We start from the raw sequence: 144,179 nt of genomic DNA on the forward strand, positions 1-144,179 counted from the left end.
ACTGGCCCTGGATATTGAAGGCTTTTGACACTGTCACATGGCCTTACCTCTACAAAGTCCTTTAAACTATGGGAATTAGGGGACCCTTTCTAATGGCTATTCAAGCACTCTATTCCAAACCAGAAGCCTGTCTTAAACTTCTTACCACTCTGGCCTCTCCTATTCCAATTGGAAGAGGACTGAGGCAGGGATGCCCACTTTCCCAAACATTATTTGCATTAGCCCTTGAGCCACTAGCAATCCACATAAGATCCCAAATTGACATCAAAGGATTATCGGTTTGGGGGACCAAGTTTAAATTGAGTCTCTTTGCAGATTACTTACTATTATAAATTACCAATCCCATCATCCCCTTCCCTTCCCTTCTAAAACTATTAGACTCCTTTACCAAAACCTCGGGCCTCTCAATAAATCATACCAAGTCTGAATTGCTTCTATGTAACATCCCCACTGCAACCAGATCATTATTATTACAAAAATTCCCTTTCCAATATAGACCTCAACACATCTCTTACCTGGGGGTACTACTACCAAATGTACTTGATGCGGTTTATAAAACGAACTACTTGCCAATGTACCGAAAGATACGTCAAGATTTGAACTCCTGGCATTCCTTGCAGACCTCATGGGTGGGCAAGATAAATAGTATCAGAATGGTAATCCTCCCGAGACTTCTTTATTTGTTTAGGGCTCTACCGGAACCAGTTCCCATAAAGGATCTGAGGTCCATTCAGAGAAATGTGCTTAGGTTCATTTGGGCAAACAAGCGTCAACGTATTTCTAAAGTAACCATGTGCAGACACAAGTCACAAGGAGGACTATCAGTCCCAGATTTTGTGAAATATTATAAAGCAGCTAGATTAGCCCAAATGTTCCTAACTCACCTAGACCCACAAACACACCCTCTATGGATTGCAATAGAGCACTCCAATATTACCCCCTATACTTGGAAAGCCCTGATTTGGAATACTGACCCTATACCTCCCACCATACGCACTAATTCCCTCCTGTCATACTACTCACTGAAACTTTGGAGATTGGTCAGATTCAAATTTGCACTACAATTCAAACCTTCTCCTTTAATGTACCTTTTAGGAAATTCTGCATTCCCCCCGGGCCTCCAGCATTCCAATCTTGCTTAGTGGCTAACTAACCGTCTCTGTATACTACACAGATTCTTAATTAGAGGTAAATTGATCTCCCTTGCAGATTTTAAAGAAAAATATTCACCTCCTGTCAGGGAATACTTTAATATGAACCAAGTGTTTTCTTTCTTAAGAGCCTTACAAACACTGGATCAAACCGTAGAATTTAGCCCGTTTGAACGTACTATTACTTATTCATTATATAGACAAGGATTGTTGTCAAGGATATATGGGACACTCAACGCTATCCCTGAAGGAGATAAGATACCCTATATGAGAGCATGGGAGGAGGACTTACAGCAGGAATACTCATCCTCCAGATGGTATCAACGTTCCCGTATATACCCAGAGGTTTCTCCTAGGTGCTTTAGGGGCTGTAATGAAGAGGGGTCAATGCTACATATTTGGTGGTCATGCCCTATTGTTAAACGCTTTTGGGCTCAAACAACAAACTTGCTATCATCAGTACTAGACTGTAACTATCCATTGACACTACCTTTATGCCTTCTAGGTGATAAACCTTACTGGTTGACCTATGCCAGATTCAAACTATCCCAATTCATACTACTAGCTGCTAGAATCCACATTGCTTTTAAATGGCGCTCTAACTGGCTCAGCTTCCAAGCAGTATTGGATAGGATTAATAGAATTCTCCTATGCGAAAAGATGTCAACTATTCTCTACCTTTGAAAGGGTGTTGGAACCTTGGCTGTCTTCCTCCCATTCTTCAGATTTACGCTATAGTATTTCTTTATAAGTCCTGCCTTAACATTATGATTTAACATAGCTCTGATGGATTACTGTATTTATTCCTCTTGTTTGCAAGTAGATCACTGTTATTTTGGTGTATGGAAAATGGCGATCAATAATACGTATAACTCCAAGAGATGTAATTGTTCTATTTAACATGTTCTGTCAATCATCACTGTAAGTTTTTGCTTACTTATACTGAAATACCAATAAATGTTCTTTGAAACATAAAAAAGGGCTTTATTATTTCTTAGGCTCCATAAAACAATTGTCGGTATAAAGATTTTTTTAGTTGATAATTTTAACAGGCATATATATATATATATATATACCGTACAGACCAAAAGTTTGGACACACCTTCTCATTCAAAGAGTTTTCTTTATTTTCATGACTATAAAAATTGTAGATTCACACTGAAGGCATCAAAACTATGAATTAACACATGTGGAATTATATACATAACAAACAAGTGTGAAACAACTGAAAATATGTCATATTCTAGGTTCTTCAAATTAGCCACATTTTGCTTTGATTACTGCTTTGCACACTCTTGGCATTCTCTTGATGAGCTTTAAGAGGTAGTCCCTTGAAATGGTTTTCACTTCACAGGTGTGCCCTGTCAGGTTTAATAAGTGGGATTTCTTGCCTTATAAATGGGGTTGGGACCATCAGTTGCGTTGAGGAGAAGTCAGGTGGATACACAGCTGATAGGCCTACTGAATAGACTGTTAGAATTTGTATTATGGCAAGAAAAAAGCAGCTAAGTAAAGAAAAACGAGTGGCCATAATTACTTTAAGAAATTAAAAATTGGGAAAACTTTGAAAGTAAGGGCTATTTGACCATGAAGGAGAGTGATGGGGTGCTGCGCCAGATGACCTGGCCTCCACAGTCACCGGACCTGAACCCAATCGAGATGGTTTGGGGTGAGCTGGACCGCAGAGTGAAGGCAAAAGGGCCAACAAGTGCTAAGCATCTCTGGGAACTCCTTCAAGACTGTTGGAAGACCATTTCAGGGGACTACCTCTTGAAGCTCATCAAGAGAATGCCAAGAGTGTGCAAAGAAGTAATCAAAGCAAAAGGTGGCTACTTTGAAGAACCTAGAATATGACATATTTTCAGTTGTTTCACACTTGTTTGTTATGTATATAATTCCACATGTGTTAATTCATAGTTTTGATGCCTTCATAGTCATGAAAATAAAGAAAACTCTTTGAATGAGAAGGTGTGTCCAAACTTTTGGCCTGTACTGTATATATATATCAGCAGAGCATACACACACAGTAATCAAACTGACCCTGAATTTTTGGGCCCATGCTGTGTGTAACATTTAGATACTTTGATGATTTTTATGCCTCACGCAGTGTGTGGCTCAGCAGGAAAGGGGCCTAGCTTAAAGGGAACCTCCTGACGAAGCCTACGTGGCGAAACACGTGTTGAGGTCGAAGCAGTGGGGGAACTGTGTCACCATTTTTCAGCAGCAACATGGGTAGGTAACATGGTATCTGTATTAGGGTGGGACTAGTGACTTACAGTTATTGTTATATGCCATCTTTATGAGTAGTATTGCACCGTCCAATTATACCCTACAGCATCCATTGCTTGGACGCTGTGAATAAGAGCTAGGTAGTTGTTCAACACTAGGGGACAGCAATTGCACCCGCAACTACTCCAATGTTCACAGCTTCTGTTTATTGTCTGTTACCTGCTGTATATGGTCACATTATCCCCCATTGTGATTCTCCACATTGCAGAGCCCTTTTGTGGCCCAGTCTCCATGTTCTGTCCCTTTTGAGTCTCACCTGTAATGTTCATGTGATTTATAACAAATAAAATGAGATTTTTTTACCTTGTTAAATCCTTGCTCTTTTTTTGTACAAGTTAAAGGGAACCTGTCACCAGGATTTTGGGTATAGAGCTGAGGACATGGGTTGCTAGATGGCCGCTAGCACATCCGCAATACCCAGTCCCCATAGCTCTGTGTGCTTTTATTGTGTAAAAAAAACGATTTGATACATATGCAAATTAACCTGAGATGAGTCAGGGGCAGGACTCATCTCAGGTTAATTTGCATATGTATCAAATCGTTTTTTTACACAATAAAAGCACACTCACTTTTACACAATAAAAGCAACCGACCCTCACAGCACTCATTTTCAGAGCCAGCCGCCCAGTTACTCAGGCTGGCACTGACTGATATTGCCAATTCAAAGGATTAGTTGTCTTGACTGTGTACTCCAGCGCTTTCTGTCCCACATCACCCACGGGTGATATACCACATTTTTATACTAACCTAAGGAGAACAATAGCTCCTTGTTAGTCAGTAAGCAGCGGGATCTTCCTACAAGGATAGATCTACACATTTAAACAATAGGAGCGCAGGGGGGGCCTTTTACTTTCTCTCAATTATTTTATACAATGAGTGACCCCCACCTTTACTAAAACACATCCGCCACAGTTTCAACAGAGTTCAATGGATTTATGACCACTGCTAAGTGTGCCCCTCTCTACTGACGTCTATGACAGACTTATTAGGGAACCCCACCTGTAACAGTCCTTATGTGTGCCCTTCAATAAATATTACAAGAAAGTGTTAATCATGCAGGACAAGTAAAGATAAAAATATATATACGGTACATCTTTATTGAAATACCAATAAAATCAGTAAAGCAGTAAGACACAAACATAACAAAGTTGAATCCGCACAGATCTAAGAAACAATCAAAATCAGCAATATTACCAGGGCCCCAGCCCTCCTGATGCGTTTTGCTAAGAAGCTTAGAATAGGAGATTCATAGTGAAATGTATTGGAATGGGTGGGAGCCCTGGTTGCCGGTGCCCTGGTCATACTGCTGCTTTTGATTCTTTCTCATGTTTTAACCCTGTACATTTGTACTTACTGATATACCCATGTGAGTCTTCTTGCCCTTTCAGGCCCCCTTGGGTTTTGTCACCTTCTGTTTTTATCTAGTTTACATGCTATGCCTTACACTATTTTTTCACCATATTAATTTTAATGTACAGTATTTGTGTATTACTGGTTTACTTATTTTACTATCATTTTTAAATAAAAATTTAAATATTTTCACCTTTTCTTCTTCTGCATGATTAATGCTTTCTGGGCATTATTATTGAAGTTGCGGAAAGAGATATGTTATAACTTTTTGTTGCTGACAACCCCTGGTGTTCTCCCTTGTCTCCCTGAACATGAGAAACTCACTCACCTGTCCGTGGTCCCACTGTTGCTCTGATCTCAGCCACGTTCTGTTCTCGCAGGACCGGGAAGAAGCATTGTCCCATGACCACTGCAGCCAATCACATGCCTCAGCGGTCACAACAGCTTGAATGCTATGTCACAGTAGTGATGTACCGTTCAAGGTGCTGTGACCGCTGAGGCCTGTGATTGGCGACAGGCATCATGAAACTGATCTTTAGTAGAATTCAAGTATAGTTATCTCTAACTCTAACATATAATAGACAATAAATAAATAAAAATAATTTACTCATATATAGCTTCCTCAACAAAATCTGTCACCTAAAAAATCACACTGGCAGTGTAATTATTTCAGTTTATTTTTAATACATAGTGGGGACAAGGATGTTAAACATTTTTGTAATATACTTTTTTAGGGAAAGATGTTTCTTTGTACTAGAAAACAGGATGTAAAGAAGTTTCTTAGCAAAGCTGTAACTGAGCGATGTTAAGGAGAGTCTGTCTTCAGTCTTCAGTCTTCAGTTCTACTGAGCACTGAACATGCCTGTGTGTAACAAGTCAGATAGGCAGGGTGATGTGCAGTGATAGTTGAGGCACATGCACATAGTCAGGGACTGGGGTAGTGCCTCTGTATGTTACACACAGGCATCTTCAGAGCTCAGTAGAAAGCTGAAGACAGATAGGAAGGCTCTTTACACCCTATTTTGTAGTACAAAGCAACATCTTTCTCTAATAAAGTATATTACAAAGTATATTACAAAAATGTTTATCATCCCTGTCCCTACACAATATAAAAAAATAAACTGAAACGACAGATACACTTCAACCTAAACCTAGATGCCTTCTAGTACTCCGTCCAAGTATTATAAGCATACCTTTTGCTTGTCCCCCAGTTCTTGCATATTTGAATATGTTCTGGCCCACTTGTTTGATTAACAGGGCCTGGTTTTCTCATCATGTCTAGCCCTGTCAATCAAACAAATGTGGGAGGGCCTGGGAGGGGAATGTAGCAGAGCTAAGGTGCAGTGAAGGGCATGGTCAGGGAGCACCTAATCTCTAATTACCATAAAGAATAAAAAGCAGTTACTTAGAGATACTGGGATGGATGGACAAACAAAAGGCATGTTGATATCACCTGGAAGGAGTACTAGAAGGCATAAGGTTTAGGTGTATTGAATTTTTAGGTGACAGACTCCCAGTAAATTACAACTTTTCTCTTAGACTGAGTAATCTCATTCAGAAATGCATTTGAAGAACTGCTCCAAACTCATATTAAGAAGGCACAATTTAGTTTTAAGTAATTTAAGCTGAATTTAAAGCGCTAGTCTATACTTTACATCCAACATTTTGTTGTGATTAATGCATTGAAATATATTTACGCAGGTCCAAACTGTGTTTTTTGTTGGTACAGATCTCCCGAGAGAATCCCCTGCAATGAAATAGTTAAATGACAACATTTTTTCTGCCTGCAGCAGCTACTAACTGGGGCTTTGGATTTTACTGCATACTGTATTGTTGTTGAACTCAATACAATGGGATGTGAAAGTTTGGGCAACCTTGTTAATCGTCATGATTTTCCTGTATAAATCGTTGGTTGTTACGATAAAAAATGTCAGTTAAATATATCATATAGGAGACACACACAGTGATATTTTAGAAGTGAAATGAAGTTTATTGGATTTACAGAAAGTGTGCTATAATTGTTTAAACAAAATTAGGCAGGTGCATAAATTTGGGCACCACAAAAAATAAATGAAATCAATATTTAGTAGATCCTCTTTTTGCAGAAATGACAGCCTCTAAACGCTTCCTGTAGGTTCCAATGAGAGTCTGGATTCTGGTTGAAGGTATTTTGAACCATTCCTCTTTACAAAACATCTTTAGTTCATTCAGGTTTGATGGCTTCCGAGCATGGACAGCTCTCTTTAAGTCACACCACAGATTTTCAATTATATTCAGGTCTGGGGACTGAGATGGCCATTCCAGAACGTTGTACTTGTTCCTCTGCATAAATGCCTTAGTGGATTTTGAGCAGTGTTTAGGGTCGTTGTCTTGTTGAAAGATCCAGCCCCGTCGCAGCTTCAGCTTTGTCACTGATTCCTGGACATTGGTCTCCAGAATCTGCTGATACTGAGTGGAATCCATGCGTCCCTCAACTTTGACAAGATTCCCAGTCCCTGCACTGGCCACACAGCCCCACATCATGATGGAACCACCACCATATTTTACTGTAGGTAGCAGGTGTTTTTCTTGGAATGCTGTGTTCTTTTTCCTCCATGCATAACGCCCCTTGTTATGGCCAAATAACTAAATTTTAGTTTCATCAGTCCACAGCACCTTATTCCAAAATGAAGCTGGCTTGTCCAAATGTGCTTTAGCCCACCTCAAGCGGCACTTTTTGTGCTGTGGGTGGAGAAAAGGCTTCCTCTGCATCACTCTCGCATACAGCATCTCCTTGTGTAAAGTGCGCCGAATGGTTGAACGATGCACAGTGACTCCATCTGCAGCAAGATGATGTTGTAGGTCTTTGGTGCTGGTCTGTGGGTTGACTCTGACTGTTCTCACCATTCTTTGCTTCTGTCTATCCGAGATTTGTCTTGGTCTGCCACTTCGAGCCTTAACTTGAACTGAGCCTGTGGTCTTCCATTTCCTCTATATATTCCTAACTGTGGAAACAGACAGCTGAAATCTCTGAGACAGCTTTCTGTATCCTTCCCCTAAACCATGATGGTGAACAATCTTTGTCTTCAGGTCATTTGAGAGTTGTTTTGAGATCCCCATGTTGCTACTCTTCAGAGAAAATTAAAAGAGGAGGGAAACTTACAATTGACCCCCTTAAATATTCTTTCTCATAATTGGATTCACCTGTGTATGTAGGTCAGGGGTCACTGAGCTTACCAAGCCAATTTGAGTTCCAATAATTAGTTCTAAAGGTTTTGGAATCAATAAAATGACAACAGTGCCCAAATTTATGCACCTGCCTAATTTTGTTTAAACAATTATAGCACACTTTCTGTAAATCCAATAAACTTAATTTCACTTCTCAAATATCACTGTGTGTGTCTCCTATATGATATATTTAACTGACATTTTTTATCGTAACAACCAACGATTTATACAGGAAAATCATGACGATTAACAAGGTTGCCCAAACTTTCGCATCCCACTGTATATAAACAGTATGCACCTAAGCTCCCTCATGTGGTGACTGCAAGCAGACAGAATTTTATCATGTATAAGTTAAGATGAATATACAGAATAAGCTGTCAAATTTGTAAGAGTGATAACATATATTCTGATTTTATTTAAATCAGTATCTGCGTATCCTGTATCTCTGTTTTTCCCTCAACTGAGCTCCAGAGTGGGTGAAGGTTAGCTGCTATGATGTCTTCTATACACAGCACACAGTTGTGCAGCTGTTCTCTTTTACCCCTCCTTTTCCCCTCTTCACAGACAGCTCCTTGAAGCTACAATCTGCCTTCTCTCTACCACATGTGTATGGATTTTGTCAGCGAATTGCAAGAAAATGATAAGTGCAGGAGGCATGGGGGAGAGAAAGAAAGGTCTGAGAAGTGGAGAAAGAGAGTTTTTCTGTAATAAGATATATGACACACTTTCCTATCTTTGTACTTTTGATTTATGGAACATTGTTTATTATTGGAGGTACACTTTAACTCATCTATAGAAATGATTTCAAGCACATTATCAGAAACGCAAAGCTGTGACCACAATAAATTCTGAAATTAATCAGCACACTTAAAGGTGGACATTCATTTTAATATAAATATAGTTATTCATGGGTGACTGAATATTGATTTGGGCCCATATAAATAGAACACCAGGTGCATAGGTGGCACTGATTTATTCTTACAAAAACATACAAATAGCAGATCAATGCACATCACATGGTTTTCATTTGGTTCCACTGCCTGAACTACATAGAACTTATATCTCTACTACTTCCTGTTGAGAGAAATTTGTATGTAACTTTGACTCATATTCTCATTTTATTTTGTGGATATGTTGTATCTTTTAGAAGTAAAATAAATAGGTTACTTATGTTTAGCAAAATACAAAAAATATTTCCTGTAATTCTTCAGTGCGTCTGGCTGAGAATGGCTCAGAATTGAGATAGAGGGTCCTTAAAGAATTTCAAAATCAAGAACACAATGAAAAGGTGGTGAATATAAAGTATTTTACTCTGTCACTGTTGCGGAAATGTGTCCTGGAAGTTCAGCAGTTCAAATAATTTTACACTCATTGACCAAAGAGAAACGCTTTCGTCTCTCTCTTTTCTTGGCTTGATTGACCGCAGTCCTCACAGCACACTCAAATACCTGCTGAACTCCCCGGTTACTTAGAGCTGAACATTCCAAATATCCTTTGGCTCGAACATCTTGTGCCAGCTGTTTACCATCTGCAGAGCTAATGCATGGCACTCGTAAGTGGTTTAGCTCTCTCTGATCAGTCTGTGTGGCGACAACAAGCACTGGTATATGGGGGAGATTTTGTTTGACCTCGGCAATCCACTTGTTCCTCACACTTAGAAATGAAGTATGATTGGCAACGGAGAAGCACAATAAAACAATGTCCGCATTCTGAAATGAAATGGGCCGAATACTTTTAAATGCATCATTACCTGAAGTGTCCCAAAGTCCAAGGCTTATTTGGACGCCATCCATGAAAACATCTACTCCTGTACTGTCATAAACCGTTGGTTTATAGGTGTCTGGAAAGGTCTCAGATGTGAAGCGGACAAGAAGTGAAGTCTTCCCAACAGTAGCATCTCCAACCAACACACATTTAATGGCGTTCATCTTCCTTCAAAGTTGAAAAGTATGTGCAACCAGCTAGTAAGAGATAAGCCTCTTGGCCATCAATCCTTGTAAGGAACGGTCTAGATATTTCTAAATAAAGGCATTGCTGCTTCTTCGGTTCCTTCCCAGTTTAAAGATCAGTGATCTGCACAAGAAGAATAAAAACAGTATTTTTTAATACAATTTTCTTGTTTTATATTGAAATTCTGATTCTAAAATTAAAAAAACTAAAGCTAATATTCTTGAGTATCCAATAACACAAACCTAATAGGGGGTAATTATGCAGACATTGTGAAACATTTTTGTAGACACTATTATATGGATCAGTGTTTTTTTGTGCTTGTTTTATGTATATTCTGTATAACAATTTCTGTAGGGCTTGCTGGAGCTGAAGTGCACCAGGATTGCCTAGGCAACTATGACGCTTTCAGCAGAGAGCACTCACTGTCTGCAGAGTTTGGGTAGCAGAGTGAGGGGGGTGGGGGCTGCTTTAACCACTCATACCTCCTGATTGGAAACAGCTTTAAAGATGGTTCTAGTCTTTGAAAGCTGGCAGTTTAAGATCAGAATCACAGCATTATCTTCACTACATAGAAGATACAGCTATTAGAAATCAGGTAGGGAATGATAACAGTTGAAATTGAAAGCTGGTTTCCCCTGCGTTCACTTCCTACCCAATTTCTAACAGCTATATCTGCAGATGTAGTGGAGATAATGCTGTGATTCAAATCTGGTTTTAGACTGTCAAGTTTCAAACAACACCAGAATCATTTCTATAGTTTCTCCCAATACAGAGGTATTAGTGGTTTAAGCAGTGTCATGGTCTTACCTTCTTGCTGTTCTCCTTCGTTTGACATGTGCTGGCGGCCATCTTGGTTTGTGGGTTTCTTGTAGCCTTCCACCCTGCGGCTCCTCCTTCCCACTGGGAGGAGCTGGATGCCTGGCTCATATATATAGGAGGTCTGTGGCTTCAGTTCCTTGCTTGGTCCTCTTGTGTACACATGCTTCTAAGACTGCTGCTGCTTCTGGTTCCTGATCCTGGCTTCGTCTGACTACCCTGCTGGTTCCTGATCCTGGCTTCGTCTGACTACCCTGCTGGTTCCTGATCCTGGCTTCGTCTGACTACCCTGCTGGTTCCTGATCCTGGCTTCGTCTGACTACCCTTCTGGTTCCTGACCTCTGGCTTCGCAAAGACTCTGCTCGGTTTCACCATCCGTTTTGGACTTTTGCTTTACAGCTTTATTTTCAATAAAGCCTTCTTATTTTCTCTTATCTCTTGTTGCACGTCTGGTTCATGGTTCCGTGACATTAGGACCAAGCCATGAATTCTGACGGTACAGGGCCATCCTCGCTACCCACGCTGGTTGCCAGACTTGATCAGCAGGATCACCTGTTGGGTCGGTTCGCTGTGGCGTTGCAAACCCTGCTTGAACGCACGGCTCATTTCGCTCCCGTTGCCGATGGGTCGGTTGTCGCTCCTGGGCTCGCTCCTACTGCCGCTCCGGTTGTTGCGCCAGAGTCTACCCCGACACCTGTTGTTGCGCCTGCGGTGTTTCGGGGTATGACCGGTTCTGCCCCTCTTCCACAGCGCTTTGGGGGAGAGCCAACTCAGTGCCGAGGTTTCCTTAACCAGGTGGGCATTTATTTCGAGTTGCTGCCACATGCCTTTCCTACTGAGAGATCAAAGGTGGGCTTCTTGATCTCGCTGCTCTCGGACAAGGCCTTGGCCTGGGCCAGCCCTTTATGGGAGAACAACAATCCGGTGGTTGCCGAGTTTTCCGGTTTTGTTGCTTCTCTTCGGAAGGTATTCGATGTGCCGGCTCGTGCTGCCTCTGCTGCGAAGCTCCTTATGTCCATCAGACAGGGTTCACGATCCGTAGCTGAATACGCCATTGAGTTTCGTACCCTGGCAGCAGAGGTGGGCTGGAATAATGAGGCTCTGGTCGCTGCTTTCTCTCATGGTCTCTCGGATGCCTTGAAGGATGAGGTTGCAGCTAAGGACCTACCAGTTGAGCTTGAGTCTCTTATTTCATTCCTGATTTTGATTGACACCAGACTCAGGGAGAGACCTTCCTTTAAGGAGAACCTGCGGAGGTCTTCTAACAGATTGGTGCCTACGTTTGCTGTCCCACCCGTGCCTCCCTCTCCTCCCACGCCTCCTGGGGATGACTTGTCTGGGGGTGAACCCATGCAGCTGGGGTTTGCTCGCCTGTCCGAGGGGGAGAGGGCACTCCGGAGACGCGAGGGCCGATGCATGTACTGTGGTCTCGGTGGGCATTTTCGGTTGGCATGTCCGAACCGTCCGGGAAAACGCTCGTACCTGAGATCCTGTCGGGGGCAGATCTTGGGTGGAGTCTCCTCGTCCCCGGTTTCCCGTGTTGACAAACCACTGATCACTGTTGTCCTCTCCTGGGTCGGGGGCTCGGTGACGACCCAGGCGTTGGTGGACTCTGGTGCTGGTGGTTTGTTCATTGATAGTGGGTTCGCTGCCGCCAATTCCATTCCTCTGCAGGCTCGAGGTTCCCCACTGGCTCTTGAGGCGATAGACGGCAGACCCCTTCTGCCGCCACACGTGACTCATGAGACCCTTCCAGTGGGGATAGCCATTGGTGCCGTTCACAGAGAGTCGGTCTGTCTCCAGGTTATTTCGTCTCCACACTACTCGGTGGTCTTGGGGTACCCCTGGCTCCAGAAGCATAATCCGACTTTCGATTGGAGATCGGTCGAGATCCTCTCGTGGTCACCACAGTGTGGGGCTAGTTGCATCCATGGGCCTGTCAAGTTGCTGTGTACTTCCTCGGACTCTCTGTTGCCTCCTGAATACGAGGAGTACCGGGATGTATTCGATAAGGTGCGCGCGGTTGCCCTACCTCCGCACCGCCCATACGATTGTGCCATAGAGTTACAATCTGGTGCCGTTCCTCCTCGTGGCAAAGTCTATCCACTGTCGGTAGCGGAGAATGAGGCCATGGAGGAGTACGTGAGGGAGGCGCTTTCACGCGGACACATTCGCAAATCTTCGTCCCCGGCAGGGGCTGGATTTTTCTTTGTGAAAAAGAAGGGTGGTGAGTTGAGGCCTTGCATCGATTACAGGGGTCTCAATCGCATCACGATCAAGAACGCTTACCCGATACCCTTGATTTCCGAGCTGTTCGATCGCCTTAAAGGGGCCACGGTTTTTACCAAACTCGACCTGAGGGCGGCATATAACCTGGTAAGGATCAAGGCGGGCGATGAGTGGAAGACCGCGTTTAACACCAGGACCGGTCATTATGAATCCTTGGTTATGCCCTTTGGGTTGTGCAATGCGCCCGCAGTCTTTCAGGAATTCATCAACGATGTTTTCCGTGACCTGTTGCAACAGTGTGTGGTGGTCTATTTGGATGACATCTTGGTATATTCTGAATCCATGGAGGTCCACATTCTGGATGTCAGACGAGTGTTGCAACGGTTACGAGAGAACAAGCTGTTCGGTAAGCTTGAGAAATGCGAATTTCACCGATCCCAGGTAACCTTCTTAGGTTACATCATTTCCGCTGAGGGGTTCTCCATGGATCCTGAGAAGGTTTCGGCTGTCTTACAGTGGCCCCAGCCCAGTGGTCTTCGTTCCCTGCAGCGCTTTTTGGGCTTCGCCAATTATTATCGGAAGTTCATCAGGGACTTTTCCATGCTGGCCAAGCCTCTCACGGATCTGACCAGGAAGGGCAGTAATTCCCAGGTCTGGCCGCTCGAGGCCATCCGAGCTTTTGAGGCCCTAAAGTCCGCCTTTGTGTCGGCACCGATTCTGTCGCATCCCAACCCTGGGTTGCCCTTTGTCCTCGAGGTGGACGCGTCTGAGACGGGAGTAGGCGCCCTTCTGTCTCAGCGTAGAACACCAGAGGGTCCTCTGCTTCCTTGTGGGTTTTACTCCCGGAAACTGTCTTCCGCGGAGTGCAACTATCAGATTGGTGACAGGGAGTTATTGGCCATCGTGCAGGCCCTTAAAGAATGGAGGCACTTGCTCGAGGGTTCGGTGGTTCCGGTTCTCATCCTGACGGACCACAAGAATCTGACCTACCTTTCTGAGGCCAAGAGATTGACACCACGTCAGGCCAGATGGGCTCTGTTCTTGTCACGTTTTAATTACGTGGTCTCCTACCTACCCGGTTCCAAGAACATCAGGGCGGATGCCTTATCACGGCAGTACTCCGAGCTGTCCAGGGAGGAGTCGATTCCGACTTCGGTCATACCTCCGAATCAGATCCTGGCCGCCATTCGCACCAGCCTGACCTCTCCCCTGGGTGAGCAGATTTTGGCGGCTCAATCTGGTGCTCCCTCTGGGAGACCCAACGGCAGATGTTTTGTGCCTGAGGAGTTGCGCACTCGGTTGTTGCGTACCTACCATAACTCCAAGACCGCGGGGCATCCTGGAAAGAATCAGCTGTCCTGGGCTGTTTCACGTCTGTTCTGGTGGCCTTCCCTACGTTCCGACATCGCCGCATATGTAGCGGCATGCTCCGTTTGTGCCCAGAGTAAGTCCCCTCGGCACCTTCCGTTGGGCCTTCTGCAACCCATAGCCACCGGGGAGCGCCCATGGTCACACCTGGGGATGGATTTCATTGTGGACCTCCCTGCATCCCGAGGCCATACGGTCATTCTCATGATTGTGGATCGGTTTTCCAAAATGTGCCACTGTGTTCCTCTCAAGAAGTTACCCTCTGCACAAGAGTTGGCCACGATTTTTGCCAGGGAGGTCTTCCGGTTGCACGGTTTGCCCAAGGAGATTGTGTCGGATCGGGGGAGTCAGTTTGTGTCCAGGTTCTGGCGCGCCTTTTGCTCCCAGTTGGGGATTCATCTCTCCTTCTCCTCGGCCTACCACCCTCAGTCCAATGGGGCCGCAGAACGATCCAATCAGGCCTTGGAGCAATTCCTTCGTTGCTATGTCTCCGACCACCAAGACAATTGGGTTGACCTCCTGCCTTGGGCTGAGTTTGCCAGGAACACGGCGGTGAACTCTTCCTCTGGGACGTCTCCCTTCATGGCCAATTATGGGTTCCAACCTGCCGTGTTACCGGAGGAATTCTCTCCCCAGGATATTCCGGCTGTGGAGGATCACCTTTCCGTCCTACGTGCTTCTTGGGTACAGATCCAGAGGTCCCTTGAGGTCTCTGCGCAGCGCCAGAGACTCCAGGCTGATCGCAGACGAGCGCCTGCTCCTTCCTACCAGGTCGGAGACCGTGTATGGTTGTCCACCCGCAACCTCAACCTTCGAGTGCCCACTCCCAAGCTGGCGCCTCGCTTTGTTGGTCCCTTCCGAGTGCTTCGCAGGGTAAACCCGGTAGCCTATGCCCTTGCGCTTCCTTCTGGCATGCGGATCTCCAATGTGTTTCATGTCTCCCTGTTGAAGCCACTGGTGTGTAATCGTTTCACTTCCTCGGTTCCTCGGCCTCGTCCGGTCCAAGTGGGCAATCGTGAGGAATATGAGGTGAGCAATATCCTGGACTCACGCCTGGTCCGCGGTCGGTTGCAGTTTTTGGTCCATTGGCGTGGTTATGGTCCAGAGGAGCGTTCCTGGGTTCCCTCCGCAGATGTCCATGCTCCTGCCTTGCTCCGAGCCTTCCACGCACGCTTCCCTCAGAAACCGTTTTGTGCTCCGCGGAGGAGGGGCCCTTGAGGGGGAGGTACTGTCATGGTCTTACCTTCTTGCTGTTCTCCTTCGTTTGACATGTGCTGGCGGCCATCTTGGTTTGTGGGTTTCTTGTAGCCTTCCACCCTGCGGCTCCTCCTTCCCACTGGGAGGAGCTGGATGCCTGGCTCATATATATAGGAGGTCTGTGGCTTCAGTTCCTTGCTTGGTCCTCTTGTGTACACATGCTTCTAAGACTGCTGCTGCTTCTGGTTCCTGATCCTGGCTTCGTCTGACTACCCTGCTGGTTCCTGATCCTGGCTTCGTCTGACTACCCTGCTGGTTCCTGATCCTGGCTTCGTCTGACTACCCTGCTGGTTCCTGATCCTGGCTTCGTCTGACTACCCTTCTGGTTCCTGACCTCTGGCTTCGCAAAGACTCTGCTCGGTTTCACCATCCGTTTTGGACTTTTGCTTTACAGCTTTATTTTCAATAAAGCCTTCTTATTTTCTCTTATCTCTTGTTGCACGTCTGGTTCATGGTTCCGTGACAAGCAGCCCTCACCCTTTAGCTGTTTGTGACCTAAGCCAGCTGGAAAGGGGTTAATGTGATCCTCCCCTGAGAGTTTTTCCTCATATTCTAGGCACTTATGAGGTATACACTGGGTGGCTCTTTATACTTATTCTTACCAATTTTTTTTTACTTTTACGAGCATGATTTACATTTTATTTGTATTAATATTATATTTATATATTAATATAAATTTATTTTTTTCATATTAATTATATTATTTGGCTCCATTGTGTTTTTATGTATATATATATATATATATATATATATATATATATCTGTGCATGTTTTTATAACTGTTGTGAAGAAAGGGATGCAAATAAGCTCTTAACAAGCTCTGCCTCTAATGTCACCAGATGTAAAGCAGCTATTCTATATACAAAGCTTATTAAGAGCTCATTTGCATCCATTTCTTCCCAGAATTCCAGAGGAGCATGTATGGCCTATAAGTCTCCTTGCGCCGATTAAGGTGCTCTCTCCCGAAGGAAAGGTAGTACCCCCAAATCCTGACTTAGGCAGATGAGGTGTTGGCTTATTTAATATCAGAGTCATGTCTCAAGGCCTATTTAAAAGATTGAACATTGACTTATAGGATAGCTGCCTTACAGCTGATGGTGTTAGAGGCAGAGCTTATTAAGAGCTCAGTTTCATCCCTATAACTGTTGAGTAATGCCTGATGAAGGGACCCTCCACTTCATTAAACTATCAGGGAAGGGTAAATTAGTAGAAAATACTACTGCCATTTTACACTTACAGTTATTGTTACTGTACAGTATGTCCGACAGACAGGTGCCAGGGCCTTCCAAGGGAAGGGGCAGTGTCAAAAATGTTTCTGGAGCTGGCAGAAGTAACAGCAGTGTGGGGGGGGGGGGGGGGTAACAGGCCAGCAATCGTGTTTTGATCAGAAACCCAGCTGTCCTTGACTCGGTCTTAAACATCATAAACTGACATCATCTCAACTGACATCAGACAACCACAGTCAAGAGTCAGTGGGGTACTTTAACACCACGCTTAGTTGCGAGCGAGGACGAGCTTATTCAGGACCAGTGGCGTGCCCGAGGGATGGGGGGGGGGGGGGGGGGGGCGGTCCTCCCCGGGTGCCGACTCTCACGGGGGTGCCAGCAGTCCCAGAAGCAATGAGCGCTTCCATCAATACAGATGGAAGCACTCATTGCTGAAGCGCTGACACCCACATACTGCGGCGGGGCAGGGAGCGAAGCGCATAGTTCCCTGCCCCGCCGCCGATCCCCGCCATAGGTTACAGGCCTAGTAGGCCTGAAGCCTATGCGGTAGTGAAATCCCGGCGCAGGCGCGTGCGATAACGTCATCGCGAGCGCCTGGGCCGGGACTCAGCAGCACAGTGCCGGGACTCTGCGAGCAAGAGCAGGTAAGTATTTAGCTTTTAGTTTTTTTTTGTTTTTTTTTATGTGCCAACTTTGGGGGACATGAGGGGGGTGCACACAGGAGGATGTGGGGGGAATATGGTGGGATACTGTGTGGCACAGTGGGGGGCAAATTATTATGGGAGGGATTACTATGTAGGGGGGAAATTACTATATGGGCAATGTGGGGGACACTATTGTGTGGGGGGCAACGTGGGGGACACTACTGTGTGGGGGCAGCGTGGGGGACACTACTGTGTGGGGGTCAGCGTGGGGGACACTACTGTGTGGGGGGCAGCGTGGGGAACACTACTGTGTGGGGGCAGCGTGGGGGACACTACTGTGTGGGGGGCAGTGTGGGGGACACTACTGTGTGGGGGGCAGCATGGGGGACACTACTGTGTGGGGGGCAGCGTGGGGGACACTACTGTGTTATTATTACTGGGGGCACTCTAGGTGACATTATAACTGCTGTAGACACTATAGGAACATTTGGGGTAATTTATCAAACTGGTGTAAAGTAGAACTGGTTTAGTTGCCCATAGCAGCCAATCAGATTCCACCTTTCATATTTGACAGCTCTTTTGGAAATCCAGTTCTACTTTACACCAGTTTGATAAATGACCCCAATTATGTCACTATTTTTTCAGCAGTATAGTACCTGGGACATTGGGAAGCACAACGGGCACAGTATTGAGGGTGGCAGCAGGATGACACCGTGGGGACACCAGGATGGGGGGGTTGATGGAATTGAGAATTGAGAAATCTAACTTGTCTGTGTTACAAACTCTATAGAGACGAGATGCGGCTGAAATAATTTCTCATGGTGGTCTAACGGAGGAGAAAAGGAAAGAGAAGGTCTACATGACAGGAGATGTCCCTGGATATAAGAGGTATGTGGTCAAGTATTGGGGGGGGGGGGGTGCCAAAGAAATGACCCGCCCCGGGTGCCAAACACCCTGGGTTGAGGACAGTCAACAGCTACTGCTTCCTCATGTAGGCGGACAAGTAGCGATGATGATAGTCCCCAGGGCCGATCCTAGGGTCACAGGCGCCTGGGTGCAGAAATATTTCTGGCGCCCCCACATGGGCGTGGTTATCTTACTAACTCCTCCCCTTTACAATGTAGTGGTAATAGAGTCTGAAGGGTCTATAAAAGCAGCTACACTATTTTTACAAAGCATTGAAGCTCTATTAACACTACTATCAACATAAGGTCATCTAGAGAAACCGTAGGTTTTTATTTATTTTTTCTTTCTCTTTAGGTGTTAAAACATAACTTTAATTAGATTGCTCTAACACCTAAATGGGAAAAATAAGAATTTTAAAAACCTGCTTTTTCTAGTCTAGATGACCTTATGTTAATAGTTAATAGTAGTGTTAATAGAGTCTCAAAGGTCTGTAAAAATAGTGTAGCTGCTTTTATAGACCATTGAGACTCTATTACCACTACCATAAACATAAGGTCATCTAGAGAAACAGCAGGTTTTTAAAATAATTTGGGGGATCTGTGGATGACACATTGTTATGGGAGATCTGTGGATAACACACACTGTTATGGGGGACATTATACAGGGGTAATATAACTGAGGGGTATCAGGTAAATTATACAGGGGGTAATATAACTAAGGGGTATCAGGGTACACTATACAGGGGTAATATAAGTTATATTACCCCTGTATAATAATGTCCCCTGATACCCCTTAGTTAGGCCCCAGAATTCAGAACACAGTGTTACCTGAAGTCTGGGGCCGGATGCGGCAGTGTGGGTCAAATTCTATATACCCCTTACCCTACCGAGAAACAGATATGTGCATGGGTAATATTATTACAGGAGAATGCCGCACCATACCTGTTACATCCAGTGACGTCTCCTGTGATGTACACTTTTCTCAACGTCTTCATCCAGAGATAAGACCGCCATGACACCTTCTTTCAGCCGCTTCTCGTCTCTGCAGAGTTTCACAGATTATTTTTTAGGTTCCTCACTTTACTCTCATCCTCTCCTTCCTGGGGTCTCAACAACTCATCCTGCTGCCCCCCAATACTGTGCTAGAGCCAGACAGGTAGTCCCCCATTCCTCATAATATTATTCCCCCTGTATATTATAATGGCCCCCTCTTCATCATTAATGTAATGGCCCCCACTTTATTATTAATATAATGGCCCCTCTTTAATAACAAAGAGGGGGCCATTACATTAATAATAAAGAGGGGGCATTACATTAATAATAAAGAGGGGGCCATTATATTAATAATAAAGAGGGGGACATTATATTAATAATAAATAGGGGGCCATTATATTAATAATAATGTATTGGCCCCCTCTTTGTTATTAATATAATGGCCCCCTCTTTATTAATATAATGACCCCCTCTTTGTTATTAATGTAGTGGCCCCCTCTTTATTAATATAATGGCCCCCTCTTTGTTATTAATGTAGTGGCCCCCTCTTTATTATTAATGTAATGACCCCCTCTTTATTAATAATATAATGTCCCCCTCGTTGTTAATATAATAGCCCCCTCTTTATTATTAATATAATGGTAGTCTCTCCAGTCTCCACTCTTATTAATACTATGATGTCCACTGACTGAGTACTGTCAGTGGTCCTCCTCTCGTGCCCCCAGTGCCTCTGCAATAAGGGTAGAACGTAGGGTACATAAAAAAATAATAATAATTAATACTTACCTCTCTCTCCTTCACAGCTTGTGGCATCCTGGTACAGGCGGTCATCATGCCTCACTCACTGTGCCTTCCCGCGCCGCGTCATCTCGCGAGATCCGACGCAGGAGGTCACAGTGAGGTACGTGACTAAGTCCTGCGTCGCACCTCAATTGAAGCCGCTCCCCCGGCCCCTCCTCCTCACTTCGCCTGCCCAGCTGCCCTGCACAGTGCGCGTCACACAGGGCCTCTCCTCTCGGCCTCCGCTCCGCCCCCTGTAAATTGTATCTTAGTTATTCAGCTGCGGCTGCGTTCTCCTGGCTTGAGGGGGCCCTGTGGGCCCCCCTGACTAAGGGGCCCGGTCGCAATTGCGACCGCTGCGACCCCTATAGCTACGCCACTGCGGGCATTATAAAATAAAATAAAATAAAAAGTCAAAAAAAAAAAAGTCCCGGCGGCTCGCTCGGCGCCTTTCGGGTGACAGCGCTGGGGTGCGGGGCACCCACTGCACCCCGTGTAGGATCGGCCCTGATAGTCCCGCGAGAACAGGTGTTGGGAATGGTCAAGGACATGGCCATGAGACTGGTGAGGGTGAAATCAGTGACATGCAGACAGTAGTGCATGATTATGTAGCTGATTGCACTTGGGAGCTGGGTGAAGAGGAGGCTTCATCATCATCATCAGGGGCTGAGGGTGGCAGCTTGTGCATGAGACAGCGGCTGAACCAGCAGGGCGCAAGCGTGGTCGTGAGTCAGCAGGGTGGCAGCAGTGTGAAATCTGGAGCCAAACGTACCCGGAGTAGGCAGTCTTCTACTCCAGAGCCTACCTGTCTGGAAACAAATAGCAGAGCACGGCTTCATAGAGGCAGCGGCAGACAGTCAGTACGGAGTGGTGGGGTTAAAATTTCCTACCTGCTGGTGTGGGAATTTTTCATCAAGTCATCGGAGGACATCAGTGTGGCCGTACAGTATGTGGAATCTGTCGTCAGAAGGTGAAGCGTGGCCAGAGTGCCAATGTTGGCACCACAGCCCTGCATCAACACATGGAGCGTCACCATAAAGTGGCCTGGAAAAACCATGGCACTTATGTTGTGGTACAGCCCGAGGCATTTCCTAGTGGCCCGAATGCCTTTTCCAGCAGTCAAGGCTCCACCACCTGAGAAGACGGGATCTGTGTTTCCTTCCCATTGTATACTGGTCCTGATGCTCCTACTCCTCATCACGCATTTCACCAGCAATTGATCACCAAGGTGATTGCAAAAAGACAACAGTAGGTGCGCATTCATTCAATAGCACAGAAGCTGAACGTACTCCTGGCCAAGTTGCTGGTACTACGGTCCCTCCCTTTCCATGTGGTTGACTCTGCACCTTTGAGAAAACAGATGGCTTGCACCGAGTCAAGGTGGAGAGACCTAAGCAGTCAATACTTCTCCAAAAAGGCTGTACCAGCCCTGCACACGTATGTTGAGAAGAAGGTGGGCCAGTCCTTGAGCCTGTCAGTCTCTGTACACGGTAGGGCCGACGTGTGGATCAGTAATCAAGGACAATATCTGTCTTTTACAGCCCACTGGGTAAATGTGGTTCCTGCCTGGAGACACCAGAAACTTTGCCAGGTAACGGCAATGCCGCCTCCATGTTCTCAAGCTGTGATTCCTGCGCATCCTCATCCAACATCTTGTCCTCAGCCTCCACTGTAGGCACAGTTCTGAGTGGTCCTCCAGCATACCACCTATGCAGAGCACGGCGGTGTCACACTGTTCTGTACCTGGACTGCCTGGGAGAGCTGACTCACACTGCTTCGCGTCCTTCAGCATGAAATTGAATCCTGAAGATCGGAACCATTGTCACCAATAATGGGAAGAAAATTTGGTTCCGCTGCATCAAGGAGGGCGTCAATCTGGTTGGAAAGCAGTTCCTGAAGTCTTCCACCCAACCACAAGACATCTTGAAAATGGCCAGGAAAATGTGCATGCACTTCATTCACTCTTATCCTGCAAAACACGCCCCCTGCTTGAGCTGCAAAGGCAGAATAGTGTTCCCCAACATTGCCTCATATGTGACATTTCCACATTGGAACTTCACCCTCCACATGTTGGACCAACTATATGAGCAGAGGAAGGCCGTAAACAATTTCTTGATGATGTAGGTAGACAGGAATACCCCCCTGTGTAACTTCAACGTTAGCCAGTGGCAGCTCATGCGTGACACCTGCCGTTTGCTCAGGCCCATTGAGAAGGCCACTTTATTTGTCAGTCGCCAGGACTAGGGGATGAATGACGTCATGCCACTCCTTCATGTCCTGGAGCAGATGCTGATAAATCTGGCTGGCCAGGGGACAGGAGGACAGGAAACGTGGCGCCTACATCTCACGGCCAACTGAGCCCTGTGGGGGCTAAACTTGCAGAGGAGGAGGATGAGGAGGAGGCGGATGGAGCAGAACCTGAACCAGCAGGTGGTGGCATTGGCATACAGTGATGCATCAGAGTGGGTGTTTAGTGCGGCGGGGGGCATAGTTACCCCAAAGAGAACTCGCGTTTCAACACAAAATGTTAAGAGACTAATATTTGTAAAAATTAATCAGGTGTGGATCAGCCAGGATTTTCACACGCCAGTGCCTGATGCATCAGACTAGATCATTCTGGCAGCCACACCAAAACATTGTGAAAAATGGCCTGTTACTTCTGGCCACGTGCTTCAGCCACTATTCTGATGCTGCCACCCATCTGATGCCACAAACCTGCTGCCTGTCAGAACTATTGGATATAAAAGAATACATATTAAAAGGGCGTATATAAATATATGTGATATATAGAAGCCGTCTTGTCTGGTTTTAACAGGGCATAGGGAGTTCAGTCTCCTTTGGACTGAAACTCAATAGCCAAGAGATTAAAGATTTGTGTAGAGACCCTTGTTTGCAAAACTTAGGAGTGTTTACACAGTCTGTTTTTGTGAGAAGAGGTTTAGACAGATACTCAGATGAGAAAAAATAGAGCGAATCTAAAATTATCATATATTGTAAGGTTTATTCCCTCATTATCTCAATTACAATGATCAGATAAAAGGTCCAGAGTTCATTTCAAGTGTGCTATTTGCATTTAAAATCTGTTGCTGTCAGCTCTCAAGATGAGATCCAAAGAGCTGTCACTATCAGTGAAGCAAGCCATCATTAGGCTGAAAAAACAAAACAAACCCATCAGAGAGATAGCAAAAACATTAGGCATGGCCAAAACAACTGTTTGGAACATTCTTAAAAAGAAGGAACGCACCGGTGAGCTCAGCAACACCAAAAGACCTGGAAGACCATGGAAAACAACTGTGATGGATGACCAAAGAATTCTTTCCCTGGTGAAGAAAACACACTTCACAACAGCCAGATCAAGAACACTCTCCAGGAGGTAGGTGAATGTGTGTCAAAGTCAACAATCAAGAGAAGACTTCACCAGAGTGAGTACAGAGGGTTCACCACAAGATGTAAACCATTGGTGAGCCTCAAAAACAGGAAGGCCAGATTAGAGTTTGCCAAACGACATCTAAAAAAGCCTTCACAGTTCTAGAACAACATCCTATGGACAGATGAGACCAATATCAACTTGTACCAGAGTGATGGGAAGAGAACAGTATGGAGAAGGAAAGGAACTGCTCATGATCCTAAGCATACCACCTCATCAGTAAAGCATGGTGGTGGTAGTGTCATGGCGTGGGCATGTATGGCTGCCAATGGAACTGGTTCTCTTGTATTTATTGATGATGTGACTGCTGACAAAAGCAGCAGGATGAATTCTGAAGTGTTTTGGGCAATATTTTTTGCTCATATTCAGCCAAATGCTTCAGAACTCATTGGACGGCGCTTAACAGTGCAGATGGACAATGACCCAAAGCATACTGCAAAAGCAACCAAAGAGTTTTTTAAGGGAAAGAAGTGGAATGTTATGCAGTGGCCAAGTCAATCACCTGACCTGAATCCGATTGAGCATGCATTTCACTTGCTGAAGACAAAACTAAAGGGAAAATGCCCCAAGAACAAGCAGGAACTAAAGACAGTTGCAGTAGAGGCCTGGCAGAGCATCACCAGGGATGAAACCCAGCGTCTGGTGATGTCTATGTGTTCCAGACTTCAGGCTGTAATTGACTGCAAAGGATTTGCAACCAAGTATTAAAAAGTGAAAGTTTGATTTATGATTATTATTTTGTCCCATTACTTTTGGTCCCTTAACAAGTGGGAGGCACATATGCAAACTGTTGTAATTCCTACACCGTTCACCTGATTTGGATGTAAATACCCTCAAATTAAATCTGACAGTCTGCAGTTAAAGCACATCTTGTTCGTTTCATTTCAAATCTATTGTGGTGGTGTATAGAGCCACAAATGTTAGAATTGTGTTGATGTCCCAATATTTATGGACCTGACTGTATAAGGTATATTCATGGGATCTATTATAAGAATTAGGTGAATTTCTTCTAGAATCTCAGTTCTCTTACTTCAGTCTCAGGAAACCTTTTCTTGGGATTGTAAACACAGGTGATAATAGGTCTGAAGGTTCTCATTTATCCAGGTCATGGTATATCTGTAAAGAATAAATCAAGGCAACTGGACTTACTGTAGATTTCTTGAAAACGTTTCACTCGTTCTTCCAACGAGCTTTCTCAATTCTGAGTGACTGTACAAGAATTCTCTTGGAATAAATATGTAACTGAATCAACATCTGGTAATTATACCCAGCATGGGGTCAAAGGTGTTGATACCATTATCTTAATTGGAGTCAGTAGGTGCAATGAGGAATGCTCAGAACTGTATATATCGGCGAAACAAAACAACAACTACATCAGCGTATGGCTCAGCATAGAAGAGCCAAAACCTCTGGTCAAGATTTAGCCGTGTACTTACATCTAAAAGAAACAGGTCACACCTTTGAAGACAGTCAAGTATGTGTTTTGGATAAGGAGGCCGATTGGTACAAACGAGGTGTGAAGGAGGCCATCTACGTAAAAATGGAGAAGCCAAGCTTGAATAGAGGTGGGGGGGTTAGACATCTATTGTCTGCCACATACAATGCTGTCTTGACACCTTTTTCTGGGAGGTCATTATCACCTACTGACTCCAATTAGGATAATGGAATCAACACCTTTGACCCCATGATGGGTATAATGACCTCTGACCCCATGCTGGGTATAATTACCAGATGTTGATTCAGTTACATATTTATTCCCAGAGAATTCTTGTACAGTCACTCAGAATTGAGAAAGCTCGTTGGAAGAACGAGTGAAACGTTTTCAAGAAATCTACAGTAAGTCCAGTTGCCTTGATTTATTCTTTACAGATACAGGTGATAATAACCAAACACTGTGTCTTCACCAAGACAATAGCCAAAAGTGTTACAGTGTGTGTCTTAATTAAATAGAATAATGCCATGAATAGAGTAGGACTTCGGATTGTGTGACTAGACTGTAAGTCAACAGAAGTGTACATATAATTGTTTGGTTAGATACAACATTCTATTGTTTCCCTTTGGACCAGTCAAAGTCCTGACTGGTAAATCAGTTGAGGAGTAAAAGTACGAATTAATTCCAAAATGTACTCATAGACTTCCAGTGCCATCTAGTGGTAGAGTAAAAATCAAGACATGTATTGTGAAATAGGTGATTAACCTGATCAAGCCCATTTCCAAATGGGGATAAAAAAAAAGCAGCATCAGCTGACAGAGGAGAGGCCATCTGATCCCATCTGATACACCTGATACACCTGCATGAGGAAGTCATCAGAACCATCCGATAAACTAGGACCACCCATCCAGTCATCCAGGGGGATCCACCTATTCTTTGAGAACATCATTCCATTCCTCAATCTTTTCAAGGAGGACACAACCGTCCAGGAACAAATAGGACCAGACTAGCCTATAGTCCTGAATCTTGAAACTGATTTCTGCTAGCAGATACACTGGTATAGTATAAACTTTACTATATTTTATAGGAGAACTAAAATAATATATTTGCACATATATATATATATATATATATATATATATATATATATATATATTCATATTCAATTAACCATATTTTGGGTGTAGAATCTGTTTTGGAATAAGGCTGGTTTGTAACTGCAGTATGATTCTAACTTTTTCCAATCCAGGGAGATTTATGTATACTATTGAAAATTATTCCTATATCACAGTATCATCTCCAAGGAACTTGGAGTTGAGTTCTATGCATGTATGGTTGATTATATATACATGGATAATTATATAAATCTGAATTGAGTTCAATCTGAGACATCTGTCGGCTGAGAGAAATCAGGTATCAAAGTAATTTAAAATATATTGTAGGGTATTATCAAAATAAGGAATTGTAAGGAATATATGTATTACCTATAGTTTTTTTTGGCTTTCTTAAAAGGTTGCATATCATTAATTCATTTTCATAATTTTATTGTCACCGATTTTACATTTGCACTGTATTATTATTATTTTTATAAATATATATTTTGATTTACCACTGCCTTCTTTTTGTCGTCAAACTTAGCGCAGATCACAAGCTCTTATTGGCTTGGTCTTTATGATTATAAGTTAGAATCTCCTCCCTTACAGATTCTAATTTATTTACATAAAGAATATAGACTGTTATTTAAAGCAGTATAAATATTCTGACATAATTGGAGGCACTGCTGAGATCTGCCTAGTTGACACAAAGATTTGGGGTGCAAAATATAAATTTGATAAGGCCATTGTCGTACTTGTAGTGCGAAAAGTGGAAAATGTCTGAAGGCAATGGTGAGCCAATGAAGGCCTTGCAGGCCGGTACAGAGGCTAAGCCTGATATGCATAATAAAGAAAGGCTAGCAGCAATGACAAATCATGTGTTATTGCATATTCAAGATAGATTAGAGATCAAAGAGGATTTAAAAGTATGGGGAGCTATTCTGGAAAGGGCAGTTGCAGGATATCCTGATGATGTGTGGGCTAAGGAATCGCGGTTTTCTGATTATATCTGTAGCATTGCTCAAGCTAAACACAAAAAGGACAAGGATTTGATGATCCTTCAATCTTGGTCTGAATTTATGCTTGTAATTTGTGAATTAGCAAAACGATTAGAAAAGGCGAAATATAAAAATGATCAACAGGCCGAGGAAATGGATCAAGTACAGAAAGAAATAACTGAGATTGAAATTAAGGCCGCCGCGGTTTCTGGAGGATTAGCTCAATTGTTTGCTAAATTATCAGAATACGAAAACAGAGATATTCAGAATAATGAGATGATCAGAAATCTGGAAAGAGATTTGGATCAAGTCTCTAGAGAATTGGCAGGATGTCAACAATTAAAATTAGAGTTAGAAAAAGAATGCGAGAAGTTATATGACAATAAAAAGTTACAGAACGAGATAGATAATCAGGATTTATCATATCTGCCGGATAGACAGGAAGAGTCTGCCAGTAAAGTGAAGTTAAACATTCAATATGGAAGTCAGAGGCAGAAAGTGAATATGGTAGCTACTCTGAAGAAGACCTAATATCTCTGAGAGAATGTTATCTTAATAAGTTAAAACCTATCTCAACCCCTAGGTCTTCTAAAAGTTTGTCACAGAAAACCTATCAGCCTATGATAGATACCACCAAAGTGATCAAGTTTCTAAAATAAACTGTGGGTCAATTCCTCAAAAAGGGATCACCCTCCATAATCAATCATGTAGAAACCTATGAAGAGGCAATGAAACATTACATTTAGAACGTGACAAGCAGAAAATTGAATTTATTGCCTGGGTATTTGAGCTAAAGCACGGGTATTTCTTTAATTCCCTCAGAGATATGGGCAAAGATACTTGGTCAGAGCTAGTGTCAGTGATTAAGACAGAGTTTTGTCCCTATAAGTCAGCTACTGCTGCAAGGAGGGCCATGTTTACACTGAAATGTAGGCCAAATCAAAGTCCCAGGAAATTTTTGTCTGTCCTAAAAAATGCTTATATCTTAGCTGAAAAAGATCCCAATTTTGAAAGCTGTGAATTCATCCAGTTGTTTTATGACGCTTTGCCTAATAAAATAAAATTTATATTGGCCAGGGATTACCATCCCAGAAAAACTCTGGATTGGTTGTTAACAGAGAGTACAACTCCGTATGCCTCGCTACAAAATAATGATGAGTCTCCAGGTAGATTTAAAAAACCGAATGAAAAAATTGCAGAGTCTCACATAAAAAGAAATCAGGGAAAGTTTGAAGCTCCCAGAAGAAGTTATGCTGAGGTTGTAAAGAGCCCCAGGACTCCCCAGCCAGATAAAGTGAAACCTAGGACAGATAATAATAAGGTGCCCAATGTAGATGAAGATCCAAATAAAAAGAATCAGTTTAGAAAAAGGTGATTCCCTCCTTTCCAAAGATACCAGAGAGGTTATCACAGGAGATCCCAAAGTGGGCCGGAAAAGGTTCAAAGTGGTTCTGAGTCAGATGGTTCTGGGAAATCTCAATCCTCCCAATTCCAGAATCAATTTCCAAAAGGTTATGGGAAAAAGAGAGTTAATTTATATGATCGAATGGATCAAATCCAGAGCCAGTTTGGAGAATTGATGCAACGGATGGAAGAATTATCCAAAGCTATCGCTGCTAACCCTAAAAATTCTTTTTTGGGGCAGCTCATCCTGTAGAGAGCCCTCTCCAGGTATAAAAGGGGAGAGGCAGGGGAGCATGTCAAATCTTGTAACTGATGAGGGTCCAATTGTATACAAGAATGAGAAAATTAACACAACTATCTGTATTACTGAAAAGAAGTTAACCCTTCCATTGCAGCAGGGCAAAAAGGGGGGGGGGAGCGACCTATTTGTAATTCTATTTTTCAGCCCACAAAGTCCTCAGCTATGCAGATGATGACATGCAATCCTGCTAATAAAGAGAAGGAGGATGAGTCGAGGGTAAGTATTAATTAAGAGCATATATTTATACTCAAATTTTTTTTATCTGACTAGTGATTGTCGGAATCAAGACGTGATTCACCAATACGATGATGACAACCAAAGATGCAGATATCATGTGGATGGTGTTGATCCTTGATGTCCAGTTCAAGACTATACTTGTCAGCGAACCGGATTCTTCAGCGGGAATCGTACAATATATGTTCCAGGATTCATATTGACAGAGAAGAATTTAAAGCAGGAAGTCTTTTGCGAAGTTTGGATCCTGGATATCCATTAAAAGGGAATTACTGTATATCCCAATTTTAGCTTGGGAAGGTACCAGAATGGTATATTGCACATGTGAACGGAGCTCACGACAATAATGGCATGATTTGTGCCAAATTCCGCTCTAAACTTGCATGCCAAGACCATTGGACATAAAAACCGTGGGATGATGTACCTTTTAGGATCTCAATAATATGTATAAATACAAGACTAATATGGAATATTTAATGGACAGAATTCCAAGAAAGACAATACCGTTTATTCATCAGAATGGATGAAAGGGAAGGGCGTCTTGCAAATTAAAAATATATATTTTGATGGACTTGATATTTCTTCTGACCCTTTTCCCAGTTGAGTCTAAAGTTGACACTTGACTAACGTAGGAAAAAGGGGGGGGGGGGGATTTGTCAGAACTATTGGTTATAAAAGAATATGTATTAAAATGGCCTATATAAATATACTGTATGTGATGTATAGAAGCCACCTTGTCTGGTTTTAACAGGGAATAGGGAGTTCAGTCTCCTTTGGACTGATACTCAATAGCCAAAAGTGTTATAGTGTGTATCTTAATTAAATAGGATAATGCCATGAATAGAGTAGGATTTTCGGATTGTGTGACTAGACTGGAAGTCAACAGAAGTTTACATATAATTGTTTGGTTAGATACAATATTCTATTGTTACCCTTTAGACCAGTCAAAGTCCTGACTGGTAAATCAGTTGAGGAGTAAAAATACAAATGAATTCCAAAATATACTCATAGACTTCCAGTGCCATCTACTGGTAGAGTAAAAATTAAGATATGTATTGTGAAATAGGTGGGGGAGTGACACCAGTGAGGTCACTAGTTATTGATTAACCCATTTCCAAATGGGGATAAAAAGGCAGCATGAGCTGACAGAGAGGAGGCCATCTGATCCATCTGATACACCTGCCTGAGGAAGTCATCAGAACCATCTGATGAACTAGGACCACCTATCCAGTCATCCAGGGGGATCTACCCATTCCTTGAGAACATCATTCCATTCCTCAATCTTTTCAAGGAGGACACAACCATCCAGGAACAAATAGGACCAACCTGTCTATAGTCCTGAATCTTTAAACTGATTTCTGCTAGCCGAAACACTGGTATAGTATAAACTTTCCTATATTTTATAACTAAACTAAAATAAAATATTTGCATATATATATATATATATATATATATATATATATATATATATATTCAATTAACCATATTTTGGGTGTAGAATCTGTTTTGGAATAAGGCTGGCTTTTAACTGCAGCATCATTCTAACTTTTTTCAATCCAGGGAGATTTATACATACTGTTGAAAATTATTCCTATATCACAGTATCATCTCCAAGGAACTGAGTTCAGTTCTATGCATGTATAGTTGATTATATATACATTGATAATTATATAAATCTGAATTGAGTTCAATCTGAGAAATCTGTCGGCTGAGAGAAATCAGGTATCAAAGTAATTTAAAATATATTGTAGGGTATTATCAAAATAAGTAATTGTAAGGAATATACAGTATGTATATCCTATAGGTTATTTTGGCTTTCTTAAAAGGTTGCATATGATTAATTCATTTTCATAATTTTATTGTCACCGATTTTATATTTGATTCATTTGCATTGTATTATTATAATAAATATATATTTTGATTTACCACTGCCATTTTTTGGCGTCAAAGATCACGCACAGATCATGAGCTCTTATTGGCTTGGTCTTTATGATTATAAGTTAGAATCTCCTCCCTTACAGATTCTAATTTATTTACATAAAGAATATAGACTGTTCATCAGAGCAGTATAAATATTCCGACATGCCATTCTACCCTTCTGCCACTATCTTGTGCTGTTATTGCCACTGCTGTTACCCACCACCTCCCCACTCTGTGACTGGGCCACTATGTTGACTCCTCATGCTGTTGGCACCCTCCACACTCTGTGACTGGGCCCCTATGTTGACTCCTCATGCTGTTGCCACCCTCCCCACTCTGTGATGGCCACTATGTTGACTCCTTATGCTGATGTCACCCTCACCACTCTGTGACTGGGCCACTATGTTGACTTCTTATGCTGTTGCCACCCTCACCACTCTGTGACAGGGCCACTAGTGTCCCTGTTTGGACTTTTTGACATCACTGTTTATTTTACCCTTCTTCTGATTGGTCAGAAGAACCCAAAAATGAAAAGCACAATGGATCCTTCCATACTTCCTTCAAGTGTCATCTCTGTTTTTAATCCACTCCTGTTTTTTTTCTCTTTACCAATACTGATCATTTACTGACCAAATACTGACCGTATGAAGGCGAATGTTCAAAAGACATGATCCATTTTTTTCAGGTTGTTCTTCTGATGGATCAGAAGTGAAAAATAAACAGTGACGTCAACACAAATTTATTTCTGACAATCTTTCATCTTATGGGCCCACTACTTGTATCAGCGCGTAACTGAACAGGTTCTCTAGAAAATTTCTATGTGGAATTAGCAGACAATGTAAAAGGAGCTCTTTCACTCTGTAGTAGAATATTGGACCACTGCACGTTTAAGTACATTATATCTGACGCTAACATTGACCTGTAAGTCTGTGTTCACACTTCAATTATTTGGTCAGTTTTTGACCCGTAACTGACCAAATAAGTGAAGTGTGAACTGAGTCTAAGAGTGACACCTGTAACCTGCCTGTCATACTGACCCACTGTTTCACTACCACAGTGGACTATCTATGTATGTTTCTGCAATGCCCAGCGATGTACACCGAGATACTCTTCCTGCAAACCAGGAAAATCATCTGAATCGAACTTTTGCAAACTTCGCTCATCTCTAGTGTACATAGAGACAGGCCCCATAGCAAATACCAAAACGAAACTCCCATTTTGACACTCAGTGTAGACTGCTCTATTGCCTGGACAGGTTTTTGCCCCATTTCAAAGAATATGTGAGCAAACAGACCTGGGTTCTCTATCATAAAAGGGGCCCTACAGCAGTTGCATTATCTGCTTCTATGGTTTGAACACCCTTCATTTGAAGATTATATACATATTTGTAATATTTTTATGGCTCCAATGTATCTAAATTAAAAAAGAAAAATAAGCAAATATTCATATAGTCTTACAGTCTTATCCTATACAGGTCTATGTGTAGGTCTGTGTGTAGGTCTGTGTGTAGTCTGATCCTGAAGTCATGTATTACTCCATACCCTCTGCTCCCTCTTGCTTACTTACAAACAATATAAGATAGGGCAGGTGAAAGACTTCACACATGGATTTGTTGTAGTATTGTCATGGCCTCGGTGTTGTGCGCCATGACACTTTAGCCGTGCATGCTGGTTGCCAGGGGCAACGCGTTGTTTTCACAGCATGTATGTGCTTTGCTTCCCTGTTTGGTGTCTTTGGGGTTAACTATCTGGCTGGGTGTGGCCACTGGGTTAATATTCCCTGTGGATTTCAGGCTGGAGTCAGTTGTCCTCCAGCCTTGGTGTGTGCTGGGGTAGCTCTTGTCCTGGATATGTCATCGGTCCAGTTTGAGGGCCACCTAGTTGGACATCGATGTCACCATGATGTCTCCCCTTTGTTTCCCTGTTTTGTACCCTTCCTTACATGTCTCTTTGCTTGGTGTGGGTTTATGTAATGGTGTGTTGTAATGTCTAGTTTGGTGTTCCATGTCTGGTATGTTTGGTGTTGTTTTCCAGCATGGTTGCTAGATATTTCCCCTGTCTGTTGTCCCTCCGGAAGGGTGTCTCAGGGTTCCCCGGAGGGGGGACCACAAGTCAGTGTGCAGCTCTGCCGGGGGCCACTATGCATCCTGTCCGCATGGGGGTCCGGTTGCCATTGTTGTGGCGGCAGGTAAGTGCATGTTGTCTGTTGGCTCTTGCCTACTGATTTAGTAGCGGTGCACTGTCTGTCCTTTCTCTGGCAGCTAGGCCAGTGAGACTCCTGTTCATCCGTGTCTGGGATGAACAGGTTGTCTCAGCCCCTTTCTCTATTTGAGAGATTATCAGGGTGACTCAGGGTCCTAGGTTTCCTGGGTATGAGCCGTCTTACCATCCAGGTCCGCTCATACAGTGAGGAGTTATGGCAAGGTTTAGGAACGCTATAGGAGGTGACCAGCTCCCTTATTCCGGCCCCAGACCTAGTTGTATTCTGGTATACCCACCTTATTGTACAGTGTAGAGTTTTCCCCACTCCCCAACGTGACAAGAATATAACTTCACAAAAGTCTGCATAGGAGGAGTAGAAACAAAATAGTAGAATTTTTTTCAACTATTTGTAAATTTGCACTTTTTTATTATTTTGATGGATTGGAGCAATAAAAGAGAAAGTGTACATACATATAGTCTTTAAGCATAAGAAACAGCGAATATCATAGTGCAAGTACAGTAAAGAGGTATTCCAGCCACACTCATTTAGAACCTTTCTACTGGATAGTTGATAAATGTTAGATTGGGTCCAATTCTGAGAACCCAATGATTAATATAAATGGAGGACCGTGGTCTCCCATCCCCTTCACTTGCACCACTTGCAGGGGAACTACTGTACAAATGGAGTGGCGGTCGAGCAAGTGCGCTTCTACTCTATGGTGCTCTATGGGAGTGATGGAAGCAGCTGGATGGAAACAGCACCAGTGTCCAAAACATCACTTTTGTCCCTCCGGCTGATTTCCATGTTATAGATTTTGCCCACCTCGCCTTGCTGGCAGCGCCCCATCTTGCTACTGTTGCTGTCTCTCTGCATATTATCATGTTCTGTACAGTTGCTGCTGCTGCGGCATCATGCTGCTAATGCCTCTCAATCATCAATTTACGTGTATTCAGTTTCCACAAGGTTGAAATGTAAAAAAATTCTGTATATCATTGCTTATAGATAAAAAAATTTTTTAACTAAATAAATTTTGGGGGTGAGAGGTGGTTAAATTAATGCGCAGCATAAATGTACGTGATTACTGCCTCAATACTGACATTCTGTCACAGTCTAGGCAAGGCTGGGGCTTGAATCTTGCCACTAATGCCTGAGGGTCAGTTTTTGTGTACTCGGTTGAGATTAAAAAAATTTGGGGGTAATTTAATTTTAGTAAGCAGCATACGTACGTGATTAGTGCATCAATACTGACACTTACTCACAGTCAAGGCAATGCTGGGGCCTGCATCATGTCACTAATGCCTGAGGGTCATTTTTTGTGTACTCCCTTTATACACGGTTGAAATATATATTTTTTTTGGGGGGGTGGATTAACATGGTTGGAATTTACTTTTTTTTGGGGGGGGGGGGGGTGATGGTTGACACGGTTGAAATTTTACATTTTCTTATTTTTTTTTATTTTATTTTTTTTGTGGGGGGGGGGGGGGGGTGTATGTGATTACTGCATTAATACAGAAATTTTCTTACAGTCCAGGCAGGTAAAATGCAATCAACCATCTTGCCACTCTTTTTGTCTGTCTGTCTGCCTATTTACTATTACGTTGTGTGCGGCTGCCACATGCTGCAGCCTGAATCATGCAACTAATGCCACTTGCCAACAATCACATTCCGCACAGACAGTCTTTTTTATCTCATAATATTATGTGTGTTTAAACATCATCTACCCCTGATAAGAGACAATATTTGGAAGCTTTGGAATATGAAAAAGCATGAGCCATGTGCCAGCGCTTTGTGTTTTTAAACACACTGTATGTTAACTCCGTCAAATGTGCATTTACCCATAGCTATGTATGGCAGTGTCACTCAGACATCAATAACAATTGCTAGCTTTGCATTCCAGAGCTTGGGGAGGGAGGATGGGGAGGGAAAAAATTTATTAAAAATAACCGAAAAGAAATAGCAAGTTTTCCTAAATATTTTGAGTCCTAGGAGGCTAGAGGGGGTTATATACCAACTTCCAGGGCAATTGGAGCAACTTCGGTTCAGCACGAACCGATTTGGGTTCGAACCAAACTTTTTTAAAAATTCAGCGAACTGGCCCAAAATGAATCCTGACTGGTTCGCTCATCTCTAATACTTCCATCACTGTAGTGTGGTATTCTCTAGTTGCATTAGGTTAGTTATGTAAAACCCACACACTCTCAGTATTGTAATATCTCAGAAAATACTATAAGATGACTAGAATAGAACATGATAATAATTGAGACACTCTCTCTTATGCACGAGCAGACCGGGGATGGACAGATGTTTTTTCAGCATTTAGACTGGACAGTACCTGTTAATTGGGCATTAGGAAAAGACAAGCAATAATTGCTTCACTTTTGTAACCAATGGCAGCCAACTATTATAAAATTACAGATTTTACACTTTTCCAACCAACCAATCAACCTACCAATAACTTGATATGTTAGGCAATACTTTGGAAAGGAGGCACACTCGAAAATATCTCCTGGAAAGAGGAATACTCAAAAAGATCTTTTGGAAGGAGGCATACACAGAGATCTTCTGGAAGGAGGCATAGTCAAAAAGATCTTCTGGAAGGAGGAATAATCCAAAAGATCTTCTGGAAGGAGGCATACTCAAAGAGATCTTCTTTAAGGAGGCATACAGGAGGCATACAGTAAAAGATATTTCCCTCGATATAAGCATTTTTTCCCCCATGGAAAGTAGTTTGTAATAGTAATTGTTACTTTGCAATAGTACTAGTAGAGTAAATACTATGATTGTAGCCGGTACCACAAATGATCAAGAAATGTTATTATGCAAGACCAATAAGTCTCCCTTTTTTAAGCCAATATCTAAAAGTTCAAACAAATCATTTGTACATTGGTATTGTACTGTGGATGTAACATTGACTATAAAACCAGCCAGATCCTTAAGAATTATTACATGCATGTCCTGCTATAGCCAGCTAGAAAATGAATCTCAGAATGTAGTTTACATACCACGATACATGTAATATCAAAACACTTTTCAGAAGTTAAAATCCAGTGCCACTGATCATTTATGTCTATAAGCAAGTGCTAATATTATTAGATTTTTGCAAATGTTGATTTTTAATGTGTCTACGGAAAGGCATAGAAGTATCGATAAGTTATTCGGTAATACCGATAATAACTGTTTGTGTAATCAATAGTAATGTAATAAATAGTAACATCATATCTTCTACTGGAAAGAAATGTATTGAACATTCTTCACAAGTTTGGCTACACAAGGCGTATTCCAAATGTTGTATCCTAGAGAAATCTTTCTATGACTATCTATCTATCTGTCTGTCTTGTTTTTCAAAATTAAAAAAATATATATATGTAAACAGTTTTGTCAAAGCTGTAATTTTATTATATTTAAAAGACAGATTAGCATAATTAGATTTTCTTTGTTTTTTGTACTTTAGTTTTTTTATGTTCTTTTACATGTAATAGATACAGTATATCTAGTAGCATCAGCGCTGAACTAATGTTTAGTAATCAAGCCAATCCCATTTCTTTTCAACTTTTCATTACAGCAACCTCTTTACTGGTCTGAAAAAATTATACTTCTTGTATTGTATACATTACATAAAAGATTTGACAAATTTCCATTGGCAAAGATAGATAGATAGATATACTTTATATATATATATATATATATATATATATATATATATAAATAAAACCAGCTTTGTATAGATACAGAGTTCGTATATGCCGTTCCTAGGTCTCTAGTAACAAAAAGATCTTTAGAAGCCATTGCTTACCCCCATGGGGCCCCATGATCTATGATTTTGTGGGTTCTTACTTCTGTCTTCTTTCTTACTCAGAGTGGTGTGATGAACTCCCTTGGTTGTATCTGTTAAATAATTACTGAGGTAGCATGTATACATGTATGCAAAGGATGGGGAGGATCATGGCCTCACATCATGTCCGTACTGAGCATGTCATGACTGGAGGGATGCTGTTAGAAAAAACCTTGATACTGTAATTGAGCATCACTGTCGTGTACACCATTGAGTTAAGTGATCAAATAAGTGATCAACTATTCTATTGGGGAATTCTGAGTTAATAAGGGAGGCTCCTCAATTCAGGAGCTTCATCAATTAACCAGAGCAGACAACCCAAATGAAATGACCTAATATGTTCATGAAGTTTATGGATAGCCCATTGTGTGACCAAACATAACTGACAAATAAATATTCACCTACCTTATCTGGAATTTCATTTTTTAAAATAAAATTATTTACACACAATTTAAATACAGTCTATCAGCCATATACATGAAAATAAAATATAACCTTTAATTAAATTCCCCCCCAAAAAATCCAAGAGTTAAAACCTCTGCTCAGTTTAATGTGATATGGCATAAATGAGGCTCTGCCAGCAGTCAGTAGTAACATAACAACCAGCAGGCATATACAGTTGCAAGAAAAAGTATGTGAACCCTTTGGAATGATATGGATTTCTGCACAAATTGGTCATAAAATGTGACCTGATCTTCATCTAAGTCACAACAATAGACAATCACAGTCTGCTTAAACTAATAACACACAAAGAATTAAATGTTACCATGTTTTTATTGAACACACCATGTAAACATTCACAGTGCACGTGGAAAAAGTATGTGAACCCTTGGATTTAATAACTGGTTGAACCTTCATTGGCAGCAATAACTTCAACCAAACGTTTCCTGTAGTTGCAGATCAGACATGCTCGACTGTCAGGAGTAATTCTTGGCCATTCCTCTTTACAGAACTGTTTCAGTTCAGCAATATTCTTGGGATGTCTGGTGTGAATCTCTTTCTTGAGGTCATGCCACAGCATCTCAATCAGGTTGAGGTCAGGACTCTGACTGGGCCACTCCAGAAGGCGTATTTTCTTCTGTTTAAGCCATTCTGTTGTTGATTTACTTCTATGCTTTGGGTAGTTTTCCTGTTGCAACACCCATCTTCTGTTGAGCTTCAGCTGGTAGACAGATGGCCTTAAGTTCTCCTGCAAAATATGTTGATAACCTTGGGAATTCATTTTTCCTTCGATGAAATCAATTCGTCCAGGCCCTGACGCAGCAAAGCAGCCCCAAACCATGATGCACCGACCACCATACTTCACAGTTGGGATGAGGTTTTTATGTTGGTGTGCTGTGCCTCTTTTTCTCCACACATTTCTTCCAAACAACTCAACTTTGGTTTCATCTGTCCACAGAATATTTTGCCAGTACTGCTGTGGAACATCCAGGTGCTCTTGTGCAAACTGTAAACGTGCAGCAATGTTTTTTTTGGACAGCAGTGGCTTCCTCTGTGGTATCCTCCCATGAAATCCATTCTTGTTTAGTTTTTTACGTGTCGTAGATTCGCTAACAGGGATGTTAGCATATGCCAGAGACTTTTGTAAGTCTTTAGCTGACACTCTAGGATTCTTCTTCACCTCATTGAGCAGTCTGTGCTGTGCTCTTGCAGTCATGTTTACAGGACGGCCACCGTAAGACCGTGGTCTTACCGTGGACTGATGAACAGCAAGGCTTTTGGAGATACTTTTCTAACCCTTTCCAGCTTTAAGCAAGTCAACAATTCTTAATCCTAGGTCTTCTGTGAGCTCTTTTGTGTGAGGCATCATTCACATAAGGCAATGCTTCTTGTGAAAAGCAAACCCAGAACTGGTGTGTGTTTTTTATAGGGCAGGACAGCTGTAACCAACACCTCCAATCTCATCTCATTGATTGGACTCCAGTTGGCTGACACCTCACTCCAATTTGCTCTTGGAGATGTCATTAGTCTAGGGGTTCACATACTTTTTCCACCTGCACTGTGAATGTTTACATGGTGTGTTCAATAGAAACATGGTAACATTTAATTCTTTGTGTGTTATTAGTTTAAGCAGACTGTGATTGTCTATTGCTGTGACTTAGATGAAGATCAGATCACATTTTATGACCAATTTGGGCAGAAATACATATCATTCCAAAGGGTTCACATACTTTTTCTTGCAACTGTAGTTAAAGAGACCAAAAAAAGATAGAAACAGTCGCCAGCAATGTGAACAACTCATGAAAATGCTATGCAGTTAATATCTGTCTGCAGGTCACCCTGTATGTACAGAGCACAGAAAATGAGCTGTGATTAGAACAGTAGTCTATGCCCCCGGTATGTTTCATGGTATAAATAGTTGGTCCATGCAGTGTGGGTTGGTAAAACTGAATTTATTCAAACTCAAATCTAATCTGCTGACCAATTCATTCAAATGGAACCCAAAAATGAATTTTAAAAAGTTGGCATCTCTAGTCAGAAGCTTATATTGGTAAGGGTATGGGCACTGAGATCCTCGCTGGATCCCAAGTACAATGTCCATTCAGCAGCTGAATAGACTGTCTATTGGTGAAGAGGAGCCTTCATATGCTGTAGAAGCACATTGCTCAACAATTTCAGAACCTGGACCCACAACTCTATGAAGTGTTAAGAAAGGTAGCATCAACCGGCAGTAAGAAATCATTGCCATAAATTCAGCAGTAATGGGCCACACCAAAGGCAAGGAATGGCTTGGGAACATGGAGGGCCTGGAACCACATCTTCTTCAAAAAATCTCCATCTCTGAATTTGCTCCTCCTCCCACGGTCTCCAAATCTTCAATACTGCAGTAATGTTGAAGAATATCTCAACCGCACAGCCAATATTGGTAAAGCATGGAATATATACAACAGCATTGATGATGTCAAGTATTGGTGTGGACAAACAGGTCCCATTTAATACACTGTGCTCCTGAGAGGCACCAAAACCATCACTTAAAATATAAATGCAATTGCAGATGATCTTAAAATTATTATAACGTTTAAAATCTGAATGTTAAAATTTTTCTCATGTAAGCTGAGAAATAGCTAATAAATGCAAATGCAAAAAAACGCAAACAGGAAAATGTAACCCAATTTAAAAAGAAATCTGTCAACAGAGACCTTTCTCATGACCTAAATAGTACCATGCAAATTTCTGCTTATTTGTGTACTTCCCAAGTTAATAGTTCTGCTGCAAGTGTGGCAGTCATTAATTAAACTGAAGGAAGTGCTAAAGGCTAAACGCAAGATCTTCCTGAAATCATCTGAAATAAATCTACATTATGACTGCACGCTCGCCATCTGTTCCAGCACCTGCGCTGTGACAGGTCTTTATATATAATCACCGAAAGTTTATTTTGGCGTTAAACAGACTATTATTTTTAGTAAACACATATACATTAGCTCTACAGATGCTGGCCTGGACATAGCAGGAGTTTGCATAAAGAAAAGATGTTTGCTAAGAAGTTTCGGATATGGGTACTGAACAATATGTATAGGCCTAATGATGAGCGAATTTCCAGAAATTAGTTTCAGGTCCAATGCTATCAAATCAGCAGTTAGATTTGATTAGGTGCAAATAAATTCAATTGCTCTGAAAGATAGACGGTGGTATGAAACAACGAAAAAAGAAAGAGGTTCCAGCATCCAATTCATCCAAAAGTAGCTCCGTCTTTATTCAGGTTTCATTAAAACATCAGTTGCAGTAGACACCTCCATCCACCACCGCAGGTTAACATGTTTCGAGGTTTGAAACATGTTAACCTGATGGTGGGTGAAGGTATCTACTGATGTTTTATTGAAACCTGAATAAAGACGGAGCTACTTTTGGATGAATTGGATGCTGGAACCTCTTACTGGACGGCCAGCTCCAAAAAAGAGCATAAATGATTTACGTAAAAGAACGAAAAAAAATTATGGCTTTCAAAGATGCATTTGGAAAGAAAAACAAACAAACAGAAAATGGATCTGAAGGGGGGTAAATGGAGGTCAGGAAGGGGGGTAAAATAAAATAAAAAAAGGTTAAAAATCCCTTTTTGGGGGTAGATGCCTGTGCTGTATGAATGGTTGTCGCAGAATACTATGGCAATTTTTGGGTGTCACTACACAATGTTAGATAACATGCAAAGTAATGAGTGACTTTAAACAAATTGTCACTTTAACACAGACACAGACAGAAGTATAATGCCACTGGCTTAACTATAGGGGTAGCAGCGGTCGCATTTGCAACACGGCCCCTAAGGTCAGTTGACTGCAGCTCCTGCCCTGAGAAGAAAAGACAGCCAGGACAGGGAGAGTGGCAGCAGGAGAGGTAAGTTACGTTATTATTTTACAGTCTGATGTGAGGTCCGATATGGAGGTCTAATGGGGGGGGTCTGGTGAGGTCTAATGTGGGTCTATGGGGGGTCTGGAGGTCTGACTTGGGGGGTCAGGAGGTCTGACTGGGGGAGTCTGGAGGTCTGACTGGGGGAGTCTGGAGTGGTCTAATGGGGGGTCTGTAGGTCTGACTGGGGGGTCTGGATGTCTGACTGGGGGGTCTGGAGATCTGACTGGGGAGTCTGGAGAGGTCTAATGGGGGTCTGGAGAGGTCTGACTGTGGGTCTGGAGAGGTCTAATGGGGGTCTTATTGGGGATCTGGAAGTCTAATGGGGGTCTGATTGGGGGTCTGGAGATCTGATTGGGGGTCTGGCGGTCTAGTGGGAGTCTGGAGGTCTAGTGGGAGTCTGGAGGTGTAGTGGGAGTCTGGTCTGAGGTCTGATATGTGGGTCTGGAGGTCTGACTGGGAGGTCTGAAGGTCTGACTAGGGGTCTGGAGAGGTCTAATGGGGGTCAGATATGGGGGTCTGGTGGTCTAATGGGGGTCAGATATAGGAGTCTGGAGGTCTAATGGAGGTCTGATATGGGGTCTGTTCTGAGGTCTGATATGTGGGTCTGGAGGTCTAATGGGGGTCTTATATGGGAGTCTGGGAGTCTTATCTGAGGTCTGATATTGGGTCAGGGTCTTACATGGAGGTCTAATGGGGGTCTGATCTGAGGTTTAAAATTGGGGTCTTATATGGGGTCTGACATAGAGGTCTAAAGGGAGTTTGGTCTGAGATGGGGATCTCATTTAGGGTTTAACATGGGGGTCTGATCTGAAAGGAAGGGGGGATTTTTTTTGTACTAGCGCACAATATAAAGGGGTGTTTTTGTACAGACTGTGTGGTACCAGTATTTTCAGGGGGACTGTTTCTGCAGGATAACATTGGGGAGCACAGTGGACACAGTATTGGGGGTGGGAGGAGGATGGAAAAGTAGGAAAATAAGATGTCTGTTTGTTAAACTCTGCAGAGACGAGGCGCGGCTCAAAGAAGTCAGCATGGCGGTCTTGTCTGACAGGAGAAGAAGAGGAAAGAGAATATCTACATCAGAGAAGAGAAGTCACTGGATGTAAGAGGTACATATGTGGCGCTGTATTACCCTGTATGTTCTATAGCGCTGTATGTAATGTTTTCCAAGTATATCTTTAAAGGGGTTGTCCGCTTTTCTTTTTGTATAAGCGCTGCCTTCTCTGCTCTGTTTACTTGCTCATCACTGCAAATGCTACGGTGAGCAGGTGAACAGAACAGAGAAAGCAGCTCTCATATGAGCTCTGCCTTCTCTTCAAACAGCTGATTGTTAGGGGTGCCGGAGGACCCCGGCCGATCTGATATTGAGGATGTATTCTGAGTATAGGTCATCAGTAGTAAAAAGAGGACAACCCCTTTAGCAGTAGGACTGGAGGGAAGGGGTTAGGTTGAGAATTTGGCATGGGGGGGGGGGGGGGCCGTTTCAATATTTGCCTTGGGCAGCGGAAAAGCTAGGTTCACCAACGCAGAGTGAACGGGGTGCCCAAGCTAAACTCTTGCACCAGGGCTCATGAGCCTTTAGCTACGCCCCTGTATAACAGCATTGTATAAATGTGATGCAGTACAATATGTCAGGCACAGTATCAGCAGCAGGAGGATTTATTTAATGCAATGAAACAAATTTGCGCTTAGACACTGTGTCAGGTATAATGGCGCTGTATAAATGTGCCACAGAATACTTCAAGCTATACGTATGCAAGTAATACGTATGCAGAACAATGATTGATGTCGTCACTCACCTCTGTATCAGCAGGCAGCGGTAACAGGATGTATTTAAATTTAATATCTTTTTAAGGATTTACAAAATACTGCTCATAAAGGATGAGTGGCCTGAGCCCCGGAGGGGAGAGGAAGGGGAAAAGAGGGGAAAAGAGGTGACAGCAATGATATGAAGAGTAGTACCTACAGTGCAGTCCTCACTCTGGCGCTCCCTGGGTCTGGTGCAAAATGAAGAGAGGGAGCAACCTGGTTCCCTCAGGGCACACCTGGGTATTGGGGGTCTCTTACCTGATGTAAGGTTGGGGTGCCCTTGGTGTTGGTGAATTTTGGGTGTAAGGCAGGGGTCCCCTTTGAAATTGCAAGAGTCAATGCAATTCTGTGACAATGCACAGTTTGGTACATGCAATGATAAGGCCAGTTTTGCCAAAAACAATAGTTCATTACTGGCAAATAGTGTTCAAAATCAGCAGATGCAGTCTTGGACCAGTACATGCATGGACCAGTACATCTTACATACGGTATGTTGCCGTTCCCACAGTTCTTAAATTTTTAGAGGCTGCAAAGGTGTTTGACAGGCGTAGTTGTTTTGCCTGTGAGTGAATCCCAGTAACTGTACTCTCTTTCTTCAAGAGTGTGTTGCCCATAGACCCCCACTGGGAAAATTCCTGGTGGGCTGATGCCCAGTGGACCGCAGGGGCTGCCCAAGCCCCCTGCCTGACCGCAGGTCTCCCCTGAATTCAACTACATTACCTTCCTCATGAGAGCGATGCAGTTGAATACTAAGGCAAGGCATGGGAGCCGATGGTTCCCTGTCCCACTGCCGTTCACCCTCGTACTGTAGGTCTGAGGCCTAGTTTACTAGGCCTGAGGCCTATGAAGCAGTATGTTGGCACCGTGACATACGCAGCACTATTACATCGTCGTGATGCCTGTGTCATCTCGCATGCGGCGGGATGATGTCATTTTGGCTGCCTGCACCAAGATGCAGGCAGCTCAGGCCACAGGCTGGAAGAGGGGGACAGAACATGGCAGTTGGTGCTTCCCACAAAAGGGGGGCAGCTTCTGGGGAGGTATTTGGTAGCAGCAGAACCTCATACCAAAGTGCAGACCAAAATACTACCCCAGCAGAACCAAATAACACAGTGCAGTGCAACATACTGTCCCAGTAAACTTTCTGATGGGACAGTATTTTGTGCTGCACTGTGGTAATTCGCTCTGCTGGGACAACACTTTGGTATTTAGTTCTGCAATATCTATTTGATATTGCTGGCCCCACCCACTTAAGTTGATCTTAAGTTGACCCTACTGTTTGTCAATTTCGGACCCACCTACAACAACGGGCTACTTTTATTTTTCCAGAGCCACTTTAAATTCCCAGCCCCCTGTCTATCTCCATGCAGCCACAGGAGTGCAACATTTCTCTCTCTCTTTATTACTTTCAGTTTCTATTCTTAGCGGCACCAAGGGGGTTAAGTGAAGGCGTCTAGGACTGGGGAGACGGAGACAAAAGGGTTAAGGAGAGTGCAGCTAGCAGGGTTTGGGCAAGTGCCAAGATTCAAAGGGGGGTAGCTTCCCATACATGTGGGCCGGCTATTATATATTAGGGCTCCCACTAGATCACCCTCCCCCGTTTCCTGATTGGTGGGGACAGGTGGTAGGCACCACATAGGTTAAATATGGGGTTTTGGCAGGGCTCTGCCGCTTCCTCTACGGCTCCAGCAGGCAGCTCCCCACCCCCCCGCCCTGGTTTTCGGTGATCAATGGTACAAATGTTTGTTTGTTTCAATTTCAGGTTATGATACTAAGTCACAGCGGAGGTGTGGAGGTCGCTGATAAATGAAAAATGGAGAAGAAGGCGGACTTGCCCACAGAGGGAGTCTGTGGTGCATACCGCTTCTGGAGACTCCAAATTTGTTGATGTTGGTTCAAGTATAAAATAAAAGTTGGGTTGATAAAGAGATGAGTAATAAAGCTGTGACCAACTCTTACCCAACAAAAGAAGGTGTCATGTCTTTATTCTAGCTGCCAAGTGATAAAAGGGTTGCGGCTTCATTCTCCACAGTCTCTTCAAAATGCAGCACTACAAGTACCCAACTGCAGGGTGTAGTTTCCTCAACAGGTGGCCAATCTGTCCCCTACTCTACCAGGGGGTCCTACTCTCCCAAGCAATGTACTATGTAGTCATATGCAGGTTATCTCAACAGAATTTTTAGCTTGCACTTCCTGTAAATGGCTGATACCTGCAATATAGTCTCAATTGCTTCCTCAAAGGCTGGCATAAGGCTCTGTTTCCCAAGCTGGCTGGATAATTTTCACAGGGCTGCTTCACCTGCTTTCTCACAGTTCTCTGTCTCATACTACAGTGAGATCTAACCGCAACCTATGGGGTGGGTAAAAGCAGCCCAACCTAGCAACTACAGTATATCTCCCATGGCCATTTAACTCTTTTGCAGCCTGTAAAAAGGGAAATGCACAATAGTCCATCCCATTTTTAACCCTTTTAGCAGTGGGCTACCAGGACCCTGCACTAGTGCCAGCAAGGATCCTTAAAGGGAGTCTGTCACCACATTTCAGCATATTAGACTGATCAAATAGCGTTATATGTGCCACACAGAACTTAAAAACGGTACCTTTGTTGTATGTAACAGAGTTTTCTTTTAGCCGAAAATGAACTTTTAAGATTCTGTAAATGAGCCCTCTCAAGTGCCCAGGGCGGCATCTCAATCCTCTGAGCCTCAGGCAGCACCTCCTCAACGGCTCATAACTCCGCCCTCCGTGTGCCTCTGCCCGCCCGTTTACTCCCCTCCTCTGTCCTTTTCCACTGCAGCTGCGCGGTCAAATTTATAGCGGGCGCATGCGCAATGCGATGCCCGCTCCTGGCAGGGCATCACAATACCTACTGCGCATGCGCCCTCTACGAATTCGACCGCGCAGCTGCAGTGGAAAAGGACAGAGGAGGGGAGTAAACGGGTGGGCAGAGGCGCACGGAGGGCGGAGTTATGAGCCGTTGAGGAGGTGCTGCCTGAGGCTCGGAGGATTGAGATGCCGCCCTGGGCACTTGAGAGGGCTCATTTACAGAATCTTAAAAGTTCATTTTCGGCTAAAAGTAAACTCCGTTACATACAACAAAGGTACCGTTTTTAAGTTCTGGGTGGCACATATAACGCTATTTGATCAGTCTAATATGCTCAAATGTGGTGACAGACTCCCTTTAAGTGGGGCCATACTACACCCAGAGATTGTGTAGTGTACGGGGACTGTAATGCCCGTCACTACAAAAGGGTCACTTGGTGTGCTGTCGTCCCCCCTTATTTATGGGGAAGTTGGTATATGTCATCTTTATAAAATGTCATGTAATGTAATGCTATGTATTTCCCTGTTACTGTGAAACTTGCATGTACAGGCCTGCTAGGGGTGTCATTCCAGCTCTTAGTCACTAGAGGGAGCTAGGTAGCCCTAGTTTATATAAGGCCCAGTCAGGGAAAGGAAGGTCAGTCTTAAGTGGGAGTCTAGAGTCTAGAGTCTAGAGTTGTAGTTGGAGACTGGACAATGTCAGAGTCCAGTCCAGGCCTGAAGCCTGCAGACCAGGAGAGGGTATTGCAGTCCCTGTAACCGGGTTCCAGATTCAAAGAGAAGGTTCCCCTCCTGAGTTCACCTATGCAGAAGCAGGAACACCTCAGTTCAGAAGTTTCTAGAGGCTGAGGAAGCAGAGAGAGGGACAGAGGCAAGCTCAGAAAAGCAAGAGGTACTCAAGACAACAGAGGAGGTACTTGATAAAGATAAAACCAAGGATATACGCCAGAGCTAGGGCATTGGGCCTTGGAGAAGAGTTTATATGTTCCAGGATCAGTCAGGAATAGAGTGCAAGCTGCCTGTACTACAAGTCCTGTGTTTAACACTCTGAAGTCACCTTGCTATACATATATTGCCTGCATCAACTGTATTGAAAATCAACTGTCTGCAAAGGAACTGCGTTTCCGTTAATGTCCCTATATGATGACTACTAAAGTTTGAGTTCTGCTTTAACATCACGTGGTTCCTCAATTATTCCTGCTATCAGCAAACGGCGTGCCACCGTTTAATTGGCACTGGCGTCACGAACATTTCTCATCATCACCTGCCCTTGCAGAGAGTCAGCCGTCTCAGGTTAGTGTCTATTGCACTACAACACCCAGGAACACTATTACACTTAACTTGAGTACGCTGGACCTCTCTTTTGGCGTCACGAACAGGATACGCACGCTTTCTAGTGCAAGAAGCGTGAACTTTGTGCCTTATACAGTTGCCCTGTGACCAAAGGGACAAATTGCCTGTTTTATTAAAGTGGACTTTGTGGACTGAAAATCCTACCCAAAGTGTGCCTAAAACCTCCAAAAAGCGCTGTACAGTGTTGCGCTATCAAGAGGAAAGTAATCGCCACACCGGAGTGTGGTTTTATGGACTTTTTATCATCCTGCTTGCTGTCAGTGAATAGACAGCGTTTATACCCAAAGATGGCCGCTGAGGCTACTGAAATAGCTGCTGCGTCATCTTCATCCCGAAAAGGCGGGAAAAATTGGCGCCTTTCTGAGGAAATAGCGGGAAGGAGTTCAAGGTCAGGCGCCACTGCTTATCTGGACATTTGCATGTCTGCCAGCATGGACTCCGCCTTCCCCATACTGGAATACCTGGGGGGCGGCCTCCCAGTGCAATGGGAGGAGCTGGCTGATCTAATTGACGCGACCCTATCGCTCTCCAGAGAAGGATCGAGCATGTTGGAGAGTGAACAGAGCTTTGCTGCAACGTCCGCGCCTGAGATCCCAAAAATGAATTATCTTGGTGTAGAGCCAGAAGAGGCTCCACCGGCCTACTCTCCGGGACCGGAGAAACCCACCTGCCCGCCACGGGAGAAAGAACCGGAGCCCTGCTATGGCTCCTGGAAAAACTTCTTTCAACCCTCTTTCAAGTGGTCTTCACTAATGGCAGAGATCTGGGAGGCCGCTATAAAGCGGAATACAAAGACCAAAATCTATTATGAGGAATTGACCAAGACTATCCATGAACGACACACCAACACCCAACCCCGCCTGGAAAGGAGAAAGGGGTTGGTGGTGTCCTTTGACAAAACCCGTGGCTACGGGTTCATCCAAGATTATCTAACTGGCAGAGACTTATATGTTAACCGAAGATCTGTCAAGAGAGACTACCTCCCTTCCTATCAGCACAGCCTCCGCGAGGGAGAGGAAGTGGAGTTCACCCCTGCCGAGAGCCTGAGAGGCCCTTATGCAACTGCTGTGACCCGTCCCAAGCGAGAACCTGAGGACTGGGAGGCAGAAGAAGACTACTCTGGCTGCGAGCGAGAACCTGAACGCTCTCCAGAGCCGGCCCATCACGCCTTCCAGGAGCGGAGCTCCTTCATTGGGCCTAACGTCTTCTGGCAGCCAACCGTGTTGGAAAAATGGGTGAGCCCCTATCCTTCCCCCGAGCTGCCCCGTCGGGAGAAGACCATACAAGATATGGAAAACTTAAAAGGACTTCGCAATACCTTTGAGAACATCCGGAGGGGTCGGAGACCCGATGCATCACCAGAACCTGCAGAGGCCGAGTCCGCGCCATCGTTGACTGTACCTGCGCCGGTGGCGCCAGCAGATGACAGCGACTCTGACACGGGGAGCATCGGTGAACAGATTGTCCGGCTGGAGGAGAAGTTGCGGGAGCTGCGCAAGATCGCGACCGCCAGGATCCAGACGCCGCCAAAGAAGGACGAGGTAAGGGTGCCTGTCACCACCCGTAAACCACCGTCTGCTAATGTTGCTCCGTCAAGGCCTCAAGGAAGACCCGTTATTCCTGTGAGTTGCTGCACCGAGCCCACCGGACCGCTTGCGGCGGCGGTACCAACTGTTTTACATCCCACAATTATCATGCCGGGACCAGTACGGTCCACCCAAGGGTTTACCCCTAGGCCCATGGGGCCAATACCTATTAGGGGCCCCTTTACCTTGCAGCTGCCCCCTAACACCGTTATGTGGGCCCATCCTCCTGTAGAGGACTACTACAGGCCGTATTTGCCAGCAGAGCCGGGTAATGACGATATACCCCTGTGAATCAGCCTGCTAGGCCTTTGATTTATTTCACCAAAGAATGATGTTATTAACCCTTCCAGGACAGGAGTCCTATGTTTCCTGGTCGTTTGTTGCTGCTGCCAGTTCATCCACGGCTCAGTGGTAGGTGTTAACCACTGAAATCACAAGGTCAACAAAGCCAAGTTTGTTTCCAGGATCTCCTGCCTGCTTTTGCTATCCCACGCCAAGTTGTGCCTGTTCCTTTGTTGCACCTTTTACCTTAACCCCCTTTTCAGGTTGATCAGGGCTATTACAGCACTTGCTTTATATTATACCATTTTATTGTGCAACTTGATACTAAGGAACCGTGCCCGGAGACAGACTCAAAAGAACCTGAGCCTCTGAGATTTTTGCTCTTTTAAAAGGAAATGTGCCCAGAGATGGACTCCACCGCATGAGAGCCTCTGTGATTTAATAGGAAAGTAACCTGGGTACGGACTCATGTTTGTTCTTTGAGCCTCCAAGAACTTTTATACTGTTTTATCTATTTTGCTGTTCTATTATGGACTTATTCATTGTCATGGACTATCCTGGTTATAATGTTACGCTGTGCCAGGTCAGCGCCCCAGTTCCATTCACTATCCTGAGGAGAAGAGAACGACGCCCCTTGTCACCACCCTTCATCTTTGCCAATTGGACCTGATATGAATGTAAATGCAGATGAATTACATATATGTATGCCTGCATGTCTCTTTTTCTGTTTCAGGTAGAGATTCCAGTTGGGCGAGCCCTGATGGAGTATGAGGTCGTACTCAGATTAAAGCAGTGGGGTATGTAGTGTACGGGGACTGTAATGCCCGTCACTACAAAAGGGTCACTTGGTGTGCTGTCGTCCCCCCTTATTTATGGGGAAGTTGGTATATGTCATCTTTATAAAATGTCATGTAATGTAATGCTATGTATTTCCCTGTTACTGTGAAACTTGCATGTACAGGCCTGCTAGGGGTGTCATTCCAGCTCTTAGTCACTAGAGGGAGCTAGGGAGCCCTAGTTTATATAAGGCCTAGTCAGGGAAAGGAAGGTCAGTCTTAAGTGGGAGTCTAGAGTCTAGAGTCTAGAGTTGTAGTTGGAGACTGGACAATGTCAGAGTCCAGTCCAGGCCTGAAGCCTGCAGACCAGGAGAGGGTATTGCAGTCCCTGTAACCGGGTTCCAGATTCAAAGAGAAGGTTCCCCTCCTGAGTTCACCTATGCAGAAGCAGGAACACCTCAGTTCAGAAGTTTCTAGAGGCTGAGGAAGCAGAGAGAGGGACAGAGGCAAGCTCAGAAAAGCAAGAGGTACTCAAGACAACAGAGGAGGTACTTGATAAAGATAAAACCAAGGATATACGCCAGAGCTAGGGCATTGGGCCTTGGAGAAGAGTTTATATGTTCCAGGATCAGTCAGGAATAGAGTGCAAGCTGCCTGTACTACAAGTCCTGTGTTTAACACTCTGAAGTCACCTTGCTATACATATATTGCCTGCATCAACTGTATTGAAAATCAACTGTCTGCAAAGGAACTGCGTTTCCGTTAATGTCCCTATATGATGACTACTAAAGTTTGAGTTCTGCTTTAACATCACGTGGTTCCTCAATTATTCCTGCTATCAGCAAACGGCGTGCCACCGTTTAATTGGCACTGGCGTCACGAACATTTCTCATCATCACCTGCCCTTGCAGAGAGTCAGCCGTCTCAGGTTAGTGTCTATTGCACTACAACACCCAGGAACACTATTACACTTAACTTGAGTACGCTGCAATTGGTTTTAGTTTTTTTTTTTGTATTGGTGGATAAGGGAGGGAGTGTTCCAGTCACTTCACTGGTTGCCCATCCACCACAAAATACAGTTCAAACTTCTCACCCACAAAGCTCTCCACAGTGCTGCACCTCCATACATCTCCTCTCTCATTTTCGTCTACCATTCTACTCTTGCTCTTTACTCCTGACCTGAAATTAAAATCCTCCATAATTCGTACCTCTTACTCCTGTCTACAAGACTGTTTTCAAGCTGCACCTATTCTGGAATGCTCTGCCCTGGAATATCAGGTTAATTCCCAACTTTCCTACCTTCAAATGTGCCTTAAAAACACATCTTTTCAGTCAGGCTTATCAAGCTTCCTAAACTGACTGTTCCCCCAGGAATCTGTAAGCAGTAAAATAATATAAATACATTGAAACAAAAAAATTGTTTGTAAACTAAAAACAAGAAGTGAAATTTCCACACAAGGAACCCCACATATTTTCCTTAACATGTAAGGTAAATGTTCTCAAGGGTTAAGTTCTCTATTCATGTTTATGAGTTCCTTGTATGGAGATTAGTGTTGATCGAGCACCAAAGTGCTCTAGTGCTCTGGCCGAACACATCGGGATCCTCGGGTGCTCTACCAAGCACCCGAGTTTAATGGAAGTCAATGGGAGAACCCGAGCATTAAACCAGGCACCCCCTGCTCTGAAGAGGGGAGGGTGCCTGGTTCATAGGAAAAGGGCAGAAAATGATGGAAACACCACCGAAATGGTTCTGGGAACAGCACGGGGAGGATGTCTGGATGCATCTTGGACTCCCAGGTCGCTGCTGGGAACGATGTTGTCCGAGTAGTACGCTACTTTTACAGACTGACAATAATACGCACAAAATCGAAGATAAAATCTATTTTAGAGGAAAAATTGTTAGGAAACATTCTTTCCTGTATATTTACTTGTATATAAAGTGCAAGTGCTGCCAAAAATTACAAGGAAGAGGCACTCCGATACAACCTGTATATCACATAATGGAGGGCCTCATTCACATTGTGGTACAATTGTTCAGGTAGTAATTATAATTGCTGGCCTGCTGATGACCCTCAAAACTTTTTGAGCAAGGGCCTGCTGATCTGACCATCTAAAACATTATCGGTGAGGGCCTGCTGCCGCTTTGGTGACTCTAGATAACCTGGGGCCAATCGCACGTCCCCGTGACAGAGATTATCCATTTGGATGTCTGCCCTATCAACTTTCAATGTTATTTTCAGCCCAAACTATGTAGACCATGGGTAACGGGGGAATCATGGTTCGATTCCGGAGAGGGAGCCTGAGAAACAGCTACGGCTACCACATCCAAGCAAGGCAGCATGTGCGCAAATTACCTATTAGGTATAATTAGGTGAGGGCCTGCAGGTGAGCAGACCCTGTAAAAGATTGTAGGTGAAGGCCTGCTGGTGACCCTCAAAAACATTTGGAGCAAGGGCCTGCTGATCTGACCATCTAAAACATTATGGGTGAGGGCCTGCTGCCGCTTTGGTGACTCTAGATAACCTGGATCCGATCGCACGTCCCCGTGACCGCGACGATACATTCGGATGTCTGCCCTATCAACTTTTGATGTTATTTTCAGCGCAAACCATGTAGACTACAGGTAGCGGGGGAATCATGGTTCAATTCCGGAGAGGGAGCCTGAGAAACAGCTATGGCTACCACATCCAAGCAAGGCATCATGCACGCAAATTACATATTAGGTATAATTAGGTGAGGGCCTGCAGGTGAGCTGACCCTGTAAAAGATTTTAGGTGCGGGCCTGCAGGTGAGCTGACCTTGTAAAAGATTTTAGGTGCAGGCCTGCAGGTGATCTGACCCTGTAAAAGATTGTAGGTGAAGGCCTGCTGGTGAGCTGACCCTCTAAAACATTATATGCGAGGGCCTGCTGGTGAGCTGACCCTGTAAAAAATTATATGTGAGGGCCTCCTGGTGAGCTGACCCTGAAAAAGATTTTAGGTGCGGGCCTGCTGGTGAGCTGACCCTCTAAAAGATTGTAGGTGAGGGCCTGCAGGTGAGTTGACCCTCTAAAACATTATATGCGAGTGCCTTCAGGTGAGATGACCCTGTAAAATGTAGAACAGAATTGCAGACGCGTGAATGGACCCTAAGGCGGGCACGGCACACCTTGAAAAATAGTGGCGGCTGGGGACTGCATAACGCGGGACAGCCGCCGACATCAGACTGCTGAAGGCCTCAGTGTCCACAAGCCTAAATGGCAATATTTCCAGGGCCAGTAATTTGGAAAGCTGCACATTTAGTGCTATGGCCTGTGGGTGGGTGGCTGGGTATTTGCGCTTGCGTTCAAAGGCCTGGGGTAAGGACATTTGGACTCTGCACTGGGACACGGAAGTGGATGTGGTCACTGATGGTGCTTGCGAAGGTCCAGGTGCAGGGCGGGAGGCATCCAGGCCTGCGCCTTCGACAGGGGATTGGCAAGCAAGTAACATGAGGGAAGAGGAGGCAGTGGTGTGACCTGCAGACACAGATTGTGGACCCAGGCGTTCGTCCCACTTATTACGGTGCTTGGAAGCCATGTGGTGGATCATGCTGGTGGTGGTGAGGTTGCTAGTGTTCACGCCCGGGTCATTTTTGTATGGCACAGGTTGCAAACTACTATTCTTTTGTCGTCCGTACTTTCCTCAAAAAAGCGCCATACAGCACAACATCTACCCCTTTGCAAGGGAGATTTCCGCAAGGGGGTGCTCCGTGGAACAGTTGCGGGCCTGTTTGGTGTGGCCCGCCTTCTCCCTTTTGGCACCCCACTGCCTCTTCCAGCCTGTTGCGGTGCTGCAGATCCTTCCCACTCTGTACTTCTGTCCTCGCTCGGCTTTCTACCTTCCCAGGTTGGGTCAGTGAACTCATCGTCCACCACCTCCTCTTTCACTTCCTCACTCTGATCATCCTCCTGATTTGTTGACCTAACCACAACCTCAGTGATTGACAACTGTGTCTCATCCTCTTCACCAACCTCTTGAGACAGTAATTGCGGTTGACTCATTGGCAACTGTGTCTCATCATCATCCACCTCATTAAACACTAATTGCCGTTCCCCACCGTCATGTTCTTGTGACTGTGGATGCTTAAGAGGTTGGGAACCAGGGCACAAGATCTCAAGTCCCTCTTCAAGAGTGCTTGGCGAGAGGGCCAAATTAAGTAATGGCGATGAAAAGAGGTCCTCGGAATATCCGAGTGTGGGATCACTTGTTTGACCAGACTGTACATGGTAGGAGGAAGGAGGATCAGGGTGAGTATGGTGTTGACCAGACTCCTGGCTACTGAGACTAGACTTGGTGGAAGACAGGGTGGTGCTTAACTGACTAGAAGCATTATCTGCTGCAGACCAACCGACCATCTGCTCGCACTTGGCTGACTTTGCGAGCGTTGTCCTGCGCCGCCCTTCAAACTAGGACATGAAGCTAGGTATCTTGGATGATTGTTTTTCTTGTGCTCTGACAGCAAGCACAGTTTCTCCACGCCCAGGGCCATGGCCTCTGCGTGCACCATCAGCATCATGGCCACTTCCCCGTCCCTTACTGCTCGCCTTCTTCATTTTAAATGTGATATATGCTTGAAAATATGTCACACATACAGTAGCGTAGGATTTGGAAGTGTATGCGCAAAAAATTTACAAAGGTATTTGTGATGAGGAAAGGTTATACAGGACAGGAACCACAGGTAATGTCACTGTTCGCAGTGTCTACGGAAGAAGTACACTGGATGTCACTGATATTTTAGGGATGCACACACTTTAAACAGGAGATATGGCACGGATAATTTAACTGTCCACAGCGGACACCGTCTACGGTAAAAGTACATGGGATGTCACTGATATTTTAGGGATGCGCACTCTTTAAACAGAAGATGTGGCGCGGATAATTTAACTGTCCGCAGCGGCCTATTACATGGTATTTAGCGCAGGTTGCGCTACAAATATATATTGCTGCTGTCACTTTTGGGTCTCTGAAACGTTTTTGTAAAAAAAATATTCAATTACACTTCCTACACTCTCTGTCCCTTTCTATGCTCAGCTCTTCCTGACTACGAATGAGCCGAACATGCGTCATCGGGTGCTACGTTCCGGCCAGCTACGTTACGGCCAGCTAATCACTGTAATGCCAGTAGCCAACATGGCTACTGGCATTACAGTGAGGGCAGAACTTACCTGCATGTTTATTGGCTGCGTAGCAGCCAAGAAACGTGCGGGAAGGAGACTCGAGCAAGGCGCTAGAGCACATGCAGTACTCGGCAAAGTACCGCCATGCACCGAGCATCGAGATGCTCGAGCCGAACAGGTGTTCGGCCGAGCATGCTCGAGCAACACTAGTGGAGATTGTGACTGGAATTTAAAGTTTGAAAAGAAAACACCCTGCCTCCTCCATTTATAACTAGGACTACTGAATGTTTTATAACTAGGACTGTTATTTAGACTGTTGGATGCTGTATAATCAGGACTATTACATGTTTTATAACTAGGACTGTTAGGTTGGGTTCACACGGGTGTTGCGTGTGCGTTGTGGGAACATGCACGATTTTTCCCCGCAAGTGCAAAGCGTTTTAATGCGTTTTGCACGCGCGTGAGAAAAATCTGCATGTTTGGTACCCAGACCCAAACCCGGACTTCTTCACAGAAGTTCGGGTTTGGGTTAGGTGTTCTGTAGATTTTATTATTTTCCCTTATAACATGGTTATAAGGGAAAATAATAGCATTCTTCATACAGAATGCTTAGTAAAATAGCGATGGAGGGGTTAAAAAAAAATATAAAAAAATTTAACTCACCTTAATCCACTTGTTCGCGTAGCCCCGCTTCTCTTCTTTCTTCTTCTTTGAGGAAAAGGACCTGTGGTGACATCACTGCGCTCATCACATGGTCCATCACATGGTCCATCACCATGGTGATGGGTCATGTAACGAACCATGTGATGAGCGCAGTGACGTCACCACAGGTTCTTTTACTCCTGGACAGCAAAGAAGAAGAGAGAAGAGAAGCCGGACTGCGCAAACAAGTAGATGAGGTGAGTTAAATTTTTTTAACCCCTTCAGCCCTATTTTACTAACCATTCTGTATTAGGAATGCTATTATTTTCCCTTATAACCATGTTATAAGGAAAAATAATAATGATCGGGTCCCCATCCCGATCATCTCCTAGCAACCATGCGTAAAAATCACACTGCATCCGCACTTGCTTGCGGATGCTTGCGATTTTTACGTAGCCCCATTTACTTCTATAGGGCCTGCGTTGCGTGAAAAACACACAATATAGAGCATGCTGCGATTTTCACACAACAAACAAGTGATGCGTGAAAATCACAGCTCATATGCACAGCCCCATAGAAATGAATGGGTCCGGATTCAGTGCGGGTGCATTGCATTCACCTCACGCATTGCACCCATGCAGAAATCTTGCCCATGTGAAAGAGGCCTTAAGGTCTCTTTACATAGTCTGATGGAACAGACGATTGTCGGTTCATACAGATGCTCATTAGCGATAATCTGCCCCAAAATCGGAATGTGTAAAGGGGCTCATGCACACAAACAAATTTTTTGTCCATGTCCATTCTATTTTTTTGCGGCCCGTATGCGTAACTATTCACTTCAATTGGGCAGCAAGAAACGGAAATGACTCAGTGTGCATTACGTGTTGGTATGGCCGTTCCACCAAAAAATAGAACATGTCCTATTATTGTCCACACTATGGACAAGGATAGAACTGTTTTATTAGGGGCCGGCCATTCCGTTCCGCAAAATGCGGATTGCACATGGCCGGTATCCATGTTTTGCGGATCCGCAATTTGCGGACTGCAAAACATCAATGGTCGTGTGCCTGAGCCCTGAGGCTACTTTCACACTTGCGGCAGAGTGATCTGGCAAGCATTTTCGGCAATACGTATGCCAACTGATGGCATTAGTAAGACTAATCAGGATCCTGATCAGTCTTAAAAATGCCTGATCAGTCAAAAAAATTGAAATGCATTGAAATGCTGGATCTGTCTTTCCGGTGTCATCCGGCAAAACGGATTCGGCATTTATTTTTTTCACCTTTTTTTCAGTCTGCGCATGCCAGAAGGACAGATCCGGAGTTCCGTTTTTTTTTTCCGCCGGAGATAAAACCGTAGCATGCTACGGTTTTCTCTTTTGCCTGATCAGTCAAAATAACTGAACGGAAGACATCCTGATGCATCCTGAATGGATTAATCTCCATTCAGAGTGCATGGGGATATACTTGATCAGTTATTTTCCCGTATTGAGCCCTTTTGACGGAACTCAGTACCGGAAAAGAAAAACGCTAGTGTGAAAGTACCCTTAGAAAGATAGCAGCAAGGATTGGGAGGATGTTGTACAAGGCAGAGTGTAGAAGGAGGGAGGCAGGGACCTACTTACAGCTTATGGTGCTCTAGGTGCTAAGCCTGAATACATACCTATTACATTTCTGAAGAACCATAATGATAATTGGTTAGTGTTAACAAAGGACAAGATCAATAATAAAACTATTCTTAATTGCTGATAATCAGTTGTCATTCTTTAAAAAAAAATTGTTCTACATGGAATGATTGATAAATGTAAACATCGCTCAGTGACATTTAAAAAAAGGCATAGTTGCATGGTGAATACTGCACAGCCTGGTCCTGGTGTACTATAGTGTGGACTATGATCCCAAGACACATGTGCTGTATTGGGAAATGTATTGTTACTATAAAATAACAGTATATACAGGAATTAAATATTATCATTATGCAGTGACATACAGTGACTGGAGGGCACCATCATTGTAACGGTCACGTCCACACACACATACAAGGGGGAGGATAGTGACCACTGTGCTCCACCCTCACCCCTGGCCCTGCCTACTTGCCTCATGAGTCCTGATGACAGGGGACAACTGGACGACAGTCCCTTACTTAGGATATGTGCAGGGAAGACAGACAAAACAAAATACGGAACGTGAACGGACCGGGTCAGAACCAAGAGAGCTACGCAGTACAAAGGGTTAAGCAAAGAATGGTCAGGAGAAGCAGGGGTCAAATACCAGGAGAATAGAGAAGTACCAGAGGAGTCCGCAAAGAGTAGTCAGGTGGGAGCTGAGGTCACAATACCAGGAGGGAAGCGCAGTACAGGAGGAGCAGGCAAAGGATCGTCAGGGAACAGGATCAGGTGAGTATTCAGTAGTCCAACAAATAGCCAGGAACCTAGAATTAACAGGCAACCTGTGGCCAGCAGGCTGCCTGTATTTATAGTGGGGTCTGAGGGTCATGTGACGTGGCCAGCGTCACATGACCGACAGACAGACAAGTCGAGCACCGAGTGATCAGCTTGGCGCTCAAGGCAGACCTAGGAGCAGGGAGCCTCCCAGCTAGCAAAGCTGCCCTGGGAACGGGGCCAAACACAGATCCTCGCTCCCGAAGCTAAGCAGCAGGTCTGCGGCTGATGGGAGGCCGAGTGCGCCTTTGGCGCTCCGTGACAGTACCCCCCCCCCCTTTTACAAGGGGCCACCGGACCCAAGACTTCAGGCCATGGCCTTTCAGGGTGTTCTAAATGAAATTTTCGAACAAGTCTAGGAGCATGAACCTCCCTGACGGGTACCCAAGATCTCTCTTCGGGTCCATACCCCTTCCAGTGAATCAGGTACTGTAAGGAATTACGCACTCTCCTGACATCCACTATCTTAGACACCACATACTCGACAGCATCACTAACAAGAACTGGAGGAAGCGAGGCTTTTAACGGTACAACAGGTTCAAAATACTTTTTAAGTAGAGATTTATGAAATACATTATGAATGTGGAACGACTCAGGCAGCTCAAACTTAAACGATACCGGATTAATCACCTCCGTGATCTTATACGGTCCAATAAAACAAGGAGAAAATTTTCTAGAAGCTACCTTGAGAGATAGATTCTTGGAGGACAACCATACTTTATCCCCAACCTGAAAGTTCACCCCCTTGGAACGTCTCCTATCGGCCTTGAGTTTTTGAGAACTTTGAGCCTTTTCTAGGTTCGATTGAACCCGGGCCCAAACTGTGCACAGTTCGGAGGAGAGTTTATCCGCTTCAGGTTTAGAGGAGGAGACGGACGACCCAGAATGAAAACGGGGATGAAAACCATGGTTACAAAAGAAAGGGGAGACCCCAGCAGAAGAATTGACACGGTTATTCAAAGCAAATTCAGCCAACGGAAGGAATTTGACCCATCAGCAACATACAACCTCAAGAATTGTTCCACAGACTGATTAAGGCGTTCATGATGCAAAAAGTAGTGTAGAGGCAGCACTATACGGTATCCGGATAATGCGTCTATATCAATGCAGCAGCCTAGCCGTAGGCCCTTGATCCATCAGGCCATGAAATACACATGTAGAAAAGAAGATGGCTTCGGCAGCATTCCGCAATATCAAAACGATCCTTTATTCGTACCTCCAGACACAATTGGCAACGTTTCGACTGTACACCAGTCTTTGTCAAGCCAGGCTTGACAAAGACTGGTGTACAGTCGAAACGTTGCCAATTGTGTCTGGAGGTACGAATAAAGGATCGTTTTGATATTGCGGAATGATTAAGGCGTTCAGTCTGCCCATTACTCTCAGGATGGTAGGCGGAAGAAAAAGACAATTAAATTTTACATCTTTAACAGAAGGCCCTCCAGAATTTGGACACAAACTGCACACCCCTGTCAGAAGCAATATTTTCCGGGATGCCATGTAAACGAACAATCTCTCTCACAAAAAAAGACGCCAGGGTTTTTGCATTCGGAAGTTTAGACAGGGGAATGAAATTAACCATCTTGCTAAACCTATCGACCACTACCCAAACCACAGTCTTACCCTCTGCCAGCGGTAGGTCAGTTATTAAGTCCATCGAGATAAGGGACCAGGGTCTACTGGGAATGGGTAGGGGTCATAGGTTACCAGCAGGGCGAGTGCTAGGTGTCTTAGACCTGGCACAAACCTCACAGGCTGACACGTAGGACTTGACATCCCTGGTCAGAGTGGGCCACCAATAAGATCTAGAAACCAGATCCTTAGTGCCCTCAAAACCCGGATGTCCACAAAAGGCAGAATCCTGACACTCACCCAACAGCTGGAGACAAAATTGTACGGGAACAAACAACTTATCTTTTGGAGTGGATGCCGGTGCCAGATGTTGTTCAGCCTTAATGCGAGCCGAGATATCCTGGGTTAGAGCTGCTAAGAAGATGTTTGCTGGTAGGATGGATTCAGGCGGTGCCTCAGTGGGTTGAAAAGTATGGAAGCTCCGAGATAATGCATCTGCCTTCACATTTTTACTTCCTGGCCTGAACGTAATGGAGAAATCAAAATGGGTAAAAAAACAGAGCCCATCGGGCTTGCCGGGGATTCAACCTCTTAGCAGACTCGAGAAACCTTAGGTTTTTATGGTCAGTGACAACAGTTACCCGATGCCTTGCCCCCTCCAAAAAATGCCTCCACTCCTCAAATGTCCATTTAATAGCCAGCAGCTCCCTATTCCATATGTTGTAGTTCAAGCATGTCAAACTCAAAGGCTAACATGGGCCAAAAAAACAAAATTTAAGTTTATGTGGGCTGCATCAAAAAAAAAAAAGAATTGTACATTTTCATAGAACAACATTGTTGTTTCATGACTGCTGACCCCGAACATCCCGTTGCCCAATAACACAAGTGAGACCTATATATATATACAAATATTAAACTTCACTATAAGACGCACCTAGGTTTTTGAGGAGGAAAATAAGAAAAAAGTATTTTTAACCAAAAGTTGTGCTTTTGGTGGGCTTTGAATTAATGGTGGTCTGTGCATGACACTATTATGGGGGATCTGTGGATGACGCACTGTCATGTGGGGGATCTGTGGATGGCACTGTTATGGGGGACCTGTGGATGGCACTGTTATGGGGGACCTGTGGATGGCACTGTTATGGGGGACCTGTGGATGGCACTGTTATGGGGGATCTATGGATGGCACTGTTATGGGGGATCTGTGGATGGCGCTGTTATGGGGGATCTGTGGATGGTGCTGTTATGGGGGATCTGTGGATGGCACTGTTATGGGGATCTGTGGATGGCACTGTTATGGGGGATCTGTGGATGGCACTGTTATGGGGGATCTGTGGATGGCACTGTTATGGGGGATCTGTGGATGGCACTGTTATGGGGATCTGTGGATGGTACTGCTATGGGGTGGGATATCTGTGGATGGCATTGTTATGGGGTGGGGGGATCTGTGGATGGCATTGTTATGGGGTGGGGGATCTGTGGATGGTGCTGTTATGGGGGATCTGTGGATGGCATTGTTATGGGGTGGGGGGATCTGTGGATGGCATTGTTATGGGGTGGGGGATCTGTGGATGGTGCTGTTATGGGGGATCTGTGGATGGCATTGTTATGAGGTGGGGGATCTGTGGATGGAACTGTTATGGGGTGGGGGATCTGTGGATGGTGCTGTTATGGGGGATCTGTGGATGGCATTGTTATGAGGTGGGGGGATCTGTGGATGGAACTGTTATGGGGGGGATCTGTGGATGACATTGCTATATGTCATCCACAGATCCCCCTCATAACAGTGTCCCCCAATACACCGGCCCTCTGCTCACCGAAGTATTTATAAACGTGAATCCTTATCCTGTTATTAAGTTGAACTAACGCTGCGCTCTCCCATGTTCCCATGTTCCCCTGTATCCCCACAGCACTTACGAACACGCTTCCATAGCAGGCAGAGCGGACGGCAGCAGTAACGTCACTCACTGACGTCGTGCGTCTGCTCCGCCTGCTTCATTCATAAAGTGGGCGGAGCAGGCGCTCGACGTCAGTGAGTGACGTTACTGCTGCCGTCCGCTCTGCCTGCTATTGAAGCTTAAGTAAGTGCTATGGGGATACAGGGGAACATGGGAACATGGGAGAGGGCAGCGTTAGTTCAACTTAATAACAGGATAAGGATTCACGTTTATAAATAAAGCACTTACTTAAGCTTCAATAGCAGGCAGAGCGGACGGCACCAGTAACGTCACTCACTGACGCCTGCTCCGCCCACTTTATGAATGAAGCAGGCGGAGCAGACGCGCGACGTCAGTGAGTGACGTTACTGGTGCCGTCCGCTCTGCCTGCTATTGAAGCGTAACCAGAGCATGTTTGACACCCATGTTGTAGTTTCTCTCCGTGGGAGAGAATTTCCTGGAGAAGAAGGCACACGGTCTCAGGTTAGTGAGGCTAGCAGGACCTTGTGAAAGGACTGCTGCTGCGCGTCCTCGGACACATCTACCTCTACAATAAAGGGTCTCTCCTGATCAGGCTGGATCAGAATGGGAGCGCTACTAAATGCCTTTTTAGATGTTTCAAATGAAGAAATGGCCTTGGTAGACCAATTCTCCAAATCCGCCCCTTTCTTAGTAAGGTCGGTCAATGGTTTAGCAATTACAGAAAAATTCATGATAAATTTACGATAGTAATTAGCGAAACCCAAAAACCGTTGTAAGGCCTTTAAGGATGAAGGCCTTTCCCATTCCTTAATTGCCAAAACCTTATCAGGGTCCATCTTAAAGGCGTGAGGAGTCAGAACATGCCCTAAAAACAGTATCTCCTGTACACCAAAGACACATTTCTCTTGCTTGGCGGATAACTGATTCTCCCTCAACACCTCTAATACTTGTTTGACATGAGACACATGAGATTCGAGAGACTGAAGGTCTAATATGCCCTTTAGCAAGGCTCTCCTTAATATAATCTTCCATAGCCTTGCGTTCGGGCTTAGAAAGATTATAAATTCGCCCTTTAGGAAATTTGGCACCCTCTATTAGCTCTATGGCGCAATCATAAGGTCTATGGGGGGGTATAACCTCTGGAGTAGGGGATGAGAATACATCAGAATATTCCTTAATAACGGAGGGTAATGTATTAGACCTTACTGAAACCCCAGCCTGGACAACGGATAAGCATGAGTCACACTTAGGTCCCCATTTCACCAACTCTCCTTTGGACCAATCTATTGTGGGGTTATGTAAACGGAGCCAAGGCAAACCTAGTACTACCTCAACCGGTAGGTTCTCCAGGACTAAAAGAGAACATCTCTCAGAGGGGCACACACCCACGGTTAGAGAAATTTCAGAAGTACATGACCTCACCGTACCACCAATCAGGGGAGTAGCATCAATAGCCATGACATGGATAGGTGTAGGTAAAGCAAACATTGGAATACCCAATCTACTAGCATATTCAAAGTCAATTAAGCTGGCCGCTGAACCGGAATCAATAAAGGCCTTACCCGGCCACTTATTAACCCCCAGAGAAATTGTTATGGGTACCAAAAGCTTACATTTAGAAAAATCAGGGTGTACCTGGTCTTTAGGTTGTCTTTCCTTAGGAGACTTGTCAGAGAGGACCCTCTTAGGACACTTGTTGATCCAATGGTCAGGATCTCCACAGTAGAAGCACTCTCCGCGTCTGCGACGAAGATTACCCCGGGTCATGCCAACCTGCATGGGTTCCTCGGTGGAGACCTCAGTGTTGTCCCTGGAAAAGGCCTCTGGCTGGACCACCATCTGAGAACAGAACTATCGTTCTTGTCGTCTCTCTCTAACTCGTCGGTCAAGTCGGACAACTAAGGTCATCATCTCCTCTAAGGTCTCTGGAATTTGATAACTGACTAATAGATATTTTAAATTATCAGACAGACCGGACCTAAACTGACTCTTCAAGGCTGGTTCATTCCATCCTGAGGGGACACACCACCGTCTGAATTGGGTGCAATACTCCTCCGCAAGGAGATGGCCCTGAACCAGTGCCCGAAGAGCCGTCTCGGCTACCAGGGCCCTGTCTGGTTCGTCATAGAGGGTACCCAGGGCCTGAAAATACCCCTCCACAGAAGTTAGACAACTGGCCCCAGGAGGTAACGAGAATGCCCAGTCCTGGGGATCACCCTGTAGTAGAGAAATGATAATACCCACGCGTTGGCTCTCGGGACCGGAGGACACGGGGCGCAAACGGAAGTAGAGTTTGCAATTCTCCTTAAAGGCAGCCTCTGAGAATGAGACTGTGCGCAGGCGCGATGCGATCCCGGCCAGTGAGGGTGCCGGGCGCATGCGCTGAAGATGGCCGGGGACACTAGTAGCCGCCCAGCGAAGTGAATATTGATTAGCTGGGCGGCGCTTCAAACGGCAGTTGTGGCGAGGCTGGCTGGGCGCAAGCTGAGGTGAAACACCGCCCCTTGGGCAGATTGAACCCGATTCCAGCAGGTTATAAAACTTCACATTACTGTAGTTATAAGGTGGACAGGGGGGATACTTACATGATTCTTGTACACTTTATAAGACCTGTACGGTCATATATATACCTTAATATGCTTTTTGGCCCTGTCAGTGTCCCTTTAAAGTAGAGAAACCTCTTCCGGTCTCCAGAAAAGGGTTCTGGGAGCTTGATCTGGGGCTCAAAATGTGGACTGGAGGGCTGAGGAGTGGAAGAACCTTACCCTAACTCAAAAGAACGGAGTTTCTCTCCTAGATCCTGCACCATCTGTGTCAGGTTAGAGACATGGTCAGTCAGGGTCACAAGAGGATTCATGATACAGTGGTTATTGGGCCTGTTAATCTGTAATGGTCACGTCCACACACACACACAGGGGGAAGGATAGTGACCACTGCGCTCCACCCTCACCCCTGGTCTGCGGCCTTTGGCGCCACGTGACAATCAAACTGTGACTGAATAACAACACCATACTGTGACTGGATAACACCACCTTATAGTGACTGGATAACACCATCATACTGTGACTGGATAACACCACCATATAGTGACTGAATAGCCCCCATACAGTGACTGGATAACACCATCATACTATGACTGGACGACACCACCATACATTGATGTCACATCTGTGACAGGTCCCAGAAGGTCTGAAAGATTATCTACGCATTAGTGACTTGACAGCCTCTTGGTTTCACTTTGTCTGTGTGTTGCTGGTATGTCCACACCTCCTGTTCAGGTGTGGATCATGTGACCTTTACCTCGCCCTATTTAGTCTGACTTTTCCCATCACTCCTTGCTTGGGATAGCTTAATTTGGTCTTGGAAGAGCTGGAGTGTGGTTCGTGTTGAAGTCCTGTTCATCCTTCATCCTCTGAAGTTAAGTGTTCCGCTTGTCGTGTTTTGTATCCCCCCCCCCCCCCGGATTGTTTACTAGGTATCAGTGAGGCGCTAGTTCCTTCACCAGGGAAGGAACAGGTGGTCTCTGCCCTGTCATTATCTTTAGGGCATCTGAGGGTCACCAGGATTTTCTAGGTTCCCGTGTATGGGTATCTCTACCATCGAGAGGTGCCCATACGGATAGGAGTTAGGGCCAGGAGCAGGGTTTTATAGGTGGTGACCCTTTTCCTTCCCTAGCGGTGAGGCCTAGTGTCTTTCCCCTTCCTTCTGGATTGTCTTTTGGTGTTGTCCCCTACTACATCCGTGACAAGTGATTGGATACAACACCAACATACAGTGACTGAATAACACCACCATATAGTGACTGGATGACACCACCATACAGTGACTGGATGACACCACCATACAGTGACTAGATAACACCATCATACTGTGACTGGATAACTCCCCCATACAGCGACTGGATAACACCGTCATACTGTGACTGGATAACACCACCATACAGTGATTGGATAACACCAACATACCGTACAGTGACTGAATAACACCACCATATAGTGACTGGATGACACCACCATACAGTGACTGAATAACACCACCATACAGTGATTGGATAACACCAACATACCGTACAGTGACTGAATAACACCACCATATAGTGACTGGATAACACCATCATACTGTGACTAGATAAAACCACCATACTGTGACTGGATAGCACCATCATAATGTGACTGGATAACACCATCATACTGTGACTGGATAACACCACCATACTGTGACTGGATAACACCACCATACAGTGACTGGATAACACCACCATACAGTGACTGGATAACACCACCATACAGCGACTGGATAACACCACCATACAGCGACTGGATAACACCACCATACAGTGATTGGATAGCACCACCATACAGTGACTGGATAACACCACCATACAGTGACTGGATAACACCACCATACAGTGACTGGATAACACCACCATACAGTGACTGGATAGCACCACCATACAGTGACTGGATAACACCACCGTATAGTGACTGGATAACTCCCTCATATAGTGGCTGGATAACACCATCATACTATGACTAGATAACACTACTATAAAGTGACTGGATAACACCATCATATAGTGACTGGATAACACCATCATATAGTGACTGGATGACACCACCATACTGTGACTGAATAACACCACCATATAGTGACTGGATAACACCACCATATAGTGACTGGATAACACCATCATACTGTGACTGGATAACACCACCATACTGTGACTGGATAACACCATCATACTGTGACTGGATAACACCACCATATAGTGACTGAATAACCCCCATACAGTGACTGGATAACACCATCATACTGTGACTGGATGACACCACCATACATTGATGTCACATCTGTGACAGGTCCCAGAAGGTCTGAAAGATTATCTACGCATTAGTGACCTGACAGCCTCTTTTGGTTTCACTTTGTCTGTGTGTTGCTGGTATGTCCACACCTCCTGTTCAGGTGTGGATCATGTGACCTTTACCTCGCCCTATTTAGTCTGACTTTTCCCATCACTCCTTGCTTGGGATAGCTTCATTTGGTCTTGGAAGAGCTGGAGTGTGGTTCGTGTTGAAGTCCTGTTCATCCTTCATCCTCTGAAGTTAAGTGTTCCGCTTGTCATGTTTTGTATCCCCCCCCCCCCCCCCCCCCCCGGGTTGTTTACTAGGTATCAGTGAGGCGCTAGTTCCTTCACAAGGGAAGGAACAGGTGGTCTCTGCCCTGTCATTATCTTTAGGGCATCTGAGGGTCACCAGGGTTTTCTATGTTCCCGTGTATGGGTATCTCTACCATCGAGAGGTTCCCATACGGATAGGAGTTAGGGCCAGGAGCAGGGTTTTATAGGTGGTGACCCTTTTCCTTCCCTAGTGGTGAGGCCTAGTGTCTTTCCCCTTCCTTCTGGATTGTCTTTTGGTGTTGTCCCCTACTTCATCCGTGACCAGTGATTGGATAAAACCAACATACAGTGACTGAATAACACCACCATATAGTGACTGGATGACACCACCATACAGTGACTGGATGACACCACCATACAGTGACTAGATAACACCATCATACTGTGACTGGATAACTCCCCCATACAGCGACTGGATAACACCACCATACAGTGATTGGATAACACCAACATACCGTACAGTGACTGAATAACACCACCATATAGTGACTGGATGACACCACCATACAGTGACTGGATGACACCACCATACAGTGACTGGATAACACCACCATACAGTGACTGGATAACACCATCATATAGTGACTGGATGACACCACCATACTGTGACTGGATAACACCATCATACTGTGACTGGATAACACCACCATATAGTGACTGGATAACACCACCATATAGTGACTGGATAACACCATTATACTGTGACTGGTTAACACCACCATATAGTGACTGGATAACACCACCATATAGTGACTGGATAACACCACCATATAGTGACTGGATAACACCATCATACTGTTACTGGATAACACCATCACACAGTGACTGGATAACACCACCATACAGTGACTGGATAGCACCACCATACAGTGACTGGATAACACCACCATATAGTGACTGGATGACACCACCATACTGTGACTGGATAACACCATCATACTGTGACTGGATAACACCACCATACTGTGACTGGATAACATCATCATACTGTGACTGGATAACACTACCATATAGTGACTGGATAGCACCATCATATCGTGACTGGATAACACCATCATACTGTGACTGGATAACACCATCATACTGTGACTGGATAACACCACCATATAGTGACTGGATAAAACCATCATACTGTGACTGGATAACACCATCATACTGTGACTGGATAACACCATCATACTGTAACTGGATAACACCATCATACTGTGACTGGATAACACCACCATATAGTGAATGGATAACATCATCATACTGTGACTGGATAACACCATCATACTGTGACTGGATAACACCACCATACAGTGACTTGATAGCACCACCATACAGTGACTGGATAGCACCACCATATAGTGACTGGATAGCACTACCATATAGTGACTGGATAATTCACCCATACAGTGACTGGATAATTCACCCATACAGTGACTGGATAACACCACCATACAGTGACTAGATAACACCACCATACTGTGACTGGATAACACCATCATACTGTGACTGGATAACACCATCATACTGTGACTGGATAGCACCACCATACAGTGACTGGATAGCACCACCATATAGTGACTGGATGACACCACCATACTGTGACTGGATAACACCATCATACTGTGACTGGATAACACCACCATACTGTGACTGGATAACATCATCATACTGTGACTGGATAACACTACCATATAGTGACTGGATAGCACCATCATATCGTGACTGGATAACACCACCATACTGTGACTGGATAACACCACAATACTGTGACTGGATAACACCACCATATACTGACTGGATAGCACCATCATACTGTGACTGGATATCACCATCATACTGTGACTGGATAACACCATCATACTGTGACTGGATAACACCATCATACTGTGACTGGATAACACCACCATACTGTGACTGGATAACACCAACATTAATTGACTGGATAACACCATCATACTGTGACTGGATAACACCACCATACAGTGACCGGATAACACCACCATATAGTGACTGGATAACTCACCCATATAGTGACTGGATAACACCATCATACTGTGACTAGATAACACCACTATAAAGTGACTGGATAACACCACCATACAGTGACTGGATAACACCACCATACTGTGACTGAAAACACCACCATACAGTGACTGGATAACACCACCATACAGTGACTGGATAGGACCACCATACAGTGACTGGATAACACCATCATATTGTGACTGGATAACACCACCATATAGTGACTGAATAACACCACCATACTGTGACTGGATGACACCACCATACTGTGACTGGATGACACCACCATACAGTGACTAGATAACACCACCATACTGTGACTGGATAACACCACCATACTGTGACTGGATAACACCGCCATATACAGTGCTGCCCATAATTATTCATACCCCTGGCAAATTTTGACTTAAAGTTACTTTTATTCAACCAGCAAGTAATTTTTTGACGGGAAATGACATAGGTGTCTCCCAAAAGATAATAAGACGATGTACAAAAGGCATTATTGTGGGGGGAAAAAAAACATTTCTCAGCTTTTATTTACATTTGAGCAAAAAGTGTCCAGTCCAAAATTATTTATACTCTTCTCAATAATTAATAGAAAAGCCTTTATTTGCTATTACAGCAATCAAACGCTTACTATAATTGCAGACCAGCTTTTTGCATGTCTCCACAGGTATTTTTGCCAATTCATCTTTGGCAATGAGCTCCAAATCTTTCATGTTGGAGGGTCTTCTTGCCATCACCCTGATCTTTAGCTCCCTCCACAGATTCTCAATTGGATTCAAGTCTGGACACTGGCTGGGCCACTCCAAAACGTTAATGTTGTTGTCTGCTAACCATTTCTTTACCACTTTTGCTGTGTGTTTTGGGTCATTGTCATGCTGAAATGTCTGCCCAAGGCCAAGTTTCTCTGCAGACTGCTTGATGTTGTCGATGAGAATCCTCATGTATTGCTCTTTTTTCATGGTGCCGTTTACTGTGATTGGGTTCCCTGGTCCATTGGCTGAAAAACACCCCCAAAGCATTAGGTTCCCACCACCATGTTTGATAGTGGGGATGGTGTTCTTTGGTTTGAAGGCTTCTCCTTTTTTACGCCAAATGAAGGAAACATCATTGTGACCAAACAATTCAATTTTTGTTTCATATAACCATAACACAGAAGACCAGAAGTCTTCTTTGTCCAGATGAGCTTTTGCAAAAGCCAAGCGAGCTTTTGTGTGCCTTATCTGGAGAAGTGGCATCCTCCTTGGTCTGCATTGTGCAGTGTCCGTTGGATTGTCTGCCTTGAGACATTGCCACCAGCAGAGCCCAGATTTACCAGGATGGCCTTGGTGGTGATCCTTGGATTCTTTTTCACCTCTCTAACTATCCTCCTGGCCAGCACAGTTGTCACTTTTGGCTTCCGACCACGTCCTCTGAGATTTTCCATAGTGCGGAACGTCTTGTATTTTTTGCTCAAATGTAAATAAAAGCTGAGAAATGTTTTTTTTTTCATAATAATGCCTCTTGTACATCGTCTTATTATCTTTTATAGACACCTATGTCATTTCCCATCAAAAAAATTACTTGCTGGTTGAATAAAAGTAAATTTAAGTCAAAATTTTCCTGGGGTATGAATAATTATGGGCAGCACTGTAATTACTAAATATATTCCATACTGATGCAGAATAAAAAAAGAAAAACGACTGCCAAACTGTAAGTGAATATTAAAGGACATCTGGCAGCAGATTTGTACCTATGACACTGGCTGACCTGTTACATGAGCACTTGGCAGCTGAAGGCATCTGTGTTGGTCCCATGTTCATATGTGTCCGCATTGCTGAGAAAAATGATGTTTTAATAGAAATTTAGGCGCAATGGGCGTATTTGCTGTTACTCCTGGTGGCTCTGCTTTCTCTGCAACTGCTGCGTCCTCTGCACTTTAATTGGCAGGACCAGCTAGTGAAAAGTGATCATGCCTGGCCCTGTCAATAAGACTAACTTCTCCAGATGTAATGTGCACACCCAAAAAAAAAACCACTGCAGTCATAATTAGAGATGAGCGAATTTCTTAAAAGTTCAATTCGGCTGATTTGCCGAATTTCACAAAAAAATTGTTTCGTGACGAATTACTTCGCCACAAAGGGCATTCTTTTTGTAAGTAGCGGGTGCAATGACAGGGAGCTGCGATAGTGCCGCCCCCGTCATTGTACCCCTCAGATGCCGCGTTCATAGATGATCGCGGCATCTGAGTGTAAAATTAACAATAATAAAAAAAATATATCAAACTTACCGCCCTCATTTGCTCGCGACGGGCTGGCCGCCGCCATCTTGATTGAAGATCTCGGCCGAAATCCTGTGCGGCGCGAGATTACGTCACCACGCCGCCTGGCATGATGATGTAATCTCGCGCTGCATGGGATTTCGGCCGAGATCTTCAAGCAAGATGGAGCCTGTTGGCCCATCACGAGCAAATGGAGGAGGCAAGTTAGAATTGTTTTGTTTTTTATACTATTTCAGGTTAAATCGATTTGCTGACATGAAGCAAAAGGAAATTGGGCTTCTAGGCGAATTGAGTTTATCCTGAAATTCGGATCGAATTCCACTTCGTGGGATTCGATTCGCTCATATCTAGTCATAATCATGTAAAGAAAAAATATACAATCATGACACAGATAAGGCTAGACATGACAGTGAAACATGCCCACGTGATGGACAATTTTTTAATGGCTGTCACAGGTCTGCTTTTAGAACCATTGCAGTCTATGGTTCTATTCACAATCATATGATTGCTGGAACCAATAGCGGCAGCAGCTCTCTGGTTAAGAAGCAACTAGGGATCAGCTGTTATTGCTAGGGAAGCTGCAGATTGTTTGTATGTAAACTATCGGGGTGAACAACATTTTTTAAATGGATGTTTTAATGCAGGGATGCCCAACCTGCGGCCCTCCAGCTGTTGCAAAACTACAACTCCCAGCATGCCCGGACAGCCTACAGCTATCAGCCTACAGCAGGGCATGATGGGAGTTGTAGTTTTTCAACAGCTGGAGAGCCGCAGGTTGAGCATCCCTGTTTTAATGCAATTAGAAAATTTGGGTGACTGTAATGTTGTAGGAATGTAAAGATTTCTATGATATTATATTAACCTGAAGTTCACTTTCCATTCATTTCAAACAGTTTGGCAACGTAAGTAAAATTCTAGCAAGCAGTTCACAAATATTGGGTGTTTTTGTGATCACTGATCTGTGAGGCAAGGTAGCTTCCTCTTCCCCCAAATGAAACTGTAACTTACAGTAATAGATCATAACAGCGCAGCCAAGCAAGGATGTTTTTTTCAATGGTGGAGAGTGAGACAAGTTAGTGCCAACTTACCTCCCAGGGGAATAAAGGATCCTGCCTATTATAGTCCAACATGCCCCATTTCCCCAACGTCTATTGTTGGTGAACAGTCATAAGGCCACTATACACATTAGATTGCTGGTTAAAGGGGTTATCCAACCGCTATAATGCCCCTCAAAATGCTCGGGAGCTTCATACAGGTTATACTTACCCCGCTCCCCGGCACCCGCGTCACTCCTGATGCCCACACAGCCGTCGCTGCATCTCCCTATGGAGCATGAAATTCTCCGATGCTCATGTCAGAGGGGCTGGAGGGGTAAAGATGGGGATATGTCTGGATTCAATTCAGAACCCAGACAACCCCTTTAAGTAAATAATGTAGTTTATGGATACTTCATATTCTCAAGTAACTGAGGATTTCATAATGTTCCCATTTACAGTAGAAAGCTGCCCTGATAGCTGCATCATGGTCCACTGTACTCTAAGGCTACATGCACATGAGAGTGAAAAAAAGTCCATTAGGTTCCATTCACACGTCCGCAAATGGGTCCGCATCCATTCCGCAATTTTGCGGAATGGGTGCGGACCCATTCAATCTCTATGGGGACGGAATGTATGCGGACAGCACACAGTGTGCTATCCGCATTTGCGGAGCGCGGCCCCGATCTTCGGGTCCACAGCTCCGCAAAAGATAGAACATGTCCTATTCTTGTCCGCAGCTGCGGACAAGAATAGGCATTTCTATAGGGGTGCCGGGCGGGTGTGTTGCGGATCCGCAACACACCACGGACGTGTGAATGGATCTATAAAATGGATAAACTGTCCGTTTTTTACCAACATTTTTTCACTGATTCCTTTCTGAGAAACGGATGATAAAAACAGCCCCATTCAATTGTATGGGGGCTGTCAGTCAGTGAAAATGGACAAGATAGAACATGTTCTATCTTTTGACATTCATTATTTATTGGCCATCAAAAACACTGCTCTGTGAATAACCCCATAGACTGCCATAACGGGCGTGTGAACACTGTTAAAAAAACCTTCATCACATGTCCTTGCATGTAGTCTTAGGCAATGCTGAGTGCTTGGCTAAGGCCTCTTTCACACGACCGTGTTTTTTTTCTGTTTACGGGCCGTTTTTTGCGGTCCGTATACGGTCCGTATACGGAACCATTAATTTCAATGGTTCCACAAAAAAAACTGAATGTACTCCGTATGCATTGCGTTTCCGTATTTCCGTTTTTCCATTCCATTGAAGGATAGAACATGTCCTATTATTGCCCACAAATCACGTTCCGTGGCTCCATTCAAGTCAATGGGTCCGCAAAAAAAACAGAACACATACGGAAATTCATTCGTATGTCTTCCGTATCCATTCTGTTTTTGCGCAACCATCTATTTAAAATTTTATGCCCAGCCCAATTTTATCTATGTAATTACTGTATACTGTATATGCTATACGGAAAATGAAACAGAAAAACGGAACAGAAACGGAAATACAACGGAAACAAAAAACGGAACAACGGATCCGTGAAAAACGGACCACATAACACTGAAAAAGCCATACGGGCGTGTGAAAGAGGCCTAACTCCATAAGTCCCATAGAAGTGAATAGATCAGTGGTCAGATATGCAAACCATTGCTCCATTCACACAGCGGACTCCGAGACACCCTTTCTTGTTATCACTGGTGGTTCCAGTGGTCAGACCCCTAGTGATCATGAATTTATCTTTTATTCTGTGTAGGTGATTAATGTTGCTAATGGGGAAACCCTTTTAACCCGTAGAAGACCCGTGCCGTACATGTACGGCGCTGGTGGACATGACTTAAGGACTAGTGCTGTACATGTACTGCAGGCTGATCGAGCGGGTGCAGGAGTTGCGCCCGCCCAATCAACGGAGAGAGGGGATCAGATCCCCAGAAGTTGAAGTCCCAGACTGGGACAAAAATAAAACGTAAAGAAAAGGGGTTTTCATAATAAAAAAATTAAGTTTCAAGTAAAAAAAAGCCCCTCCCCCATAATAAAATCCATAAAATTGTAAAGAAATAAAAAAAGACGTATTAGGTGTTGACAAAAACTGTGCTAAAACAACCATTTTTTGTCACCTTACATTACAAAAAATTTAATACCAAGTGATCAAATCAAATCAAGTCATATGTACCCCAAAATAGTGCCAATGAAACTGTCATCTCATCCCACAAAAAAATAATTAGACCCTACATAAGACAATTGCCCCAAAAAAATAAAAATAAACTATGGCTCTCAGAATATGGAAACGCTAAAACATGATTTTTTTGTTTCAAAAATTCTTTTATTGTGTTAACCACCCCAGGACCGCCGTACGCAGGATTGCGTCCTGGCGGCGGCCCTGCTCTTCTGGGTGGACGCGCCGGTGCGTCCTCTCGCGAGACGCGAGATTTCCTGTGAACGCGCGCACACAGGCGCGCGCGTTCACAGGAACGGAAGGTAAGAGAGTGGATCTCCAGCCTGCCAGCGGCGATCGTTCGCTGGCAGGCTGGAGATGCGATTTTTTTAACCCCTAACAGGTATATTAGACGCTGTTTTGATAACAGCGTCTAATATACCTGCTACCTGGTCCTCTGGTGGTCCCTTTTGTTTGGATCGACCACCAGAGGACACAGGTAGCTCAGTAATATGTTGCACCAAGCACCACTACACTACACCCCCCCCCCCCCGTCACTTATTAACCCCTTATTCACCCTTGATCACCCCTGATCACCCCCCTGTCATTGATTAGCCCCCTGTCATTGATCACCCCCCGTAAGGCTCCATTCAGAGGTCCGTATGAATTTTACGGATCCACTGATAGATGGATCGGATCCGTAAAAATCATACGGACGTCTGAATGGAGCCTTACAGGGGAGTGATCAATGACGGAGGTGATCACCCTATATAGACTCCCTGATCACCCCCCTGTCATTGATTACCCCCCTGTCATTGATCACCCCCCTGTAAGGCTCCATTCAGAGGTCCGTATGAATTTTACGGATCCACTGATAGATGGATCGGATCCGTAAAAATCATACGGACGTCTGAATGGAGCCTTACAGGGGAGTGATCAATGACGGAGGTGATCACCCCATATAGACTCCCTGATCACCCCCCTGTCATTGATCACCCCCCTGTCATTGATCACTCCCCTGTAAGGCTGCATTCAGATGTCCGTATGATTTTTACGGATCCACTGATACATGGATCGGATCCGCAAAACACATACGGACATCTGAATGGGGCCTTACGGGGGAGTGATCACCCCATATAGACTCCCTGATCACCCCCCTGTCATTGATCACCCCCCTGTCATTGATCACCCCCTGTAAGGCTGCATTCAGATGTCCGTATGATTTTTACGGATCCACTGATACATGGATCGGATCCGCAAAACACATACGGACATCTGAATGGAGCCTTATAGGGGGGTGATCAATGACAGGGGGTGATCACCCCATACAGACTCCCTGATCACCCCCCTGTCATTGATCACCCCCCCTGTCATTGATCACCCCCCTGTAAGGCTGCATTCAGATGTCCGTATGATTTTTACGGATCCACTGATACATGGATCGGATCCGCAAAACACATACGGACATCTGAATGGAGCCTTATAGGGGGGTGATCAATGACAGGGGGGTGATCACCCCATACAGACTTCCTGATCACCCCCCTGTCATTGATCACCCCCCTGTCATTGATCACCCCCCTGTAAGGCTGCATTCAGATGTCCGTATGATTTTTACGGATCCACTGATACATGGATCGGATCCGCAAAACACATACGGACATCTGAATGGAGCCTTATAGGGGGGTGATCAATGACAGGGGGGTGATCACCCCATACAGACTCCCTGATCACCCCCCTGTCATTGATCACCCCCCTGTCATTGATCACCCCCCTGTAAGGCTCCATTCAGACATTTTTTTGGCCCAAGTTAGCGGAAATTTTTTTTTTTTTCTTACAAAGTCTCATATTCCACTAACTTGTGTCAAAAAATAAAATCTCACATGAACTCACCATACCCCTCACGGAATCCAAATGCGTAAAATTTTTTAGACATTTATATATTCCAGACTTCTTCTCACGCTTTAGGGCCCCTAGAATGCCAGGGCAGTATAAATACCCCACATGTGACCCCATTTCGGAAAGAAGACACCCCAAGGTATTCCGTGAGGGGCATATTGAGTCCATGAAAGATTGAAATTTTTGTCCCAAGTTAGCGGAAAGGGAGACTTTGTGAGAAAAAAAAAAAATCTATTTCCGCTAACTTGTGCCAAAAAAAATAAATTTCTTTGAACTCGCCATGCCCCTCATTGAATACCTTGGGGTGTCTTCTTTCCAAAATGGGGTCACGTGTGGGGTATTTTCTACTGCCCTGGCATTCTAGGGGCCCTAAAGCGTGAGAAGAAGTCTGGGATCCAAATGTCTAAAAATGCCCTCATAAAAGGAATGTGGGCCCCTTTGCGCATCTAGGCTGCAAAAAAGTGTCACACATGTGGTATCGCCGTATTCAGGAGAAGTTGGGCAATGTGTTTTGGGGTGTCATTTTACATATACCCATGCTGGGTGAGATAAATAGCTTGGTCAAATGCCAACTTTGTATACAAAATGGGAAAAGTTGTCTTTTGCCGAGATATTTCTCTCACCCAGCATGAGTATATGTAAAAAGACACCCCAAAACACATTGCCCAACTTCTCCTGAATACGGCGATACCACATGTGTGACACTTTTTTGCAGCCTAGGTGGGCAAAGGGGCCCACATTCCAAAGAGCACCTTTAGGATTTCACAGGTCATTTACCTACTTACCACATATTAGGGCCCCTGGAAAATGCCAGGGCAGTATAACTACCCCACAAGTGACCCCATTTTGGAAAGAAGACACCCCAAGGTATTCCGTGAGGGGCATGGCGAGTTCCTAGAATTTTTTATTTTTTGTCACAAGTTAGCGGAAAATGATGATTTTTTTTTTATTTATTTTTTTCTTACAAAGTCTCATATTCCACTAACTTGTGACAAAAAATAAATACTTCCATGAACTCACTATGCCCATCAGCGAATACCTTGGGGTGTCTTCTTTCCAAAATGGGGTCACTTGTGGGGTAGTTATACTGCTCTGGCATTCTAGGGGCCCAAATGTGTGGTAAGTTGTTTGAAATCAAAATCTGTAAAAATTGGCCGGTGAAATCCGAAAGGTGCTCTTTGGAATATGGGCCCCTTTGCCCACCTAGGCTGCAAAAAAGTGTCACACATGTGGTATCTCCGTACTCAGGAGAAGTTGGGGAATGTGTTTTGGGGTGTCATTTTACATATACCCATGCTGGGTGAGATAAATATCTTGGTCAAATGCCAACTTTGTATAAAAAGAATGGGAAAAGTTGTCTTTTGCCAAGATATTTCTCTCACCCAGCATGGGTATATGTAAAATGACACCCCAAAACACATTCCCCAACTTCTCCTGAGTACGGAGATACCACATGTGTGACACTTTTTTGCAGCCTAGGTGGGCAAAGGGGCCCATATTCCAAAGAGCACCTTTCGGATTTCACCGGCCAATTTTTACAGATTTTGATTTCAAACAACTTACCACACATTTGGGCCCCTAGAATGCCAGGGCAGTATAACTACCCCACAAGTGACCCCATTTTGGAAAGAAGACACCCCAAGGTATTCGCTGATGGGCATAGTGAGTTCATGGAAGTTTTTATTTTTTGTCACAAGTTAGTGGAATATGAGACTTTGTAAGAAAAAAAAAAAATCATAATTTTCCGCTAACTTGTGACAAAAAATAAAAAATTCTAGGAACTCGCCATACCCCTCACGGAATACCTTGGGGTGTCTTCTTTTTAAAATGGGGTCACTTGTGGGTAGTTATACTGCCCTGGCATTCTAGGGGCCCAAATGTGTGGTAAGTTGTTTGAAATCAAAATCTGTAAAAATTGGCCGGTGAAATCCGAAAGGTGCTCTTTGGAATATGGGCCCCTTTGCCCACCTAGGCTGCAAAAAAGTGTCACACATGTGGTATCTCCGTACTCAGGAGAAGTTGGGGAATGTGTTTTGGGGTGTCATTTTACATATACCCATGCTGGGTGAGAGAAATATCTTGGCAAAAGACAACTTTTCCCATTTTTTTATACAAAGTTGGCCTTTGACCAAGATATTTATCTCACCCAGCATGGGTATATGTAAAATGACACCCCAAAACACATTCCCCAACTTCTCCTGAGTACGGAGATACCACATGTGTGACACTTTTTTGCAGCCTAGGTGGGCAAAGGGGCCCACATTCCAAAGAGCACCTTTCGGATTTCACCGGCCAATTTTTACAGATTTTGATTTCAAACAACTTACCACACATTTGGGCCCCTAGAATGCCAGGGCAGTATAACTACCCCACAAGTGAACCCATTTTGGAAAGAAGACACCCCAAGGTATTCGCTGATGGGCATAGTGAGTTCATGGAAGTTTTTATTTTTTGTCACAAGTTAGTGGAATATGAGACTTTGTAAGAAAAAAAAATCATCATTTTCCACTAACTTGTGACAAAAAATAAAAAGTTCTATGAACTCACTATGGCCATCAGCGAATACCTTAGGGTGTCTACTTTCCGAAATGGGGTCATTTGTGGGGTGTTTGTACTGTCTGGGCATTGTAGAACCTCAGGAAACATGACAGGTGCTCAGAAAGTCAGAGCTGCTTCAAAAAGCGGAAATTCATATTTTTGTACCATAGTTTGTAAACGCTATAACTTTTACCCAAACCATTTTTTTTTTACCCAAACATTTTTTTCTATCAAAGACATGTAGAACAATAAATTTAGAGAAAAATTTATATATGGATGTCGTTTTTTTTGCAAAATTTTACACCTGAAAGTGAAAAATGTATTTTTTTTGCAAAAAAATCGTTAAATTTCGATTAATAACAAAAAAAGTAAAAATGTCAGCAGCAATGAAATACCACCAAATGAAAGCTCTATTAGTGAGAAGAAAAGGAGGTAAAATTCATTTGGGTGGTAAGTTGCATGACCGAGCAATAAACGGTGAAAGTAGTGTTGGTCAGAAGTGTAAAAAGTGGCCTGGTCTTTAAAAGGGTGTTTTAGCCCTGGGGTCTGAGGTGGTTAAATTGACAAAAAAGAAAAATAGACATATTAGGTATCGCCACGTCCATAACAACCAGCTCTATTAAAATATCATGTGACCTAACCATTCAGGTGAACACCGTAAAAAAATAAAAACTGTGCCAAAAGAGCCATTTTTTGTCACCTTACATCACAAAAAATGTAATACCAAGCGATCAAAAAGTCATATGCGCCCCACAATAGTAACAATCAAACCATCACCTCATCCCACAAAAAAAAAGTAAACATATTTGATACCGTCGTGTCTATAACAACCTGCTCTATAAAAATAGCACATGATTTAACCTGTCAGATGAACATTTTTAAAAAACTAAAAATAAAATGGTGCCAAAACAGCCAATTGTTTGTTACCTTATCTCACAAAAAGTGCAATATAGGGCAATCAAAAATTATATGTACCCCAAAATAATACCAACAAAACTGCCACCTTATCCCATAGTTTCCAAAATGGGGTCACTTTTTTGGAGTTTCTTCTCTAGGGGTGCATCAGGGGGTCTTCAAATGTGACATGGCAGCTTAAAAGTATCCCTGTGACAACTCACCTCCAAAAACTATGTATTGCTCCTTTTTCTCTTCGCCCTGCCGTGTGCCCATACAGCAGTTTATGATCACAAATGGGGTGTTTCTGTAAACTGCAGAATCAGGGTAATAACTATTGAGTTTTGTTGGGCTGTTAACCCTTGCTTTGTTACTGGAAAAAATGGATTAAAATGGAAAATTTGCCCAAAAAGTGAAATTCTGAAATTTCATCTACATTTTCCTTTATTTCTTGTGGAACACCTAAAGGGTTAACAAAGTTTGTGAAATCAGTTTTGAATAATTTATGGGTGGTTTCTACTATGTAAGCCCAACAGTGACTTCATAACTGAACTAGTCCTTAAAAAAGTGGGTTTTGGAAATTTTCTTAAAAAATTTAGGATTTGCTTCTAATTCTAAGCCTTCTAGTGTCCCCAAAAAAATGGCATTCACAAAATGATCCAAACATAAAGTAGCCATATGGGGAATATAAAGTAATAACTTTTTTATGAGGTATCACTATCTGTTTTAGGCCTCTTTCACACGGCCGTTTTTTTTTTCCGTTTTGCTGGCCGTTTTTTGCGGTCCGTATACGGTCCGTATACAGAACCATTGATTTCAATGGTTCCGCAAAAAAAAAACGGAATGTACTCCGTATGCATTCAGTTTCCGTTTTTCCGTTTTTCCGTTCCGTTTTAACATAGAACATGTCCTATATTTGGCCGCAAATCACGTTCCGTGGCTCCATTAAAGTCTATGGGTCCGCAAAAAAACGGAATGCATACGTATCCGTGTCTTCCGTATCCGTTCCATTTTTTGCGGATCCATCTATTGAAAATGTTATGCCCAGCCCAATTTTTTCTATGAAATTACTGTATACTGTATTTGCCATACGGAAAAACGGAACGGACAAACGGAACGGAAACGGAAACACAACGGAAACAAAAAACGGAACAACGGATCCGTTTAAAACGGACCGCAAAACACTGAAAAAGACATACTGTCGTGTGAAAGAGGCCTTAAAAGTAGAGAAATTGAAATTTGGAAAATTTTAGAATGTTTCCAATTTTTCGGTAAATTTGGGATTTTTTTATAAATAAAAATGAAATATTTTGACAGAAATTTTCCACTATCATGAAGTACAATGTGTCACGAGAAAACTATCTCAGAATGGTTGGAAAAAGTAAAAGCATTTCAAAGATAAAGTGACAGGCAAAGTGACACTTCAAATTTCAAAAAACGGCCTGGTCCTTAAAGGGTTTCTCCGAGAATTAAGAAAATGTAAATACTTAAATATTACTTCATTATAAGTATATTGCCAAATACCTTACATTAGTTATAATGGCTCGTTTTGTCTGGGGAGCAATCATTAGGAAAAACAAAATGGCCACTGCCCTATTAGTACACACAAAACCTGTCCTAATCACACAGGAGGACAAGTTACTTCACAACTCTGAGCTAAAGAGCTGCCTCATCCTCCTCTCTGCTCTGCTTGTCAGGGATTATGATCCTGAATACAGTTTAATATCGTCATCAGCTGAATCTCTGTAGGAATGGAGTACATGAGCAGATGTAGCTTATGAGCAGCAGCACTTGTATGCAGTCTCCATTACCACAGTCCCACATTACCACAGTCTGTCCTGTCCATCCTCTCTTTACTTCATGTCTCCTCATGAACTCCATTCCCACCGAGATTCAGCTGAAGATCATATGAAACTGTATTCAGGATCATAATCCCTGACAAGTAGGAGAGGAGGAGGAGGTAGCTATTTAGCTTAGTGTTGTGAAGTAACTTGTCCTGCTGTGTAATTAGAACAGGTTTTGTGTGCACTAATAGGACGGCAGACATTTTGTTCCTCCTAATCATTGCTCCCTAGACAAAACGAGCCATTATAACTAATGAAAGGTATTTGGGAATATATTTATAGTAAAGTAATATTTACGTATTTTAATTTTCTTAATTCCCGGAGAACCCCTTTAAGGTGAAATATGGTAGGGTCCTGGAAGGGCCACATTGGGGGAAGTTTTATATTTGTGGTCATCCAATATCAAAGACATTACTCATTGAATTTCCCTGTGAGAAGCACCTCTACTAAAAAAAGGAACAAACAGAAAAGTAACCACAAAATTACATTTGTGATGGCCTCAGGCTGTCAGGGGTTAGCACTGTTGCCTTGTAGCACCGAGGTCCTGCATAGAGTTTGTGTTTTGTTCCTGTGCTTTCAGAGGTTTCCTCCAGGTTCTCAGATTTCTTCCCCAACTCCAAAAACAAATACTAATATATTAATTGGCTTCATACTAAATTGGCCCTAATGTGTCTGAGGTAGAGAAATACAGTAGATTGTGAGCCCCACTGGGGACAAAGACTAATGTGAGTGATGACAATGTGTATACATTATGAACCCATAGCACTTAGGTAGACAATATATGATAATTAAAGGATAGCGGTCTGACACTTCCTCCAGTCAACTGTTTTGGACACCCGCAGTGCCAGAAACTATATTGTGTAAAGAGCGGAGGCAGAAGGCTCTGTATACTGTGTCGTTTCCAGCATTGGTTTACTGAAGCTAAGCTCCGATGCACTACTGTGCTCCGTAGACAGTATAGTTTCTGGTGCCGCGGCTACCCCAAACAGCTGATCAGTGGGGGTGCCAGGTTTCAGACCTCCGCTAATATGATATCATTGACCTTTCCTTGACCGTTTCACATGCCAGTCTTAGTTTTAAAAAATCTATTGAAGAAAGACCACAACTTACAATACATTATTTATGTTTTGTTCCTAGTGTAGATTCAAGTTAAAACTTCCGCCAATTTTCTGGCATAAATCATTGTAAATGTGTCAGGTCCACCTACTTTTTCTTTTCCTCTTAGCACCAACACCAAAAAGTCATGATGGGTTGAGTAAAATATACTGATGACGATGTGTATACAACGCTGCAGAATATGTTGGCTTTATATGAGCAACAAAAAATAAATCAGGCTCCAAATTCTACTTATGCTCATTTTTCTCCATTTACATTCACAGCAGCCATTACAATTCCAGTGGCTCCCCTAGAAGGCAACAGTGGAATAACTACAGCCAACAGACACCTGACCAGACACCTCTTCATGTGTCACCTGAGCTTCCGCAAGAAAATCTCATTGAGTTTAAAAAGTACAAATTAAATAAAGCATTAGCAAAAAGTTATTTATACCAATATGAATTCTGGACAGTGACGTGTCTGACGAGTTCTATATTTGGGACATGTGAAACAGGAACCATTTTGTTTGTGTGGTGAATAGAGGCCACTGTCCTTGTGGAAATCCCCCTAGTTATAATAAGAAAGGACCTTTTTATCACAGCCAGCATTAACTTTTTCAGCAATTTATGCTGTGCTAGCTCTGAATAGGGATTGGAACTGATGGACTAGCCTTTGCCCCCAATGGGAGTCTAAGGGGCTTTGGGTTTCCATGACCATGGGTCTTGATGGGGTCACCCCATCTGCTTCCCACTTTGAAAGCCACAATCAGTGTTGATTGTGACAAAAAGTAAAAATGCATTGATGCCTATTACAACCATAATCATAATTATGAGCATGCTCGTCAGGATGCAGTAAATTAGTGCTGCTCATGAGATCCATACTCACCATGAGTCCTGGAAGGGTTAAAATGAGTGTCTGGGATTCGAATTAAAAAATGAATATTCTTATTCGTGAAATATTTTGGATATTGCCAGTGAGTAAGGCTGAGCTGCAATACCAGACATAGCCTATGGACAAGAGTGGTGCGGTTTCTGAAAAAATTGAGTTCCCTGCACAAAGTTGTCATGATCCAACTTGGCCTGTATGTGGCCATACCCTAAAAGTTAGAGAGGCTCTGTCACCCGGATCAACGCTACCCTACCAGGCATATAGCCTGGTAGGGTTGATGATGCTGGCAAAAAACGATACCTTTCTTTCTGCTGTTGGTGGTCCAGTAGTGGAGAAAAATAAACTTTTAAAAATATGAAAATGAAGTGTTTGAGCACCAGGAGGTGGGCTTATGCGGTTCGAGCACCACTCCAGCGACGTCCCTGGTGCTCCATAATGATGCCCCTCTGCTGTAGTTCACGCCCCCTGCCTTTAGATTGACAGGTGTTTGGACTGCAGAAGCCCGTTTCCTGGTGCTCGAATACTTCATTTGCATATTTGTAAAAGTTTATTTTTCTCCACAGCAGAAAGAAAGGTATTGTTTTTGTCAGGGCCATCAACCCAACCAGGCATAGCATTGATCCAGTCTCTTTAAAAGTACCAAGGGAGGTATGAAGTCTCTGCTATGCCTCTTTCACACATCCTTTGCAGATGATGAGCTGTAGAAGGAGCATGTTTATAGTATTTTAGGGCAAGTAACCATAACCCGGAAAAAAAATTAACATTCTGTTTTTGTTGGGAGTTTTACTTTAAAGTACACAGATTGATACTAATATAGAGTATAGAGTCAATCATACGCAATTACTTCCTCAAGTCCAAAAGAGGAAATAGTGGCTTTCTTCTGTTACCTCTCTCAAGCCTTTGAAACAAAAGCAAAATTTGGTTTGTTTTCAAAATTACATTAGTTTCAAATTTAGATATTTTTAATTCAATTGTCATTTTAATTTTTTTTCTAATTTATTAATTTATATATTTTAAGTATTTTTCTTTGTTTGACTTTGTATAGGACTTAAAAAGGTTTTCCAAGTTAAACTTCCCCAACAGCAGTAAATTTACTAAAATAACAAAAGAAGTGATACTTACGGTACCATTTTTATATCTGCTTATTCCAGCGCCATGCTCCAGTATGGTATATCTTATCAGTGTTTGTTTTACTGGCTGTAGCAGTGATGCCCTGTACACACATCAACCAATCACTGGCTTCAGTCACATACTATGAGGGCAGTGATTGGCAGCACAGTGACCTGGTGTTTACAGGATGTCAACACTAAAGCAAAGAATATGACACCGCAATCGCGACAGAGGTAAGTGCTAAGTATGACTTCTTTTGTTATTTTATCACATTTACTGCTGCTGCCTGAGTTTTTATTTAACTTGGACAACCCATTTAATGTCTATATGGGTGGTTAAAACGTATCTCATATGGTAACGGATCATTGCATAGTATCCCTTCTATTGCTGTTACAGAGAAGGCTAGATGGACAATACAACACAATCAGCTACAGTACTACATAACTTCAAACTTTACAACTTCAATGACACACAATGGGGGGAGATTTACTAACCAAAATGTGCCAAATTCTGGTGGAATTTATAGCAAAAAACTGGCATATGCTTTGCACCACATTTATCATTTTAGGCATTTTTTATGACTTGTCCAACAAGAGGGCATGTTTTAATAGAAAATAGGTGTGAGGAAGCCGGCAGCCGGTAAGCGCCCTTCACTCACTGCGCCTGCGCCGAATACTGAACGGGACGGCACAGGATTTACACAGCAGACAGTAGGAGACCAATGCTGCCTGGCCCTGTCAATCTAGTGTAGCAGGGCATGGCCAGCGGTGGGAGAACCAAGCCTCTAGGAGCAGTGCTAATTAGTATAATTTAAAAGTTATATTTCTGGAGTAACGGGGGCATAGATAAAAGTAGGAATAGACTAGTTAGGTTCAGCTGACATTAGCACATCGCTAATGTCAGCTAGTTTAATAGGGTAATTCTGGTGACACTCAGTATAATTGCAATTTGACTATGATGGTCAGTAAAATTATGGCTGGTTTTACCAGACTTGTACTACCAGATTCAATAACCACACAAAAGTTATCTGATACCAGTTTTAGTCAAACTTGATTGTGCATTTATGCCCTTATTTAGAGTGGTTTGGTGATGGTGGGTGTGATAGGTGTTCTTTGTGCCTGTTGCTTTTATTATACTGTATTAATGGTATTTGCAACATATAAGAGGCTGCAGCACAGACAAAATTCAGAAAGTCATTCAGTGGGAGACAGCGCTTGCTCGAGGATCCATTACTGAGCAGAGAGAGGCCCTTACTGTGTGGCTTCCACTATGAGCAAAATACATCACAATACAGATTCCTAGAACAGGTTCCCTGTTACGCTTTGCATAGACCCTCTACAAAGTATTCACACTTTCCAGTTATAACGCATTTGTTGCCAAAAATTCCGCAAAAACAGCAAAACCAAATTACTTTGCCTGTGACAAAAATGCACCAAAAACTGCAATATGACTGCAACAGGTAAACACAACACACCCTTAAAGGTTTACCAGCACTGTCTCTGGAATCTCTTGTGCCCTGGCGTCCATTTTCTAATGACAAATGCTGAATAACAACAAATGACCACCTTAGGGTATGGCCCTATGGAGCGGCCATGCTGCAGTCAAGACCCGCGCAGCCAATTAGCCCGCAGCTTCCTTTCGTTTAACTAATGAAAATCGCACTGCATTGTCGGTCTTGTTAGTGGCCGCACAACACTTTCAATACCACACGGCCATTAACAATTAAGAACAACTATACAGTGCAATCTTCATTAGTTAAATGAAAGGCCGCTGCGGGCTAGTTGACCATGCGGTTCTTCACCACAACATGGCCGCAACCTGACTGCAGCACGATCACTCCGTGTGGCCGTACCCTTAGGACATGTTTAGATGTGGTGGATGCTTTGCAGATTATTTTGCAGATTCTTCAAACATTTGCAACAAGGTAACATTACATGTGCAAAAACTAATCAGATTTCATCCACCGTATTGAAACAAAATGTCCAAGTGTGCAACAAAAATAGCATTTTTATCGTGAACATGTTTGATGCGGAGGTTAACACTGATTTACTGCACGTCCTTATGCTGCAAAACTGTCAACTGTAAATTAATTTCTAACTATTATATGAAAACCCTAAGAAATATGAAGGGGTTTTATGTTCGTGAAATTTCTGTTATGGAAAGGTTTCACAAATAAGTTGATACTTGGGAAAAACACCCTTGCTTAAGTTTTTGAAATAACTAAAAAATAATACATATTTTAGGATCAGAAGGCTGTATTTCACTTGGTTGCTGTGCTATACACGGTAGGGGATTACTGGGTAAAACAAATTTAAGTGGTTATGCTGCCTACAATATAAGCTTTGAGAATACCTAACTGGCATGCCATGAAATGGGTGCCTGGGCGTCGCTGTGGTTGTAGTGCTCTGGTCCATACATGACCTCCTCTCTCACTCTGTGTACAATGCACTGGACATTCTTAGGTGTCGTTCACACTTCAGTGAATCACGGATGTGTGCTCTCTGTGTTCTCCACGGACAGCACACGTAACCATTGATTTTTAATGTGTTTGTCCACACATTAGAAGTTTTCCACTGATCGTGAGACATTCACCACTTTGGTCCGGTGTGTGGACCAAACAAGCCTGTTGAAGTCTATAGGTCCATGAAAAAATGTGTTTGGTGCTTTTTCACTGACCACTGGTAGGATGCTCTAGAAATAAATTTTCAGCTGAGCAGCGTCTGTGGAATACAGATGACACACAGATGGCAAAAAACGGATACACGGACCAAATACAGATTCTTCACGGACATCTTCAAGAATTAAACACGGATAGAGTTTCCATGGATGTCAAACGGACACGGAAATGTGAACAAGGCCTTACATTTTACAGAAAGGGTATCCCTGCTGCGTCCATATCACATGCTTATGTGTCTATTTGTGATATTGGGTATTGTAAGTATAGTGGGAGTTTTTAAATTATTTGGAAAGTCCTATTAGCAGTTTTGGAAGCCAAAATCAGAAATGAATAAAAAAAAAAAAAGAGAAGTTTTATCAGCCTTTTATACGTTCTCTCTTGTTATGATCAACTGCTTATTTTGGCTTCTAAAACTGCATCCGGAAACCTGACCAGATGGCCGTACCCTAAGAGGACCAAATACAAAAAAATTACGTTCCCTGTGCTACCATTTCTTTTATTCCCATATCATCCATAGCTGCATCATTAGGGGTGTCTCAAGATTTTCTAGTCCACATACTCTCTGTATATATTACATTCATATTTCTGATGCACTTGTCACCGTTTCTGAGCATTTATCTACCAATTATAATGAAACAGCTCTGCCATAGAAGCCCGTTGTCTCTTTTTCCATACCACATGTGGTTTCTATAGCATTTTTCTAAACTGTGTGAATTTTTTTAAAAGTAGTTTTATTCCCTACAGAGAAGATGTCAGAATGTCAGGGGGGAAAAAACAGCAAAGCTTCCACATTCTGCGTCTAAAAATCCAAAAAATACCACCTAATTAACAAAAACACCAGTAGCAAAAAAAATTCAAATTTCCAATAGAATTTCAGATAAAATCTAGAGCTGGCATTTAATAGGAAAAAAAAAAAAAACCCAAAAAAAGGTGTAAAACGCCACTAAACATGCAAAAGTGCCATTATAAACCCGTGTGAACCCACCCTAAAGAATATTTAGTAACATAGTAATATAGTTAATAAGGCTGAAAAAAGACATCTGTCCATCCAGTTCGGCCTGTTATCCTGCAAGTTATTCCAGTTCATTTTTATATATACCGTATGTATGTATAATGGGGGTATAACCAATTAAAAATAAAAGCTAAAACAGTGAAAAAGTTTACTGAAAGTATTTGACGTGATCATTTGAATTATTTTAATTGTCTAAAAAATAAGAGACAAGTGTGGTTTGGTTCGAGTGGGTGTGGGGGACCAAATACTTCATGACAATTTTGATTGGACAGTTCTGGGGGTTTGATGGCCTGTATGAGAACAGATCAAGTGGTCAGACTTGCATTCACACATTCTATGTGGTCACGTATGAGAGCAGAAACCTCTTCTAGATGATTCCTTTTTATAAATGTGTGAGGAGAAAAAAAAAAAGAAATACCTGGAGATGTATAACTATATAAATAGGATAACTCTGGAGTATATATATATTTCTTTGTTTTTAAATTGTAAATGCTCTTTAACATTCATAATTACATAGGTCGTACATAGAGATGTAACTTGTAGCTCTTGAGCCCTAATGTAGATTTGTTTCATGTGGCAGAGGGGCCTTGATCTCTACACAGGCAGCAGGACCTGGATGCTACTGCTGCCCCTGCACACCCTATAGCTGCACTCCTAGTAGTCTACTTGGATAAAGACCCTCCATCAGCTTTAGGGCTCAAGCACACGACCGTATGTACTTTGCGGTCTTCAAAACACAATGCCTGTCCTTGTCCAGTAAATGGACAAGAATAGGACATGTTCTATTTTTTTGGCGGAACGGATATGTGGACATACAGACATGGAGTAATTTCAGATTTTTTCAAGCCCCATTGAAATGAATAGTTCCGCATACAGACCTGTAAAAAAAATGGAACAGAAACGGAGTAAAAATATGTTTGTGTGCATGAGCCCTTAACTACGGGAAAGAAAAGTGGCATGTAGGAAAGGTAAAAGTAATAAAATCAGTAAAATGGGAATCGTATTGTTAATTCCCACAAAAGCCCCTATACGACATGAATATATTTTCCCTAAAAGGGAAAGATCCATTGCTCAGTTTAGACTGGATCAACATTCAACATATATTTCCATAAGAATTTAAGATTTTTGCTTCAAAGTCTCTTTAGAAGCCATCATTTGTGTCCACTAAAACCAGCCACTGAGGTAAAGAAGCCTTTATTGTAACTTTTTTCCTTCAGCAGAGCAGAGGGCCCTTGTCTCTTCAGAGGGGACCATGCAGTGAACGGGTGCATAAGTATCATTTTGTAAAGGACCATTTATGTAAGGCCTGATGCACATGAACGTATTTTCATTCCGTGTCCGTTCTGTTTTTTTTGTGGACCGTATACAGAACCATTCATTTCAATGGGTCAGCAAAAAAAACGGAAGTTACTCCGTGTGCATTCCGTTTCCGTATGTCCGTATTTCCGTTCCGCAAAAAAATAGAACATGTCCTGTTATTGTCCGCATTACAGACAAGGATAGTACTGTTCTATTAGGGGCAGCTGTTCTGTTCGGCAAAATACGGAATGCACACGGATGTCATCCGCATTTTTTGCGCACCACGAAATACATATGGTCGTGTGCATGAGGCCTAACTGTGCAAACTGATCATATCCCCCTTAGATGGCTCTTCTAAAAATAAATGTAATTGTTTTAAGCTTCTCTCATTATTCTTCTCTTCTTTTTACCTTTTCCAGCTCTAGGACACCCTTCCTATAAACTGGTATGCAGGACAGGACTGGATACTCCCGATAAGGCTGCGTAATGATACGTTTATCTCTCTTTTGTGAGTCCATGCCTCTCTTCATACACAGCAGTATCTGGACGGCTTTAGAGGCATCAGATTGGCTTTGCAATTTGAAAGCTAGTATCATCTACAACTACAATCAAACACTTCACCGCAAGTGACTTTCTCCATTTTAAGACACCCCCCCCCCCTTTTTTTCTTAGAAGAGATGTTGCATGCAGATTATTAGCACCAAAATGTGCAATGCTACACATATCCACACTAAACATTATTTAGCAAGTCAATTATAAAAAGGCCAAAGAAAGCTACAAATGAACAACTGTGCAGAAATGACACATATCTGAATTGCCAGCACAAGGCCCAGAATTAAAGAAAAAAAAATGATAGTGTATAATCTCAATAAAATAGTCTGTCTTTTTAGGTTCTGAATTCTTTGCTTTCACCCATATACAGTATTTTATTAAAGTTTTATCCGTGAGCACAGAATCGTCTTCAATCAGACCATCCTAACTGCTTCCATCTTAACCACTAGGCGTGGTTGGGCCTAGCCCAGGGATCGGCAACCTCCGGCACTCCAGCTGTTCTAAAGCTACTATTCCCAGAATGCTCCATTTACATGTATTGTATGGGAATTAGAAGAACGGCCGAGCAAGAGTGCATGCTGGGAGTTGTAGTTTCATAGCGACTTTAGCGCTGAAGGTTGCTGACCTCTGGCCTAGCCAAATGTCGCCTCAGATCTCAGCAAAAATTCTTCCTGGTCGCATAGTGTGCAACATAAATATTTGTACCACATTCGTAAGTTGCTAAAGATAAGTTCCTGGCCCTACAGAGAGGTCCACCCTTTAGTGGTCGCTACAAAGGAGCCAACTGTGTGTCCTTTTAGAGCTTCGCCTCTGGTCATTTGTTTGTTATTAGCGGACAGTTTCCAATAATTTATTTTCTTACTTTATTATTATTATTATTTTTATTTATTAGTGCATTTCAGACTGTTAATTGAAAAAACTGTATTTAAAAAACATGTTATGAGACAGCACTAACATTTTGGCTCTCTGATTTTGTTAGGTTAAAAACTTTGTGGAAAAATGTCCCCGGAAATGTGTGTAGTATGAGCTATGTGGACGAAGCTACCAAAATCTATCTTAGGGTTATCTACATCCCTATAGGAACTTACAGGTGAAACTCGAAAAATTAGAATATCGTGCAAAGTTCATTTATTTCAGTAATGCAACTTAAAAGGTGAAACTAAGATATGAGATAGACTCATTACATGCAAAGCGAGATATTTCAAGCCTTTATTTGTTATAATTTGGATGATTATGGCTTACAGCTTATGAAACCCCAAAGTCACAATGTTGAGGTAGCCTTTGCTCAGGGGGTATGGATTAATAAGCTGACTAGAGTGTGACACTTTGAGCCTAGAATATTGAACCTTTTCACAAAATTCTAATTTTAAGCTGCATTTATGCAATTCCTTTTAAGTTGCATTACTGAAATACATGGACTTTTGCACGATATTCAAATTTTTCGAGTTTCACCTGTATTTTGACTAAATCGTAGGCTACACTGTGACTGGAATAACTAGGTTTATGAAAATTTTAATAAAGTGGATGAATAAAATGGGCCGAACTGCTTCCACACCTATGTTATCACGTCAATTGTTAATAAAACAGTAAAAGCAAAAAAAAAAGTTTTGTATTTTCTTTCTTTGCACACATTATATAAAGAATGAATGCAACATTTTGTTCCAGATCAGCCATCGAACATGATTCTCAGGACCTTATGAAAAATATTCATTGTTTCACATCTATGGACAAAATAAGATATTTGAATATTTTGTAACATTTGAAGCTAAATTTTAAAAACCCCTGTAGCTGCCCTTGTGTCTTCATTCAGTAATAGAAACAAGCATCTACCCCATATTACTCGAGCCTCAGCATCGTTCATGTCATATATGGCCAATGACAACATCAGAGACTCCAACCTGCTAATCAGAAATAGTTCAAGTGTAGTTACTAAAGTATCTAAACCAGGTTCCAGGGAGACCTGACAATAAGCTATTACCATACCTGATCTTTCTGCCATTTCTGAAATGCCGATGAAATTCTGAAGAAGGTGTGTCTCTGAAGGTGTAGACAGAGACATAACTCAGAGGTGAGAGCTAGAAAGTTGCTTGCAGACCCTTATACCAGCTGAACAATAGATGGGGAGTTGGCCTGCTGTACACTGTGCAAGGGGCTGCTTCGGTGAAGAGGAGGGGGAAGTAGGAAGAGCTCAGCCAGATGTGTCATATGTGATGTATGATAAAGTACATCTAGATATCCGCTTCCTGTCACACACAACACAACAAGGTAGCAAAGCCAACATCCCTGAGGGGATGTGTATTGTATAATGTACATCTTTTATATAAGAATGGACTTTGAAGTAGACACTGGAGTAAATTGTACACATTGTACATTATATATATATATACTAGCAGAAGGACCCGGCTATGCACGGTTTCCGTGTGTCGTAAAAAGATATCAACAGTATCCCCCATAACAGTGATCTCTACAGTACACGCCCCTTTAATAATGATGTCCACAGTGCCTGCCCCTTTAACAGTGATCTCCACCGTGCCTGCTCCTTTAGCAGTGATCTCCACAGTGAACGCCCCTTTAACATTGACCTCCCCAATGAATGCCCCTTTAACAGTGACCTCCATAGTGCCAGCCCCTTTAACAATGACCACATCTTAAACAGTGACCTGCACAGTGCCTGTCCCTTTAACAGTGACCTGCACAGTGCCCGCCCCTTTAACATTGTCCTCCACAATGCCTGCCCCTTTAAGAGTGACTGCCCCTTTAACAGCGACCTCCACAGTGCCCGCCCCTTTAACAGTGACCTCCACAGAGCCTGCCCCTTTAACAGTGACTTCCACAGTGCCTGCCCCTTTAACAGTGATCTCCACACTGCCCGACCCTTTAACAGTGACCTCCACAGTGTCCGCCCCTTTAACAGTGATCTCAATGGTGCCCGCCCCTTTAACAGTGACCTCCACGGTGCCGCCCCTTTAACATTGACCTCCACAGTGCCTGCCCCTTTAACAGTGACCTCCACAGTGCCCGCCCCTTTAACAGTGACCTCCACAGTGCCCACCCCTTTAACAGTGACCTCCACAGTGCCTGCCCCTTTAACAGTGCCAACCTCTTTAACAGTGACTTCCACAGTGCCCGCCCCTTTAACAATGACCACCCCTTTAACAGTGACCTTCATAGTGACTTCCCCTTTAACAGTGACCTTCACAGTGCTGGCCCCTTTAACAGTGACTTCCACAGTGCCCGCCCCTTTAACAGTGACCTCCACAGTGCCTGCCCCTTTTAAATTGACCACCCCTTTAACAGTGACCTTCATAGTGGCCGCACCTTTAACAGTGACCTTCACAGTGCCTGCCCCTTTAACAGTAACTTCCACAGTGCACGCCCCTTTAACCTTTTGAGGACCATAAGATTATCGTCATTAATATAAAAATAATTATATTTTTTTCCCTTTAACCCCTTAGGGACTGGGCTCATTTTCACCTTAAAGGGTTTCTACCACCAGAAATACTGTTATGTAGCTGACTGACATTAGCGATGCGCTAATGTCAGCACTACATAACAATATGTTTTTACCTTTCTCCCTGCAGCCGTTTTGGTGAAAAAAGCACTTTTATAATATGCTAATGAGCCTCTAGGTGCTATGTGGGCGTAAAAACAGCACCTAGAGTCTCCGTCTACTCCCCCTTTATCCCGCCCAGGTCCCCTGTTCTGCCCGCCCCGCTCTTCTTGATTGATGTGACGGTTCGCAGCAGCGTTGACGAAATCCCGCGCCTGTGCCGTTCACTTCTGTCTGCGGCACAGGCACAGTGAGTGAAGGCCGCTCTCCTGGTGGCGCCTTCCTCACTGTGACGTAGTTGGCGCAGGCGCAGTGAGGAATCCGGCACCAGGAGCGCATCATTCACTCACTGCGCCTGAGCCGAAGACAGAAGTGAATGGCGCAGGGAGAAAGGTAAAAAGCATACTGTTATGTAGTGCTGACATTAGCGCATCGCTAATATCAGTCAGCTACATAACAGTATTTATGGTGGTAGACAGTGTCGGACTGGGGTGCCTAGAGCCCACCAGTGGAATAGATTTTGGGGGCCCACCCTAGAGCTGGAGATATAACTTGTTCATTTTTCAGTCTCGCACACATGAATGTATGCATTTTAGCACACAATACAGTAACAGTATGCTAAACAGAACAGTATTGTGCACTGCACTATATCAAATAGTTTCTCTTTAAAGGGAGTCTGTCATCACAGTTTCACCTTTTTAACCCTCCCCATAGCTTTCGAGCAGCATTACAGTTGATAAAAACGTTACCTTTATAAGCAATCGTGGACTTATAAAACTGGCAAAAATCATCTTAGTAGGATGTGCAAATGAGGGCTCGCAAGTGCCCAGGGGCCGCGTCAACCTCGTAGGTGCCCAGGCAGCTCTGCCTTATCGCCGCTTCCCCCCGCCCATCCTTTCCCTCTGCCCGCCCATCTTCTTACTTCTTCTTTCGCCGAGTCCGTTAGCCGGCACATGCGCATTAATTACTGTGATGCCGTACCAGGCAAAGTTTTTATCAACTGTAATGCTGCTCGAAAGCTATGGGAAGGGTTAAAAAGGTGAAACTGTGATGACAAACTCCCTTTAGGCAACTCATTTAGTTGATAACTGTATCTGTTATTTACAGTCAGTAGTTTAGACAGCAGTCACACGTGGACATTCCATGTCCTAGATGAACCACCCAGTCCTCCAGCCTAAACAATATCCAAAGTGAAGAAAATGTTTCCTGCATATTCAAAAGGATAAGTTTATTGAAGTGCTGGTAGTAGTGCCCCGACCTCCTCTCAGCTCACCAAGCTCAGCGCCGTACATCCTATAGCGGCTGTGCTTGGTATCATGCTCAGCCCCTTTAACTTCTATGGGGCTGAGCTGCTCCTAGGCCACTTGATCAATGAACACATGGCCCAGAACAATCCCAGAGAAGGGCACAGGGCTCACAGGAGCCCCGGTGCCTTCTCATACAGCTGATCGGCAGTGGTCCCAGGTAGGGATCGACCGATTATCGGATTTACCGATATTATCGGCCGATATTCAGGGTTTTCAAAGTTATCGGTATCAGCATCTAACCTTGCCGATATGTCGATAACGAATCGCGAACATGGATCGCGCTGCTATCAACGCGATCAATGTTCCCTCAGCAGCACAGGGGAGAAGGAAGCGGTCCCTCCCCCCTGTGCCGCTGCTGCCAACAGTGAGAGGCAAGAGGGGAGGAGGAGGGGCTGTGGCCATTGCGCCACCAATGATGTTAACTCAGTTATTAATTCAAATATAGGAGGCGGGTGAATCATATAGCTGCACCTAAGGGGTTAACTGTCGCGGATCGCAGCTACCTCTCATAGAGGTCAGGTGTCGCTATATTTTAATTAATGGGCAAGTTATGTTCATTGGTGGCAGTGGCAGCTTCTGTTCAGAGCCCAAGCAGTGTAATTGCGGGGCTCTGATCGGTTACCATGGCAGCCAGGACGCTACTGACGCCCTGGCTGCCATAGTCAGCTCCCTGCTGCCATGTGTACTATGCACAGGGCAGCAGGGAGAGTGTGAAGTCCTATTCACCCTAATAGAGCTCTATTAGGGTGAATAGGACAAGGGATCCAGGTTCTAGCCCTTAAGGGGGAGATAGTTATTAAACTAAAAAAAACCACCAAAATATTAAGTATAAATATTTAATCTTAGATATATAATGGCATCTCTTCATTTAGCAACAGATTTGTGTAGGAATTTGTGAAAATGCACAAAATATTGGCATAAATTATCGGCTATCGCCCTGAAAGTTCACAGGTTATCGGCTCTAAAAAAAATCTATATCAGTTGATCCCTAGTCCCGGGTGTCAGGCCCCCACCAATCAGATACTGATGACCTATCCACAGTCATATGTGACTGATATCAGCCGCTCCTCTTATAACGCTCCAGCACTGATATAACCTCCAGACAATACATCACATGTGACTGATATCAGCCGCTCCTCTTATAACGTTCCAGCACTGATATAACCTCCAGAGACATTACATCACATGTGACTGATATCAGCCGCTCCTCTTATAACGCTCTAGTACTGATATACCGTATTTTTTGCCCTATAAGACCCACCGGCCCATAAGACGCACCTAGGTTTTTGGGGAGGAAAATAAGAAAAAAAATATTTTTAACCAAAAGGTGTGCTTTTGGTGGGTTTGGAACTAATGGTGGTCTGTGGATGGCACTATTACTGGGGATCTGTGAAGGAGGCTGTTATGGGGGGGGATCTGTGAAGGACACTTATGGGGGGATCTGGGGATGGCACTGTTATGGGGGATCTGTGGATGACGCACTGTTAGGCCTCATGCACACGACCGTTGTTTTATTCCGTGTCCGTTGTTCAGTTTTTCGGGATTTTCTGCGGACCCATTGACTTTCAATGGGTTTGTTGAAAACTCGGCTAATGCACCGTTTGTCATCCGCGTCCGTGATCCGTGGTTCCAGTCCGTCAAAAAAATATAACCTGTCCTATTTTTTCCACGGAAAACGGTTTGCGGACCCATTCAAGTCAATAGGACCGTGAAAAAACGCGAAGGCACACAAGATTGTAATCCACGTCCACGTGTCCGCATCCGTTTTTTTCCTATCATTTGCAAGGCAAACTTGTCTTAGATTTTTTTTTACTTTCCTTCATGTCTGGTGATCCTCCAAAAATAAAGGAAGACACGCGGAAACAAAAACGGAACAACGGAACCCCATTTTGCGGAACGGAACACAACAACGGTCGTGTGCATGAGGCCTTATGGGGGGATCTGTGGATGGCACTGTTATGGGGGATCTGTGGATGGCACTGTTATGGGGGATCTGTGGATGGCACTGTTATGGGGGATCTGTGGATGGCACTGTTATGGGGGATCTGTGGATGGCACTGTTATGGATGTGCCATAACAGACCCCCCCCACCCCATAACAGTGCCATCCACAGACCCCCCCACCCCATAACAGTGCCATCCACAGACCCCCCACCCCTTAACAGTGCCATCCACAGATGTCCCCCATAAAACTGTCATCCACAGATCCCCCCCCCCACCCCACCGCTCCAGTGCTGCAGTATACAAATATAAAATGTCTCATTCAATTAAAAGTGATTAAACATGCCCCCTCACTTCTAATATTACCGTACACCCTAACAGCTTCTGTACTACGCAGGCAGGCAGGCCGGGCGGCCAGCGCGTCACTCACTGACGTCACGTGCCTGCGCCGCCTGCTTGATTCATAAAGTAGGTGGCGCAGGCAAGTGACATCAGGGAGTTATGCTGCCGGCCGCCCGGCAGAAGCTGTTAGGGTGTACGGTAATATTAAAAGTGGGGGGGGGGGGGGGCATGTTTAATCACTTTTAATTGAATGAGACATTTTATATTTGAATATTGCAGCACTGGAGCGGCGGGGCCGGAGTACAGTGACTGCACCGCCCCGCCGCAATTGCCGGCCCCCAGCTCCTCCTCCCAGTCCCTCCCCGCTCGCTCATACATCGCAGCCTGTGATGTAAAAATGTCAGCATTCGCCCCATAAGACACAGGGGCATTTTCCCCCCATTTTGGGGGGGGGGGGGAGTGCGTCTTATGGGGCAAAAAATACGGTAACCTCCAGAGACATTACATCATATGTGACTGATATCAGCCGCTCCTCTTATAACGCTCCAGTACTGATATAACCTTCAGGGACATTACATCCTATGTGACTGATATCAGCCACTCCTCTTATATCGCTCCAGTACTGATATAACCTCCAGAGCAGGGGCGTACATGCAGGGGTCGCAGTTGCGACCGGGCCCGGCACTCCAGGGGGCCCAGCTGCCTGTGGACCCTTGGCCCCGCCCTGCAGTAGTGCTGTGCCTGCCTGTATAAGGGCTGTTTCACACGAGCGAGTGAGTGTTTCACACGTGTGCGAGTGTGAACCTCCGCTCTGGACATAGCGACATAAAGCTGTCAGTATGATTCTGTAGAAATAAGGTCAAGCAGAGGCACATAGCATTATAAATCATGATAATGCCGTGCGCTCCTGCAAGTCCAGAGCGGAGGATCACACTCACACACGGAGCGCGATTCCCGCAATGGACTCGCTCGTGTGAAACAGCCTTAACCCGGGCGGCCGACCTAGGGCCTGCCGCCCAGTGTTGCGTTTCTGCGCTGCAGTGCCAGGCCAGGCCAGCCCTACCCTCCTTGAGTGAGAGTCTCCTCCCCCTGATTCTCCTCCCCGTGCGGGTGCGGCGTGGCTAGTCATTTCCTGTTGGGTGGCCGCATCGGACATGATGTTTCCCTAGGCTGCGCAGGCGCACAACAACGCTGAGACGCAGCAGGGAGAAGGCGCCGGAAAAGCTTTCGGGAGAGCGTGAAGAAGCCGGTGCCGGTCCGGAAGTGAAGATAAGATTTGTGGGAAAAAAAAAAAAGGTCCTTATAATTGCTCACCACAATATGGTGAGTGAGTTCAGAGTAGGGTCTGATGGGGGCTTTATAACTAGCTCTGCTATATTTCTGTAGCCTGCAACCTCTGACTGCCCAGTTGGGTTGAGACTACTACACCCAACATGTTCTGGCAGTAATAGTAAATGGATATTGGTGCAATTCTGAGCTACTAGTCTATATAATACAATATAATACAATATAATATTATATAGACTAGTAGCTCAGAATTGCACCAATATCCATTTACTATTACTGCCAGAACATGTTGGGTGTAGTAGTTTCAGCCCAACTGGGCAGTCAGAGGTTGCAGGCTACAGAAATATAGCAGAGTTAGGGTCCATTCACACTGGCGTTTCTGGGTCCGCCTGTGAGATCTGTTTCAGGGCTCTCACAAGCGGCCCAAAACGGATCAGTTCAGCCCCAATGCATTCTGAATGGATAAGGATCCGCTCAGAATGCATCAGTTTGCCTCCGTTCAGCCTCCATTCCGCTCCGGAGGCGGACACCAAAACGCTGCTTGCAGCCAAACGGATCTGTTCTGGACGGATACAAGCATTTGCATTATAGGTGCGGATCCGTCTGTGCAGATTCGTTTTGGTGTCCGCCTGGCGGTGCGGAGCCAAACGGATCCGTCCTGTCTTACAATGTAAGTCAATGAGGACGGATCAGTTTTCACTGACACAATATGGTGCAATTGAAAACGGATCCGTCCCCCATTGACGTTTAGTGTAACTCAAAACGGATCCGTTTGCATTATCTTGTTTTTTTTGTTCGTGGTAATGCAAACGGATCCGTTCTGAACAGATACAAGCGTTTGCATTATAGGTGCGGATCCGTCTGTGCAGATACCAGACGGATCCGCACCTAACGCAGGTGTGAAAGTAGCCTAACTCTGCTGCTGGTGGAGGGAGGTTGGGGGGGGGGGGGCAGCGACGGGGAGGGGGCCCCATGGTTCAGTTTTGCACCGGGGCCCCATGGATTGTGTGCACGCCACTGCTCCAGAGACATTACATATTATGTGGGGGTGAGGGGCTGGGAAAGTGTGAAATGCCACTGATGAGAGGGAAGAGGGGGACACTGGGAGACATGACTTCTTGCCCTGTAATAAAGTATAGATGAGATAGTTGGTGGGCACTGGGCAAAGGTCTGTGAGGGGCTGGAACAGGGACACAAGATGTGCAGGGGCAGCAGCTTCAGGACTCTCCTAACTTCCCACTTCCCTCCCACAGTAACTTACCCCAGTGCTGCTGTGTGGAGTAGTGGGACCAGAGACAGTGGCGCACCTACAGGGGGGGTCCAGCGGGTCTGGACCCCCCCCTAGAACAACCAACCGAATTTTATTTTTTTTAATCCTTCAGGGCCGCACCGCCGATCACCACAGGCGGCGCGGCCCTGGATGTAATTGCGGCCGCGGCGGTGGTGGGGGGGCCAGGGGGGCAGTAGGAGTACTAGGAGATGAGCGCTTCCATTGTGGAAGCGCTCATCTCCATATCTAATCCATCTGTATCGCCGTCCTTAGGACAGCGATACAGATGCCTGTGCTGTGCTGCGGCAGGGGAGGGAGAGGCGTGTCCCTCCCCTGTTCTTCTGATAGGCCGCAGGCACTAATGCCTGCAGCCTATCAGAGGTCGGCTCAGGCGGCGCGATGACGTCATCATCACGCGCCTGAGCCGGGCAGCACACAGCAGGGACACAGGCCGGAAGAGCCTGCATCGCATCGCTGCTGATGGAGGTAAGTATCAGTGTATTTTTTATTTTATTTTTGTTGTTTTGTTTTTTTTGGAGGGGGGGAGCTGGCACTATGGGGGCACTAAAGGGGAGAACGGCACTATGGGGCATCTGGTGGTACTCTTTTTTTTTTTTTAGGTGGCACTTCTTACTGGCACATAATGGGGGGGGACCATGGGGGAGAGGAGCACTATGGGGGCTCTAAAGGGGCTTTTTTTTTTACACATTATGGGGAGAACGGCACAAGGGGGCATCTGGTGGCACTATAGGGGCATTATTTGGGGGCACCATGGGGGAGAGGAGCACTATGGGGGCTCTAAAGGGGCTTTTTTTTTTTTACACATTATGGGGGGCACTATAGGGGAGAACGGCACTATGGGGCATCTGGTGGCACTATAGGGGCATTATTTGGGGGGCACCATGGGGGAGAGGAGCACTATGGGGGCTCTAAAGGGGCTTTTTTTTTTACACATTATGGGGGGCACTACAGGGGAGAACGGCACTATGGGGCATCTGGTGGCACTATAGGGGCATTATTTGGGGGCACTATGGGGAAGTGGGGGTACTAAAGGGGCCTTTTTTCTTATTGGCACATGGGGGCATTATGGCATCTGGTGGCACTAAGGGGCATTTTTCACTGGCACATTATGGGAGGCACTATAGGGGAGGGCGGCACTATGGAGGAGTGAAGCACTATTGGGGCATATGGTGGAACTTTATGGGGCGGCACCATGGGGGAGAGGAGCACTATGGGGGCATCTGGGGGGTCTAAAGGGACTTTTTTTTAATTGACATATTATGGGGGCACTATAGGGGAGAATGGCACTATGGGGCATCTGGTTGCACTATAGGGGCATTATTTGGGGGCACTAAGGGGAAGTGGGGGCTCTAAAGGGGCCTTTATTCTTATTGGCACATTATGGGGGCATTATAGCATCTGGTGTCACTAAGGGGGCATTTTTTTACTGGCACATTATGGTAGGCACTATAGGGGAGAACGGCACTATGGGGGAGTGGAGCACTATTGGGGCATATGGTGGCACTTAGAAGGGGCATTTATTACTGGCATATTATGGGGGACACTATGGGGAAGAGAGAGGAGCACTATGAGGGAATTTACTGGGGCACTATATAGGGATATTTTATACTGGCATACATTATGGGGACATTAGCTCAACAGCGGGCACTAAGCGGGGGTATTTCATGTACTGTCATATTGTAGGGAGAATTATTAGTACTAGGAGGTATTATGCGGAGCTTTGCTAATACTGGGGGGCTATGAGGAACATGATTACTAGTATGGGCACTATAGGGGCGTTATTACTACTAAGTGTGCTCTGGCAGAGAATTATTTCTATTTTGGGGAGCCCTGTTACTTTGGGGGGCACCCTGCCACAGTATCAGCTTAGCACAATAATTTTTGGGGGACATTATCTTTATACTATTAGTGTCTGGGCGCAGTTATTTTTTTAGAGCACTGTGTGCCAATAATTGTTGAGGGGGGCACTATCTGTGTGGTAGTAGTATTTCCAGGGTCGACTGTTTCTGTAGTATAGTATTGGGGGCACAGCGGGCACAGTATTGGGGGTGGCAGGAAAGGGTGCTCAGAAGATGTGAAGATGATGGAAATGTGGGAAACTAATGTCTGTTTGTTAATCTCTGCAGAGATGGGAGATGGCTGAAAAATCATCATGGCGGTCTGGTCTGAATGGAGAAGATGAGGAAAGAGAACGTCTACAACAAAGGTGGCATCACTGGATGTAAGAGGTATGTGGCGCTATGTAGGAGAGGAGATGCTCCGGCTCCTCCCCCTGCCATTTGCAGAAGGAGGATTCAGAGCTGGGTGAGGACGGTCAAGGGGGGCAGCAGGCCACGGGCGGGTGGCAGATGGTGGGGGGAACCACAGGCCTTGAGCAGGATCAGGGGAGGGAGGAGAGCGGAGGAGCTTCCTGGCTGTAGCTTGTTATATAAGCAGGCAGTGCAGCCAGGACAGACCCTCCCCTCTCCGTATGATGTGTAGAGACAGGCCGAAACTATAGAATGTCAGCTGTACAGTGTTTGTTGGGAGTGGCCTATTATATGTAGGAGGGGCTTTTAATAATGGGCTTCGCGCGCCGCATTTTTATTTTCCTGCAGGCCTTTTCGAATCGCCAAGTAAAAGAATCAGCACAACACACTACACCCTTTCCCTGCATTTTTAAATATAAAGGGGGCTTTGAAAAATTCAATTAGCATAGCGCACTACACATGCCGCATTTTTTTGCCTTTTGGACCCCCCCTAAAGAAAATTCCTGGGTGCTCCCCTAACCAGAGAAGAGGACTGAACTTAGTGGAGGCACAGTGACTCAGAGAGAGCAGCGTCTCCATATCTCCTGCTGCTGCCTCGGCTCCTCTGGCTCCGCCCCCTCCTCACACAGGATGGAATCTCACACTGCAGAGAGGAGGGGGGGAGCTGTCTGCTCATGTCCGGTCGGTGAAGTTTACTTTGGAGAAAGGAACAAGTGCTGCAAAGTATTGTGCTGTCCCTTTCACCAAAGTAAAATGATATGTGTGCCAGTGCTGCAGTCCAGCACCTGATAACAGCCAGGTGCCTGAAAGAATAGTAACTGCCCTACCCCTGCTGGTGGCTCTGGCTGTAGTATAAGCAGACAGGCAAGGGGCCCACCGGGCATTTCACCGGCTTCCCGGTGAGCCAGTCCGAGCCTGGTGGTAGAAACCCTTTAAAGCGAACCTTTCACCTCATTTTCACTTTCTAAACTAGCAACAGTACCTTATAGATCATCTTCAGTGTGTTCTTATACATCCTTGTGCCGCTTTCATGCGCTGTATCTGCCTGAAAAAATCGTCTTATAAAGTTATCATTTCCTGCTCCAACAGTCACGCTAGAAGTCAAGGGGGTAGCCCTTCCCTCACCTCTGGCTGTACCTCCCCTGCCCTAACCCCGCCTCTATGCTCTGTAATTGACAGCCGGCTCAGTCGCCGCGACCGCGCTTGTCAAGGCTGCGCATGCGCCGTCCTCCTCATTCGCCGCTCGATCCCGTCTTTCGCGCGGACTCAAGCGCGATCCAGTAACTCAATCGCGCATGCGCCGTCCGCGATGCCTGCCTGTCTGCTCTCCCTCCCGTGCGCGCGCGCCCCTATCTTCACGCTCCAAGTGCCCCACGTGATCACTGTAGACTTTTTTCATTACATATTGTACTTCATGACACTGGTAAAATGGAGCCAAAAAAAATTATTTTTATTTATTAAAAAATACCAAATTTGCCAAAAACTTTGAAAAATTAGCAAATTTCCAAGTTTCAATTTCTCTACTTCTATAATACATAGTAATACCTACAAAAATAGTTATTACTTTACATTCCCCATATGTCTACTTTATGTTAGGATCATTTTGGGAATGACATTTAATTTTTGGGGGACGTTACAAGGCTTAGAAGTTTAGAAGTAAATCTGAAGTCACTTTGTGAGGCTTACATAATAGAAACCACCCAAAAATGACCCCATTCTAGAAACTACACCCCTCAAGGTATTCAAAACTAATTTTACAAACTTTGTTAACACTTTAGGTGTTCCACAAGAAAATAATGTAAAATAGAGATACAATTTCAAAATTTCCCTTATTTGGCAGATTTTCCATTTTAATATTTTTTTTCCAGTTACAAAGCAAGGGTTAATTTACAGCCAAACAAAACTCAATATTTATGACTCTGATTCTTTTATTACTCTGATTCTGTAGTTTACAGAAACACCCCATATGTGGTCGTAAACTGCTGTACGGGCACACGGCAGGGCACAGAAGGAAAGGAATGCCTTACGGTTTTTGGAAGGCAGATTTTGCTGGACTGTTTTTTTGACACCATGTGAATGAATGAATAACTTGCATAGCGCTACAATTGCGAACTAAATCGCCTCAAGGCGCTTTTTTGCAGCCATTGACCGCCTGTGCCTTAAGAAAAGGTGGGTCTTGAGCTTCTTCCTGAAGCTCAGATGGTTTTCTTCTGAGCGGATCTCTGCGGGTAGAGTGTTCCATAGCTGGGGTCCTAGGACTGCAAACCTTTGTTCGCCTTTTGATTTGTAGCGGGTCTTGGGGATATGGAGGAGATTCTGGTTAGCTGACCGGAGGAGGCGACCTGGGGTGTAGTGCTTTATTTTGTCACAGAGATATTGGGGTGCTTTCCCTTGTGTACATTTGTGTGTGAGGCAGAGGGTCTTGAATGTGTTCCGATCCTTCACGGGTAGCCAATGGAGGGTCCTCAGAGACGGGGTGATAGATTCCCAGTTTTTTTTTCCAGTTATCAGTCTGGCGGCTGTGTTCTGGACAACTTGTAAACGTGAAATTTGGTATTTGGGAAGTCCTAGATAGAGGGAGTTTGCGTAGTCAAGTCGGGAATTGATGGTTGTTCCAACTACTGCTGCTGCGTCTCCTTCAGGGATGAAGGTGATGAGTCTACGCAGCAGGCGAAGGAGATGGTGGGATCCGCTGACTACTGATCCTATTTGTGCATCCATTGTCATGTCTGAGTCAAAGATGACTCCGAGGCTTTTAGCTTTGGTGCTAGGAGTGATGGTTTGTCCAAGAATGGTGAGTGACGTGCATATCGTGCTAGGGTTTTTGTTTCGGTTTGCATGGAGGAAAAGGAGTTCTGTTTTGGAACCATTGAGTTTAAGAGAGCTCTCAGTCATCCAATCGTCGATCAATGAGAGGCAGGTTTCCAGGGCATGGTATTGATCTTTTTTGTTGGTAATGCGTAGGTACAGTTGGGTGTCATCAGCATAGGAATGATAGAGCAGGTCCTGGTTGCTGATGATTTTGAGGAGTGGTCGGAGGTAGATGTTGAAGAGCACGGGCGACAGGGGTGATCCTTGAGGGACTCCACATGTGATTTTACGTGCTTCTTAGGTGAAGGCTCCTAGTTTCACTTTCTGGGTTCGGTTCTCCAGAAAGGATGCGAACCAGGGTAGGTCCGAGTCTGCGACTCCGGCTATTTCTGTGAGACGAGTGAGCAGGGTTTGGTGGCCCACTGTGTCGAAAGCTGCGCTGAGATCTAATAGCACCAGGAGACATGATTCTCCTTCATCTGCTGCTTCGAGGGCATCATCCCAGATTTTAAGGAGCGTGGCCAGGGCGGAAACCAGATTGAAGTGGGTCCAAAAGTTTGTGGGTATCCAGATGGGGTTGTAGCTGTTGTACTACTGCTTTCTCGATAATCTTAGAGATGGTGTTAAGACTTGTAACCGGTCTGCGGTAATTTGGGTCTTTGGGGTCGTGGTTGGGCTTCTTTAGGAGGGGTTTGATTATGCCTTGCTTGAGGGAGATCGGGACTATTCCTTCTTTAAATGACTGGTTTATAAGATGCGTTATGGTAGGTGCCAGAATGTCAGTGCATTCTTTCAAAAGTTTTGTAGGAATAATGTCATTTGGGGATGTGCTATCTCTGAGGTTTCTGATAATGGTTTTGGTGTTGTCAATGGTGATTGGGACCAAAGTAAATCTCGGTGATTGTAGAGTATTTGTGTATTTTTTGTCTTCTTGCTTTGGCCAGTTAAGGTTGCTTGCTATGTTCTGTTGAATTATTTCTCGAATGTTTCTGATTTTGTCGATAACAAAGTCAGATAGCTCATTGCAGAATTCTTGTGTTTCGTTTGCTGGAGGCTCTAGACAATTGGGGTTCATAGTCTGAGCGACTAGTTTGAAGAGTTCGCGGGGACGGTTTATGGCTTTTGAAATGGTGTTGGAGAAGTGTTCTTTTTTTGCCGTGAAGATGGCTTTGTGGTATTTTTTAGTAAGTGATTTGTATTTGTGTGGTATTCCATTGTTGGGTTCCTTCTCCAGGCTCCTTCAGCTCTTCTGCGTTCTTGTTTCAATGAAGTAAGGGAGTCATTGAACCAGCCTGAATTATTTTTGCGAGTAGGTGCTCTGCGTATTGGTGCGACTGTGTCTGCTGTCTGTAATAGTGCTGTGTTAGGCTACTTTCACACTAGCGTTCGGGTGTCCGCTCGTGCGCTCCGTTTGAAGGGGCTCACGAGCGGCCCCGAACGCATCCGTCTGGCCCTAATGCATTCTCAGTGGAGGCGGATCCACTGAGAATGCATCCGCCTGCCAGCGCTCAACCTCCGCTCAGTGAGCGGACACCTGAACGCTGCTTGCAGCGTTCGGGTGTCCGCCTGGCCGTGCGGAGGCGAGCGGATCCGTCCAGACTTATAATGGAAGTCAATGGGGACGGATCCGCTTGAAGATGACACTATATGGCTCGATCTTCAAGCGGATCCGTTCCCCATTGACTTTCAATGTAAAGTCTGAACGGATCCGCTCAGGCTACTTTCAGACTTAGAAAATTTTCTAAGTAATAATGCAGACGGATGCGTTCTGAACGGATGCAAACGTCTGCATTATCGGAGCGGATCCGTCTGGTGAAACATCAGACGGATCCGCTCCGAACGCTAGTGTGAAAGTAGCCTTAAGAGTGTTGAGTGTGTCTTCAGTTGTGCAATTTTGTTTTAGCGCAGCTATTTTGTTAGATAGTGTAGTTTTGAAAAGTTGTGAGTATCATTTCTTTTGTGATCTTGTCCAGTGTGTAGGTTTTAAGTGTGTTGGTTTTTGACAAATGGTGTGAGTGATTATTTTGAATTTGATGGCGTGGTGATCCGTCCATGGCAGTGGCATGTTGTCCAGTGTGTTGATGTCGATGTTTTGTTTAAAGATGAGGTCGAGAGTGTGGCCCGAAACATGTGTAGGGGCCCTTATCAGTTGTTGCAAACCTAGTGTTTTCAATTGGCTAATGCAGGCGGTGGCGATGGGGTCCTGGGAGGAGTTGGCCCAGAGGTTGAAGTCCCCAAGTAGCAGGAGGTTTTTGGTTTTCAAAGTGAGTGAAGAGATAAATTCTGTGAGGGGTGTAAGGAGGTGTATCTTCGGTCCCGGTGGTCTGTAGCATAGTAATATGTGGATGGTGTCCTGGGGTGTTGTTTGGAGTTGGAGTGTGAGTGTTTCCATAAATGGCAATGTGCTCTGTAGAGTTGGTTTGGTGAGGATAAGATGAGATTTGTAAATCACCGCTAGGCTGCCTCCTCTTTGACCGACTCTATGCTCAGTTAGGATGGAGTAGTTCTTCGGCACTAGTTCTTCTAAGATGGTGTTACAGTCCGGCGTTAGCCAGCTTTCTGTGATAAAGAAACAGTCCGTGTTGTGTTGAGTGATGAAGTCGTGGATTTCATGTTTGTGCTTCACTGCTGATCTGGTGTTGATTAGGGCGCATGATAGGTGTTGTGCTGGAAGTGGTGTGGTCCTGTTTTGGGTCAGTAGTTGCAAGTTAGTTCTTAGAAGTTGTTCTTTCCGTAGTATTGTTTGGGAGGTGATTGGAAGTGGTGTGGTGGTATTCCTTAGGCTGAGGAGGGTGCTAGATGAGTGTTTGATGGTGCGCATGATGGGTGAGCGCTCTGGAGTGCGTGCTACCAGCCGGAGAACACCCGCAGAGCCGCCGACCACAGACCGCACACCAACAGGCGCCCCCTTCCCCCCCGCAGGCCACCACAAGCGCCCAGCAAGAAACGCACAGCGCCACAAAGACCATCCACCCACCACAGACATATAGCAATATATGAGCAATACGGTTATAAAAACCAATTAATAATTATAAAATCAAATAGCAGTGTGGCTATAATAGTCACGATCCTTCCTTAAAATTAAAATTAAGCTGCGGAGCTCTCGCAGCTTACAGTGTGATATTTAGACTGCAGCCCTTTGCAATTTACGTTGCGATTCTCTGGGTTGGTATACTTCAGCTGAAAAATGGAAAGTTCTGTGGGGCTTAGATGGATGTCCAATGTGTACAAGCGTATGTGTGTTAGATATTTGTTAGTAGTAGGACATGGATCCACTTACATGTCCGGTCGCTTAGACGCATATGGTGTGGTAGACGGTTCTCCCCGCAGCGCCGCCCGCCGGGACGCAGCCCGCACGTCAGCAGCTCCACACACACTCCCCGTCCAGCAGCGGCACTGCGCGCCTGCGCAGTACAAGTTTCCGGACGCTCCTCCTCTGAATACATTTGTCATTTGAAGCCCCCCTGATGCACCCCTAGACTAGAAACTCCAAAAAGTGACCCCATTTTAGAAACTACACCCTTCAAGGTATTCAAAACTGATTTTAAAAACTTTGTTAACCCTTTAGATGTTCCACAAGAATTAATGGAAAATAGAGATACAATTTCAAAATTTCACTTTTTTGGCAGATTTTCCATTTTAATAATTTTTTTCCAGTTACAAAGCAAGGGTTAACAGCCAAACAAAACTCATTATTTATGGCCCTGATTCTGTAGTTTACAGAAACACCCCATATAAGGTCGTAAACCGCTGTACGGGCACACGGCAGGGCGCAGAAGGAAAGGAATGCCATACGGTTTTTGGAAGGCAGATTTTGCTGGACTGTTTTTTTTGACACCATGTCCCATTTGAAGCCCCCCTGATGCACCCCTAGAGTAGAAAATCCAAAAAAGTGACCCCATCTTAGAAACTACGGGATAGGGTGGCAGTTTTGTTGGTACTATTTTAGGGTACATATGATTTTTGGTTGCTCTATATTACACTTTTTGTGAGGCAAGGTAACAAGAAATAGCTGTTTTGGCACCATTTTTATTTTTTGTTATTTACAACATTCATCTGAAAGGTTAGATCATGTGGTATTTTATAGACCAGGTTGTCACGGATGCGGCGACACCTAATATGTATACAATTTTTTTTATTTATGTAAGTTTTACACAATGATTTCATTTTTGAAACAAAAAAAATCATGTTTTAGTGTCTCCATAGTCTGAGAGCCATAGTTTTTTCAGTTTTTGGGCGATTATCTTGTGTAGGGTATGATTTCTGCGGGATGAGATGACGGTTTGATTGGCACTATTTTGGGGTGAGTATGACTTTTTGATCGCTTGCTATTACACTTTTTGTGATGTAAGGTGACAAAGAAAATGGCTTTTTTTGCACTTTTTTTTTTTTTACGGTGTTCACCTGAGGGGTTAGGTCATGTGATATTTTTATAGAGCAGGTTATTACGGACGCGGCGATACCAAATATGTATACTTTTTTTATTGATATAAAAAAAAAATTTATTCCCCTGCAGGTCGTATGCAAATGAGGTTTTTGAAGTCAAGGGGGAAGCGGCTTTCACTTTTGAAGTCAAGCACGCCGCTCCCCCTTCTCTCCCCTTCACATTTGTTCGATGGCCTTTTTGGATTCTTTCAGGCGCGATTCAATCCTAAGATTTTGTGCATACGCCATATGATCTAGTTTCCGGCGTCTGCGCATTGAGCCCCGCTGTATTTTACCTGGCTTCAGCGAGTCAAGACTCACGGAGCCCAAACTCACGTGGGTAAGCGCTTCAGAGAACATTACCCCAGATTACCGTCAATCACAGGATCAGGAGCGCGTTGACTCGCTGTAGCCAAGTACACTACAGCGGGGATCAATGAGCAGGCGCCGGAAACAAGATTGTATGGCGCATATGTGGAATCTCAGGATGGAATTGAGCCTGAAAGAATTCAAAAGGCTATTAATCAAATGTGAAGTGGTGGGAAGGAGGCGTGGTGAGCTTGACTTCAAGCGTGAAAGCCACTGCCCCCTTGACTTCAAGAACCTTATTTGCATACGACCTGCAGGGAAATAAAAGTTGCTACAGCGATCATGCGTCTCGGACATCTTACACAAGAACATCATTAGAAACCTGATGTCAACAACTTTAAGGTACTGCTGGCAGTTTATGGTCCATTTTGGTGCTGACAGGTTCCATTTAAATATTCCTTTAGAGGTTGTTCAGATGGAGTATTTTGACCGTGGAAATCTCCGAGTGGGGCCAGGCTCCAGGCTGTTCATACAGCCATGTTTTGTGCCATGATCTGTCCTTTCTTGGTGTGGCCGGGGCCGTAAACTGTGGCCTTCCATTCAAAATAATGGAAGTCAGTTGCTAGGGGGCCGTCTGGTGGCTTTTTGATGCACAATCCACTCCAAAATCAGCATGTAAAGAGCATGTAAAAAGGGCCCCTGACAATGGCACTGTGTGTATTCTCTCTATTCTATGACACCACTTTGTAGATTATCCCCATACATTAAAGGGAATCTGTGACCAGCAACCTTCCTTTTAAACTGTTTGCATAGACACATAGCTGTGGTGCACCTCATTAAAACACTCTTTTTCTTTTGTTGATCCGAGGCTCCATTGCTGAGTTATAATACTTTTTCTTAAAATGCAAATAAGGCCTTTGGTGCAATGAGGGCATTGCCATTGCTCTTGTTGCACCCAAGCTCCGCTCCTTTCTGTGGCCTGCCCCACCTTCACTGCTTCACCACTGCCTAGCCTTGTTAATCAGTGCAACCACGGTGGGGCTGGCTGCAGAAATGAGCAGAGCTTGGGTGCTACAAGAGCAATGGTGATACCCTACTTGCACTGAAGGCCAAATTTGCATATTAATAAAAATAGTTTCATAACTCACCAATGGAGCCTCAGATCAATAAAAGAAAAAAGAGTGTATAATTCAGCTGAACCACAGATTTGTGTCTATTCAAACAGTTTGATAGGGAGGCTGAAGATTCCCTTTAAAGGGGTATTCTAATCTGAGACAATGGGGGCATATCGCTAGAATATACCCCCATTGTCTGATAGGTGCCGGTCCTACCGCTGGGACCCAGACCTATATCTAGAACAAAGTGGGCAAAATGGTGGCTGGAGGACTCCGGTCCGGCCACCACCAAGCACTCTTCCCATAGAAGTGAATGGGAGAGCACCACGCATGACCGGCAATTTACTTCTATGGGCCCGATGGCAATAGCCGAGCCAGCGCTCGGTTATTTTCAACGGCCCCATAGAAATGAATGGAGAGCAGCTGCGCATGCGCAGTGCACCCTCCGCCACTTGCGGGGCTCCGTTTAGGTGATAGGTACAGGCCCCAGCAGTGGGACCCGCACCTATCAGACAATGGGTCATATCCTAGCGATATGCCTTCTTGTCTCAGATGAGACAACCCCTTTAAGGAAACACACATGATGACTTAAAGTAAAGACCAAACCAGTCATAAGCTTTTCACGTTCCAAGCTCGCTGTTGAAGGGGACCATAGTGAAATATAGTTCTATCCTAAATTTTAATATTGAGATCCATGGTCAGTTTTTATACTTCTGAGTTACATTATACCTGATGTGGTTATTTCAATCTCAGTCTAAGAATGCCTTCTCTTCACAGATTGAGAAAGTATGTTGAGACTGAAAGACATGAGCGGAGAGATACATGGAGTAAAGAACAGGAAGTGTGCTTATATAGTTTTATATATCCTCAATGACAGGTCTGACTAAATATGGTAGAAAACTTCCTGTCGCCAGATAGAGTACTAAATTCAGCTCTGGAGTACTAACTGATGCTCTAACAATGTAGGTACCATGCAGGATATAACACAGTCATGCCAGTTTAGGCAGAGAATCACTTAAAGGGGTATTCCCATCAACAGTTTTTATACTTACCTGCGGCGAGCGCGACGTTCACTTCCTGGATTCGGCTGGGCGGGCTCAGTCAGCTTGATTGACGTCTTCTCCCGGCCGGGCCGCATGCTGTCTTCAGCACGCACGCCGCCGCGCATGCCTGGCTTGTATAGTACAGAGCCGGCATGCGCGTTCGCGGCTCTGTACTATAATGGCCAAGAAGAAGTCATCATGGCGGCGTGCGCGTTCAGGACATTGCGCGGCTCGCCGGGAGAAAATCTTCAGTCTTCTGCGCAAGCGCGGCCACGGGATTCGACAGGCGAGAGGTGGCCGTAACCAGGGGAGACGAAAGACAACAATCAGGTAAGAGGGGACTTATTTTCTCAAAAAGGGTGAGAATTGGTTAATAAAATGTATTTACAAAAATGATCACTGTTAAATCATTAACAGATTTACCAGTGATCATTGTGATGGGAATACCCCTTTAATGTGGACATACATTTATTTTAGGGTCAATGTTAGGAAATTCGAAACACTTTTATAATTAGTGGTTCTAACGTCGAACATGATTGACTTTGTTACGTATCAAAGACCATTAAATCTTTGCAAATATGTCAAATGCAAAAAAGAAACCAGCTGAAAATGACAAATGGAAATTTCTGTGTAAAAGAACAAGTAGGAAGTGCATAAAGAAAGAGAAAGCAAATTGAAGCATGCAAATAAATGTGAGATCATGGAAAATAAAGTTTCTTTCTCGAGCATAGTAAACCAGGGAGTCCTATTGTAACCTTTCTCATCTCTGCGTGATTTAGATTGTATTCTTCAGATTACCATGCACCTGTATGTTATATGTCATTTCTACAAATGGGGTATTCTGGGTCCTCCTCAGCATAGGTCATCAATATCAGATCTGTGGAGGTCCAACACCAGACACCTCAAAATCATCTGAATGGGAGCTGACCTGCAGTAGTCCATCACAATCATTACATTTTGAACCAGTGGCCTAAGGTGTTTGGTGTTTGAACCATACCTAAGGTGTTTGGTACCCGGGGCGGGTCCTTGGTCTGGCACCCCTTCCCCCCATACTTTAAAACATTGTGCCCCCTCACAGTTGTTATGCCCTCATTTTCCCCTCTCACAATAGATATGTACACATTGTGCCCCCTTACAGTAGTTATGCCTCATTGTGCCCCCCCTCACAGCAGTTATGCCCTATTATGCCCCTCTCACAGTATTAATGCCCTCATTGCACCCCTTCACAGTAGTTATACCCTCATCGCACCCAGGGCCGTTTGAAGGAATTTGGGGGCCCCAAGCAAAATAGACATGGAGGCCCCCCCTCCACGCCCTCCCCACCTTACGCACGCAAAGCCTACAGGAACCACAGTATAGCCATACAGTTTAAGTTCACCCACACTTTATATAAATAAAAAAGGAGGTTTACAGTGCAAATACTGCTGTTGCATTTAATGTGCATGAAATTTGAACAGTGCCATCCACAGATCCCCCTCCCCTAAACAGTGCCATCCACAGATCCCCCTAAACAGTGCCATCCACAGATCGCCCCTAAACAGTGCCATCCACAGATCCCCCTCCCCTAAACAGTGCCATCCACAGATCTCCCCCCTAAACAGTGCCATCCACAGATCCCTCCTCCCCTAAACAGTGCCATCCACAGATCTCCCCCCTAAACAGTGCCATCCACAGATCTCCCCCCTAAACAGTGCCATCCACAGATCTCCCCCCTAAACAGTGCCATCCACAGATCTCCCCCCTAAACAGTGCCATCCACAGATCTCCCCCCTAAACAGTGCCATCCACAGATCCCTCCTCCCCTAAACAGTGCCATCCACAGATCTCCCCCCTAAACAGTGCCATCCACAGATCTCCCCCCTAAACAGTGCCATCCACAGATCCCCCCTAAACAGTGCCATCCACAGATCCCCCCTAAACAGTGCCATCCACAGATCCCCCCTCCCCTAAACAGTGCCATCCACAGATCCCCCCTCCCCTAAACAGTGCCATCCACAGATCTCCCCCCTAAACAGTGCCATCCACAGATCCCCCTCCCCTAAACAGTGCCATCCACAGATCTCCCCCCTAAACAGTGCCATCCACAGATCCCTCCTCCCCTAAACAGTGCCATCCACAGATCTCCCCCCTAAACAGTGCCATCCACAGATCTCCCCCCTAAACAGTGCCATCCACAGATCCCCCCTAAACAGTGCCATCCACAGATCCCCCCTAAACAGTGCCATCCACAGATCCCCCCTAAACAGTGCCATCCACAGATCCCCCCTCCCCTAAACAGTGCCATCCACAGATCTCCCCCCTAAACAGTGCCATCCACAGATCCCCCCTCCCCTAAACAGTGCCATGATGGCACTGTTTAGGGGAGGGGGTATCTGTGTATGGCACTGTTTAGGGGGAATCTGTGGATGGCACTGTTTAGGGGGGAGATCTGTGGATGGCACTGTTTAGGGGAGAGGGATCTGTGGATGGCACTGTAGGGGGATCTGTGGATGGCACTGCCATCCACATATCCCCCTACAGTGCCATCCACAGATCCCCCTCCCCGACGCTCACAGCAGTATATTTATAAACTAATCAGTAATTACTTTAACTTTAATCATTGCTCATTGCTGAGCTCTTTACTTGGATTATTTGGATATCTTATCTTACTTTGTCTTAGCTCCGGTAATAGCAGGCAGTGCGGGCGGGCGGCGCTCACTCACTGACGTCACGCGCCGCCTAGTGGGAGGAGCAGGCGCGTGACGTCAGTGAGTGAGCGCCACCCCCCGCACTGCCTGCTATTACCGGAGCTAAGACAAAGTAAGATATTCAAATAATCCAAGTAAAGAGCTCAGCAATGAGCAATGATTAAAGTTAAAGTAGTTACTGATTAGTTTATAAATATACTGCTGTGAGCGGCGTGGCCCTGTATATTCTAACCCCCAGGCAAGCGTCCCTGTCACCATGGGAACACCTGGGGGTTAGACTATACCATCGGATTTGAGTTTTTACGATCTCACTGAGCTCGTAAAACTCAGATCCGATGGTATATTCTAACCCCCAGGCAAGCGTCCCCGTCACCATGGGAACGCCTGGGGGTTAGAATATACCATCCCGGGCCAGCTCGGGGCCCCAAGCAATTGATTGTTTTGCCTGTCCGTTAGCGACGGGCCTGATCGCACCCCTTCACAATAATTATGCCCACATTGTGCCCTTTCACAGTAGCTATTTACACATTGGGCCCTTTCACAGTAGTTATGCCCTCAGTGCATCCCTTCACAGTAGTTATATCCATATTGTGCCCCCCTCACAGTACTTATGGGGACACTGTGCCTCCTCACAATAGTTATGCCCTCATTGCGCCCCTTCACAGTAGTTGTGCCCACATTGAGCCCCCCTCACAGTAGTAATCCGTTTATTGTGCCCTCTTCACAGTAGTTACACCCTCACTGTAACCCTGCACAGTAGTTATGCCTTCATTGTGCCCCCTCACAGTAGTTATGCCCTCTCTGTGCCCCCTTCAGAGTAGTTGTTATGCCTCTTCACAGTAGTAATGTCCTCTCTGTGACCCCTTCACAGTCCTAATGCTCACACTATGCCCCCTCAGTGTTAATAAAAATAAAAAAAAACAGTAACTACTCACCCCTACTCCCCTGCAGGCACAGATCGCGTTGCAGAACTGTGTGGAAGGAGATCCCAGGCAGATTCCTGGGCCTGCAAGCTTCTCCTATACAGTCCGGCAGCGCGATCTTCCCCTGTAGGGCTGAATGGTGAAGCAAGGAGCAGACAATGCTGTTATAGTATAAATTAACAGCAGATCCAAATGTGTCATCAAAATTGTTAAATGTTTAGTAAGCCTGTATACACTGTATAATACCATGGTAATGGGCTGCATTGAGGATAAACGAAATTGCACCTAAGTAACAAAAAAAATCTGTCTAAATAGGATAAATAGGAATAAGGAAGGAAAAGAGGTGGTGGGGGTTGATATGAGGGCATAAAGAAGGTATTAAGGGAGATAAGTTAACTCTCTGGGGCACTTTGGCATCAGCTTCTTGTCCAATGACAACTTCATTGCTGCTCTGTGGTTCTAATCTAAAGTGACAACAAAAATGGCCACACTTCCTGTTGTCACTTTTGTAAAGATGGCTGCCACAACTGAACAGAATACCACTATCTCTTGGAAATAAGAGGAACATAATTATTAACCTTTGTCTCACTATAACATCTGATGAACTAACATGGTCACTTTAATTTTGGGTGGAAATCCATTCTGATAAATTTATAGGAATAATAGGATTGAGCAAAATATGTTCTTGTGTAATTCAAATGAGCAAGAGGTCCTACTACTGGGTGTAATGCTGGATTATTGTAGAATATGTGATAGTCCACATAAACCTAGTAGATGATGTACAAAGAATGGTAGGTCAGCTTCTTTAGGTCTTTCAGTAGTTCCTAATAATGGAAGGAATATCTGGTGAAAGCACTGTTGGTGGGTCACCTAAATCATCGTCTTGTGCAGCAGATTGTGCTGGGTAAACAGAAACAATGGATCTCTATGGGGACAAGCGTTCTCAGCAGTGATTGCTAGTTTTCATATAGTGCAGGTGATTTCTGAATGTAAATGTAGCTTTCACCTTCTGTAATGAACAGACAATTATTGGGAAGGAGCAGATATATTTGCCAGCTGTCTTGGGCAGTATAAAGAGGCCCTAAAGGAGTATTCCCATCTCAGATAATGCTGGCATATTGGGACCCGCACCTATCTCTTAAACTGAGCCGGCAAAGTGAAGGAGGCCTACCTTCTATTCATTGCTATGCCGCCGCCGAAAATAGCTGAGCCACCTATTTCCAGCAGGCCCATAGAAATGAATAAGAGTGCACCGTGCTTGCTCGGCCACCACTTCCATTCACTTCAATGGGGCCAACGGAAATAGCCTAGCCAGCATTTGGTTATTTTCGGCGGCCTCATAGAATTTTGCCAGCTCAGTTTACAACATAGGTGTCTGACCCGCACCTATCAGACAGCGATATGCCCCTATTGTCCGAGATGGGAATACCCCTTTAAAGGCTATGTACACCTTTGGAGGAAAAAAAATTTATGATTGCATTTTACTCATTTTGGACTAAAAAATTATTTTTTCAATTGGTCTTTATTAAAATTATTGAGCCGTTCTGTCACAAAGGATTAACTGTTTTTCTAGCTGTGTGACTGGTACTTTCACTTTCACTTTGTGCCGGTCATCTAATAAACCTTATCTCTAAACTACTAAAAGGTCATAAACACTTATTTAGGCCACATTCTTATCAGAATGATAAGAACTGAACTTTAATGAGTGTATCTAACGTTAGAGAACAGAGATAAGGAGCCCGTCAGCTTCTGATCTGACGGAAAAGAGAGAAAATCCACAGGCTGCTACTAGAGCATCTCAGCCCTGTACAGAGAAAAGTACTCCATATTTGTAATAAAGACCAATTAAAAAATTATTTTGAGCTCAAAATAAGTACAATGCAATAATAAAAAATTGCCCCCTAAGGTGTACGTAGCCTTTAAGTTCTGCTAACTGACTGTATCAGCATTGCTTGTAATCTATTGACAGATCCTGTACTACAATGATGGGAAATGTGAACTTTGTCACTGTCCTGCATAGCTGCTATCAGATCATTTTGCTACTTATGTAATTCACAGCTACTGTGCATTCACTTAACTACCCCCCTTGACTGTTAAGCCTCATTCTCGCGTCAGTGTTTTGGTCAGTGATTTATATCAGTGATTGTGAGCCAAAACCAGGATTGGAGCCTCCACAGACATAAGGTACAAGGGAAACATCTGCACCTGTTCTGTGTTTAGAGCCAAACCCGGTTTTGGCTGAAAATTACTGACCTAAGCACTGACGTGTGAATGAGGCTTTAGGCTGTATCCTACATCAGATTATTGTATAATGCCTAATCACGAGAGAAAGTAGATTTCAGCTCTGAAGCCTGCAAAATTGAAAATACAAGTCTGGTCTATAATACAAACTGTAACTCAATGTTAAAACTAGCTAAGCAACATTAAGGGGGACATTTATTAAAATCACCCTTTTACACACAGGTCTTAATCTTTCTCCCACTAGCATCAGATATATCACAATTATTAAGAGGTGCACACCTCTTAATAATTGTGATAAATCTGAGCAGGCACGTGCACCAGAACTGAAGTCTACACCAGAAATCTGAGCTAGTGGTATAATCCATGCCATTTTTCTTGGGTAGATCATGAAAGTTTTTTGGCTGAACTGGATGGACAGATACTTTACAAACTATGTTATAATAAATGTGCCACACTCCCTGCTTCGCCGCAACCACTTTTTACAAAATTGCCGCGTGGGGCAAAAACCCCTCAAATAATGGCATGCGCGAAACGTTGCAACTTTTTTCACACTAGTTTTCTGGTGTACAGGGACGATAAATGCCTCTGCAGTACTCCAGAACTGGGGTATCTGCAATTGCTGTTTATTATGTATTGTGCATTTTCATATGTTTTGGTCAAATTTTCCAGCAGAAAAGGTATGGTTGGCAATGGTTGCAGGAACAGGGCTAAACACTCTGTTCCTCCCCTCTTGGTAGGAGTGAGCTAGTTCTGCTTCCTGCCAGGAGGGGGAGCTCCAGTTAAAACAGAATGGAGGAAGGGAGCACATGCTTCCAGAAAGCATCAGTTTGCCAAGACAGCAGAGTGTTCAGCAAAATTACAGCTTTAGGGCTCATTCAGACAACCGTATCTGTTTTTGCAGTATGCAAATTGTGGATCCGCAAAACACGGATACTGCAGAACAGAACGGCCAGCCCTGTAAAAGAAATGCCTATTCTTGTCCGCAATTGTGGACAAGAATAGGACATGTTCTATCTTTTTTGCAGGGTCATGGAATGAAAGTATGGATGAGGACAACACACGGTGTGCTGTCCACATCTTTTGGGGGCCCATTGAAATGAATGGGTCTGCATCAATTATGCAAAATTGCAGAATGGATGTGGAATGAAATATACAGAAGTGTGAATGGGCCCTTACAGGCGCTGCTGCAGGTGAGGGACTATGGATCAGACATCCAACACCTAAACCACCTTCAGGCCGGACAAACCTCAAGTCAGTATAACACAGTGGACACCTATATCCACAAGTGCCTGCCAGTGACATTAAATTGGCACACAATCACCATGCCTTCTCATCTGGTGCCAGAAACTGCACTTTGTACTTAATAGTGCTAGATGTGCCGCAAGTTATATCTTGCACTAACTAAAGAGAGACTTATACTTTTATTGATTCTTTAAACTACCTTTCCACTGCACCAATCACAAGGGAGCAATGGCCTGAGGGAGTACACCATGACACAACACCTCATCAGGGCCACTACCACTCCCATCCTCTGCCCTGGCTCCTCAGCAGCTAACTGTACCTCCCTATATATTTACATCATCAAACATTTAAAATGCTGAACTAAGCCCCTAGTTGAACTTTTTATAAATGCCCAAAACCAGTCACCTGTGTACAAGGAGAAAATGAAGCTGCCAGCAGCTGCATATCACTTACCGAGGTGCCAGTTAAGCAGTTAGAATCTGTTTATTTGTGAGCTTCTGTTTTCACAAATGCAGCTGCGGCTGATGTAAAACCAGAAATAATAGTGTGAAACTGAGTCACAAGAGTTTCAGCAGATGTGGTGTTCTGCCATTAAGCACAATTTATTTGTGTATTTTTACTCAGTTTTTCCCCCTATTTCTTATACAGGAGGTTAACTGAATATACCAGTTGCAAGAAAAAGTATGTGAACCCTTTGGAATGATATGGATTTCTGCACAAATTGGTCATGAAATGTGATCTGATCTTCATCTAAGTCACAACAATAGACAATCACAGTCTGCTTAAACTAATAACACACAAAGAATTAAATGTGACCATGTTTTTATTGAACACACCATGTAAACAGTCACAGTGCAGGTGGAAAAAGTATGTGAACCCTTGGATTTAATAACTGGTTGAACCTCCTTTGGCAGCAATAACTTCAACCAAACGTTTCCTGTAGTTGCAGATCAGACGTGCACAACGGTCAGGAGTAATTCTTGACCATTCCTCTTTACAGAACTGTTTCAGTTCAGCAATATTCTTGAGAAAGCGGAGCGAAATGTGCGTCGGGGTGTGCTCCCTGCCAGACCTGGGTTTGATCCATTCTTGCCTCCAGCTAACTTTAGGTAATTTATTTTAGTTACTATGGTTTTTCCCCCATGCTGTTTGTGGGCCTTTTTGAGGTGCGGTTTACTAGCCCTCTAATTGGCCCATTATTGTGTTGTCTTCACATTTTCAATCATTTTGGTGGGGGGGAGGTTGTCATATGCATTGGGATTAGTTCAATATTGCCTGCTTGCTGCGGCATTTGACATACTGTGTCATTTTGCCTTTAATTGGATTTTAGCGCTTAGTCTGCACTGCTGCTACATATTTTTATAAGTGTCTATGGTTTGGTGTAATATTTATTATTGAATAAAATTTGTCATTATTGTACATGTGTGTCTCCTGTCTAAATTGGTTGTGTTAATACTTTGACACACATTAAGCTCATCCTTCGGATGATTGAGTAGGTTGTACTAATATTCTTGGGATGTCTGGTGTGAATCTCTTTCTTGAGGTCATGCCACAGCATCTTAATCGGGTTGAGGTCAGGACTCTGACTGGGCCACTCCAGAAGGCGTATTTTCTTCTGTTTAAGCCATTCTGTTGTTGATTTACTTCTATGCTTTGGGTCGTTGTCCTGTGGCAACACCCATCTTCTGTTGAGCTTCAGCTGGTGGACAGATGGCCCTAAGTTCTCCTGCAAAATGTTTGATAAACTTGGGAATTCATTTTTCCTTCGATGATAGCAATCCGTCCAGGCCCTGACTCAGCAAAGCAGCCCCAAACCATGATGTCCCCACCACCATACTTCACAGTTAGGCCTCATGCACACGACCGTTGTGTGCACCCGTGGCCGTTGTTCCGTTTACCGTGATTTTCTGCGGACCAATTGAATTTCAATGGGTCCGTTGAAAACTCGGCTAATGCACCGTTTGTCAACCGAGTCCGTGATCCGTGTTTCCAGTCCGTCAAAAAAAATATAACCTGTCCTATTTTTTTCACAGAAAACGGTTCACGGACCCATTCAAGTCAATGGGACCGTGAAAAAACGCGGTGGCACACACGATTGACATCCGCGTCCGCTTTATTTCTATCTTTTGCCATGGCCAAACTGTCTGGCAAAACTTGTGCCAATAAAATGAAAAAAATATATACAGGAAATTTAAGGTCACAGGTTATGCTAATTGCTAGCCATCTGTGCCGATAAGCTGTCGTGTGGTGAGGCAGCCATTGCAGCTTTATTTACTTCAGCCATGCCACGCTGGAATGTGGAAAAGCTAATCAATCTGGTGCAGGAGAGGCCTGAGCTCTGGGATACCAGATCCAATTCATATCTGGACCGAGGGAGAAAGGATGTTGCGTGGGAACAAGTGGCCCGTAACATGAGGAGGGCCGAATGGGCCAAAGCAGATAGCCGAGGCCAGGCAGATTTAGGTAAGTGATAGCAATGTAGTTGTGCTGTCCTTGCCCTCTGTGTGGCAAAATGATGTAGTTATAAATTCCCTGAGGTCACAATAGTGTTTATTTTGTGGTCCAGCTTCATTTTGCATAAAGGGCTGTACATTGTTTTTTAATGAGTCGTGCACTAAATACCATACCCCACCATTTCTAACTTTAAATGGCTGTCCCTCCCTTTGCTACAGCATACAGTACTCATGTCTAATAACATGTATGGGCACTTTTTATTTGGTGACACATGTGTCCCTGTTGTAATTGAGCATCTTAGAGTTGTCACCCTCACATATTCTAAAGTATTTTAGTCCAAAAGGCTTGCACGACTAGTCTCCTCCTTCTTGAACTTAGTATCCACACACCTGCAGTACTGTACCACGTGCTGTTTTATCTGGCCAATTCAGTTAATTTTGTGATTTGTCTTCTTGAACTAGGTTAACAATTTTTTAATTTTTATCTAACTATTTGTATGTACAGGGTGGGCCATTTATATGGATACACCTTAATAAAATGGGAATGGTTGGTGATGTTTGTGGCACATTAGTATATGTGAGGGGGGAAACTTTTCAAGATGGGTGGTGACCATGGTGGCCATTTTGAAGTCGGCCATTTTGAATCCAATTTTTGTTTTTTCAATAGGAAGAGGGTCATGTGACACATCAAATTTATTGGGAATTTCACAAGAAAAACAATGGCGTGCTTGGTTTTAACGTAACTTTATTCTTTCATGAGTTATTTACAAGTTTCTGACCACTTATAAAATGTGTTCAATGTGCTGCTCATTGTGTTGGATTGTCAATGCAACCCTCTTCTCCCACTCTTCACACACTGATAGCAACACCGCAGGAGAAATGCTAGCACAGGCTTCGGGTATCCGTAGTTTCAGGTGCTGCACATCTCGTATCTTCACAGCATAGACAATTGCCTTCAGATGACCCCAAAGATAAAAGTCTAAGGGGGTCAGATCGGGAGACCTTGGGGGCCATTCAACTGGCCCACGACGACCAATCCACTTTCCAGGAAACTGTTCATCTAGGAATGCTCGGACCTGACACCCATAATGTGGTGGTGCACCATCTTGCTGGAAAAACTCAGGGAACGTGCCAGCTTCAGTACATAAAGAGGGAAACACATCATCATGTAGCAATTTCGCATATCCAGTGGCCTTGAGGTTTCCATTGATGAAGAATGGCCCCACTATCTTTGTACCCCATACACCACACCATACCATAAAAATTTTTGTTCCAACAGTCTTGGAGGGATTTATCCAATGTGGGTTAGTGTCAGACCAATAGCGGTGGTTTTGTTTGTTAACTTCATCATTCACATAAAAGTTTGCCTCATCACTGAACAAAATCTTCTGCGTAAACTGAGGGGCCTGTTCCAATTTTTGTTTTGCCCATTCTGCAAATTCAGTGCGCCGATCTGGGTCATCCTCGTTGAGATGCTGCAGTAGCTGGAGTTTGTAAGGGTGCCATTTGTGAGTAGCTAATATCCGCCGAAGGGATGTTCGACTAATGTCACTCTCCAGTGACATGCGGCGAATGCTACGCTGTGCGCTCTTGCTGAATGAAGCTAGGACAGCCACTGATGTTTCTTCATTAGAGACAGATTTCATGCGTCCACATTTTGGCAAATCCAACACTTTCACGAAACTTAGCAAGCAGTTTGCTAACTGTAGCGTGGGAGATGGGTGGTCTCGTAGGGTGTCTTGCATTGAAATCTGCTGCAATGACCCGGTTACTGCGTTCACCAGACATCAACACAATTTCTATCCACTCCTCACGTGTTAACCTCGGCGACAAGGCAATGGCTGTAAACAAAGAGAAACTTGTAAATAACTCATGAAAGAATAAAGTTATGTTAAAACCAAGCACACCATTGTTTTTCGTGTGAAATTCCCAATAAGTTTGATGTGTCACATGACCCTCTTCCTATTGAAAAAACAAAAGTTGGATTCAAAATGGCCGACTTCAAAATGGCCGCCATGGTCACCACCCATCTTGAAAAGTTTCCCCACTCACATATACTAATGTGCCACAAACAGGAAGTTAATATCACCAACCATTCCCATTTTATTAAGGTGTATCCATATAAATGGCCCACCCTGTATTTTTGGATTCAATTCATTTTTTACTAATTTGTATATTATGTCATTTCTTAACAGTCAAACAGACTAAAACACGATGGGAAAGTTGCAGAGACCAATTTCGAAGGGAGGTCACCAGCAAAGGCCGGAGTGGGGAGGGAACCTCCAGGAAAAGACCCTATATTTATACTGCGCAGTTGCAGTTTTTGAGGCCAGTTATGGATTTGAGGCCGTAAGTTTTTTTTAATGTTTTTTTGTCATTTAAAATGTTTAGGTTAGAATCTTGGTGAGCAATAGTGTAAAAGAATGTAATGGGTTGTGTTGTGTTGTACTATTGATGACCTATCCTTTGAGTAGGTCAGGCATGTCAAAACTGAGGCCATCCAGCTCTTTCCAAACTGCAACTCCCAGCATGCCATAATAGCTGTAAGCTATCCAGTCCTTCTGGGAGTTGTAGTTGTGGAACAGCTGGCGGCAAACAGTTTGTACATGCCTGGTGTAGGTTGTCTCCATCATATTTGTGGTGGAGTCACACCAGGCACCACCGCTGATGAGCTGTATGATGAGACGACACGTGCAGAGCGCACATGGCGCCTCCCCTCTCTCTTTTGTTCCTGTGAAACAATATTTTCACGGTCAAGGAACATAGATGTTTGCAATCTGATCAAGAATAGAGAAGGGAGATGGCACGTGCGCAATGCACGCATTATCTCCTCATAAGTTGATCATCCTTTTTGACAGCTGTTGGTCACACACCAATATATTCTTGTGTACCTATCCTATGGATAGGTGTCAAATCTCAAAAGGTAGGATAATCCCTCCTTTTTTTTGGGAGCCCTGAAGAGTATAGCCTTTTTTGTTTATTTTTTCAATAGAAACCTGTTATCTTACTTTTTTTTATGTTTTTGAATTTGATACCCATTAGGTATTGTAATTGTCATTTATATAGGTTAAATAGTATACTACAAACCACAACATGGATTCCTTAAATTTCTCATATAAAATGACAATAACATAATCCTATGATAATGGATTATAATGATGTTCCAACTACGTTTGTCCAGCAGAATTTAAACTACTACTCCCACCATGGTCAAGTGTTGCCTGGTACATGTTGTTTCTCTGTAAATGATGTTCTACTAGGTTTACATTACATCCTGTATGTTTGGATGGTGGAAGCAGGCCACATACAGATGAGATGGACTGAATATCAGCACTGGTTTTGGTCCTTGAATGAGTAATCCTCTTCTGAGGCTGGACAGCTCCAAACGCAAAACAATGTGTTCCAAATAGTGTTACATTAGGCCTTTACATGACATGTCCCATCGTTTATTGTAAATTTAGAACCAATTTTTAATGTAATTATTCACATAGAAGCTGTTATTCATTGTGTAAAATAAAATTTCAGATGTATGCTGCCACAACGTATATATATTGTAAACACGCGGCTGTTTTCACTTAATATGAATGATGTACTTTTGCAATGATGAAATCAAATGATATAATATATTTTTTTGTGTTTCTTTCAAATACAGTACTGTGGACAGTCTGGATGCCTCTGATGATTCGGAGACAGGGGTCAGTGAAACCCCGGCGATTTTCTCCCCGGCCACAAGTCCCGCAGCTACGCCGGCAGAGGACCCAGAGGATTCTACACTGGCCCAGGACCCCCTACCACTGGCCACTCCACCCAGAGTTCATCGGCCGCAGCCCAGGCGTCGCCGCCAAGTCCCTCCCTCTACCTCTGGGCAAGAGAATCGGGAAATGATTGACGCACGCGTCATAGATTTTCTTGCCCAGAGGAGGAGTGATGGCTTGGAGGACAAGATGCTTAGGGGACTAGGGCCACTAATGAAGCAGGTCACTCCTGAAAAATATCATGAGTGCCTGGCTTCATTGGCCCTTAAAATGTATAGTATCCCTTACCAGGGAGACATTCTTGGGAAAATTAATGTACTCAAAAATGAGATACTATGAGATACTAACTTCTGCTCAGCAGCAGCAAACGGGCACCTTTAATCTGCCTCCCCAAACAACACAAGGCCCAGCTTTCCCCCCCAACCACAATACCAGCAATCCGTAGACCCAACACATCATGTGGGTCAGCCTCATTACCCGGGCACCTTGCCAACTGGGGAAACACAACAGGGCCATGTACGGCCACGGTCGTCATTTGCTCCTGGGTCGTTTACCCAGGACCTATTTGAATTATAAGTCTTGTTTGGAAAAAATATTCTTGCGCTTTTTATGTGTATATTTAAAATTTAGCTACATTGCTATTGGTTTTGGATTTCTGTTCCAGATCTTTTATTTAAAGTTTGTTTTTGGGAAAACAATTTGACTGGTGTTTATTTTCTCAATCCACAAAACATTTAGAGTGCAACACAATGTAAAGACACTTCCACACGCACTGTAGCTCACAAAGCAACACTTTATTTAGAAGAACAACATATTTATTTAGGGATACTGTGATCATGAGGTATTAAAAAAAAATTTGGACCATATATGCCAAATAATAAAGATGTTTAAGTCAATTTACATTTAAATGAAAACATCTTTAATATTTATTTAGATGCAGTTTAAAATATGTGATGTCCAAAAAATCTCAGCCCGCAAGCCCACGTCAAGGGTCCTCATTCTCTTGCGAGTCCCTACACTCAACTACCACAATAAAATTTAGTAATCTATCTACAAAATAATAAACAACTAAAGAGCCGAGAAGATTTCAAAAACTGCCACGAATAGCGTCCCTCTGCCATGGCAAGGACCCCTCTGGGCTGTAAAAGTAGTCTGCATAGAGTTCCCGAACTGCAATGCCTGCAGTCCCAGGTCGTCTATGCAGGGTCCTTTCCAAACCCAAATCTGATGACGTAGGAAGATATTCCATGTTGACAGAAGAGGAAGCCTCGTGAATCCTGGTGAAGTTGTGTAGAACAACACAAGCTTTAATCACCAGGGTTGCATTCTCCGGATCCATCTGTATGGATGACAAAAACACCCTCCACTTGCTAGAGAGTATCCCGAAAGCACACTCAACATACCGACGGGCACGAGTCAACCGGTAGTTGAATATACGCCTCCTGACATCCAAACCATGCTTTGGAAAGGGCCGCGTAACATGTGGAGTCAATGCAAACCCTTCATCCGCCACGATGACAAATGGAGCAGGCGGACCTGCATATCCGGGCAGTCTTCTGGACTCGGGCAGGGCAAGCTGGTTGGCACGAAGCCGCTCACCCATTCTAGAAGCACTAAAGATGCGAGCATCCGCAGTGCTTCCATAGGCCCCGATATCAACCATTATAAACCGGTAGTTACTGTCAGCAACAGCCATCAGCACTACCGAAAAATATTGTTTATAATTGAAGAATCGGGACCCTGAGTGAGGAGGCTTCTTCACATGGGTGTCCTCAGCAATTCGAACCCAATCGTCCGCCTTGGGCTGCGGCATCACCGTCTCTCGGAGTTGCTGCCAGATGACATGGCAAGTGTGACGTACAATTCGCGAGATCGTCGAGGTTCCTAAAAGAAACTCAAAATGCAGGGATGCAAAAGAGTTCCCAGTTGCAAGGAATCTGTTGAAAATAGGAAAAAAAAACAATCAGACAGCAGCAAATCAAAGGGAACAACAGATTCATGAATCACGTATAATGTTGTATACAAGACATGATTTAAAACACCCTATGTCAGTGGTGGTAAACCTATGGCACGGGTGCCAGAGGTGGCACTCAGGGCCCTCTCTGTGGGCACCCGCACCCTTGAAAAAGTATATGGTTTTCCAAAATACCTTAGACTTTTCAAAACATTCATAAGCACAGGGCAGACTATGAACAGGACAGGCAGCACTGAATGTAGGCAGGCTATTATAGCTAAATGATAAAATACATGGAAGATAAACTATATTGGACTATAGTATTCAGGTGAAATTGCCGTGTTGGCACTTAGCGATAAATACCTGGGTTTTGGGTTTAAGTTTCGAAACTCAGTCTGTAAACGGCTTGCCATCACTGCCCTATGTCCTTTGTCGATAAAACTAAAATTAAAAATTTAAATTTGAGTCTATGAGCAAAACACTACCAGCTACTGGGGTGTGGGCAGTACTACCACAACTAAGTGACAACAACTGTGTTTAGCCCCTTTGAAATGCTAAAAGTTATGGACAAGTTCTAAATTATGTGAACATTATGCATGATGAGGACGCTAGCTGAAATTCTCAGGGGTTGGCAGCACCACAATCCAACAAAATAGGGTACAGACCGGTATATAGGCTAAGCCGGGTGGTGCACGCAGATAGGGATCCTGACCGAGGGTCACAATTCTTCCAGACACTACAATAATCCGCAGCACTCGCCATTAGTTGACAAAAAATTATGATTTATTCACTCAGACAGGCAGGTTACAGCCTGCTGTAACCTGGCTGACTGACTGAATAAATCACCATTTTTCACAAACTACTGGCGAGTGCTGTGGATTATTGGAGTGTCTCAAGGACGTTAGCTGAACACAAGTTTGAAACTTGCACAAAATAATATACAACCTTCAATATTGGGATGTTATGTGTCAGGGATTAACGGTTTTAAAAACAATAATAATTTTTTTTCCCACAAAACATTACGGCCAAAGAAAGGTTACTTTAGCAAACAGTAGCACATGTCTAACAGCAGCCATTTTGTAGCACATGTTACTCCTGACAGAAGCAGTGCACATTACTGGTTAAATTTTAAATGTAAACTATTGCTTACCTCAACGTGACAATGAGCCTTTCCTCTGGAGAAATGCTGCGCCTCATATTGGTGTCCTTGAAGGTAAGGACAGTACATAGAGACGACAGCAAGCGATCAAATGTATTGACTGACATCCTACAGAAGGAAAAAAACTTCTCTGGATGCAACCACAGATCTTTGTAGAGGGTATGAAAGTGTCCTTTCCGGTAACGTTGTGAAACAATCAGATGGACCCAAAATCGCCGCCTTCTACTAGGTTCCTCATCCAACAAAGGAGTGCGCTGTCCCCATCGCCGAGAAACAAGCCAATGCAGTACGACCTCTTCCTCTGAGTCATCCGCCATGGTGATACAGCAAAGACAAGCAACCAAAAGAACCTCTGTACCCTGTAAAGACTACAGAAAATGGCCACAAAACCATACTCAGGTGACCTTCATTTATACCAGTATCCTGGGTGGAGTTATTAAAAATAATTTTTTTTCACCATTCCTTGTTTTCTGACGGGCCGCAAAAAAAACAGACACACGGACACACGGAAGCACAACAGAAGAAAAAACGGACACGGATCACTGAACAACGGAACCCCGTTTTGCGGACCGTGAAAAAATACTGTCGTGTGCATGAGGCCTTAGGATGAGGTTTTGATGTTGGTGTGCTGTGCCTCTTTTTCTCCACACATAGTGTTGTGTGTTTCTTCCAAACAACTCAACTTTGGTTTCATCTATCCACAGAATATTTTGCCAGTATTGCTGTGGAACATCCAGGTGTTGCAAACTGTAAACGTGCAGCAATGTTTTTTTTGGACAACAGTGGCTTTCTCTGTGGTATCCTTCCATGAAATCCATTCTTGTTTAGTGTTTTACATATCGTCGATTCTTCTTCACCTCATTGAGCAGTCTGCGCTGTGCTTTTGCAGTCATCTTTACAGAACTGGTGGGTGTTTTTTATAGGGCAGGGCAGCTGTAACCAACACCTCCAATCTCATCTCATTGATTGGACTCCAGTTGGCTGTCACCCCACTCCAATTAGCTCTTGGAGATGTCATTAGTCTAGGGCAGTGGTGGGCAACCTCTTTTGTCAACTGAGACAAATATCGCCAAAACCACGATTGGAATTTCTTTCGAGAGCCACATTTTTAAAACCTAAAATATTGCATCAACAGTACCAGTGAGGACTATTAGGCTCATGCACACGACCGTGTGCCCGCAAAAAAGTAGCGCATGCTGAAGTGAATAGGTCCATGATGCGTGCTGCACACGGCCATGTGCAGCCCGCATCAAAGACCCATTCACTTCAATGGGTCCAGGATCCGGGCGCATGCACTACTTTTTTGCGGTGCGGAGGCACAGCCAGAAGCACCACGGAAGCACACTGTAGCACTCATATCCCCGATCATGGACCCATTGAAGTGAATGGGTCCATGATGCGGGCTGCACACGGCCGTGTGCAGCCCGCATCATGGACCCATTCACTTCAGCATGCGCTACTTTTTTGCAGTGCGGGCAGTCGGATGCGGATCGCGAACCCCATTCAAGTGAATGGGTCTGCGATCCTCATGCAGCTGCCCCATGGTCTGTGTCCGTGCATTGCGGACCGCTATTTGTGGTCTGCAGCACAGGCACGGCACCCTTACATTCGTGGGCATGAGCCCAGAGTGTGTTTTTGAATACTTTTATATGTACTTTCTTTTATTTGGATCTTGATTATTATTTAATTTTATCTTTATCATTTTTTACTTTTCTTAAACTTGTCTGCAGATGTGGATTTAATGTGGATGACGCACTTATGGGGCATATCTGTGGATGACGCACTTATGGGGGATATCTGTGGATGACGCACTTATGGGGGATATCTGTGGATGACGCACTTATGGGGGATATCTGTGGATGACGCACTTATGGGGGATATCTGTGGATGACGCACTTATGGGGGATATCTGTGGATGACGCACTTATGGGGGATATCTGTGGATGACGCACTTATGGGGAATATCTGTGGATGACGCACTTATGGGGGATATCTGTGGATGACGTACTTATGGGGGATATCTGTGGATGACGCACTTATGGGGGATATCTGTGGATGACGCACTTATGGGGGATATCTGTGGATGACACATATATAGCATAAGATGCTATATATGTGTCATCCACAGATATCCCCCATAAGTGCCCTCCACAGATATCCCCCATAAGTGCCCTCCACAGATATCCCCCATAAGTGAGCCATCCACAGATATCCCCCATAAGTGCCTTCCAGTAAGTAATGTATTAGTGGGGGGAAGGAAGGGGGCAGGGACACTTGCGGCGGGGCCGGTGCAGTGCACACACCGGGGGCAGCTCCTACCTTAATGCTGCAGGACATTTCGTTCCTCCTGAGCGGCGGCCTCTTCACCACTCCACCCCTCATTACAGTGGGCAGCCGAACTAGAGCCGCGCTGCCCGCCCTTCTGCTGCTGTGCGCAGCGTGACATCTCTCCCTCCGTCATGCGCCTCCTGCCCCGCCTGCCTGCTTCATTCATAAAGTGGAAGGAGCAGACAGACGGGGCAGCAGGCGCATGACGGACAATTTACAAGCAGCTTGAGCGGCGCGATATGGCTGCGCGGCCGCCCACCCGCCAGCCCGAACCAAAGAGCCGCAGTGAAGGATCAAAAGAGCCGCATGTGGCTCGCGAGCCGCGGCTTGCCGACCACTGTGCTAGGGGTTCACATACCTTTTCCACATGCACTGTGAATGTTTACATGGTGTGTTCAATAAAAATAGGGTAACATTTAATTCTTTGTGTGTTATTAGTTTAAGCAGACTGTGATTGTCTATTGTTGTGACTTAGATGAAGATCAGATCACATTTTATGACGAATTTGTGCAGAAATCCATATCATTCCAAAGGGTTCACATACTTTTTCTTGCAACTGTAAATCGATACATTGTTACACATAGATAACACATTATATGAATTATTGATTAAAATATGTTGTAAACTAAATATACCATACAGAAATATATATAATATAATTATGAATATATAAATTGAACCTCATACAGCAGGTGTGCCTCAAGGATATGAATCCTTATCATGTCATGGCTTATCCATGAAACAACCTTGTTCCCTTCAGACAGACAGGTCTGAGGAAGCTAGTTTACTCCCCATAGATAATCCCATATCTTTAGTGATAACTTTTAAATACAATGCCCGTTCATGTTCACAATTATTATTATTATTTTTTTATACAAACTGAACTTGCCATGAACTCATCTTGGTTTCCTCAGCCACATAATAGAACTTTGGTTCAGGCTGATTTTATTCTTAAAGGCAATGAGATGAGCATTAATTTTAGTTATAATGTCATTAGATAATATTGTATACGTATGAAAATGCACAACAGGGCGCCGTGCTTAGCAGTGATCCTTCTGTCCACCGCTGCAGTCCTGGGCTCTGTTGTTGTACGTGCTGTGGTGCTGAGGATTCCGCTCCACAGGTTCCACTCAGCCCTGGCCACAGCATGCTTGCTGCTGGTTTCTTGTTACACTGCCCTAGGGGAGGCGCGCATCACTCCCTGGGCTGCATGGGTTGGGTCATGTGACTTCGCTGACCAACCCAGGCTCTCCTGCAGGTACTTAAGTGGCTCAGCCCCCTTCTCAGATGCCTCAGTGTCAAGGTCCTTGTGTTTGCTAAGCTCCTGATACTCACGTGTGCCCCTGACTTATACCTTGTTCTGCTACTTGTCTGATCTGTGCCTGCTTGCTTTGCCTCTCCTGTTGCCAATCTGGATTTCCTGACCTGTTCTTGTGCTACCTGCCCTAACCTTTTGCCTGTCTGACTACACCTCTGCCTCATCCTTCGGTCCTGAACTTTTGCTCCTGGTAACGACTCCGCTTGTCTGACTACGCTTGTACTTCTGGTACCTACTCAGGTACCTCCTGGTCCGCCTGGACCAGCTGCCTCATGTGCCTACCTTTCTCAAGAGGTAGCGACTTGGTGTTCCCCTCGGGAAAGTCTATCCCCACCATCAGGGGTACTGTGAAGAATTGAGGGGTACACTAAGACAACGCCCTTAGAGGAGGTGGGACTGTAATGACCGGCGTCAAGCACAGGGAGGGAAAAGGGAAAGCCCTGCCCAAAGGAGAGGGAAAGGTGGTGACCCCTGACTCACCTTGCGGCTGGCACCTGACTGCCCTGAAGTCCCTAGACGGGTTCCTCACCCGTGCGGCGATCACGTGCCTAAACCCTGGCTTTCCCTAAAATGAGCCCTAGATAGTGAACGGGCCGCTGGGATCGCTAGTCCGCACCACTGACACTAAGAGGGAAACATCAGGGAGAGGACAGACAATACAGACAAACACATACACCCAGGTGGGCGACCACAGCAGACCACAAAGGTCCAACAGGGATCCGGAGGGTAGCGTTCTGGACCAAAAACCAGAGAACGCAGCAACACAGCTCCAGAGGGTCAGAATAGATGTCCAGGCAGGAAGCTCTATATCTGGCAACCAGAGAAGTGTGAGAGGGGAATATAAGGAGGTTGGGAGTGCTGGACAAGGAACAGCTGAGGAGAAGGAGCTACGGATCCCTGAGTGAGCCAAAAGGGTTTGCAAAGCAAACCCAGAAAGTTACCATAAGGAAACAGCCCTATCTTACATAGAGCGCGCAGCCAACCGCTGCGACTTCCTGACCCCGGGTATAACGGAGTCAGGCGTGGTTCTTGACACCCTCGTGACACAAAGTCAGGGTTAACCCACAGTTATTTGTCGACTATTACTTTCCACTAAGTGTTTTCCATTATTTACTGCCAGTTTTACAGTAAAATCCTATCTCCCAATTTTCTACTCGTTTCCTGCTCTTTACACACGTAATTGCAGCCTTTCTGTAGCACTACTGGTAGAAAATCAGTTAGTTGCATTACAAAAAGTATCCACGTAGGCCAGGTGTTATTCATACATTTCTAGTAGTAATAACAAAAGGATGGTGCACAATATTGTAGAACTGTCATCTTATACAATGTGTCCAAGTGTATTTGCAGTACCCCAGACCTGGGGGTATCTGCAAATGTATTGTATATACTTACGGTATGTATTTTTATGTATATTGCATGTTATTTGGTCTTATGTACCAGTAAAGAATATGAATGGCAAATGGTTGGCAGGAACAGGGCTAACCACCTTGTTCCTCCTGCCAGGAGGGGGGATTTCTGTGCAGACACAGAGAGGAAAGCACACTGCAGAGCTCCTGCTCCTGTTAGAGATTCTTCAGACAGATCAACTTTATTTTGCCTCAAGAACATACTTGAGAGACAAGAGAACAGAGTGAACAGCTGAAAACTGAATGACACTGCTGTAAGGTGAGGGACTACGGCTCAGACACCTTAGGGGGGCCTGGGCCGAACTTCTTTCTGACACAAAACAGCATTTTCTTTGAGTTCAATGGTAACTGCCACTAATTCCTGTGCACTGAGCTCCCCCTAGTGGTGGCTGAAATCAGACAGTTTCATAATGTATGAAGAGGATTTAGAGCTCTATGGGGGACATTTATCAATGTATTTAGTTAGTGTAAATACATTGAGCACCCATTGTGCAGCATCCTGCTCCTAGAAGTTGCATATACTGCAAAGTGTAGAATTATATTGTTATCGTGTCATGCATGTATTCACTGTGTACTTCTGTACGCATATGGTAGTTATAGGCCATATCTCACAGCAACCCCTAGATGGGGCTGGTCTTAACCTCTATATACGTAGAGGAGTGATTCAGCATAGTGCAGAGTCAGCGCAGTTAGTTAAGTTTGTTAATCCAGTCTATACCAGTTCAGTAAGAGGGTGCAGTGTTAGTGCAAGCACCAAGATATAAAGCTGGCACCCTATCCACCCCTGGACCCAGGTACCAACCAAGGGGAGGCCTGAAGGAGAAAATAACTATCAAAAGCAGGCCAGATGTAACAGAGTTGTAGTGAAAGTCCGGTAGAGGTAACCTTTCTAAAAGAACTTATGGACTCTGCGGCATCCATGTTCTGGAGTTGCCTTTGGTGCATGAGCATACCAATTTGCAGTTTGGCGCACCTGTATGTACCTCCACATCCCACAGTGGAAGAGTGGATGAGCAACCTGTCAAAAGAATGGAGCAGAGGATTTTGCGTGCAGTTAGGGAGAACCACCCTGTTGGTTGCCACAAATAAAGTCTACACCCTGTGCCCTCATGCTCATGTATACAAGTCAGTTACTAAAGTGCATGATAAGGAAGATTGCTTAAAACATTTAAAGAGTGGTGTGGCCTATGGTTATCTGTGTAGCTGTGAGAGCTGTACCATCTGAGGAGACTTTATTTCTGTGTAACATCAGCTGGTCCATAACAAGTGAGACCTGTCCTGAACTGTCTGCATCTGAAGCTTCAGTAAAGAATTGTTTGCTGTTAACCTGGACTCATTATTTCTATCCTACATTTGCACCTCAAGGAGCTGTCATCAAAACAGGGACCCTGCCTCGTACCATAACACATCACCATTAAGGGCACCTCAACCACCATGAGGCAGAAGAACTCCAGAACCAATGTGTGCCCCGAAGGGAAGGACCGGTGTGCCCTTCCCATCACTGCACGAAAACTGCAGGAAACCATTAGTAGAACTACTGCACCCATCCGGGCACCCATAATCACGCACGCCCCTGCGGCCCGATCCGTGCATCCCAATTGCATTTTCTTCCACATAGACACTGACAACTGACACCCAGCAAAGTGAGAGGAATAATATCTGATCCATTGCTGGCTGAATATCTGCTCCACATGGTCCCTGCTACAGTCATCACTATGAAGAAACATCCTTCTAAATGAAATCCAGGTCCTACAAAACAGGTCAACATGTAAGAAGGTCGGAAATCAGCATTGTACTTACAAAGGAGACCGTATCCTTTGCTAACCACCTTGTTAAACTGTTGAACTGTAGTGTCACTGTTGCTAGAACATGCCAGCATTGCTATAATGTTATGCATGTTATATGTCTCCCAGCACTCACCCTAATGAGGTATAACATGCTGTGTGATATCTGATTTACCATGTAATGAACCTTTAAGACACTGTGTGATGTCAGCAAGGGAATGGTAAATGTGTGCTATTGTGGGTGAAACACCCAATAAGTTTATTAATACCATGGCAGGAAAGTATAGTGAGGACATCATGTGCAGACTCTGACAGCATATTGAAACTCTGGAAAGTCATACACTTGGGTTTGCTGCCATCTTTTGAGCAACTGTATTATCACAACTTGATAATACTGTACACTTATTGTCAAAAAGAATAATTTACCCAGATAGACATGTCAGATTACTGGAAAACTCGCCATGCAGATATGTAAATGATTACAGGCATGGTCAGTTTAGACACTGGTTCTTGCCACAAGAGGGCGTAAAAATGCTTCTCCAGCTGCCCTATAAAAAGGCTTTCAGAGGCTACTTTTGGGTAGTGTTTCTCTCGTTGACTGCTAGACATGTTTCCATGATGCACTAGAAGACATTTTGCCCAGTTGACAGACTTTAAGAGGAGGCGCACAATTGGATTGATAGAAGCAGGATGGTCATTTCAATGAATTGCTTGACATACAGGCCTTTCGGACCTAGCTGCAAGGAGGTGTTGGCAGCAGTGATTACGTGAGGGCACACACAGACACTGAAAACAGGATGGCCCAGACCACCAGTAGAGAGGATCATTTGACAAGAAGCTTCCAGTGTCATACCATGGCGTTGTGAGAGCTAGGTTTCTATATATATTATATAAATCATGTACTGCTTATACTTGACCACTAGAGGGCAGCTAATAAGCTATGAAAAGGCACATGTTCTTTCTTCTTTGTTTCAAAATCACTGTGGGGAAGGATGGAAAAGTTAGTTTGCAACTTTTATATGTACCAATATAACTCATGGTTAAAGTTACAGAAGCACTCCCATCTAGTTAGGGAGCCAATTACCTCTTTCAAAGTAACACCCCTACCTCATACCTGCTATATAAGAGAATTTATCTTTAATAAAATCAGATAAGTTTTTGCATAAAACCAACTTGTGTCTTGGTCTCAGTGTGAAAGTTGTATGTGCGCACATACTTATAGTTCTAATTGATTTGGCACCACACAAAGAAGATGAAAATCACTAGAGTGGACTTCCGGTTCCGGCGCTACCATGTGAGGACGCAGCTAGCGGTTGCTCCTCGGTAATAACGGTGCCACGAGAATCATTGCAAAGCGAAAGGTCGGCTAGAACCCTCTTTAGTAACGTGGGACCGACCCCAGAATATCACCTTTGGTCGTATGGATCGGTACCTGCTGAGAAGTGGACAGAAATCCATGGGATCTCAGGGATCCTCCTCACCGAGTTCAGACAAGATGGCGGCCAGTCCAGGGATCTCAAGTCTCCCGGACGTTCAGGGAGTCTCCCGCTATTAGATAGCGGCTCCCTGACACCCTCATGTGAAACAATATAAAGGTTTACTGATAGCAGAGCAGAGAGATAAGAGAAGTGACAGGACACAGAGTTTAGATTACAGGTTGAATTAACCCTTTAGGGTCAAATTGGCTTCTCAAGGAGATATATATGTTAAAGGCATCCCTTCTTCTGTCTCATTCAGTAGCTATAGAACTATTGAGAGAGATGTATTTTTTTTAAATACATTTACACATTTAACCCTCCATTTTAATTATATTATTTACCCCAGTGTTAAATTCACCCCCCCCCCCCTCCCCCGGATGCTTGTTTTTTTCCTACAGTGGGGTAGATAATTACACACAGGGTTTTAAAGAATAAACTTCCTGACTCAGACCAAGAGCCGACTCAGCGAGTCAGCAAGTGAATGGAAGCATCCGCGCATGCGCATTGCGCAACCTAAGCTTCGGTTCACTTGCTTCTTGTCAGCTCAGCGAATGAACCGATTCATGTGAAAGATCCAAACTTCCCATCTCTAGTTTACTCGCAGTAAACCTTTCCGGCAGCCTGTAGCAGTGTCCCCTTCTCCGCGCACGCGCACAGTGCAAGAAGAAGCCGATGCCAGCAGTCCGCAACGGCGCATCAGGCTGAGCCTGTGCGCACGCGCAGGATCTCAAAGCGGGAGGAGGGGGAGGGAGGGAGAGGCGGCACTGAGGAGTAGAAGGCAGCGCTGGGCACGAACGGCGATGCGTGCGGCCGGGCACCATGCATCCACAGACCTCCCCTGCTTGGGCTCCTTAATTCAATGATTGACAGGTTAGTAAAACCTGTTTTTCCGCAGAATAAAGCCACAAATAGCTTTTATAAGGCCACCTTAGAAATCAGAATGCTACCCTGAATGCATATGTTTAGCTCACAGGGCTTATAGTGGGGACAGAATCCCTTTAATTATATACATAAATATGATAATTTGGAGCAGGGTAATGAGCCCAGTCCTCCACACCATAAAGCAAAGTGTGCAGATACTGCATATGTTTGGAAAATGTAATAAAAAGTTTGTGAAAGAAAAAAAAAAGAAAACCTCCCTGAAATGAGTTTTTGCAGGATGGGATGTCTGCCAGTCAACCCTTGATATTTCAAGATGAAGGCTCGCAGGAACACACAACACCTCAGGGGGACACAGACCCACTGGATTATAAGAAACTTGCCATTGAAGTGGCGTTGCGTATCATGCCGGATATACAAAGGACTCTGGAGACCACAATATTGGCCTCGTTTACTTTGCTGAGAGAAGAGGTGGGCCAAAACAGCCTTCAAGTGAGCACCTTACAACAAGAGGTAGGCTCTCTGCACTCTTGTGCTGGGGATTTAAGCTCCACTCTCCAAGCCCAATAACAGGCCCTTGACTATTTACAGTCGTGGCCAAAAGTTTTGAGAATGACACAAATATTAGTTTTCACAAAGTTTGCTGCTAAACTGCTTTTAGATATTTGTTTCAGTTGTTTCTGTGATGTAGTAAATTATAATTACACGCACTTCATACGTTTCAAAGGCTTTTATCGACAATTACATGACATTTATGCAAAGAGTCAGTATTTGCAGTGTTGGCCCTTCTTTTTCAGGACCTCTGCAATTCGACTGGGCATGCTCTCAATCAACTTCTGGGCCAATTCCTGACTGATAGCAACCCATTCTTTCATAATCACTTCTTGGAGTTTATCAGAATTAGTGGGTTTTTGTTTGTCCACCCGCCTCTTGAGGATTGACCACAAGTTCTCAATGGGATTAAGATCTGGGGAGTTTCCAGGCCATGGACCCAAAATGTCAACGTTTTGGTCCCCGAGCCACTTAGTTATCACTTTTTCCTTATGGCACGGTGCTCCATCGTGCTGGTAAATGCATTGTTCTTCACCAAACTGTTGTTGGATTGTTGGAAGAAGTTGCTGTTGGAGGGTGTTTTGGTCCCATTCTTTATTCATGGCTGTGTTTTTGGGCAAAATTGCGAGTGAGCCCACTCCCTTGGATGAGAAGCAACCCCACACATGAATGGTCTCAGGATGCTTTACTGTTGGCATGAGACAGGACTGATGGTAGCGCTCACCTTTTCTTCTCCGGACAAGCCTTTTTCCAGATGCCCCAAACAATTGGAAAGAGGCTTCATCGGAGAATATGACTTTGCCCCAGTCCTCAGCAGTCCATTCACCATACTTCCTGCAGAAGATCAATCTGTCCCTGATAGTTTTTTTTGGAGAGAAGTGGCTTCTTTGCTGCCCTTCTTGACACCAGGCCATCTTCCAAAAGTCTTCGCCTCACTGGGCGTGCAGATGCGCTCACACCTGCCTGCTGCCATTCCTGAGCAAGCTCTGCACTGGTGGCACTCCGATCCCGCAGCTGAATCCTCTTTTTGAGACGATCCTGGCGCTTGCTGGACTTTCTTGGACACCCTGAAGCCTTCTTAACAAGAATTGAACCTCTTTCCTTAACCACCTCCGGACCGCCTAACGCAGGATCGCGTTCCGGAGGAGGCAGCGCTGCGCACAGTCACGCATATATGCGTCATCTCGCGAGACGCGAGACTTCCTGTGAACGCGCACACGCTCACAGGAACGGAAGGTAAGAGAGTTGATCTCCAGCCTGCCAGCGGCGATCGTTCGCTGGCAGGCTGGAGATGTGTTTTTTTTAACCCCTAACAGGTATATTAGACGCTGTTTTGATAACAGCGTCTAATATACCTGCTACCTGGTCCTCTGGTGGTCCCATTTGTTTGGATCGATCACCAGAGGACACAGGTAGCTCAGTAAAGTACCACCAAGCACCACTACACTACACTACACCCCCCCCCCCCCGTCACTTATTAACCCCTTATTAGCCCCTGATCACCCCTGATCACCCCATATAGACTCCCTGATCACCCCCCTGTCATTGATTACCCCCTGTCATTGATCAACCCCCTGTAAAGCTCCATTCAGACGTCCGCATGATTTTTACGGATCCACTGATAGATGGATCGGATCCGCAAAACGCATCCGGACGTCTGAATGAAGCCTTACAGGGGCGTGATCAATGACTGTGGTGATCACCCCATATAGACTCCCTGATCACCCCCCTGTCATTGATTACCCCCCTGTAAAGCTCCATTCAGACGTCCGCATGATTTTTACAGATCCACTGATAGATGGATCGGATCCGCAAAACGCATCCGGACGTCTGAATGAAGCCTTACAGGGGCATGATCAATGACTGTGGTGATCACCCCATATAGACTCCCTGATCACCCCCCTGTAAAGCTCCATTCAGATGTCCGCATGATTTTTACGGATGCACTGATAGATGGATCGGATCCGCAAAACGCATCCGGACGTCTGAATAAAACCTTACAGGGGCATGATCAATGACTGTGGTGATCACCCCATATAGACTCCCTGATCACCCCCCTGTCATTGATTACCCCCCTGTCATTGATCACCCCCCTGTAAAGCTCCATTCAGATGTCCGCATGATTTTTACGGATGCACTGATAGATGGATCGGATCCGCAAAACGCATCCGGACGTCTGAATGAAGCCTTACAGGGGCCTGATCAATGACTGTGGTGATCACCCCATATAGACTCCCTGATCACCCCCCTGTCATTGATTACCCCCCTGTAAAGCTCCATTTAGACGTCCGCATGATTTTTACGGATCCACTGATAGATGGATCGGATCCGCAAAACGCATCCGGACGTCTGAATGAAGCCTTACAGGGGCGTGATCAATGACTGTGGTGATCACCCCATATAGACTCCCTGATCACCCCCCTGTCATTGATTACCCCCCTGTAAAGCTCCATTCAGATGTCCGCATGATTTTTACGGATGCACTGATAGATGGATCGGATCCGCAAAACGCATCCGGACGTCTGAATGAAGCCTTACAGGGGCATGATCAATGACTGTGGTTATCACCCCATATAGACTCCCTGATCACCCCCCTGTCATTGATTACCCCCCTGTAAAGCTCCATTCAGACGTCTGCATGATTTTTACGGATCCACTGATAGATGGATCGGATCCGCAAAATGCATCCGGACGTCTGAATGAAGCCTTACAGGGGCGTGATCAATGACTGTGGTGATCACCCCATATAGACTCCCTGATCACCCCCCTGTCATTGATTACCCCCATGTCATTGATTACCCCCCTGTAAAGCTCCATTCAGATGTCCGCATGATTTTTACGGATGCACTGATAGATGGATCGGATCCGCAAAACGCATCCGGACGTCTGAATGAAGCCTTACAGGGGCATGATCAATGACTGTGGTTATCACCCCATATAGACTCCCTGATCACCCCCCTGTCATTGATTACCCCCCTGTAAAGCTCCATTCAGATGTCCGCATGATTTTTACGGATGCACTGATAGATGGATCGGATCCGCAAAACGCATCCGGACGTCTGAATGAAGCCTTACAGGGGCGTGATCAATGACTGTGGTTATCACCCCATATAGACTCCCTGATCACCCCCCTGTCATTGATCACCCCCCTGTCATTGATCAACCCCCTGTCATTGATCAACCCCCTGTCATTGATCACCCCCCTGTCATTGATCACCCTCTGTAAGGCTCCATTCAGACATTTTTTTGGCCCAAGTTAGCGGAATTATTTTTTTTTTTTCTTACAAAGTCTCATATTCCACTAACTTGTGTCAAAAAATAAAATCTCACATGAACTCACCATACCCCTCACGGAATCCAAATGCGTAAAATTTTTTAGACATTTATATTCCAGACTTCTTCTCACGCTTTAGGGCCCCTAGAATGCCAGGGCAGTATAAATACCCCACATGTGACCCCATTTCGGAAAGAAGACACCCCCAGGTATTCCGTGAGGGGCATATTGAGTCCATGAAAGATTGAAATTTTTGTCCCAAGTTAGCGGAAAGGGAGACTTTGTGAGAAAAAAATTAAAAATATCAATTTCCGCTAACTTGTGCCAAAAAAAAAAAAAATTCTATGAACTCGCCATGCCCCTCATTGAATACCTTGGGGTGTCTTCTTTCCAAAATGGGGTCACATGTGGGGTATTTATACTGCCCTGGCATTCTAGGGGCCCCAAAGCGTGAGAAGAAGTCTGGTATCCAAATGTCTAAAAATGCCCTCCTAAAAGGAATTTGGGCACCTTTGCGCATCTAGGCTGCAAAAAAGTGTCACACATCTGGTATCGCCGTACTCAGGAGAAGTTGGGGAATGTGTTTTGGGGTGTCATTTTACATATACCCATGCTGGGTGAGAGAAATATCTTGGTCAAATGCCAACTTTGTATAAAAAAATGGGAAAAGTTGTCTTTTGCCAAGATATTTCTCTCACCCAGCAAGGGTATATGTAAAATGACACCCCAAAACACATTCCCCACCTTCTCCTGAATACGGCGATACCACATGTGTGACACTTTTTTGCAGCCTAGGTGGGCAAAGGGGCCCATATTCCAAAGAGCACCTTTAGGATTTCACAGGTCATTTACCTACTTACCACACATTAGGGCCCCTGGAAAATGCCAGGGCAGTATAACTACCCCACAAGTGACCCCATTTTGGAAAGAAGACACCCCAAGGTATTCCGTGAGGGGCATGGCGAGTTCCTAGAATTTTTTATTTTTTGTCACAAGTTAGTGGAAAATGCTTATTTTTATTTTTTATTTTTTTCCATACAAAGTCTCATATTCCACTAACTTGTGACAAAAAATAAAAACTTCCATGAACTCACTATGCCCATCAGCGAATACCTTGGGGTCTCTTCTTTCCAAAATGGGGTCACTTGTGGGGTAGTTATACTGCCCTGGCATTCTAGGGGCCCAAATGTGTGGTAAGGAGTTTGAAATCAAATTCTGTAAAAAATGACCTGTGAAATCCGAAAGGTGCTCTTTGGAATATGGGCCCCTTTGCCCACCTAGGCTGCAAAAAAGTGTCACACATCTGGTATCTCCGTACTCAGGAGAAGTTGGGGAATGTGTTTTGGGGTGTCATTTTACATATACCCATGCTGGGTGAGAGAAATATCTTGGCAAAAGACAACTTTTCCCATTTTTTTATACAAAGTTGGCATTTGACCAAGATATTTATCTCACCCAGCATGGGTATATGTAAAAAGACACCCCAAAACACATTCCTCAACTTCTCCTGAATACAGAGATACCAGATGTGTGACACTTTTTTGCAGCCTAGGTGGGCAAAGGGGCCCATATTCCAAAGAGCACCTTTCGAAGTTCACAGGTCATTTTTTACAGAATTTGATTTCAAACTCCTTACCACACATTTGGGCCCCTAGAATGCCAGGGCAGTATAACTACCCCACAAGTGACCCCATTTTGGAAAGAAGACATCCCAAGGTATTTCGTGATGGGCATAGTGAGTTCATAGAAGTTTTTATTTTTTGTCACAAGTTAGTGGAATATGAGACTTTGTAAGAAAAGGAAAAAAAAATAAAAAATCATCATTTTCCGCTAACTTGTGACAAAAAATAAAAAGTTCTATGAACTCACTATGCCCATCAGCGAATACCTTAGGGTGTGTACTTTCCGAAATGGGGTCATTTGTGGGATGTTTGTACTGTCTGGCCATTGTAGAACCTCAGGAAACATGACAGGTGCTCAGAAAGTCAGAGCTGCTTCAAAAAGCGGAAATTCACATTTTTGTACCATAGTTTGTAAACGCTATAACTTTTACCCAAACCATTTTTTTTTTACCCAAACCATTTTTTTTTTACCCAAACCATTTTTTTTTTATCAAAGACATGTAGAACAATAAATTTTAGAGCAAAATTTCTATATGGATCTCGTTTTTTTTTGCAAAATTTTACAACTGAAAGTGAAAAATGTCATTTTTTTGCAAAAAAAATCGTTAAATTTCGATTAATAACAAAAAAAGTTAAAAAGTCAGCAGCAATGAAATACCACCAAATGAAAGCTCTATTAGTGAGAAGAAAAGGAGGTAAAATTCATTTGGGTGGTAAGTTGCATGACCGAGCAATAAACGGTGAAAGTAGTGTAGGTCAGAAGTGTAAAAAGTGGCCTGGTCTTTCAGGGTGTTTAAGCACTGGGGGCTGAGGTGGTTAAAGGGCTTCTGTCACCCCACTAAAGTGATTTTTTTTTTTGGGGCTAGTTAAATTAGTTATATAGCGATATATGAAAATATAATTGTGTTCCTTACTTTGATCCAGCAGTTTATTCAAAAAACAAAGTTTTATCATATGCAAATTCGGTCTCTACCAGCAAGTAGGGCGGCTACTTGTTGGTAGCTGCTGCAGAAATCCGCCCCCTCCTCTTGTTGATTGACAGGGCCAGCCGGGATCTCCTCCTCCGGCCAGCCCTGTCGGCGTTTCAAAAATCGCGCGCCTGTGTTGAATCGGCGCAGGCGCTCTGAGATGAGGAGGCTCGTCTCCTCAGAACTCCCTCAGTGCTCTGCGCCGATGACGTCTTCACCGAAATAGAAGATGTCATCGGCGCAGGCGCACTGAGGGAGTTCTGAGGAGACGAGCCTCCTCATCTCAGAGCGCCTGCGCCGATTCAACACAGGCGCGCGATTTTTGAAACACTACTT

The 144,179-nt window shown here is 44.4% G+C and overlaps 1 protein-coding gene across 1 annotated transcript; it reads right to left on the reverse strand.

Annotated features, from left to right (window-relative positions):
- Nucleotides 1-8,777: 8,777 nt before the first annotated feature.
- On the reverse strand, nucleotides 8,778-92,308 carry RHOH (ras homolog family member H). The gene is made up of 2 exons (XM_040418951.1): nucleotides 92,135-92,308; nucleotides 8,778-10,070 (listed from the first exon to the last, which is right to left on the reverse strand). The coding sequence occupies exon 2, from the start codon at nucleotides 9,923-9,925 to the stop codon at nucleotides 9,350-9,352; it is 576 nt and encodes a 191-aa protein (XP_040274885.1). The 5' UTR covers nucleotides 9,926-10,070; nucleotides 92,135-92,308; the 3' UTR covers nucleotides 8,778-9,349.
- Nucleotides 92,309-144,179: the final 51,871 nt, after the last annotated feature.

This window comes from Bufo bufo, chromosome 2, assembly GCF_905171765.1.
Source record: "Bufo bufo chromosome 2, aBufBuf1.1, whole genome shotgun sequence".
NCBI classification, from domain to species: Eukaryota; Metazoa; Chordata; class Amphibia; order Anura; family Bufonidae; genus Bufo; species Bufo bufo.

Excerpts from the sequence above, each read along its gene's own strand:
- RHOH (XM_040418951.1), bottom strand. The coding sequence starts at position 9,925 with ATGAACGCCATTAAATGTGTGTTGGTTGGAGATGCTACTGTTGGGAAG.